The 144179-nt window shown below is 46.7% G+C and overlaps 1 protein-coding gene, 2 long non-coding RNA genes and 1 pseudogene across 14 annotated transcripts; 2 read left to right on the forward strand and 2 right to left on the reverse strand.

The window, feature by feature from the left end:
* Positions 1 to 8582: 8582 nt before the first annotated feature.
* On the reverse strand, positions 8583 to 14213 carry LOC129146054 (uncharacterized). The gene is made up of 4 exons (XR_008552389.1): positions 13966 to 14213; positions 11289 to 11523; positions 9383 to 9525; positions 8583 to 8609 (listed from the first exon to the last, which is right to left on the reverse strand). It is a non-coding gene; the product is annotated as an uncharacterized LOC129146054 (long non-coding RNA).
* Positions 14214 to 14740: 527 nt separating this feature from the next.
* Positions 14741 to 114067, reverse strand: LOC119248903 (uncharacterized). 12 transcript variants are annotated; one of them, XR_008552386.1, is made up of 11 exons: positions 112095 to 112275; positions 111787 to 111897; positions 110586 to 110712; positions 109125 to 109190; positions 85097 to 85233; positions 81670 to 81903; positions 42968 to 43057; positions 42540 to 42622; positions 37510 to 37634; positions 33891 to 34201; positions 32035 to 32348 (listed from the first exon to the last, which is right to left on the reverse strand). It is a non-coding gene; the product is annotated as an uncharacterized LOC119248903 (long non-coding RNA). The 12 variants fall into 12 exon arrangements; XR_008552381.1 differs by lacking the exons at positions 42540 to 42622; positions 111787 to 111897; positions 112095 to 112275 and adding exons at positions 40397 to 40514; positions 113999 to 114067; XR_008552382.1 differs by lacking the exons at positions 111787 to 111897; positions 112095 to 112275 and adding an exon at positions 113999 to 114067 and having other exon boundaries at positions 33891 to 34193.
* LOC119250574 (U2 spliceosomal RNA) lies at positions 47878 to 48025 on the forward strand (annotated as a pseudogene).
* A 2168-nt stretch (positions 114068 to 116235) lies between the features above and the next one.
* Positions 116236 to 120008, forward strand: IRX5 (iroquois homeobox 5). The gene is given in 4 exon segments (XM_054696877.1): positions 116236 to 116496; positions 117530 to 117935; positions 118123 to 118345; positions 118347 to 120008. Coding segments are annotated over 4 exon segments (1440 nt in total). The 5' UTR covers positions 116236 to 116247; the 3' UTR covers positions 118909 to 120008.
* Positions 120009 to 144179: the final 24171 nt, after the last annotated feature.

The raw sequence follows: 144179 nt of genomic DNA on the forward strand, positions 1-144179 counted from the left end.
GGAATCTCAGGGAAAAGTCAACCCCAACCAGGTCCTAGGAGAGTCTGCTCCTTGAAACTTGAAACCTTCCAAGGGCTATCACTTCAAGGCACACAGACCTAAGAGGATTAAGGTAAGTATCCCTCCTAAAAGCCTGGAAAAACAAAGATTAGTTTTTAGCATCACAAAGAAACATATATTTATATAGGTTTTGAAGGAGAGGAAATATGTCAAGACTTTTGGAGTGGGGGTAGAGAGAGGAGAGACACTGGGGACAGAAAAGACAAATCTTCCCTGAGCAAGGCCTGGAACATTCCTACAAGATTATCCACTGTTTACAAAGAGACAGATTGAAATTGAGATTTACACAGAAGTAACAAAGAGGACATGGGCTGGGAGACTTAATTATTAAGCTTGATTTACTAAGTGAGCATTTGTGTTGGGACCGAAGAGCAGACTTTGTGGGTTTTTTCCCCACTATAGAAGAAGGTGTTGAGGATTATTAGGATAGTTAATAAAGTCAATACTGGGAGAAAAATACTGCTCACTGTCAAGAAAAAAAAAAATACACTTATGGTGGGATAAATCACCTAAACTCTCCGCAAGCCTGTCTCTCTAAGAAATTGGACTGTCAGTAATTAAACAAATTGGGGGGAGCCTGTGACCCCACTTAAAAATCTAAAGGAATCAGAAAAATGCACTTCGGTGCAAAATCGTGATTTCGCTGACTTACTGCATTGGGAGTGTGCTCCTTGAATACAGTCATCACAGGAAATTCATCTTCACAAAAATTTTGTCTCTTTCATTCATTTTTTTTTAATCCAGACAAAAATGAGTGACACTACCCTCTCCCCCCAAAGTGGATTCAGATGACAGCCAGAGAACAGACATCTGTCCAAAAGTGAATCTCCACCTGAAGGTGGTTTTGTTGGGATGAACTGGGCCAGCCCTGGTGCTGGCCTTCCGCGGCCATCGCTGAGGTCAGACTATCCCCTCCTCCTCGTTTTCTTCCTAGCATGTAATTTTATTTTATTTTAATTTTCTTAGAGTCTTATATTTTGTGTTTTTTTTAAATTTTATATATTTTTTACATCATTCTTCATTTTTGTACAATGTATGCTTTTTCATCTCCAAATAAGGGATCGGGGGGGAAAAAAGTAATTATAATAAAATAAATATCAAAATCAACAGGCAACTGGGCCTCCCTAATGGCGCAAGGGGTTAAGATGCAACCTATGAAGCTACCTGCAGCCACTGCAGCACCAGTTCCATCCCCAGCCAGGGAGCTACCCGCATGGCAAGGCAGACCTCTCCTGTCTCGCCTGCTGCTCCGCTCAGCAGTGGATTTTGGTAGATTTAGCCTGTCCTGCTCCTTGCTCTGTCTCTGGTGACTCTTCTCACCCTCCCCCCCAACCTCTGGCCTGTACCCCAGTTCTTGTATGCATAAATAAATAAATATTTTTAAAAAATCAACAGGCAACTAAAACCAGGGGCATTCTACAGGGGTGCAGAGGGGAGTAGGGTCAAAACAGGGTGGGAAGGGCACAAGGGACTATGGTGATCACTTCTTTCTGAGAGTAACAAGGGACATGGCACCAATGCAAAAACATGAACAGTGGCAAGTGCCAGGTTCCCCGTGGCTCCCTGGTCAGGCATGGGTGAAGCTACCCAGAGGAACCCCAATGTTCCCCAAGACTTCAAGTGGGATGTGTCTTTTACATGGATTGCTTGTGGTGTCAGAGAGGTGCTCTGTGCCCAGATGTGCCTCTCTGCCATCACCCATGGCAGGAAGAGTCTGCACATTCAAATGTTAAGGCTCTCTGACATAAGGAACCTTCAAGTAGCCGTGGGAGCCTTTGGCAACAGGCACCCACCTCCATGCACGTCCGCTCTGAGCAGCCTATGTGAGGTCGCTGCGCCCGCGCTGAGCAGGGACCACCTCATGTTCCTCTGTTCCCAGAGGCACTTGCTAAAATTTCTGAGTCATGTTTTCCTCTTGGAATGGATACACACAACCGAAGAGGGAGTGTCCCTTCCTTCACTCGAGCTGTTAGAAAAGTATTGGCAGATCTTACCGAGATTGTATCTTAAAATCAAGAGAAATGTAAACTTTCCACCACCAGTGCCCTGGCTAGAGTCGAAGTCAGAAAATCCAGAACAGTATGGAAGCAGAAGGCTCAGAGGGTTTTCAGATTTTTTTTTTTTTGCAACAACTTCCATAAAAAGAACAGGATTCCTCCCGTTCATGTGGTCAAAAGAATAGTCTTTTAAGAATTCTGAGACATAAAGAAATTCTTCCTACTTGTGTGAGAATGGCATTGATCCTCTAGCCAAAAGTCAGTCAAGCATGTTAAGATGTGCGCCTGGAAACTGGGATTCTTGAGGGTATTGGAGCAAAAATTCACATTTGCTTCATTTCCTGACACGCCCCTGGAAAGGTGGTGAATCTGAACCGGGGTCTGGTATGGAGATGTTTGCCTGGTTGACCAGATGCCTGTCAGCATTGTTCGAGGATTGTTTCGGCAATAGTGGAATCCTCGAGTGGGGGGAAAACCAAGTTAGGATAATGTAAAGAGCTTCTTTATTCGCCAAGTAGCAAAGTCAGATGCCAGGCTCTGCAGGTGTACAGTGTCCTGCTTTGGGTTTTCCCCTAAACAGTCCCTGACATGGGAATTTGACTAAGTCATTGCTTTTGGAGTTGATCCCAGGAAGCACCTAGAAGGGAGTGGGAAGTGAGGCAGGGCATAGAAAAAGACAATACAGGGCGTATTATCATGCTGTGGGCCACTGAGCTCAACCCTGCTGGAAAATCCTAGGTGAGAATGGAGCCCAGGAGCGCGGTGCATCGATGGAGAAATGAACTCTTGTGGCATTTTGAGTCTGGGCTTGAGCCTACTCCAGCAGTGAGAAAATACTCCAGTAAGGAGTCGTTGGAATGCAGGGGACCGTGAGTGTAAGGAGAGATGGGCAGAGCGTGGACAGGGTCTGCTACACAGAGATATGGTGAGCTTGCTTCCAGGCAGTATTTCGAGCATTTCCAAGAGGCTGTTGCAATTTCCAAAAACAGATTCACAAACAACAAGTTTTCTTTGTTGACAACATCCTCCATGTGATGGACAAAAACAGAACTGGGCAGAGGACATCTCTAATCTCTTCCAGTTGTTAGATGAAGGGACACAGAAGACTGGGAATTCCTCCCTGATCCGCTTGAAAATAATGGAAAACAGATCAGTCATTCTGGAATGGTGATGTCACTTGAGCCGGGCAGCTTTACAATTTTATTTCTCCTTCCAGAAGATGCTCTTTCCAAGGCACATGCTTCAACGGCACTGGCTGGAGAGTGCGAATTATTTCCTTGGTATCGAGATGAGCATCTGGGATGCTCTGACACAGGCTGACCTTGACCTTGGATCCTGGAGTCAGGAACCTAAAGTCTAGCTTTATCCTGTAGAGTTGTAGCCAATCCACGAACCATGAGTGCCAAATAAATGCCTGTTCTTTGAAAACATTGAGTTTGGGGGTGGCTTATTTTGTAGCACGATTGCAATAATAGCTTATTGAATGCAGTAGCATCCCTTATCACCCCACACTTGCTTGGAGTTAAAAATATCTTGGTATAGTTGGACTTAAAACTCTCCCCTCCCCCCACCCCAGGAAACCCAATTTTTCAAATCTAATAGGCATCGGGGAAAAATATATTCTTTTCAGCGTGTCTCTATCATACTTCACCCCCAAAACTCTATGATTTGTGAGAGCTGGCCTGTCATTCTATTCTTTTTGTGGCTGGCACTAATTAATAGTCCATTACCATGGTATTCCTCCAGCTGATGCCTTTTGATGTAACTTTTTCAAGTTTCATCTCATTGTAGTTACAACCTCACAACTTCTTACCCTACCAGTTTAATTTGTAATCAAAATTATGAACTAACAAAATAATACAAGGCTGGTTTTCATAGGGTGGTTTGCTTGTTTTCAAAATTATGCCAATTTGTCATTTTCCCAAATTCACACCTTTCTTTGTTAATCAAAGCTACATCTTCACTATCACAATTTGAAATGAGACAGCTCCTGGACTTGTTGCATACAATTAAACCACAACAAAAGGGAGCTGAAGTCATTTCACTTTTCATAAGGCTGTAATTATTCTTTAACTATTGGAATCCGACATCCCTTAGGAGCTAATTATCGAAAAACTATCATCACACGTAGGAAACACAAAAACAAATCCTTCAAGCACAAAGTAAATGTTGAACATGAAAGAGCTGCATCCAGGAAGTCATACCAATCAGTTGGTCCAGCTAATTACTAATCTGATTTTTGGAGTACTTGCATTAGATAATTACGATGCCTACTCAAAACATGAAGAGCACAGTCTTTGACTTTAATAAAGATCTAGCTGCAAGAAAAATGTCCTAAGAACCATAATAGGAAATTTGCATTGCAACAGACCTGGGAGAAGAGCAGTAGACATTTTTAATAGAAAACATTTAATTTAGTACATGATAGCTATATTTAATGCACCTTTTCGTGTATGTCATGTTGAGAGGCCGAGGGAGCTATTATATTGGGATGGTTTCATGGGAACTCTGCAGTACTGCGTAAAACCCAATTCACATTTGAAAATTTGTATAATAAAAGGCTTTTCTGAGTTAACTGAGATTCGCATTAGAAAAAGAGAGCATATTAAAGTTTATGTTATGGATCAAATTCTAAAGGAATCAGTGAGAATATATTCAAATTCTTAGTTTTAAATGATAAACCTAACTAATTATACATGATAAAACTAACTTGCTGTTGGTGGGAATGCTTATCGGAACATTGTTTTCAGAGGGCAATGTGTCAACAACTATCAGAAATTAAAATTTATATGCTCCTTTAAGCTAGCCATTTTCCTCCTAGGATTTCATCTTACAGATATAGGAGTGTTTATGCTCAAAAATCACATCCTAGGGTGTTCATTATAGCTTTGGAAGAGTTTAAAAGGAAAGGAAATTAAAAAATTAAAGATTGACAAAACTACCATGAGATACCATCTTACACCAGTGAGAATGGCACATATTAAAAAAAACTAGCAACAACAAATGTTGGCGAGGATGTGGAGAAAAAGGAACTCTCCTGCACTGCTGGTGGGAGTGCAAACTGGTCCAACCACTGTGGAGAGCTGTGTGGAGATTTCTGGACCTACTAAACATAGAGCTTCCATAGGATCCAGCAATTCCACTCCTAGGTATCTACCCAAAGGACACAGAAACATCCATTCCAAAGAACACCTGCACCCCTATGTTTACAGCAGCACTGTTTACAATAGCTAAGCTTTGGAAACAACCCAAATGCCCAAAAATAGATGACTGGATCAAGAAGATGTGGTCCATATACACCATGGAATATTACTCAGCATTCAAAAAAGATAAACACATGCCATTTGCAGCAACATGGATGGCGCTGGAAGGGATCATGCTCAGCGAAATAAGCCAGAAAGAAAAAGAAAAATACCGGATGGTCTCACTCATAGCAGGAATCTAGAAAACTTAAATAAGGGACCAGGAAAATGAATAACTATAAGAAAGTGAAAATCAAAATCAACAAAAAACTATGAACCAGAGACACTTTTTGGGGGGTGGGGGGCGGGAGGGGAGGGATTGGGGTCAGAATGGGTTGCAATTGTATAAAAAAAAAATTAAAGATTGAGTTACCAATGGACAGAGGCCTATTTTTTGGTAAATCCACACAACAGGATACTAGGCAGCTACTACAGCCAAAAAGAGGGAAGAGACCTGTATCTGTTATGTGTGCCATTACACAAAGAAGTTCATGATACATCTGAAATGCAAAAAAGAGTAAGCTCTCAGGTAATATGTTCATGTGATATCATTTTTGTAACATAAAAAGGTGTGCGTATACACACAGACGAATAGATATGTGAATATTTTCCATCACTATGTTTGCTTATGCATGTACTGGCGTGACTATAGAGATGCATGGATGGATGGATGGATGGATGGATGGATGGATGGATGGATGGATGGATGGATGGATGGATGGATAAGTGAGTGGATGGGTAGATGAATGGATGGATGGGTTGATGGGTGGATGGATCGATGAGATAAAGAGATGATTGCCAGCCACAGACAAACTTTTTAGCACATACAACAATTAACAGCTTTCCCTTTGGGGAATGGTGCCTCTGGAGTGTGAAATCAGCCACAGACATATGTCAAAGAAACCTTGGTTGTGTGCCAACGCAACTGTAAGGGAAAATACAGCTATGACTTCTGACTTGTGGATCCCTGTTCTGTTGATCTAGTCCATGGCTTCATATGTCACCTACATGCAAACGACTTCCAAGTTGACATCTCCAGCACCAATCCTGCCCCCAACCATGATACTGGCATTTTACCAAGCAATCGACACTTGGATGCTAGGGCAGCAATGATTAGCCCTTCAAGATTCCCTGGGTCAGCGTCCACAGTGCAGTTGATTCTAGAAAGGAGCAACCTGGGCAAAGACTGTCTTTTCCTCTGTACCCCCTTTTGTTAATTGGGTTTTTTTTTTTTGCGTGTATTATCCCCTCTGCCTGAAATTTTTCCATCTTTCTCTTGCTGTTCCCTTACCATGTACACACAGGCACGCGCGCGCGCACACACACACATACACACACACACAAGCAGGCTTGGCTGGGCCAACTCATAATAATCATTGAATATCATTGCATTTCCCTAAAGAAGCCATGTCTTCTCTCTGCCAAGATGTTGCTCATTCTGTTTCCCATTTCTGCAACTGATAATACCAGTCCCTGCCACTTTCCTAATTAGTGTAATTCATCTGGAAGTTTCCTAGATCCCCTACAGTGGCCAGCTCCTAAGGAAACTCCCTTGCATCCCCCAAGCACAGATACATTCCTGGGCCACTTGCCTTTTGGCTCATGCATGTGCCCCACTGAGGGTGGCCAGTCTCCCAGGGTGCCAGGATGGTTATCCCTGAAAGGTCTGCGTCTGGAGAAATTCTTCAGCCCAAGCTAACCCAGACGGCTCTTGACCCACCCCCTTTGACTCTAAGTTCATTGAGGCAGAGACTGACCCCAAGGCCTGGCTCACTGCCCATGGGCGCTGAGTTGAATTAAAAGAGGAAGAGAGAAGCAAGAGGCAGAGGATAAATATCATGCAGTCAGCTCTGGGCGTGCGGCGGGAGTCTCCATTTGGTTCTTGGTCATGTAAATATTTTTGACATTCTCAAAACATCAAGTATGAAGGTTAGAAAGTTTGCCAAATTTGCTCAGGAACGTACAGAAATTCACAGAAACACTGGGAGGTGCTATGGGCCTTTACTCACCACCTTTGCAGGCTGGCTACAGGGGGTAGGAACAGCCTAGAGAATGAGCCGGAAACATTCTCCTCCAAAGAGGCCACAGCCTCGCAGGAGCGACAGAGCACGTGCTTGGGGAATTTTACAATAAAAGAGCCATATATAAAAAGGAGATGATTATTATGGCATTAAAAAAAAAAAAAAAAAAAAAACCAAAACAACAGGTAATAAATGTACAGATTTACCCAGAAATGGCTTCAGGGAGAAGGTGACATTTGGGTCTGGCGTTGCCACAGCGATGAGAGAAGCCTCAGATGGTTTTTCCACAAAGTTAGCAACTCAGACCATCCTGATGCTTGTCGTAACTCCCATCAGTCTGAAGTCTGGGTTCAGCCTGCCTGGATTCTCACCCAGGGTGCCACAGGGCTGAAGTCCAGGTAGCAGCTGAGCTTCAAGGCCACGTAGTTGCTGGCACGTTCTGTTCCCTGCTGCTGCTGAGTGACCAAAGTGCCCGTTCTCGAGTGAGCTCCACAGGGGCCAGGGACCAGTGCCCACCCCCACAGGTCCTCTCAGGTCCTTGCTTCCTGGTCCCTCTGAGACCTGCTCACAGACGGCAACTTGCTCACTCAGTCAGCCCGAGCTTCTCCCTGACTTCTGGAGGGAGCTGGCCCCTCTTTTTAAAGGTATGCCTGACCGGGTGAGGGCCTCACCAGCGAGCCTGGGTCATCTGCTGCGTGCCCTAGTCACATCCAGAGGTTTCTCCCGTGCTTGTGGGGAGATGGTCATGGGAAGGAATCCCACCAGGGGCACAGGGATCTTGGGGCCAAAGTTGAATTTTGCGCCCCATGTGGGTGAAAAAGGGGTTAGAAAGACATTAGTCTTGGGGCTTGAAATGTACCTGTTGGGGGACCTTGACTGTAAGCAAAGGCGCTTGGACAGGGAAGAGTTCTGAATTAAGCAGTAGCCTAATGAGGAACATAACCAAAGGATAGTATGTTCGTCAAAACTCCATAAGGATTTCTGACAGTTATTTTACTGTTATTTTTATTGAAAAGTTTAGAGCAAGGTTGGCAATGAGGCTGCATTGGTTCGGACCCAGTAGCAGCAGCTGCCTGGCGGGTTGTGTTGACAGGGCTGGGGAAATTTCTGGGCTTAGAGGCAGGGTCAGGCTCTATTCCCAGGGTCCAGTGGGGTGAGGGTGGTGATGAGCAGTAGCCTGGTGCTGAGGACTGGCCACCCGGGCCCTTGAGAAAATAGTTTCAGACCCTGTACCGCAAAAGGAAAATAACAAGTCTATTTTCTGGGATTCCATGGTTTCATCTATCAACCTAGAAAGCAAATCAAAAATGGCAAACATTAATAAGAACTTCAAGCCTTTTCCAAATGTCAGGAGCTAAAACAAAATACAAATAAATTAACCCACCGGGAGCTTTATCTATCCACTTCTCTCTCCCAGTAAAAACCCAGCTCCAAAATTTAGGAATTTCTACCAGTCTCTTCAAACACAAGATAGAGGTGGGCTTGGCAAAGAATTCAAATGCAGTTGCCCTGGACTTGGACGAAGCATTCCGAGGTCGCATGGACACATGTATGAGCACTGGGATGAGAGAGCTAATCCATTAATGACAGGTCTGTATGTCTGCGGGACGGAGGGTGGCAGCATGGTGGGGCACCCTCTCTGCCCCTCCACGCGCAGGCTAGCCCCCCACCTCCCAACAGCTTAGAAGCAGCTTTGTGCCTTCCAACTCAAGGGCAAAGACCCCAACAGACCCCAAGATCTTCCCTGGGGTGTTGTTACTACTGGCAGAGGCTGCCTGAGGGAACATGGCTTAGTGTGTTGAAGCCTTGAGAGATTTCTGACATGACACTGAGCTGGGTAGGAGATTAGACAACTCTGACATATTCCCTCTGCCCCCTACTTCCCTTCTGTCCTTGGAAGATGCACACTTCCCTCCTCCTTGGATGTTGGGGCTGGCCATGCTGCACCCCTGCCTCGTGGTAGGTGAGGTGACTTCCTCACCCACTTAAATGGCACTTGGTCATGTGACTTGCAATGCTGGGGGTTAAACTGTGCTGGTGAGAGGGGGTTTGCCCGCTGTACCTCTTCCGTCACCGTGAGAAATAACACGCCAGAGCAGCAGCTGGTCCAGAGGGGATGAGAGGCATGTGGGGCAGGCGTGACCCCAACTGCAGCTTGGAGTCAAGCCTAATGGAGACCGGATGGAAGCAGGAAAGTCGCCCGGCCTGGAGACACGTGAGCAAGCAGGAGAGAAGGAGCTGGGCTTGCTACTGCAAAGCCGAGTTTGGGAGTGGGTGGTTTAAGCTGTGGTGGCAACAACTGATGGGCATAGTGGGTGCGAGCACTGGGGCAGGTTGCTTTTTTGTGCCTCAGTTTCCTCATTTCATAAGAGGAATCAGTGCTGGCGCCTCCTCCCAGGGCTGTGAGGACCAGCAGAGGACACATTCGAGGGGCTTCCCTGATGACGATGCAGAGTAAGCAGTTACATGGCTTGCGGTCACAGTTAAGAGCACAGACGCTGCGTTCAGTTTGGGGGCTTTGCATCCTAGCTCTGGAACCATGGAAGTGTCTGCTGCAGATTGGGGGCGGGGGGAGGGACCAGAGGGGTTGCAAGTGCAATCTCAAAACCAAGGTCTTCTCGACACTAGTAAAGGAATGTAGGGGTGCACATCTGCTCAGTTACATCTTCACTTGGGCCTGCTCCCACATGTCATGAGGGCCCTACTACACGCCAGTCCTACTACACGCCAGCCCCGGTGCCCAGGACACAGACTCAGTGGTCTCTAACCTTCGAAGGGTGAGGCAGCAGGAGGCGCTGGGGCCTGAGAGGAGGCCCAGAGGGTGGACATTTATGGGGTCACTCAGCAGGCCTGGGCTGGGTCACAAGAGACCGGTTGTTCTCCCTGACGCTGTACGATGAGAAGAGTTGAGGGCCCCGGACATTGGCATGACGTTTCTGAACTCAGTGGCACCAACTCAGTGGCCCAGCAGGGCTTTGCCTTGAAGTTCAGAGCTGAGAATTCCGTCAGAAGAGGGGTGCCAAGAGGGCCAAGGGGCAAGCCAGATGATGGTGTGGAGTGAGTCCTTGGAAAACCCTAAGACTGGGTACGCAGAAGCTCAGCAAAGCGGGGAAGGCCTTGGAGGCGCCAGAGGCCTTAGGTTCGAGCCTGGTTCCGGCGCTGATGATAGGCCTGTCCATTGCTGCTGCCGCTAGTATTATTACTCCCGGTACTGCTACTTCTACTCCTGTCACTGCTACTCCTACCTCCGGTACTACTCCCATGTCTACTCCCAGTACTGCTCTTGCTGCTGCTGTTACCACTGTTGCTCCGCCATTGTTACTACGATTACTCCCATGACCGTTGCTCCTGTTATTACTACTGCCGCGGCGCTGCTACAGGCTCACAGCACCCAGCAGAGTCCTTTTGGTGAGAGACACGTGTTTTATAATTCAGAACTGGTCATAGTTTAGAAAAGAAATACGATGCACATTTAAAAATTTTAGAAAAGAAATGTGTGCGGGCCTCCCCTGGTGGCGCAGCGGTGGAGCGTTGGGTCGTGAGGATGCCCACAGCCTCTGCAGCGCCGGTTCGATCCCCGGCCACTGGAGAGGGTCCCACAAGAAAAAAAAAAAGAAAGAAAGAAAAGAAATGTGTGCGCATACAGCTCAGCAGGGCCGGCTCTGCATCCTGTAAGCAAATACATGAATATGTATGCGGGGGAAAAGTATGACTATGGAGATCAAATAAAACTATAAATAGCTTCATGTCAGCTCAGGTCAGGGTCTGTTAGCATATAACATTTCAGAAACAACAAGCAAGCAAAAAACTAAAAAGAAAAACAACCCCCTTAGAGTTTCTGGAGCTTTGGGAGTCAGGAAAACAGGGAAGCAGCCAGGGGTGGCTTCACCCCTGGAGTAGGTGGAGGCTGAGACCCAGGTGGAGGCTGGGTCAGGCCGGGGGCACAGCGCAGAGAAGGGGCTTCTCACCTGGGTGCAAAAGCTCCAGAGGGCGGCCTGGAGCCCAGATGTTAAGCAGAAGCGGCCCGCGGGCAGGACGTGGAGCCGACCTGCAGGGCTAAGCCTTTGCCGTGGGTGAAGACCAAGCTTATTTCCACAGCTCCTGTGACTCAAGCACCCGTTCTCCAACACACTCCTTCTTCACCCGGGGCTTGTCTACACCAATTCTTCAGAGTCCTCGTCTTGAGCTTTTCTTCCCTACTCACTGAAAAAGATCAAGGCCAAATGCAGAAGATGTTCTGATTTGCATGTCCTGAACAGAAAATCTCCCATCTTTTGTCACCAGCCCCCATCACAGACACGTGTACACACACACACACACACACACACACACCCCTAGGCTCACTTTTTACAAAGAGCCCACTCAGCCCCATCTCCTTTCCCCTTGTTTGCCACAAACACACCAACCAAACCCTCTGCTTGTGCAGCCAAGACAACATATCACCTGGAGCAAAAAGACGCCTGAGGGGCCTCCCTGGTGGCCCAGGGGTTAAGACGCAGCACTATGAAGCAACCCGCAGCCTGCAACACGAACTGCAACACGAGTTCGATCCCCGGCCAGGGAGCTACCCACATGGTGCAGCAGACCACTGCTCCCCTCAGCAGTGTATTTCAGTGGATCTGCCTATTTTGTTCCCCACTCTGTCTCTGGTGAATCCTCTCACCACCACCCCACACCTCTGGCCTGTACCCCAGCTCTTGTATGCATAAATAAATAAATCTTTAAAAACAAAAACAAAAAGATGCCTGAGCTCGGGCCATAAGAATGAAGTCTTCTCATGCTGTTACCAGCATCAGCCATTTCGCAGGACACCAAGGCACATGTAGCTGCCGGCAGAACCTTCGACCACATGGAATAAACCAGGAACAGGACATGGCCATGAGGCTTAGCCCTGGGATCACACTGGGTCATAAACACGGAGCGGACAACACTAAACAAAGCTGCAGTCAAATGGATGTAGCACCTGTATATGTGTGTGTGCGTGTGTGTGCGCACACGTGTGTGTGTGTGTGTGTGTTACGCACATGGGGAGGCGTGAACATTTGGAGGCACAGGCTATCCCTCCCCTGCTTTCCCAGGTCCCTTCCTGCAGGCAAATATGGAGACGAGACAGTTCTGATAAAGTCAGCATTCTGGCTTCTAGCGCTCCCAGGAGAATGCTGGGTGACACAGATCAGGGTTCAGTTTATACTCACTGAGCCTCAGTTTCTCCCCCTGAAGAAGGAGGGGGTGAGAGAGAATGTTTCCTAAGCCTCCATCTATAAAGCTCTTACACTTAAAAAGTTAAATTCGAGGAAAATCTGAATGCAGAGAATGCACCTGTGTTCCATGCTTTTTTCCCTTTTGAAATACCCAACTGAAAACTGATTTGTTCAAAAATGTCTGCGCTATTACACCCGCCGTGCCTCCTTTATGAACTGGGGTGAAGAGGAGGGATTTATTTGAAAGTCAATATATTGCAGTAGTCACAGACCTACTGTAGACGCCGGTTTAAATTCGACAATTTGAGTGGAGTAGGAACAAACGCATCGGAATTTGACCAAGGATACATTCAGATGTCAGTTTAATGCTCCAGCTGTTTAATCAAAATATGAATAAAAGCTCTAAAGCCCAACAAGCAAAAATATCATAGTTGTGGGATTCAGCAATTGCTTCCCCATTGTCAGCCAATTACTGTGTAATTTTTCCCTGTGACTGAATAACTAACTGTTAGCAAATAATGAAAAGGCCATTACGGAGACGCTTTGTTCCTATTACTCCCTTCATTTTATTCTGGCTATAATTATTGTCAGAGCTGGAGGTTTACTGTACCATGGAAGCAGACCAGGGAAGAAAATGGGATGGGCTGGTGCATGGAAAATTGCAAATGTCACAGCTACCTTCATCGGCCCTGTTGGACTTCTGAGATGAAAAAATCAGAGGAAGAAGCTCTCCATGTGGGTTTTACAAATTCCCTACCTCAAGCTGTCGCTGCGACTGGGGATGGGGGGCTGGTAGCTGGTGGAGGGTGGTGGGGGGAGCAGGGAAGCAGGTAGGATGTCTGTTCTTTTTTCATGTGGCGAATCCCAATGGACTGTGCATTTTCACCACAGTCTGCCTGAAAGCCACTCCTGGAACCCCTCTTTTAGCCTTTGCTTCTCATTAATGGTCTCCATGCTGTTTCATAATGGGGAGTGGCATATAAATGATGCATTTTATGGGGTTTGATCTTTCTTCAGAGAGGAAATATGCCACATATGGACAGATGTCTGAAAAAGAAAATGATGGTCGTGCCCTCTTTGTGCGGTGGCTGGGACCTATTTTTAGAAACTGATTTTCTCTGATCATATGTAATTTACCTTCCTTCTTAACCTTATATTTTATTAACCAGAAATTGTAAAATAAGACCAAAGGGACAGAACTACAACCCTAGTACTTCTATCTCTTATTTACTTAACAAACATACTCTGAGCACCTCCCAAGTGCAAGGGGCTGGTGTAGGTCTGAGGAATCAAAGATGTGGGCCCACCCAAAGAAGGTTCTGTCTTGAGGTGTTTTCACACTCAGATAAATGTCTCTCTGCATGAAAAGCAACTAAGCATACTTGGAAATGTGTGGATCTATATAGTTGAAGATCAGGAATTTAATGTCAGTTCAACAACTTACTAGTTGGCTTTCTTGATATATCAGTCAGCTCCTGCTGTGTAACAAACATCTCTCAAACCCTGATTTGACATCATCAGATAGATTCACGACTCATGAGTGTGATTCTGCGGCAGGCTCTGTTCTAGGTTGGACTTGCCTGGGGCATTTTAGACAGGGAAGTTCAAGTCCACATGTCTCCTGTCTTCCTCCTTGGAATAGCTGGCCAGGCTCTTTCTCGTTGCCAGCAATGAGTGGAAGGGCAAGAGAGTGGAAACCTGTAGACACAAACATGAAGCAATTTCAAGTCTTAACATTATTCATACCTCCTAGCACCCTTCTGGCTAAAGCAAATTACCTGCTTGAACACAGAATCAAGGTCCAGGGAAACTTCCTACCTCCCAGTGGGAAGAAGTTCAAAGATAGATGACAAGGCAAATGAATATGGTTTGAGGTAAAGAGTTGCAGGAATTAATGTAATAGAAAGAATGCATTTGTATAAAACTCCGTTGTTCAACTTCTTTTTACAAAGGAGGTTCACCTTACCTGCTTAAAAAAATCATCAGAAGTATCAAAAGAAGTGAAATGTCAATATGCTTTGACAACTATAAAGCACTCTACCTATGTGATCCATTATTGCTCTAAATACTTTCTACTAAAAAAATTTTATGATTTTTTTTTTGTCTAGCTCAAAATAGAGATTCTCTGTAAACTTCAAATGTGTTTAAGTTTAACCATCAGGTATTCTTTCATTCATCAGAGGTATTAAAAATGGAAAATGGAAATTACTCACTTATAGAGTCTGTTCTTTCTGTTTTATTTGTTAAATAGGTCACTTCTCCAAGACCCTGATCTGATTTGAGGGTAGACAGAATCTCAAAGTTATTGTTCTTGGTTCCTGTGGCAGCCAGCCATGAGATTCCCTTGGGTTTAAGATAGAAGAAAACATTTATAGGCTAACTCAGACTGTTTTGGCAAGCACTGCCCTTGGGTTATTTCCATGGTAAAAAGAAAGCAGGTTAGGAAGGGGTGGTTGGTCATAAATAAATAAGCAAGGTTATACATTCACAAGGACAGGAGAAAGGCGGATTAGTAACACCAAAGACAGGGGTGTAATTAAAAAAACACTAAGAAGATCAGACAGATTTGAGTTTGATTCCTTGCACTAGACCCTTTAACCTACTATTTAACTTCTTGGAGATTCTGTGTCCTTATTTGTAAATTGGGGATATAACATCTAACTCATTGTGAGATATGTAAGGCTCCTTGCATGGCATTTGGTGCATATATCAAAGACACAAGAAATCAATTTCCTTTTCCTACTCTGAATTTTTGAAGTTTATTTTCCTAGAATATGTCAGATCACAGTTATTCACTTCTCTGCCTGAGACTCTGAAATATCATATTTTCTCTATTTGCCATATCTCAGGCTATGATGGATCACAATAATAGCTAAGCCTCCAAGAATAACTTTGACAAAACAAGCAAACTCACTGAAATGTATTCTGCCTGAGAGCATCTCAATCACTGCAGAAGTTAAAGAACCCAAAGAAAAGGTCCTCCTTCTGGTCCCTGAACCCACACCGAGCATCATTTTAGTGTAGAAAAATCTATTCCTGTATATTCTTCCTCCAGGTCATCTGTCTCTAACACATACACACGCTTGTGTGCACACAACTTGTCTTCAATATAGTCAGTGTCTTTTGGAGGCAAGGAATGCAGTCCTTGGAAGTAAATCGAAAAGAAAAAAAATTCATCAGGCAGATCATATACAATCATGTAAAATTAGGATAAAAATGAAAGAAGAAAAAAGATGTTTACATGAGAATGCCATGTGAATAGCCTAAGAAAGTAGGTAGCCTGTGCTCTTCTAACTTAACAGATGAGCAAATTAGAACAAATGGGCACATAGTATCTCAGAGTGGGAAGGAAACTTAAAGGTCATTTATCCAAATACCAAACAGAAGTAGACACTTCACAGTGGTGAACTCAGTATCTCCAAAGGTAGCTCAATTCCATCTTTGGATAGATCTGACTTTTAGAAAGAAGTTAAAATCTATCTTCCTGCTTAATTAATGAAGGAAATATAGGAACACATTGGGCAGGCTAACCATACTTCTCATCTTCATTCACCCTGTGTGTGTGTGTGTGTGTATGTGTGTAGTCTAAACATTTATGACAATGTTCCATTCATCTAGAACTTGGGGGAAGGTGCCCATATACAAAATATTCAGATGCTTTCTTTCTTAAATTGAAGTCTTATATTTAATTTGTACAATTCTAGGGCATCCCTGGTGGCACAAGGGGTTAAGCACAGCACTGTGAAGCTATGAGCAGCCTCTGCAGTATGAGTTTGATCCCCGGCCAGGGAGCTGCCCACATGGCACAGCAGACCTCTCCTGACTCGCCCACTGCTCCCCTCAGCAGTGTGTTTTGGTCAGTCCTCCTGTTCTGCTCCCCGCTCTGTCTCCGGTGAATCCTCTCACCCCCGCACCTCTGGCCTGTACCCCAGCTCTTGAATAAAAATAAATAAAACTTTAAAAAAAATTGTACAATTCGCATTGGAATATTTCAAAGCATGACACGTATTTGTCTGTTTGCACAAAGAGTGCGGATCATCCTTCACCCAGCTACAGATGTGAGGGACCACACTGGTCTTAAAATAGTGATGTTCTAGGACAGTTGAAGTGGGCGCTGTACTACATGATGCTGGGCTGCTCTGCCTTCATGGTTTTTGGTTTCTGTTACCTTTGCTTTCTCTTTCAAAACAAAGCTGGAGAGATCAACCGGCTGCTGTAATTGTTTCAGCTTCAGACAAGCCACTTCTGCCCCCTTCTGAATGACTTGCCTTGACTTTGCTTGGAAAGCATCACCCCGAAGACTTAGTAATGTTTGTAGAGCACACATAAATAGGATCACTCTCTGCAAAGCTCTGCTATGAGTAAGAAGGGCTTTGTTTTCTCCATTTTGGTGATTTCGGTTCTTGTTTATTTCCTCCCCAGTTTGGCTACACAATGGATAGAAGAGTTTACATGATGCTTCATTGTGCTGGTATGCAACCCCCACATCCATCTTAGCCCTAATTCACCTTGTTTATATCTTGGATGAGCCATAACTTCACCCCAGGGTCCCCTGTCAACTAGATAGATATTCATTGAATTGGGTTAACAGAAGGAACCAGGAGGAAATTGGAGACAATAGGAGAGAGAAGTTGAAGTTAAAATCATCATTCCAGGGCCTCCCGGTGGTGCAGGGGTTAAAGTCTCAGCACTATCAAGCTATCACCAGCCACTGCAGCACGAGTTTGATCCCCTGCAAGGAGCTACCCACATGGCACAGCAGACCTCTCCTGTCTCGCCTGCTATTCCCCTCAGCAGAATATTTCAGTAGATCTGCCTGTTCTGCTCCCCACTCTGTCTCCAGTAAATCCTCTTACCTCCTGCACCTCTGGCCTGCAACCCAGTTCTTGTATGCATAAATAAATAAATAAATAAATAAATAAATAAATAGAAATAAATAATATCACCACTTTCCCTTTTCTGGGCTGTGTACCCCAGCAGGACGTTAGTTCTTGGCAGGAGATCTCCTCCAAGGTGGTGGGTTGCACCAGCTTTGGTAAAACCAACCTTTCTCATGTCTTTTCAAGCTTCAAGGTGGTAACAACTGCCCATTGTGGCTGTATCTAGGTGTTTCATCATCCTTTGTTCCCCCCTTCAATGCTACCCACACCTCTGAAGTCCTCCCTGCATGACAGACTCAAGCCATTGAACCATCTGAGTGGGTTGTTCCCTGCTGGGTTCAACTCAATCACTCAGTCATTCAACAAGTGCTTATTGAGCATCTACTACGTGCTTACCACGGGATTCACTGGTGAACAAGGCAAACTTTCTGTCTGCGGGAAGACAGACCCTGAACGGGGAGCTCTGAATGTGATGAGCTTTCCAAAAGGGGTTTAGAGGGAGCTTGGAGGGCTTATCACTGTGGGTAACCAGTCCCCAGATAGGAAAATGCAACTGTCTCCATATGCAGCTAAATTAAAACCTCCCTTTTCCAATTTTCTCCTACTTGGCTTCACCAGACACAAGAGTTTCCATCCTCCAGGTCAAAAGTTGACACAGGAAAATGAGCATCCCAGTCTAAGCTACCTAGGTCAGAGGTGCCCTGTTGGGGAGGGGGAGCCCCAAGGTGTGTTCTAGAAAAACCCTGAACTTGTCCCACCCCAAATCAGGTGTCATTAGATTCCTTCAAACACTTGCTATAATTTCTCCCCCGCTCCCAAGAGAACACTGGGTGTAACGTAAAATAATAATGCCAGATCTAAAGGTAAAAGGGAAGACTTCATTACCGGATTAATACATCGTGAAAAAAATTCCCATTTCTGATAGATACTTAACCGTGCGTTGGTGATTAAATTAATTGCACGTGGCGAATAGAAAGATAGCTCTTTAATGCATGTTAAATAGTAACAATTTGAGATAATAGGAGCCTACATGTCTCCTCTTTACAGCTCCCTTTGTCAATGAAATGTACTTTTGTGCGGGAGAAAGAGAGAGTTTGGAATGTGATCGTCTTGCTCGACGAAGGCTAGTGCGCCACCAGCAATCAGCTTAATCATAAATGACCGGAACCAAATGGATTCAGGCAGCCATGCTGACTACTGAGTTAAAAAGTTTTATATATCAAGAGTCTGAATGCCAGCTAAATCAAAACCTTTCAAGGCAAATCAAAGGACCAGCAGCCCTCTCCCTGCTTCTGCCAAAAACTTTGCTTTGCCATTTCCTCCCGCGCTGTCAGGAGGCGGTGGCTGCTGTGGTCAAGTTCAGCCTCATCAGGAGGCATCCACACGCGCTGCATTACGCCCCGAAAGCCAGCCCAGCACCTTTCCATTAAAAGCATTGTGGGGGGGTGGTTTCGGGGTGGGGGGAGCCACAAGAAGCAAAACAAACTGATTGATTGCAAACCCAGCTATGATGTCAGCATGAATTAATGTTTCCCACGAGCATGCTAATCAGCTCCATGACATAATAACGGCTTCTATTGCACCGGTGGGGCTTCAAAGTCATTCCAAAGATAACATAACACAACACTTGAAGCCCCAGGAAACTTCCACCACGCTTTCAGATGTTTTATAAAGTTACCAATCTTTTCATTGCTGGGGAAACAAAAAAGCTGAAAGGAAACAGCATATTGAATTGGGGATGAATCAGCGTTGGAAAGTGATTTCATTACAAATTCCAAATGTTCAAAGAGATAGTGGTAATTAAAAAGCTGCCAAGGGTCGCCATTTAAAAGCAGCTCCGCAGTGCAAACTTTTCTCAGGCAGGCAGGTGGGCACAGTTTCCAATTCAGGGGAAAAAAAAAAAAAACAACTAAGTCTGGATGAAGGATGTTTGTTCAAATGAACACACAAAAAGTGCGTAAGTCAGGAGGACCAGGAGGTCAAGACTGGCTTCTCTGTTCTTCGAGCCAACTCTGGAAGGTCTCTGAGACTCAATCCCTGGTTAATAAAATGGAAATAATGACACCCCCTCCAGGCAGGATAGCTGGGGCACCAACTCGGTGAATGCATTCATGACAAGGGGGCCACTCAGTAAATGCCCATATTATTATCGCTGCCAATACCCATTTGGGATCACTGTACCCCGATCCACTATGGCCACTACTGGTAACCCTTATACACAGCTTGCCTTTGTGATGTATCCTTTTACCCGCTCACATCCTACGAGCTAGGTATTACTGTAGCCATGTCCCAGATGATGGAATTGAGGCACAGGGCTCTGGCGACCTGTAGGATAGCACAGACACACGCAGAGGCTGGTGTGAGCACCCACGACATCGGGCTAGTCTGTCCTCAGTCCATGCACATAAGAGGACACACACACACACTTCCGCTCACACTCCCACGCACAGCCTGCACAGATCCTGCAGGTCTCTACCCTCTGCTGTGATCACAGACGGTGAGGACTGCAGGCTCCATGTCTTCAGTTCGACCTACTTGGGTGTGAACAGCTCCACTTGCTCAATGTGACCTTGGGCAAGTCGTGCAACCTCTGTGAAGCTCAGTCCTTAATCTGTGCAATGGGGTTGTCCTAGAAATAACCCCTCAAAGTGTTGCGTGGAGGTTGGGGGGTCCATGAGATACTGAAAAGCACTTAACACTGTGCCTGGAACGTGGATGCACCTGGTGGATTTCGCTATCATAATCATGTTAAACATGGCAATGTTTGGGCATGATGCCCCCCTCACACCCCCCCCCCAATATTGGGGATGGTGACTTCCAGGGGATGAACCAGTCACAGTGTGTGTGCCTACAGGAACTCCCTCATAACTCTCAGAGGGAGAAGGGGAGAGGGAAGTGTGTTGCTTCTCTCTCTCCCCCCATATCCCTTCCTCTCTCAGATCCTGCCACCCCCTGGTGTGAGCAGTTCTGACGGAATCACCCCCATGCATCTTCCATGTGGGGTGCAGCCAGCCCTCAGCTCAGACCCTGCCTGCAGAGCAAGACTTCCCTGGCCTAGACTTTTGCAGAGACATGCAAGAGTGAAGAGTCCAAAAGAGACTCTTTTGGTCCAAAAAAAATACCCCCTCTGCAGGCCCTCTGGCACCACATTTTCTGGTGGTTTCCTGTTAGATAAGATGCCTGAAGGTTTGCCTCCTTATAAGGCATCTCCCCAGCCTGTGGCCGCCCCACTTCTGCATCTATCTGGGAGGAACAGTGGACACCTGACTTCTTAATTGGATAAAATATGTGGCCCAAAGTGGCCCTAGTGCTCCGGGGTGTGCAAGGAAGGGGCATGGCTGTTCCTAGTCTTCACGAGTGTGTCACCCTCCCAGCCTCGCCTGCGCCTCTGGGAGCCTCATCTGCAGGCCCATCTTGTGGTCAAAGATCTAAACCTGGAGGAGGGACACAAGGAATACGAAATAAAGGAGAGAACCAGAAGGTCAAATGAGAATAGGAAATGCAGTGAGAGAAAAAGCAACGAGATCAAGTGGAAAGACAAAAGACAAAGGACTTCTGGGAGAAAATGGACAGTGTCTCTCCCCATGGCCATGGCAGTGATCCATGAGGTTATTTTACTTGAGGTTATTCCATATTTACTTGAGGTTATTCCATTGAATGAAAATCTGCTATGATTTTGCCTCAGAATTCTCTGGTACCTTCAAGTAAAGAATATCGATCAACCTGGCTCTCTCTTTGCTTCTGGTAATTTCATCATGTGACTGTGAAATGTTTTGCTTGATTCATTGACTTTCTACTATTCAGAATGGAAAGAATTGGGGGGAAAAGAGGCTAAATGAAAGAAAACAACTCTTAGGACTTTGCTAAGCTTAGAGGACCTCAGCTTCACTGAAACTGAAGCTGCACTAAATGTGGTACCCGACTCATTCTCTCTGCAGGTTATTTCCAAACATGGTGTCTACCTGGGGGCCACACAACCCCTGCCCTCAGCTGCTTCCAATTCAGAGGAGGAAAGAAATGGAGCAGAGTAGTCAGTGCTCTATAAGGCAAACCCAATGGCCAACCCCCTTCTGCTTGGTCTTCTCCCCGAATTCAGCCAACCTGGTGGACAGTACCAGGCAGGCTGCAACTCATCTTGAGCTAATGACCCAAGTGTCCCACAGCTTTGCTTTCTGGGGGCCCCTGACACTGCATTAGCCCTGCCTGGCAAACTCACTCGGTTCATGCTCCTTTGCGGCTGGAGAGTGCAGGGAATAATGAACTTCTTGGAGCGACCCTCCGTCTACGGGCACTGAACCAATGGATAAAAAGCTCGGCTTCCCGCCCTTCGGGCAGATGTGTGGGCCATTCCACACACTTCACAGGAGCCCCCATGTCACTGAGCACCTACGGCCAAGAGCCACAACCTCAACAGTACAGTGTAATACTGCTTTTTCTTGGGGCCTCCCTGGTGGCACAAGGGGTTAAGACTCAGCACTATGAAGCTATCATCAGCAGCCACTGCAGCACAAGTTCGATCCCCAGCCAGGGAGCTACCCACATGGCGCAGCAGACCTCTCCGGTCTCGCCTGCTGCTCCCCTCAGCAGTGTGTTTCAGTGTGTGCTGCTCCCCACTCTGTCTCTGGCCTACATGCCAGCTCTTGCATGCATGCATAAATAAATCTTTAAAAAATACTGCTTTTTCTTCTCTGCCTGTTTTCTCTCTCCGTGTTCTCCTGCTCCTGCACCCTGAGCGCTTTCCCTAAATAAACTACCACACCCAAGTCCTTGTCTTAAGGTTGCTTTTGGCACTCCAAGTCAACCAGGAAGTCTAGAAGTTCGCTCTGGGCGGTACCACACCTGCTCACAGGGTCACAGAAGAAGTGATCCTGGTAATGGTAAACTTGACGCTGAATATTGAGTGGCTGTTGGGCAGGTGAAGACGCAGCGAGAGGGGAGATGGGAGAGTAACCCATGCGGAAAACCCAGTGGGAGCAAGAAAAAGCCTGGCCGACTTGCAGGACGACAACTCCTTTAGACAGAAACTTAGCCGGCTCCCGTTCGATAAAAGCTTATGGAACCAGGCAGGACCCTTCTTCCCTGTCCTTGATGACAACCCCATCAGCTACCTCTTGGACGCTGCCAATAATCCCACAGGCTAAGCACTTCTGTTATAAAGCTCTCTTGGTTGGTCAAAGAGGCACAAGCAAGATTCCGTGTGCTGGGCGCAGACCTTTGGCCGGTTGGCACAGAGGCAGCAAGCAATGGTCACAGCCTGCCAGGCACGGCCTCAGTTTCTTCAACTATAAAATGAACCTGTGTGTCTCAGGCAGAACCAAGTCACTGGATGCATTTTACTCTAGTGTAGTCACGACCAAACCCATCTGGAAAATAAGCATGTTTGGGCAAATCTTTTTTGGCTAAATCTTTTTTGGCTAAATCTTTTTTGCCTAAAATGACAAACAACATTCATCTCTGGGAAACCCATTCATGGTCACTTCCACCAAGTTCGACACTCCGATCTAACACCGCAGGGCCAGGGTAGGGCAGGGGTAAAAGGCAGAGGGGCTGGAAGCGTAATTGTACATTTTGACATTAAATGAATTACATGGAAATTATATGCAAATCATTATGTAAATGTGGCATATGTTGTTTTTGAGTTAACAGCTTGGACACTTTTAATAATTACAGCATTTTTCAGGGTGAATTAAAAGCCCCAATAAACTATATTTAGGATCCACTTCAGATGAACAGGATTTAGTGGTCTTTGTTTTTCATTTTAAGTGGCTCAGGTTAAGAGGGAAACTTGAAATTCTCTCTCCGAGTCCCGTAAAGGCCACAGTATATTATACAATATTCTTTTCTTGACAAAGACGATCGAGACAATTAATAAGCACATTAATGCCAAAAGCCTTTGAAAATATGGACTTCTCAAGAGAGCACTGCTTTATCTTATTTTATCCTTTTATACCTTGTGAACAGATGTAAAAGATTAAAATGAAATATCCCTCTCTCTATTGCATTATTCTTCCATAATTTAAGAAAAAGAAACCATAACATTACATAAAAAAGACATCCCACTTTTGAAGCCCCTGCTCCTGAATTCAGACAGTCTTGTTACCTGGGACACCCCTAACTTACTTCTTCCTCTAACAGGAGAGGCCAGATTTTCTATTGTTTCTTCCTCATTCTGGCAAAAATTTCCTCTAAATGGTTATTTTCGGAGAAGACTCAGCCATATCCCTGCAGGGTAAGTGTCGTGGTGATGGGGCTTTCAATGTCCCTTGCACACTTGCATTTCAGGGAATATTTTGGAGCTATATTTAGGGTGTATTTTGGGAGTATATTTAGATAACCTGAGCAATCTCTGATTACAGAACCTCTGAAACACTAGATGACATATCATGAACATCCTTTTAAATGCAAAACTGAAAAAGAAAAGAAAGAAAGAAAGAAAAAGAAAGAAAGAAAAGCAAAAAGCTGGGAATTCCCCAAAGGCTTAACACAAAGAGACATTTGAAGTTTTGGGGGTGATATGTGAGAGGGTACAGCAGCTGCCCCAGGGCGGCGTTCCTAGAAGCCACCACCAAACAGAAACTGGGGGTTTTACCCTAAGTGTTAAGGCCTGCAGTGGACAGAAAGCCAGGGCACTCCCGGAATTGCTCCCTCGGAGACAGCAATAAGAAGCCTCCCTCCAGCAAACAGAGAGAAAGAAGCTGGACTGTCCAGACCTGGTCCTGCCTGGAAATATGTCAATATCTCTGCCAAGAATTCAAGCCACAAGGCTGCTCCAGTGTGAGGTTCATCTGGATCCCACAGATTGGGGAGCTCAAACTAGGGTTCTCCCCAGGAGCACGCTGGCAGGTGGAAACAAACACCTAGAAGAACATTCACCCAAACCAGTTCCCATGAGCTTCACTTGCTTAAAGCCCCCCTAAAGATGAGTTAAAGTAAGACAACACAGGAAGGAAAAATCAGCCCTTTTGTGCCCAAAAAGCTGACCTTTGAGGTTTCCGCTTCAGCATTCAGAGGTATTTAGGCTGATGACTTTAAAAGAGAGAACTTCTCTCCCTCCTGGCTATGAACCTTGATGACTGTTTCCTCCTCCATGAATGTGGTTTCTGGGGAAGTCACATGAAGAGCGAGGCAGACACAGTGAAAAGGAGAAACTCCCGTGTTCGTGGATAGAAGGTGGCCACACGCCCCCATCCCCTGGTCTCTATCCCGAGTAAATATCCATTTTAAAGTCACCTCTGGTGCTGCATTCAGGCACTGTCCATCCTCCTGGAGCATCCCACTGACCATCAGACCAGAGGGGTAGCCTCATTTCAGCGGAACTGTCAGCAACTCAACAGGAATTTTAGAGCAGCAGTAGCGGACCTAATGCCCAAGGAAAAGACAGATCTGGGAAATGCAGGTTGCTGGGGCAACTGAGGCCTGAGCAGCTGATACTAATAATAATTTCCAATCCCTGTTGAGGCCCTTAGCGAATCCCCTCTCATTCTAAAATAAGCATCAGCAGGGCCTCCCTGGTGGCGCAGAGGTTCAAGTCTCAGCGCTGTCAAGCTAGCTCCAACCACTGAGGCCTGAGTTCGATACCCTGGCAGGGAGCTGACCCACATGGTGCTAGACCCCCCCCCCCGTCTTGCCCATTGCACCCCTCAGCAGTATGTTTCAGTGGATCAGTCTGTTTTGCTCCCCACTCTTCCTGGTGAATCCTCCAGCACCTCTGACCTGCACCCCAGTTCTTGTATGTATAAATAAATAAAAATAAATCTTTTTTAAAAAATAAAATATGCGACATCAACTTGGCTTATTTTTAAGGATCTTGATGCTTTCACTCCAATCAACCTTTCTAACCACATCTCCCGCCTGTTTTCCAAACTCAGGTTGTTCTTCTCCCTCTGTGGGCGCGATCTTCACTCTGCCTCTCCACGCCGCATGCCCATAGCCACATAGTCAATGGCTACCCAGTCCCTAAAATCTAACTCAAATGCCGCTTCCTCCAGGAAGACCTCTTGAGCTCCACTTCCAGAAGCAACCCTACAGACTTGGGTCTCTACCACACTCTGCCCTTGCCTCACTTCCAGCCCTTATCACACTCCACCTTCTATTATAGTTCCTGGGGTGCCCGTGCATCCCTCTCCCTGCCAGCACTGAGCTCGGGAAGGGTGGAGACTCGGGAAAAATGTCTATTGAACAATTTGAAGGAGTGTGTGAGTCAATGCTTAGAAAAGACAAAAATATCACAAATCACTGCCTGTTCTACAAACAGTACCCGTTGAATCAGGTACTGTTCCTGACATTTCCGTCCCGTGAGTTCCAACTTTACATACTTTCTCCACCTGCATGTGATCCATGCTATTGTTGCTTTAGCATGTCTCTTTTAGTTGACTCACCTTTACAAATCTAGATGGATGTATTTTAAAAGGAGACTTTCAACACTGCCCTAAAATTAATATCACTTGGAATAAAAAAAAAGTCACCATACAAAATAAATACAAGTCTAAAAACAACAATGCTATTAAAGTCTAGTTGGACATAATTGCTTGCCCACAGCTCAGTGCTTGAGGCTGCTGTCTGTTTATTAAAAGGGGAGATTAACAAATGTTAGACAGTTGTGAAAGGTTCAGCTCCAGCAAACGGAAAGCTTCATGCAATCGGTAAAATAAAGCAACACCCATAAGGAATATCCTCGTCATCATTGATTCTAGGTCACCTTGGACCCTGCCTGGGGAAGTCTTAAAATTGCCTGGCCCGTTCCCACAGCCTGTGTCCGACATGTGGCGTGGAGGGTATGTGTGGAGTAGAAGGGATGCTTGCTTCCAAAAAAGTGAGTCTTGGCTTTGAACCCCAACTCTGTCGCAGAATGGATGAATCACCTTAGAAGGTCAGAGTGTCTCTGCGTCTCAATCGCCTCATCTGCAAAATCAAGATAATACAACCTGCATCTTGCAGGCTGCCCTGAGCTTGGACTTAATGTCTCTAAGGGACCCCTGGAATCTCTGGCACAGGGGAGGATATGCAGTGCCTGGTAGCTCTATTCAGCATGGTTGTATGTAGCACCATTAGCATGCACCTGGAGCAGCAAGACCACCACTGGAGAAACTGTGGAAACCAAACATTTATTTTATTTTTTAAAAAAGATTTATTTATTTATTTACACAAGCACTGGGTACAGTCAGAAGCGCGGGACGTTAAGAGAATCTGCCAGAGCCAGAGTGGGGATCAGAACAGGCAGATAGACCAAGTACACTGCTAAGGGGAGCAGTGGGCAGCAGGAGAGGTCTGCGCGCCATGTGGGACCCTCGCTCACTAGAAGTCGGGGATCAAACTGGAGCTGCTGAGGCTGCGGGTAGCTTCGCAGCCCAGCGCTCAACGGCTGCACCACCAGGGAGGCCCCAAACATCTATTTTAAAATGAGTTAAAAGACAATAAAAATAAACTACTCAGGACACACTCACACACACACACACACACAAACAATGTAAAGCACACACACACAAACAATGTAAAGCAGAATTAGAAAAACTTGCAAATCAAGCAACAGGACTAAGAAGAGTAGAAATTTAAAAAAATAATTTTCACAAATAAAAATTAAAAGAGAAGGTACAATAGTGTGAATAAATATGAAAGATTATGCCTTCAGATAAATAGGTCAAAACAAAAATTAAAAATATAAATGTAGTTTAGAAAGAGTTAAAAGGGATTTGAACAAAGCGGCGACTGTTTAAGATGGCAAATGCTGTCCAACATATGAATAATAGGGACGTCTTCAAAAGTGAAAATGAAATCAGCAACATGGAAAGAGAGCAAATGATAAATACTGTAGGTTAGGGAAACTTTACTGGAGAAAATAATTTTGAAATTCTACATTGAAAGAGTACTCTGAATATCTGAGAATGTTGACAAAACCTACCAACACAAACACTATTTCTGCTCAAATTATTCAACGTAGAAGAGAAAAGGAAGCGACAGAAGAGTGAAAGAAGAAAGAACTCTTGAAAACACTTTTTTTGGAGTTTTTCTTAGTCTGATTTTACTTTGCAACAGCTACCCGCAGTATCAGAAGAATAAGAATGGAATATTCTAGTCTTCAAGAAAGCAAGAGTCAATGATATTAAGCAAGTTCCACACTCTGAGTCATGAGCTATAAGTGAAACACGTTCACTTTGTGCCGGAGCCAGGAACACTGGATTAGGCTTAGAGAACCGCCCCCACCCCACCCAATAGCACACATGCATTCCTAGCCCCCTGCCAAATGCGCATATGCCTTTGCTTCTCTGAAATCCTGGAAGGATCCTTTGTTACACTTCATTGTAATGATTATTCAAGGAAATTAGCAAATGAGGGAAAAAGAAAGATGAATACAGAAAAGACCCCAAATTCAGCAGCCTCGCCTCCTGTTTCTGCAGAGATCATTCTGAGATATTTTCAAAAATCCAATGAAATTGAAACTGTCTCCAGCGCAGATGATCAAAGTCCCTCCTATGGGATGCTACTTCATAATTGAATCATGCAAACTGCTGGGAAGTTTATACCCAACCTACATTTTCTGTGATGTTAACCTATTATTCCTGGCCCCCTTGTGTACTTATATTATTCTCAAAGATATCTGTAAATAGTCCCTTACCTGCTATCTCACCAGTCAAACATGTACAAGAGAGGTTGAATGCATAAATAGTCTCTGCTCATATATTTGCAGTTCAAAAGACCGGCCCACAGAGGGGAAAACTAGAGTTGAAATTTTCTCCTTAGATGTGTTTAGACATTCACAGGCGCAGAGACAAAAACATTCATTTGCCAAGGAAGACAGAGAGACTGAACAAGCTACAGGCAAGACTGCACAGCTGTTTTTTTGACTGGTCATTATTTTGAATAATAATTTTTTTTAAGATTTATTTATTTATGCATACAGGAACTGGGGTACAAGCCAGAGGTGGGGGGGGGTGAGAGGATTCACCAGAGACAGAGTGGGGAGCAGAACAGGCAGACAGACCGAAATACACTGCTGAGGGGAGCAGCGGGCGAGACAGGAGAGGTCCGCTGCGCCATGTGGGTAGCTCCCTGGCCGGGGATAGAACTCGTGCTGCAGTGGCTGAGGATTGCTTCACGGTGCTGAGCCTTAACCCCTTGTGCCACCAGGGTGGCTCCTGTTTTGCTAGTTGTTTACCAATGCAAAATAGTTGGGATCTTTTCACAGGTGGGAAACATTTAGGTTTATGGTTGCCATCTCTCCAATGGATTAACTGTCAGGTTGGGATTAAGCCTAGAGCTTAGTCAATGCCTTCCACTTGCCAGATGGGGAACACTGAGACCCAGGGAAACAGAAGGGGTCTCCCAAGGCCAGGCAGCGCAATAGTCAGAATCAGGATTTGAACTCAGAATTTTTGACCAGATTCCATCACTTCTGAGCAAAGGTGAACTAAAGGGTATTTGTCAAGTATCTTAGGACTGGACTAGGGTGGGATAGGGTGGTGGTTAAGAATTCCATAAGGGAGATCTTGGGGCATGTAATCCCTTGGGAACCGGGAAATACAAATAAGCAGCACCCTTGGGCCGCTCGGAAGGTGTGGGCAAGCGTGAGACAGGAAGGACCCCAGGGCACCTTTCCGTGGTGGGGTCCCTGGAAGTCAGGGGCTGTGGGAACACAGAGCTGGGAAGCAGGTGACAGACTGAAGCTTCTTCAAGGAAGCAGCTCTACCCCGGGGGGAAAAAGCATGATGCTGGGCAAGTGGTGGTGTCACAGCCAATTCCATCCTCTTTCCCAAAGCGGGATGAGCCCCGAGTCCCATAAGATCTTAGGTGGATGTTGACAGAGCTTGGGGTCAGCCTGCTGCCAGTTAGAATTATCTGGAAGAGCAGAAGAGAATATTTCACTGATGTCCTCCAATGGCTAAAACAGGTTTTTGGAAAATATGTACTACATAACTATGACAGATTTCTGAGACCACGAACGAAAAAAAAAATAATTTCACCTCCGTCAACAAAGCAAAATCTTCCTTCCACTGCAGGGCGTCCAGAAAGTAAAATGGTATCAGTGGGAAAATTGCACATATTAAAATCTTTCCGACTTTAATGTTGTTCCAAAGGAAACGACATCATTTATTTCCCTCTGCTTTGGAAGCAGCCAAAATCCCTCCGGGTCAGAACCAAACAGCTACAATTAGCCAACTAATTGGGACAAATGAGGGAGGGTCTGTTGGCCCAAAGTACCCAAATAATTGGAACTTTGTAGAGCTGGCCCCCCAAAAAACATCAGCCCAAGCCTGAATCTTTGTAGCTATTCTATTAAAGGAAACAATAAATTACACTATGTAATTGGGGAGATGGTCTTTTTTTCTTATTTTCTGACATGAGATCGATTGGAAAGCCGAGGCAGGAGAATTCCACATGGGTAATTCCTACCAATTAGGTAGGAAACTCTACCAAGCTGCTTGAGCGAGCTCTGAGGCATGCCGGGATATTACATGTCCACAAAGAAAATATTAATTTTAAGCTCAAAGAAAAAATAAAAACGGGAATTTAAAGGAGGGGGGGAGAATAAGGAAAAAAAGTGTCAGGATATTTATATAAACTGTCATTCCTGTGTTTTCATGAAGGCTCAGGCCCTCTAAGCAGTCAATCAACACTCTCTCTGATCACAGGCTTTGCCCTGGTGGAGGCGGGCGATGTCAGCCAAGGAGAAAAACATGTGGAAAATCTGTTAACCATGTGTGTTATTCCTGATGTCAACATGGAAGGAAGCAGGGGAGAGGCCTAACCTCGGTGCCTATGCATACGGGCTTCCAGAATGGAAGGCTTTAAAAACAGGCCCTGAGGGTGACTGTCATGGGTGCGGTGATGATGGCCCTGGCCATGTCGATGACGAAGATGATGATGTGGCGATGCTGATGGTGACCGTGACAACGGAGTAAAGACACAGGATTCGGTCCCAGCCCAACAGCAGCAAAACACGACCACCTGGTGACCTGGTGTCTGGGGATTAATGTTCCACTGTGTGTGTGTGTGTGTGTGTGTGTGTGTGTGTGTGAACAACACGTGAGAAGTTGAATTTTGTATTGCTCGCCAATGGAGAGCTGAAAACAGGCTGTTTGGGGGAAACACTGGCAATTTATTTTCCGGCCTTACTTTAAAACCACTGTCCTGACAGGGCGTAGAATTTAAGACAGTTTCAGCCTCATCGGCCAGGGAGAGCACCATCACAGTTTCATTTCGGGGAGGTTGGGGGGAGTGTGGGTTGGCAGGTGTGCTGGGGAGCAGATCAGTGGCCTGGCTCTGAGGTGGCAGGGATTTATGTGCTTAACTAGGGGACTGTGGGAGAGCCTTAGTTTCCTGCAGAGTGAAGCGTTGGGCCTGGGGCAGCGCCTGCTGTGCTATTACACGCATACAAGTCCCCTGGGGAATTGTACCAGCAAAGCAGGTTCTGGTTTGGGAAGTCTGAGCAGGGACCTGTGATTCTACATTTCTAGCAAACTCCAGGGTGATGCTGCCCCATGGAACCACAGTCCAGAGAGGGCTTCGATGATCTTTACAGTGGGCATTTGCGGCCTCTGCCTGCCCAGCACCCAAGGGTTGAACACCTTTTTCCCTACCCTGATGTTCTTCTGGAGAACCACACTTCACACTCGTTCCTTGTCCGTTGGGCTTTCATGTGGGGCCCATGCTGGTCCTTACCCCCAGTTCCAAAAATGATGTCATAAGCCAATTAGGGCACCCCATCTCTGTGATTGGCTTGCAATGAGCACATGATCGAGGGCAGGTGAATACAACACAGGACTTTGCTGTTGCAACCCCTGTGAAAGTGATACCCTCTTAGCTGGGGGTTTTCTGACATGAGATCGACCGGATACTCGTAAGACACTTTGCAAAGCTATTTCATTCCATCATGGTAAGCCCTGCCTGGAAATAAAAGAGAGCAGAACTGAAAGCCAATAAGAGCATTTGAACTCCTAGATACAGCCACTCCTGAGCCCTGCTGATACTATTTGCCAATTCCCATACTATACCTACCTCCACCACAGCTGATTTCAAGCTAATGCCAGTGAATGCAGAGTGAAACTGTTAGGGGGAAAGGATGTTCTGAGCTAATTCCACGCAGGCTTTGTGGACGGCACCCCCGCTCCAGACCAAAGCCATCAGGACATTGGGAAAGACGAATCCTGTCACCACCCAAGGGAAGGTGGCTGGGACCTGAGGGTGGAGTTAAGCAGCCAAGTGTGGTATAAAAACCAGACACGTGGGCCTTGGGGGTCGCTCTGTCGCTCGCCTCCTGGCTTCAGGGCTCCTGGCTGGCGGCCAGCTCTCAGAGCGCCATTTGGGATTCCTGATCAGCGGATCGGGTAGGACGCATTTAAAACTTTGTCTCCCACTTTGCTCCCTGAGCTGTACATTCCCTCATTTGCCCTTCCCTTGTAAATAAACCTTTTATTAACCTTTCGCGTGCGCCTGCAGTGGAGTATTGATAAGTCCTTTTAAGCGTGCGGTGAGGACCCCACAGCCAGGCACCCCGTTTTGTATCGGGGCTGCCCTGTAACAAAAAAACAAGCACCAAGTAGCCATTCTATGACACTTCCACCATAAAGATACGATCACTATAAACCCGATAACAGATGATAGTAAAATAATTCAGAAGTGATGAATTTTAAGATGGATCGCCTTTATCTTCATATCGTTTCTTTAATTTTATAGGGTCTTCTTTTCATGCTAGCTTTGTCTAACCCAGTTTAAAAGATGTCTGAAAACTGAACTGCAGGCTGGTAGGAGGCAGAATGGGCGGGGTCCAGGCACCCTTGGACCCTCTGTTATCATTTCTAAACAGTTCAAAAGTGAAACAGAGAAACCAAGACCCAAAGCTATCACGAGAGTAGATCAAAGTTTGGAAAGGGATTAGCCACCTCTTCAGGAATCGTGGTTTAAAATTCCAATGTGTTAGACAAGCTCTTTTTGAAATGGTAATGCCTTGTACCTGAATAGAAAAGACAATTAAGATAATGTGTTAATTTTCCCCTCGAATCTGACAGTAATATTTTGATCCTGTTAATTATCCAGAGAAGAGAAAATGTATATAATGCAATAGCTCTGTGCCGAGCTGACATGCTTGCTGCCTGGCTAAGTAGGCACACTTATCCTATAATTAGCTGCTTGGAATGCAATTTCCATTCCTTCCTAACTACACCCACTAAAAAAATCAGCCAATGTGGCGTTTTAGGGCTGCTGCTGTGGAGGTTTCCCCTGGGAAAGCAGCCAATGATTATTTACTAAAACTTAACCTCCTTTCAAAACTATCAGAAAATAGCAATCCGTTTGCTAATGATTTCTGGCAGGTGAGGGTTAATCAATGCTTCTGGAACACGAAAGCCCATGTCATTATAGCCCCGGTTTGCCAGCCTTCTCGGAGGGGTAGACTTATCGATGTCACTAACTGAGCATTTTAATGAGAGTTCATTGCAAAAGGGCGACCCTTCCGCGGGCAGGTCAATGCAGAAGGGAGGGCAATGGAGCCAAAGTTATTTTCATAAACTGGCAAACAGGGCTTTCTAGATGAAATGATGCGTTTCAGCATCATACTTCCTTCTGAGTGGAACTGGTGGCCAATTTAGTTGTGCATTTAACAATACGTTTCATATTCATTCTTTTAAGACAACTGCTCCAGCCCTCTCCAGGACAGCTAATAAAGGAGGAGGGATTCTGTTAGGATGGTGGCCTGTGATCTGTTCCAGAATCATAATCTGTGTCTGCCTAGGGTATTTAGTATGTTCTATAAGGCACAAATCATGTTCATCATGTTTTCTTCTTACCCCACGTCTGGATAGCTGATCTCTGTAATTTAAAAAAGTGTGGAAGGATGGAAATAAAGCTGGGCCTGGGGTCAGAACACTCAGCTTCATGTTCTAACTCCTGTTTCTAATCATGGGAACTTGCAAAAGGCATATAAGTCAACCTGCATGAACAGGATCACTGGGCCATCCAGGAAGCACTTTCTAAAACCTGATACAAGGGTCAGAAATTGGCTGATTTTGCCTCTGGATCCCTGAACAGAGGCCTCCTCTTTACAGATGCTTCTAGATGTACAGAATGAGTGAATGCATGAATGCAAGCCTTCACCGCATAGTCTTCCGACTCCAGAAGAGGCTGTGCAGTTACAGAGGTTGAGATCATGTCCTGGGTGGCCCCACACCATGGATTTGAAGGCCAGCTCTGCTTTTAACTTAGAGGCTGTGTGACTTGGGTGAAAGGACTCAACCTCTCTGTGCATCATCTATAAAATGGGAGAGTGATAAGAGTTCTTCCCTGGACTGTTGGCAGGGTAAAACAAATAGATAAAAGTACATTTCCTGGAACAATGCCTGGCACGAGTTATGACACATAAGTGTTAACGAGAGGGACTTGTATCATGAGGACAAAGATCCTACCAAACCACACCCCACTTTCTTGAGCCACATGCAGATTTAATAGTTCACAGGCCTGTTTCTCCGGGGAAGTCAGTAATCAGAAATGGGGGTCTCACCTTGATTCTTTGACTGGACATGCGAGCCTTAGCGGGGACGCATCTCCCCCTCTCAGGGGCCTTCCCTCGCCCTCTTCCTCTCTCCAGGACTTCCACCCGCTGTGGATCTAAGCTCACAGGGAGCTCAGGTGAGCTGCCACCTGCTAGACCAGGGAGCGGATCCTGGGGGGAGCGTGTCCTGGTCTCGGTTCTGATGGCAGCAGTTAAGGATCCAGTTAAGCAAGCTTCGTGCGGCCGATGTCATGGCAACTCGTAGATGAAACAGTCTTTTCAGTGCCTGAGCTCGGGCTTCCCAGGAACCTGCTGAGGGGCTGACAAAGCAGGGAGAGTCCAGGCACCCTCGCCTGCCCCCCTGAACCTCTCCCCGCCCCACCCCAAACCCACGGACTCCTCACCCCGGCCCTTTCTTCAATCAAAACCGAAGCATTTCCTCTCGGGTCATGAACCAACCTGGGCTGCCCTCCCTTCCTGGCTCCACCCACAGGAAAACTCCCTCACATGCACACCTATGACGTCACCTCATTCCTATGACGTTGCTCCTGCCAGCATCCTTCATTCACACAGCTCTGTGCTCCGCCTGTCCCTCTAGGCACCCACTCAGGCCTTCTGTGCAATGGCGCCCACGGGGAACTGCCAGAAGCACCTTTTTGCATGAAGCTGGCATTCTGACGCACCCCAGGTGGGGGGCAGGTGCATGGGCGCAGACCACGCTTCGGGTGACAGGGGCAAGAGAGCAGGATGTCCTGCTAAAGCTACACCCTCCCTTCCAGACCACGTTTCTCAGGCCCGGCCCGTCTGGCGGGAGCTGCTTGCAGCTGTGCTGGGTCAAAATAATCAGGCCACGGAACAGTCCAGAAGGCCCCACAGCTCACCTGCCTTCTCTTGAACCCTGTTCTCAGGGAGGGGGCATAGACAGAAGCTTTGTTTTTAACCATAAAAGTAAAGACCTGATCTTGTGACAGAGAAGGTATACGTTGGCACACTGAAGGTCAGAGGGACCCAGAAGTTCTCCTAAAATGACAGCTCCTCAGCAGTGCCTTGTCCTGCCTTCCCCATGCGCTGAGCATGTTTCGGCCAGAGACTGTGCAACCTGCCAGGGATGGACTGGTGGAGAACACCTGCCCTGGGGAAGCCTGACAGAGCCCAGGGATTGGAACGAAGCTCTTGCAGAGAGGTGAGCTCAGGGTGTAGCCAGGGAGAGGGCTGAGTCACAAGGGAAGGCGCAGTGTGTGCGAAGCCAGGGGTGGGAAGAGACAGTGTGAGTGAGCAGCTGACAGTCAAGAAGTGGAGGCCACAGGGAGGAGGGGGGGATGGAGCTGGAGAGGGTGGGGTGGGGCCCACCCAAGCATGTCTCCTTAGGGTGGGGGTGGGGCCCACCCATGGGGCCCACCCAAGCATGTCTCCTTGTCTCCTTAGCCTCCATTAAGGGGTGGGGCTTCGCCCAAAGAGCAGTGAGAAATCCTGAAAGGTTTAGAACTGGCCAGGATGATATAATCAGTACCTTTGGCTGCAGCCAGAGGGGACCAGAGTGACGGGGGTGGGGGGGGGTGGGGGGGGGCAGGGGCAGCAGTTTCTGGCGTGGTGCAGGCAAGGGACAATGAGGCTGAGTCTAGAAATAAGGGCTGGGATCAGGAAAAGACCCGGGCAGGGTGTTCTTGCGCTCAGGTGCTCCCCTGGGACTCTCTGTCCGGGTCAGTTACCCATTTTCCCATCTTCTCCCTTTGAAGCGGGCTGGGGGCCTCCACCTAGCAAACCTCCCCCGAGTCTAATCCAGTGTCTGGCTTAGCCCGAAGGAGCGAGCAATCCAGATAATGAGATAAAACACCGAAATGAAACTGTTGGAGAAACTGCAAAGCAAGGAATGAAACGATCGCTAAGTCGGTATAAATCGAATGTGAGTGCTGCAAATCCATGGAGGGAAGACATGATTAAGAGGTGCTGAATTATTAACTGGGAACACAGAGGGACTCTGATAAGAGCGCTGCAATCCCCAGGAAGCAAACTGAAGTCCCCAAAGCCAAAAGGGACCCCGTAAACCTCTTGCGAGGCCTGCACGGTGCTTACTAATAGAGGGATTTTTTTTTTTTTTTTTACATTTTAGAGTTGAATTTTATAGCAGCTTTTAAAAATCATGTAAAGCACTGGGAGATTTTTATAATGAAAACCTAAATTTCCAAGACCCTTTTGGAGATGGTGAGAGAAAAATGAACCAACCTGGGCTGCAAAATACTGTCTTCCTTCCCCCCATATATCTGCTACCTCCCACTTAGCCACAGTCCCCACTGCTCTCTATTGCCTCCACACACGGAGACTGGTGTCGTTTGCTCCTTGTTATCACACCTGTGCTGTTGTCCTTAGAGCAAAGTGGACTGCCAACTGCTTTTCCTCCCCTGAATTCCCTTTAGTAGAGAAAATGAAAGCTAGACAGAGAGTGATGTATTTCAGCAAAAAAATAAAAGCAAGCAGGTTTCTACGGATAAGTGAAGAATATCAGTGAGTCTTACTTAACATGCAAGGAAATATGCGAGCAAAAGTGACAGGGATTTTTCAGACATTCAAAAGCCGAAAAAGAATTTTTATTCACAGACCCTCATCAAAAGAACTTCCCCAAACATGAAGTTCTTCAACAATATGGAAAACGAGCCTGGTGAAACTAGGCTGTGAGAAGTACCAATTGAGGTTTATTAAAAATAAAAAAAAAATAGAAACTGATCAATAAATAAGGTATTGTTTCCATAGGTCTTACAACAATTTTTTAGAAGAATCATTAAGACCAAGTGTTGGCGAGAACAGGGAAGCAGGACATGGAATCCCTTCTATTGCTGGTGAGAATGTGCATGTCTGAGATTGCTGTGGGGAGCAATTCGGTAGAAGGGGGTAAAGTTGATGATGTCCAGCAGACGAGCTCCAGGCACCTGGCCTGAGGACCCCTGGCCTGGGTGCACAGAGACATCGGCTCCACCTTGCTGGCCACCTTGTGGACATGCAACTCATTTTATGTCTGTTTCTAACAGTGAGAACAGTGTCTCTGAGCAGGGAGATGTTAGGGGTGTCATGGATCCGGGTCAAAGCCATCTGATCAGGGTGGGGACAGTGGACCCGCAGTGGCTGCAACAGAGATAACGGCCATGTTGGAGCCCAGCTATTCCAGGTGTTCCTTTCGGGAATATCACCCAGGAATAGCCATGCCTCCAATGGGGGACTTGACCAAACCACCCACCCAGCCAATTCACCAGCCCTCTCGTGTGCTCCCCGCCCCAATGCCGATCACGTTACCCCCGTGCAAACCTGGATCTGTGTTCAAACTATTGCACTGCTGTCAGGTTACACGGTCCTGCTTGTGCCCTAAGGTCTCAGGGTGTCAAGCAACTTAGGGAACATTATCATTGCACAGTGACATTTGTTTAGGAGTCCCAGACCCCCAAAGAGCATTTTCCAGAGACTCTCACCAGTGCAGACTGTTAGTTAACAAGGATGATCATTGTAGCTTGGGGTTATCAAGAAATAGGGAAAAGCAAGAAGGAAAGGAGGAAAATCTGCAAAACTACCAAAAACTATTGAGAAAAATATTTTCAGTTCTTCAATGTCTAAGGGTTAGAGTTCTTGAAATTTCACTTACGTGAAACATCTTATTTCCATTGACACCAGATTGAGGAGGTCTTCCCAGCATTTTCTCAAATGAATGAAGCTTTGTTTCCTTGTTCCTCACAGCACTGGGAGAAAGTGTGATGACGGAGGAAATGTCTGAATTTGAAAGGAAGTCTTAAGGGGTTGTGAAGTCTCAGGAAGGTTCTTAAATGACCTAACCAGATGTTTTGAAGTCTGATACACCCTTAACCCAAACTGAAATTCATAACAAAGTCAAAAGCAATAGACTCAACTGGATTCCAAAATGCCTTTTCTAACAAATCTGTTTATCCCAAGTGACTTTAACGGGACCTAATTCCTACTGGGAGAGAGGATACGGCCCTGCTTGGAGGATGAAATAAAACTTCAAATTCAGGTACGTCTTTACTGCTGGCTAAAAAGAGAACCCACATTCCTAAGCTTCTGGGGAACCTGGCTGACCCAGCCGGAGGACTGCGTCAGATCCTGGATGACCTTGGGAAACTGCTTGACTCTTCCGCCCTCAGTTTCCCCTTCTGTAAAATGGGAACGAAGTGGTGTCCACCCCCTTAGCATGTTGTGCGCTCTAAATGAGGTTGTGAGGTGCCCAGAGCAGTGACTGAGACATAGTAGTAAACCATCAATAGTTCTTTTTATCTATTGGAATATTCTTATTTTTTGGAAAGTTAGCTCTGCTATCTGGACTGTAAAATTATGGAATTTTTTTTTTTATATTTAAATGTAAGACATTTAATTTTTTTAATGCTATTGAAGAGGGGAAGAGGAGGAGAAATAAGAAGTTCCCTGCACCGTTCCACCCAAGAAATAAAAGTCCTAGCAAGATGTGGTTCTATACTACGTGGATGGAGGGAGGCATTGGAATTTGAATGGGTTTGATTTGGTATAAACCACTTGACACATTGGCCAAAAATGTGTGGACAGAGTCAAACAAAATGGTACTGAATGGTGCGCGCTCTGAAGCTTGGTCTGGGCTAACAGAAAAATAGAGTCAAAAGAACGCCAGGCTGGGATCTGGGGGCCTGATTTCCATCCCGGCTTTACTGCTAATGAATGGTGACCCTCAGACAATCACGTCTGCTCTTGGGGGCTCAGCTTCCTGGCCACAGAATGAGCAGCATGGACTGAATGGCCAGCTTCTTGGGTTGGATCTGTCCATACGGAGGGCCAGCCTCTCCCTCCACCACGGCGGCTGGACTCTGAACAATGGCCACTAGTGCTTGTAGGGTCCTGGGCCAGAGGCTCACACCCAGTTCACAGGAGCTGCCTCCTCACTTCTGCTGTTGGTCTCAAGGGACCCAGACATGGGTCCAGTCCACTTCCATCAGCACTCCACGACCGTGCCCCGCCAACTCCCATCCGCGCCTGTGCTGCGCTTGCCCTTGTGATAGAGAGGTGAAGCCCGCTTTCCTTAAAGCAGAGCTCAAGAAACAAATCCTCAAGAAGCACCAGCTCATTATTTTTGAAGACTCTGGAATGAAAGTCCAAAGTAGAAACACAAGCACCGCTCGCATTTCCATTCTGAATAGACAATGCATGCCAGGAGCGTTGAAATAAAGATAGTGTGATTCGTTTATTATTCCTTCTCTTTAAAACCTGCATTAATTCTGATTTCTATTTAAATAAGAATGATTAAATTTTATCAGCTGAGATGGAAATATTGTGATAAACACTGGCTTGTGGCCAAACTAATCTCCCAAACCCACAGCTTACGGCCATTGTCTTGTATAGATATTTGAATGGCAATGGGCTTTTATCAGTATTTCTAAAGGCACTCATTTAATTATGTGGTTGTAAGGATTTTCAAAACCCAAAAGAATACCATCAATACATATTCATTTCTTGGATTAATTCGACATTAACATCAGAAAATATTGTTATTTAAAGGATGCTCCTACTTGTTTTTGCTTTAGCAAAAAATAAGGAATCCAGTTCTGGAGGCAGTGGTGTCTTTTAAATGTTCTGTTTAACTGAAACTATGAAAATGCAATGTGGAGTGACTGGAATTTAGAATAACGGGGATTAGAGGAAGACACGGGAACTCCGCTGGTCTCTAATAACAAAGTATGTGTACTTCACAGAGTTTGGACCACAGCGAGGAAATAAAATCTCTGAACTAGGAAGCTTGTACACACGTGTGGATCTCATCAATCAAATATAATATATTTGAAAGCCTCAGGAAAAAAAAAAATGTTCAAGGGCAGAGGCAGACAAGGTACTTCCTGCACAAAATTTCCATACCCAGCAACTTGACTGGTCTAGATTTCATTACAACAGGGGATTCTACATTTCTTTAAAAGCTGATAAAAGATACAAAAACACATCTGGCATTTTTAGCATGAATGTTTCCTCCAAAGCACGTCTTGATTTTTCGCCATGAGGATGAATAGTTTGTAAAGCAAACTCACGCTCGACCTTAATTAAGTTTGGGATGTCTTCTTCTATTGGGTGGGCTGAATGGGACAAATCCACTCTCTGGAACTGAAACCCACAGGATCGGTGTCTGCAAAGGCAATTGCTCTTTTTTTTCTTGGCTTGCAATCTCACCGAATTACCAGACAATTCTTTCTGTGCTGATATTTTGAGGGGAGAAGGGGAGAGATGAGAACTGGATGGGGAAGGAAAGATGAGCAATTTGTCAAGCTCAGGAAGGCTGTTCTATTTTCAGGGAGACCCGATGTCCCGAATTATCAGGGACTGAGGGGTGTCCCCCGACTAAGAACATTCACTGCTAAAAGATGAATGTTTGGTGCCAACCAGACTGGTCAGTCCTCTGTACTATTTCTAGTACATTCTAAAGGCTCCAGCAATAGAAAATGCAGATATTTAGATTTGATCGAATGTTTCTGAAATGTACAACTTGTCACAATACAAATACTAACCAAAATCCACAGAGGAAGTTTATTGTAGGATCATGGAGATGAAGAAGACTTTTAAAAGTAATTTCTTGCAGATTATGCTCATGGATCGCTAATGCCACAGGATGATATTCAATTTGATCTGAAAAGGGGTTTGGAGATAAAATAAGTTGATGTTCCTCTTTTAAAAGCTCCTTTACTACAGGACTTCTCAGTGCCCTTCATAATAATATCCATTTTTAACTGTAGGCTGTTAAACATGTTCGACCGAAGGATTCTCTTTTCCAAAGAGCATTGATGATACTAGTGCTTGGGAGAGGCTACTAGGAAGCAGGCTGCCTTCTCACTAAGTTGAAAACTCTAGTTCTTCAAGGAGAATCCCACAGGCTAGGACACAGCAAGATTAAGGAAATTTTCCTGGCCCCTGAAAGAATTTTGCTTTTGTTACACAATAAATGAGAAACAAATACAAATTTGATCGAAATAGAAATGTAGATCAGAAATCATTCAAGTAATTGTTTAAACCATATCAGCAAAGGATGCTTTCCATGGCCATTTTGGCCATTTTCATGTGTTTTTCAATTCTTCTGCAAAAGCGTGGTGTGCTCCCACCCAAATGTGCTCTGCTCTCTGGCCAGAGCAGACTATGAAGACATTGAGGCCAGATGCTAGCTCAGCGTGAACCTCCTTGTCTACCAGGGAAACATGCGCATCCTGATGTTTGAGGAGCTTTTGCACCGCCTTCTATAATCCCCACACTCTTTTATTTGTCGATATCGCCAAGAAAAACCAGCCTATGGATTCCATTCCTATGGAAGAGCCATACCTTGTCACAGCAGGACGGCAGAAGGATGGTTACGTGAAAGGATCCAAAAGTGCAGAATGATGACTTGCTTATTGATGAGACGTCTATCTTTTCAACAACTGGTGGTGGCATCGTTCAAAAGATAAACTATGACTGTATCTCCATGACATTGAAACCAACCACTGATAGGCACAGTGGCAAGGGAACAAAGCAAGAGGGAGGCACGGGTAGGACAGTATTATTGCCTACAGGCAACCTCAGACATCTCGGCCAACCATGGACTGGACAGTCACCCCATAAGCCCCACCCCTCAGCAAGAAGGACCTGAACTTCCCAGGAACCAAATGGCTAAAGGGAGATGAGAAAGCAGATTCTGCTGCCTGGAGGCTCAGCCCCTAAACACTGGAAGTGCCTCTAAGTCCAGAGGATGTGATGAGTCCTCCTACAGAGCAGAGACCTTCCAGTCCCAAGACTCAAGACCTGTGCTCAGCTGCAGCTGTCGCTCCTCACCACGAGTGTGTTGTTCCCTGTCTGCTCTCTACACCGTGGGAAGCAGGAGTTAACTCGCTCCTGAGTGAAGAGGGTTAAATGAGAGCGTTTGTGTCTATGACTTGCACCTAGTAAATGAAAACTGTAACAGGGGGGTCCCCAGGAAAAGGGAAGGTTTTAGGTTTCCTGCCCCACCCAAGGGAGGGTAGAGCTGAGCAGGGAGAGAAGAAGCTGCAGAAGAGACTGAGGAAGAGAAGGAAGCAGGATGGAGCCAGGAGACCTGGAGGAAGCGCATGGAGCCTAGAGACACGTGAAGAAACTGCACTTGCCTTTTGGTCATGGACGGGGTGACACAGATGTGGGTGAGACCCGTGGGGAGGTGACAGAGGCGGTTTTTGTCTTGATGTTGATTTTGCTCTTTTCCCTCCAGACTTGTTTGCTTGTTTTTGATTTTCTTCTGTGGGTCCCCACTGGAAGATGCCTTAGACTTGTGGCAGGCTTTGGGGCCTTGCTCTGGGTCAGTCCTATTTGGGTGGACTTTTACCCACGAGGGGACTGGCAACTTTGGGTGCTTGATTCAGAAACTAGATTCTTTGTCGTTTCTGTATTGTTTCCTGATTGTATTAAAGTTCCTTCCCATTAAAGTCTCATAGGTTTTGTGCTGATGGCAGAACCCGTTTTGAGCAGGCAGGTTTGCGGGGTCTGGAGTGCCCCTCTCGCTGCCCTGGAACAAAAGCTCGCATGTGTGACAGGGCAGATGTTGCCAGGGCTGAGCTTTGTCTTGTTTTGTTTTTTAATGGTGGTAATAACAGTTCAGATCTACCCTCGTAATGAGTTTTTAAGTGCCCAGGACTGTGTTGCTAACTGACTTACCCGCGTGACAGACGTCCTGTTTTGCTGGTTTCACCCATTCTCATCCCACGTTTGTTCAGACACCCATTGAGTTCCTGCTGAGCCTTGGGGAGCGTAGGAAGTCAGCAGCGATTAAGATGCCCGCCCTGCCCTCAGGGAGCTCCCACGGCTTCTCAGAGAGGCTGACACTGAAACTACTAATATCTTCCCAGGTGCTCCTCGGCGCTGCCTGGAGGAAGGAGGGACTCTCACCAGTGTCTGGCGGAGAGGGCTGGGACTTGGGGATGGTGATGGAGACATTCTGGAAGGGCGAGGTCTGACTTCTCCATCCCTTTGACTTTTCTCTTGCAATCAGAAGCTGCTCCCAAATCCCATTCCTTGATCCTATCTGCTCTCCGTCTTGCGCCCTGGGCTGAAAACCTCTCTCTTCCCACCTCTATGCCACTCACCTTCACCGCTTGACCTTTCCCCAAGCACACATTGGATGGCCTCTGGGTCCTCAGACAGCAGAGTTAGGAGATTTATTGGGAACAAAGCCCCTGAAAGATAAAAGAGATGTATTACTCAGCCCTTGATGTTGCTATGGCAACAAATCCCCCGCCCCCATTGTTTCTGTCAGCCAAGAATAAAGGCATAAGGTAACTGGGAGCTTCTGAATCAAGGTCTATCACAGACGGCAATCGGAGTGTCAGCTGAAGTTCTGTTTTAATCTAAAGGTTCAACTGGGGTTGGGGGGGCTCCCTGTGGCACAAGAGGTTGTCTCAGCACTATGAAGCTGTCCACAGCCACTGCAGCACGAGTTCAATCCCCCGTCAGGGAGCTGCCCACATGGCACAGCAGACCTCTTGGGAGCTCTTGCTCGTTGCTCCCCTCAGCAGTGTATTTCAGGAGATCTGCCTGTTCTGCTCCCCACTCTGTCTCTGGTGAGTCCTCTCACCCCCCACACCTCTGGCCTACACCCCAGCTCTTGTATGCATAAATAAATAAATCTTTAAAAAAATAGAAATAAAAAATAAAGGTTCAACTGGGAAGGCCTGGCGTCTCTGGGGCTCTTGGTCTCGTAAATTCTCCAGGATACCTGTAAGCTGCTGAGAGGATTGAGTTCTTTGTGCTCTATTGCAGTGAGGGTTTCATCTGGCTGTTGGCCAGAGTCTACCCTAAATTTCTTGCCTCTTCATAGGGCAGCTCACACTATGCAGCTGCTTCATCGGAGCAGGCACGTTGGCGGGTGTGGGGGGGTACTGAGAAGGTGCCAGCAAAACCAAAGGTGCCGTCATGTGGGACCCACCCTCAGAAGGGACTCCCATCACTCTTGGTGACTTTTGTTAGAAGATCCACTCGATGCACTGGACCCACTCTACATTAAATAGCATAAATTGTTAGTGATGCTTATCAAAATCAACTGTTTATTCTTTTATGTGAGATGAATATTCATAATCACATTGCGACAGGAGCCAATTAATGAGCTAGATACACAGTCAACCAACAGGGCTGTCCGATGACTTGGTGAACCCTCAAAAGTTGAGCTTTTCCCTGCTTCCTCCAATGACCTTGGTGTTGCCATACAGCTTAAGAGAAGAGGCCTGCGCTGACTAAGGTAGCTTTAGATCTGATGTATCTCTGGGGCTCCTGGTCTCGTAAATTCACCACTGAGAACAGAAATTTCCCAAAGTGCTAGTGGTTGGAATGTGCTCATATGTCCTACTTGTGGAAACATATCTTTTTTCCCCCCTCTAGATTTATTTACTTATTTTCTTATATTATTGTTCACTTTTGTACATTTGATTTCTCCCCTCGGGTGTGGTCCCCATAGTTGTCCCACCATCACAGCACCCGTGATCATCACCATAGTCCCATGTGCTCCTCCAGCCCCTGTTCTCACCCCATCCCCTGCCCCTCCCTAAGCCGACCCTTCTGATCTATGGTCAGCTTGCAAGTTTTGTCTTTTTCCTGACCCTTTGTTAAGTTTCTCTATAGTCCACCTGTAAGTGAAACCATCCAGTATTTATCCTTTTCCCTTCTGACATATTTCACTTAGCATAATCTCTTCCAGCTCCAAAATGTTGCCCCAAATGGCAAGAGTTTGCCTTTTTGATTGCCGAGTAGTATTCCATTGTTTATATAGACCACAACTTTGTGATCCATTCGTCTGTTTTGGGGCATTTGGGTTATTTCCATATCTTGGCTATCGTAATTAGTGCTGCAATAAACAAAGGAGTTCAGGTTTCCTTCAAATTAATATTTTATTTTTGTGTCCTTTGGGTAGATCCTAGAAGCGGAATCTCTGGGATATATGGTAGCTTCAGTTTCGGTGTTGGAAGGATCCTCCACACAGCTTTCCACAGTGGTCAGGATCCCTACCAGCACTGTAAGAGTGTTCCTTTTTTTCCCATATTCTTGCCAGCATTTGTTGTTTCCATTTTTTTTTTTTTTAAATCTAGGCCATTCCCACTGGTGTGAGGTGGTAGCTCATCGTGGTCTTGATTTGCATTTCCCCAATCATTAATGGCATTGAACTTTTTTTCTTATACCTCTTAGTCATTTGCATTTCTTCTTTGAAAAGGTGTCATTTTAGTTCCTCTGCCCATTTGGAAAACATACCTTACACCATTAAACTCCAACTCATTCTCATATATTATTAAATCTCTCTTTCCCAAGGAGCTCACTCACACTAAAGCTCTCCTAAATAAAGGCACAGTTTAGTCAAATCACTCCTCACATCCTGTATCATGTGTTACCTTCTTTTGTGAGGTTTATGTTAAATGCCAGGTGCTCTTCTACACTATAAAGTCCATGAGAGCAGGAACCACTGCTGCCTTGAGCCCTGGAATCCTCAACACAAGCCCTTGAGTTCCCAGACCCCTTACCAGGACAGATACTAAAAGGCTTATCTCACTGAAAGCCTTTGGAGTATGTTGGGTTTAATCAGGTTAAAGGTCAGTCTATGGTTTGTTGTGACTTCGCATGTTGAAAAGCTTCCCAAAATATATTAATCTAGCTATGCTGTCAACCAGTATTCATTAAGCACCTACTGTGTGCCAATCTAAAAGAGATTAATGGTCGGTTGATTGACTGTCTCTCTTTACCCTGCTTATCCATTTATTCTTCTCATTTTTTACTTCTCTAGCCATCCATATATCCATGCCTTTATTTATGCATTTATTCCAATATGGATTGAAGGTGGTTTATGCACATTCATAAAATACACCACTAGAATATAAATTATGAGCAGGTGCAAATGGAAAAGGGAAAAGCATAAACTCGCATGTAGAGGCAGAATCACCAACAACTCGGACTCTCACCTGGCAGAGCATGCTGGCCTGGATGTGAGTGATCACAGCAGACGCATAGATACAGGATGCTGGGGCAGACCCACCATAAATATCTTCCTGTGCAGTTACCTTCAATTATCCAATGGAATAAGCCTCTTCCTCATGTGCGTATTTTAGGGGACTTTAAAGATTTCACACAGCTTATTCATTCCTTTTTTTGTTGTTGCATTTGCTGAAAACTGTGCTAGGCACTGAGCTCAAGTGTCAGGTGGGAAGGAAGAGGGTGTGGAATGCATGTTTGTTACTGCTGAGGAAGCACAAGGTCTGAGTTAGAGACCCAAGTACTATTCATGGCTCTGTAGGTCGCCTTACTGTGTGGCCCCGGTCCAGTTCACCCGGTCTCTGGGCCTTGATGTCCTCATGTGAAAATCGTGGGCTTCGTGGCCTTGAGCGTGCTTAAGGTAGTGCTGTGGTTATGGAATAGAGGACAGACTTGGCTGGAGCCAATCAACTCACCGATTCTGTGGGTCCCAACCCATTCCTCTGAGGTGAGATCAGCACAGCCTGTGAGAAATGATCAATGTCTCTCGGAAGATACATTTGTAACATTTTTATCCTCAACTGGCACCTATACCCCTTGGTGCTGTTCTGCTAACAAAAGCCCAAAGCACTTTTACCTAATGGACCCTTTGAAAACGCTGAATCCTAAAGACAGGTGCTTTTGTAATAGAAGTTTATGCTCAGAATTCGCAAGGATTTAAAACAAACATCACCCATCTAAAAAATAATAATAAGGGCCTCCCTGGTGGTTAAGTCTCGGCGCTGTCACCACTGCAGCACGAGTTCGATCCCCGGCCAGGGAGCTACCCACATGGCGCAGCAGACCTCTCCTGTCTCCCCTCAGCAGTATATTTCAGTCTGCCTGTTCTGTTCCCCACTCTGTCTCTGGTGAGTTCTCTCACCCCCCCCCACACCTCTGGCCTACACCCCAGTTCTTCTATACACACACACATACACAAATAATAATAATAATAATAATTAGCACTAATTGAGTTTTAGAAAGTCCAGGCATGCTTTCAAGCATTTGATAGTACGCCATCTTAGTTAATTCTGGCAAGAAATTGTGAGATACTTTCAGAATAAGGAAACAGTGCAGGCTGACCTCCACGGCCATCTAGAGACACTAACTCGGGAAGACAGACACCTCCAAAAGATATGCCTTATTATCTTATTATCTCTAATCCATTTCTGCCACTTTTAGCTAAGAAAATAATCTAAGTTCAAAAAGACAACACGAGAGTCTTTTTAGAACTGATTTCCAATACCAACAATCTAATTTGGATTCTCAACAATAAAGCGCATGAAGATAGTTTTACCCTCAACCGAGTCTGCAGACTCTTCCTGTGAAAGGCAAATGATGAATCTGTTGGGCCCGGAGGCCATCAGGTCACGGTGGCAGGTACTCAGACCTGCAATCTCAGTGAGAAAGCAGCCAAAGGAGCTGAGCTGGGCTCCAATAAAACTTTATTTATGGACACTCAAATCTTAATTAAATTGTTTTATATCATGAAATACAATTCTTTTTATTTTTTTCAAGCACCATTAAATAACAGAAAGACCATTCTTTTTTTTTTTTTTTAAAGATTTATTTATTTATTTACACAAGAACTGGGGTACAGGCCAGATGCGCGGGAGGGTAAGAGGAGTCACCAGAGACAGAGTGGGGAGCAGAACAGGCAGACTAACAAAACACACTGCTGAGGGAAGCAGCGGGCGAGACAGGAGAGGTCTGCCACGCCATGTGGGACCCTCACCCGCCGGCTGGGATCAAACCGGCGCTGCACAGCACGGCGCTCAACCGCCTACACCACCAGGGGAGGCCCAAAGACCATCCTTAAGTTGGGGGCAGCAAACAAAAGTAGGCAGCAAACTTTATCTAGATGGCAATTGTGTCCACCTCTTCAAGGACCTATTGGGATAAATCTCTAACCTGCTTGTTTATATCTGAATAATCTTGGGGCACAAACAAGGTTTTTCTTAAGAGAAAAAATGAAACACCATATACTCAGTTTTCTGGGTTTTTTTGCATTGCTTCTTGGCCTTTTGGCTAAGATCAAGTGTAGTCTATCTATCTATCTATCTATCTATATTTTTGCAGTAACAGTCTGTATTTTCTTGGTCAAAATGTGCCCTATTTTCTTAAAGATTTCATTTTTTATGTAAATAAGAATTTACCCATCAAGAAGGTTAAATTCCATATCCCCCTGGGTTGCCAAGGAGCAGAACTCAGGGCTGTTGTCTATTCTTGTTTCCAAATTCAAGCCCAAGACAAAGTAAAATATATTTCCAAATATCTACAAATGCACACATGAAAAATAGGTGTATTTTAAAGAATAACCTAACAGAAAGTACTTTAAATTTCACAGCCACTGCTAATGCAGGCAGCTAATCCTATTTACATTCATATTAGCCTTGGTATCTTTTTCCCTAAGATTTACCTATTTGTATGCTTGCATGAGTTAAACTGCCTTTTGCATGATATCAGTACTTTTGTAATTTAAATCTATAAAAGGCAATTTCTTTTAAATATACTTCCTAACAGTGGGTGAAAGAAGCACCAAAGTTATTTGAGAGCTGTACACCTCAGTAAACATATGCACCCAACTCCAGGCAACGTACAGAATGTGGGAATTAATCTCATGCTGTAGGAGCGGAACGGAAAATAAAATCGAGGCCGAGAAAGAAACAGCCTTTGAAAAGGGCCGGGCTGCGTTGTTATCGAAGGAAATGGTGTGTTTTAGAATTGGTATCGGGACAAGCCAAACTTTCTCCCCTTCTGAAGGAGAGCCGAGGCCTGCCTGCCTTTTGACATCCAGAAGAACTTGAGCGCCATGATAAGCAAGCTTTACAATTTCGTGTTGGTGCTGGCTGAGAGGCTGCACATGCTGGATCATTCGGAGGCCAGGGTAAATTTTAAAATGCCAAGAGGGGGCTGCTAATGGAACACAGACACCTATGTAAATGGGTTTGTGTTTGGGGGTGAGGGGTGAGGGTCCAAAGATAGAAAACAAATTGTATTTTCCCTTCATATAATTCCCATGAGGCGCTCACCCTCATCCTGCCCAGTTGACGGAAGTGAGAGGCAAACAGGTTAATGTGTAATCTTGCCCCACAGAAGCAGTGTCTTCCCCACCGATGGCCGCTCAGAGCAGCACACGGCCTTGCTAAGCAGGCTGGGATTTTCCTAGCAAAGAGCAACAGGGCATGAAATCGGAGGGGAGGGACCTCCAGTTGCCTGCCCTCACTTCTGGGTACACTGAGCATGTTTTCCCAAGAGAACCAGCCTTGGGGCTCCCTTCTCTGACTCAGGTCAGGACGTGGCCCCAGGGCTCACCAGGTCACCGCTTGAAGGAGCTTATTTGAAACTTCAGGCTCACGTCCAAAGTACCCCACGGGGAGGTCGGGAAAGCACAGGAGGCAGTGGGATGGGTCAGACTCGGGGTCTGAACTAGCCTCCCTTCCCTAACCCCCCATTTCAGACACACCTGGGGGAGGAAGGGTCCCTCCTTTTGACCCCTAACGGCCCTGTACTCCCTCCTCTCGTGATGTCTACACAACCCTCAGAGCCTGGATGGAAATCAGCATCTGACTCCGAGAATTACACAAAACTTCAACCAGTGGCTCATGACCACTGAAAGATACACACACATGCGCACACACATGCACGCACACACACCCACCCCCCGAAATCCACCACCCCGAAAGGAGCCATTATAAATGTTTCATGTGGGACTTCACGACCCATCAGACGCACCAGAGTTTTCAAATTAACTCCCTTTCCGCCCAAGGGGATCGCACTGAAAGAAATTTCTTCAGCCTCAAACCTCCACAAGAAAATTCTGAATTTGAAACAGAATGCAAATAATGCATTTTGACTCCCTAATCAACAAATGGGATCAACTTGAATTGATTAAGAACCTTTGAAATTAGCTGTCTTTAATTCTCTCCATGGCTTGCTGTTGGGACTCTGAAGATAGACGGTGTGTGTGTGTGTGTGTGTGCGTGTGTGTGTGTGTGTGTGTTTGGGGTGGAGGGTGGCAAGTTTGATCTCTCTTTCAGAGTTCATCTAATGATCTTTAAAAAAACATTTTTATTTTAATGGTGACACCACTCTCAGACAGCAAGCCATTGCCTAGTGCCATTCTATGCCTTTTCTTGAAGAACATTTCCTCTGGCTGCATGAAACCTGCACAACTTCAGTGGCCAAAAACCCACATAAAATCTGCAATGAATGTATAAATAATATGCAACTGTCTAGACAGTATAGGTCACTTGCAAAGAGAGCAGGTCGGGAAAAAATTGTCCATCGGCCAGACAACCATAACTGATTCTGATGCTAAGTAGCGGCGGGATATTCAGCATTCTCTCTATGCGAAAGGCTTCGCTGAGCATTCGCTCTTCCCAAACCAGTGGTCTTCTACTTATCGGGTGCTTTATGCAGCCTTTGGAAAATGCACTTGCTATTTAAACATTAAAATTAATGCCCAAAGAATAGCGGTTGAGCAAGAGGATTCCACTGACCTGTGTGATTGGCCTTTGGTAAAGCAAAAATAGCCCTCCTCGATCGACAATTTGAGCTCTCCATACCCCCAGAATCTTAAATAGATGTAGTTAGGGAAACTTCAGGGTAGGAGCTGGTCCGAAACGCACACACTTTTCCTAGGACGTTTTTGCTCTATAGTAATAACATGCTGTGGAAGCTTAAGGTATTTAAATCTTGTATTGTCCTTTTCAGTCAATTTTAATCATTTGTGGACATGTCCCATAAAAGGCTTGAAAATGAAGCTCGATGTATTAAATAACCGGTTCTGCGTCTTGGCATCTCGCAGAGTGGAGCCATGGCCACCACAGTCACCATCCCCCCAAAGATGAACACAAGGGAGGTCGGCCAGCTTGTGGCCAAGGCTGGGGAGAGCCTTGGGCTGCCCCTCCAGCCTGAGAGTCTCTAAGAAAGGAGTCGAGGCCACGCTTCCGTGTGTGACACCCTGCTAGAGGAAAGATCCCTGCTCCAAACTGGCCAAACCCTTAAAGAAGACAGTGGATGATCATTTTAAAAAGAAGAATCGTCACCACCTCTCGAGCCCTTATTGAACGCAAGGGGATGAGCTACGCTTGGCCTTAGCGTAGAGGCAGTCTCTCTTGTAACCCTCACACAGATTCTGTGGAGTGGCTATGATTTATTATGCTCATTTTCTATTTGAGAAACTGGGGCTCAGAAAGGTTAAATAACTTGCCCGAAGCTAAACAGCAAATAAGTGGCTGAGTGCAAGTTTGACTCCAGGTTCTTTTAAAGCTAAGCTCACACCCTTAACCCCTGGCATAATTTGCTCTCCAGCTACCTGATCTGCCCAGCCTCTGGGGGCGGTGGGGGGGGGGCAGTCTCCCCCAGGAGGTGCAGGGGTCGGGGACGGTGCCCAGGGCCCGTGGCATGAGAAGCTTGGCTTCTTGCAACAAAACAAACTAACTCCATTCTTTCACTGTGCTGGCTTAAAGGCGAATGCAAGCCAGACCTCATTATATTTCTCTTCTACTGAAGCAACAGTCAAATTTAATCTTTAATTAATTTAATGGAAGAAGAAACATAAAAACACAGGGCCTCCCTGGTGGCGCAGGGTTTAAAGACAGCACTATGAAGCTATTGTCTGCCACTGCAGCATGAGTTCAGTCCCCAGCTGGCCAGGGAGCTACCCATATGGCGCAGCAGACCTCTCCTGTTTCCCCGCTGCTGCCTTCAGCAGTGTATTTCAGTAGATCTGCCTGTTCTGCTCCCCACTCTGTCTCTGGTGAGTCTTCTCAAACCCTTCCCCCTCCCCACCCAGGCACCTCTAGCCTACACCCCAGTTCTTCTACACAAAAATAAATAAAATTTAAAAAACAAATGAAAGCTTTAAAAAAATAATTAAAATATTGAGGCATCATGGTACACAAAAGCCTGCATATATTTCATGTCTATGATTTGATACGTTTGGATGCGTGCATCCTCCGCAGTGAAGGCAACAAGCATATTCATCACAGTAAAAGTTTCCTCGTCTTGCAAGTCAAAACTACCATGAGATACCATCTTACACCAGTGAGAATGGCACAGACTAAAAAAACTAGCAACAACAAATGTTGGCGAGGGTGTGGAGAAAAAGGAACTCTCCTGCACTGCTGGTGGGAGTGCAAACTGGTCCAACCACTGTGGAGAGCTGTGTGGAGATTTCTGGACCTACTAAACATAGAGCTTCCATATGATCCAGCAATTCCACTCCTAGGTATTTACCCAGAGGACACAGAAACATCCATTCCAAAGAGCACCTGCACCCCTATGTTTATAGCAGCACTGTTTACAATAACTAAGCTTTGGAAACAGCCCAAATGCCCAAAAACAGATGACTGGATCAAGAAGATGTGGTCCATATACACCATGGAATATTACTCAGCATTCAAAAAAGATAAACACATGCAATTTGCAGCAACATGGATGGCGCTGGAAGGGATCATGCTCAGCGAAATGAGCCAGAAAGAAAAAGAAAAATACCGGATGGTCTCCCTCATAGCAGGAATCTAGAAAACCTAAATAAGGGACCAGGAAAAAGACTAATTATAATAAAGTTAAAATCAAAATCAACAAGCAACTATAAACCAGAGACACACTGGGGGTGGGGGTAAGATCAAAATCAGGGGGGTGGGAATTGCATGGGGACTATAACCAAGATGAAAAAGCATACATTGTGCAAAAATGAAAAATGATGTAAAAAATATATAAAATAAAAAATATATATATATATAAAGTTTCCTCGTCTCCATAATTACTTTGTGTGAGTTCGTGTTAAGAACACTTAGCACAAGATCTACCCGCTCAACTTTTTAAGTGCCCGGAACCCCAGTGTTGACTCTAGACCCCCAGGGCACAGGCCATCTCTAGACCGTACTCATTTCTCATACCTGAAACTTTGGACATTGAACATCAGCCCCCCTAGACCCTCATCGCCAGGGCTGGGGCACCCGCCCTTGCCTCTGCTGCTCTGAGCCTGACTCAGGGTGTTTGTGGAGCTGAAAGGCTACTGCAGAAAGCACGTGTTAGGATGAATGTTTCAAACTGAAAAATGAAAACAATTTCTTTTCACAACTGCCAGCGGACATTCTGGGACACCTCGCTCAGGAATGCACCTTTGGGGTTTAACTTGTCAGACACGCCCCGGCTCAGGCCCTGCAGCCAGAAGTGATGGCCAATGACCCCCGGCTCCCCAAGGCACCCCCGGGCGCTCCCCTTCCAAGGCCAGAGGTCCCCTGGGGTCAGCCCCTGCCAGGGGGCCATTTCATCCTGCCAGCCTGTCCTTCTGGGCTACCAGGATTATTTATTTTTAATGCCTTTGATTCATTTCCCTCTTGTTTCGACCAGGAAACAGCTCACAGCTGCTGCCACCAGGAGGTGTGGCGAGTTCATTCTGCTCAATTTGTCTGCCCAAACCACGCGTCGGGCTGATGTGGCATCGCCTGTATCTCAAGTTTCAATTTCAAAGCATTATGCTGCATTCTTGGCATTAAAGATTCATCCGTCGAATTAAAGATTTACTTTTAGGGGGTGCGTTCTTCGAAGGCAAATGACGTTCTTTTCACTTTAGACATATCGGCTATTACGATTTCATCATTTTTGCTAAAAGCTCAATTACATCAATATCACCCGAGACCCTCCAGACACCTTAAGCTAAGAGCCGGGCTTCTCAGAGCCAAATGTCTATCCCCCTTCAAGGATTAGCTTTTCTGAGAGCGAATCCCATCCCTCGATGCAGAGTTATCTCCCTAATAAAAAGCAGATCCGGGCACACCTCTGCTTAAAACCTCCATGCGCTTCCTGTTGCCTGAGGAATGAAGTTGAAACCCCCGGCCCCTCTCTGTTTTGCGAAGCCCTCCACAGAGTGGGCCCAGCCTGACTTCTGTTCCTGCTCGGCCTCCTGCTCTCCCGGGCACCCCCGTGGGCAGGCCCTGCCCAAACCGCCCATCTTTACGCAGGAAGGCCCCTCACCATGAGCCCTTCTTTCAAGACCAGGTTAAAGAGCCCCCAGGTGACCCTCACTGTAAGAGGGCGTTCACAAATCTGGGTGCTCCCCTCATTCCACTCACTGGTCCATCTTGTAAAATACCCACATGTCCATCCCTCCTCTCAAAGGTATTCCCCAAGGTTAGGAGTTGAGAGCTGTTTCTCTGAGTGGAAAGCTGGGCCCCTGGACCAGTGCAGGGAGCACCACAGTTAATATTGCTGATGGGGGGGCCTTCCTGGTGGCACAGGGGTTAAATGTCAAAGCTATGAAGCTATCATCAGCCACTGTGGACTGAGTTTGATCCCTGGCCAGGGAGATACCCACATGGCGCAGCAGACCTCTCCTGTCTCGCCCGCTGCTCCCCTCAGCAGTGTATTTCAGTAGATCTGCCTGTTCTGCTCCCTGCTCTGTCTCTGGTGAATCCTCTCACCCCCCACACCCCTGGACTGCACCCCAGTTCTTGTGTGCATAAATAAATAAAAATAAATCTTTAAAAAAACTATATTTCTGGGCCTCCCTGTTGGTGCAGCAGTTGAGCGCTGGGTTGCGAAGCTGCCCGCAGCCTCTGCAGCGCCGGTTCGATCCCCGGCTGCTCCCCGGCCACCGGAGGAGGGTCCCACATGGCGCGCAGACCTCTCCTGCCGCCCGCTGCTCCCCTCAGCAGTGTACTTCGGTCCTGCCTGCTCTGCTCCCCGCTCTGGCTCTGGTGAATTCTCTCACCCTCCCGCGCTTCTGACTGTACCCAGTGCTTGTATAAATAAATAAATAAATCTTTAAAAACTTTGTACCTGTACCTGTTTGATCTCATTGGGGATCCCTATCTACTTTTCCAGACGAGAACATCAAGTCCCAGTAAGTGCTGGAGGCGTCACCTATACCAAAGAGTGAATGACAATCAAAACAGCATCATCGGAGTGAAATTTACCACCTCACAACCTTAGTGAACTATGACCCTGCTGAATCCACCTGCTCGTCCTCAACTTGAAATAAGCCAAGTTCTAGTAAAGAGGAGTAGAGAGACCCTGGAGAGCCCTTCCACCGGACCTGAACCTAGACATTTTAACAAAAAATAAATGAGAGAGCTCACCTTCTCAACCCAACCAAGTCAAAGTTTTGAATCAAACTGATACTTCACTTTGTTCAAGTATCAAACACATAACAGGTGATTTTTTTTTTCCAAGCAGAGAAAAATATTCAGCACCTCCAAGCATATTTACTGCTTCTCTCTCATCTTTTTAATTCCCCTAAATTAAATCACATTCCCTTTTGGTCACCACCTTTCAATTCCGTTTCATCTTTCATAGAGTATATGCATGAATGACCAGCAAAAGTAGCCCAAAGATTTTTATCTAAGTTGGTATAATATTTCATGTTCTCTCAAAGAAGAAATTTTTGATATTCATGGCTGACATACATATGGTGATGGAATTTCCTCTTCTTAAGAAGCTTTCAAGAATTTTTGAAGGATGATCTTTTAATAGATTTCAAGTAGATGAAAACCTGTCCCATTGCCATCCAGCTGGTTAGCCCGTGGGGCTTCCAGTTCTGACTTGCACGCTGATCAAGCCAGACGGTAGAGTCTTATTTGAGTAAGAGGGCTGGAGAGTCACTTGTCTGCTTGGTTGTTTGTTCATTTTCTCGTTCATTTATTCATTCATTCATTCATTCAAAAACTTTTCTGTGAGCCCTAAGCCCAACGTGGGTCCAGGGGAATACATGGTGAATAAACTCTAACCCTCCTTGGAGTTCACAGGTTAGAAGAGAAAGCAGAAACATCAGTGGATAAATCACCATGGAATAAGGGCTGCAGAGAGGCAGCAAAAAACTCTTTGCCTATCTGATAAGTGGAGTGACCGTGTATCCACAGGTGAAACTCTCAACCAGGGAATTCCAATTCAGGCAAATCAACGAATCTAACTCTAACTACATTCTGTTGTGCAGGAGGTAGTTCTAAGCCTCCCAAGGGCTTCTGAGCAGCATCAGCTACATAGAGGTGGGTCCGCAGGTTGGGCTATGGTTAAAAATGATACGAAATAGGGCCTCCCTGGTGGCTAAGACGCAACCTATGAAGCTTCCTCAGCCACTGCAGCCCGAGTTCAATCCCCGGCCAGGGAGCTACCCACATGGTGCAGCAGACCTCTCCCGTCTCCCCACTGCTCCCCTCAGCAGTGTTTTTCAGTCAGTCTGCCTGTTCTGTGCCCCACTCTGTCTCTGGTGAATCCTCTCAATCCCCACAACTCTGGCCTGTACCCCAGTTCTTGTATGCAGAAATAAATAAATCTTTCAAAAAATGATAAGAAACAGTGGTTGCAACCAATGGACTGTCATTTACATGGGTCAGCACACTTTAATTCATTGCACCCTCAAAATCACCCTGGGAGGTAGGTTCTATTGTCATCCATTCATAAATGAACTTGAGGCACAGGGAAGATGAATAACTCCCCAAAGCTTATAAATGATGCAATATATATTCTTACTTACTCAATGGAACACAACTGGAGGGTTTACTTAATTCCCTACTAATGGTGATCTCTCTCCCTTTCTCTCTCATAAAATTGATATGCTAAATTTACAAAGCAAACAAGCATAAAACTGAAATAATCAAACTTGGTGAATTTGGGTATTCTAAATTAATAGAAATTTTCTGTTTTCTCAGTAACTAAATTTTTTATCTCCATAAATACATCTAAAACATAAAGCTTACATAATATTTTTCAAAAGCGGTAACAAAATCTAATAGGCAAACATTTATATTAAAAGAATGTAGTAGAATATATATAAGTAATAATCTAATTTTTCTTACAATGAGACAAACCCAATCTGAATCTAAATCGGTAAAATCAGGTCGCTGAATTCATTTAAGAGACATGCACATAAAATCACTACAAAATTATAGGCTATTCAAGAAAAACAATAAGAACAAGGCCTTCCCTTACTTTTCAAAGATGAAAGAAGGAAGATTTATTAAATTTGAATGAAATAAATAAAGATTTGAGCATTCGTTCTGCCTGAGGGACTGTCTTAGTCATCATGCCTAAAATTCTCACAGCCAGAGTCAATCCTTTGATTTAAAACATTTGTCGTCAGAGACTCTCTACATGATACCTGAGAGGAAGTTCCTTATAAAATGATAGTATCTAGTGATAAATTATTACAGCTTAATTTGTCAAATTAGCTAACTATAACTTTGGAAAGCATTCATCAGAGAATATAAAAGAATAAGACTCAGGAAAAGTAAATTTTAATTTATGATGACTCTTCATGACTTTTCTAGTCCTTTTGAAAATACTGTATTGTATTGATTTGTGAGAGCTCTTTACATATATTGATTTGTGAGAGCTCTTTACAAAATCTGCCCATTTTGCCCCTTTTACATTTCTTTTTTCTTCTTCTGGTAACAGAATCACTCTGTAGTATGAAAAATGTGTTCCAAGTAGTTAGAATGGCACTGAATTACCCTTTTCCCTGCCATAAGAGTAGTGCATGATCCTTACTTGGCCAGAAATATTGATGGATAACCTGCTAGAATCTAGAAACAAGCGAAAAACATAGAAAGAACCCTTTCTCCAACCAGATGGATTATTTCATAATGGTCCTGTGACCCAAGTGGGGTCAAAAGTTCTTCCAAACGCTTTTCTGTTGGAGTCCTCAGAGAAGCAACTCTCTTTCCTGGGAGACTGGCAAGCTTGAAGGCTAGGAGGGCCTGGGTAACACGCAAGCAACATGGCTTCCTCATGCAGACACTTCCCAGTTATAGAAGCTAGAATAGCCCCTTATATGTGTCAGCAAGTTTGACTTGGATTCTTTTCACTTCAGTTGAAAGCAGTCTTATAAAATCACATATTGAAGAGATTAACATTTTGTCTGTCACATATGTGGCCATTGTTTCTTCCAATTGTCTTTTCATTTTTATTTTAAAACTTTCTGTTGTATAGAAGTTTTTCATTTTTCAGAATCAATCCTTTCCCTCATCTAGTTTGAAAAAAATTGAAAAAAATCCTCCTCAAAATTCTCCTTTAACCTCACTAATAGTTACCTGCTCTTTCATAGTACATTCATGGTTTTGTTTTCACAATGAATCTTTAATTCATTGTGAATTTGTTTTATTGTAGGATAAACAATGATATATAATATATTTACATAATAGGTAGTCAATTTTATTTATAATGAATTGTTCCAACATCATTTGGTGAACAATCCAGGCTTTTTCTAATTGTTTCCATACTACCTTTACTTTGTCCCAATGCATATTCATGTTTTGATTTTTGTCTTGACTTTCTATTATCTTCTATCAAGGCCTCCCTCTTCCGGTAATACTTTTAATGATATTACTAATTCATTAACAATGGCAATGAATGAATTCATTATTTACCAATTAACAATGGTAATTCATGAATTCTTTTATCTGGTAGAAGAAAGTTTACCCTCTTTTTTTTTTTTTTTTTTTTTTGCCTATTCCTGCACATTTATACTTCCAGAGTTGTTTTAGGCTCATTTTTTCCAAATTTCATAAAAACCTTGCTAAATTTTGCTTGGGTCTGAATGTGTGCAAGACTTTAGGGAGGAGTAATATCTTTATAACAGTGAGTCCAACCATGAAAACATGAGATGAACTCTCAAATTATTAAAAATATTTTATGGCCTTAGTGGAGTTAATAACTTTTTTTTCATTGCTCCTGGATATTTTGTGTTTTATTGTTTTTTAACAAAGTTTTAAAAATATTAGAAAACACTACGTTTTCTAAATATTCGTGTCCACCATTCTATAAGGAAAGTTATCGATTTTACAGTTAGGATAGTAAACCCTCTCGGTTCTAAGAATTTTTCACTATTTGCTGGATTTTCCAGGTGGACAATATTTATAGCTATAAAGAACAGTGTTTTGTCACCTCCTTTCTAGTACAGAAGCCTCATCTCTTATGTTCATGAATTGCACTGGTGAACACTTGCAGAATCTTGTTAAGACGCGTCTGTCATTCACACAGAACATGTTGGTCTCATTTGCACCTGTAAGGCTGTGATTCTAGTGGGTTCCAATAGCAGCCAAGATGCTGACATTTGCCATATCTAGACTAAGGAAGTAGTTTATTCCAATTTTACTTATTTGCCTTTTATTTGTTTTTCGTTGAGGCAAAAATTTACCTGTGAAACGCACACATCTCACTTGTTATAGTTTGATGAGTTTTGAAAAATGCAAACAGTCACATAACTCACACTTCTAACAAAATATAGAACATTTCCATCATCTCCCAGAGGGTTCCTTCTTATAATTTCCTAGTCAACCCCCATCCACATTCACCTCTGAGACAAGCACAATTCAGACTTCTGTCAGTATAGATTAGTTTTCTTATTGTGATACATTTCACATACCATAAAATTCACTCTTTTGAAGTGTACAGTTCACTGATATTTATTATGTTTGCAAAGTTGTATGATCCTTACCTCTAATTCCAGAATATTTTTATCACCTCTCAAAAGAACCACAGGCCCATTAGCAGTCACACCCCCCACCCCCAATTCTCCAGGCTCTGGTAAATACTAATCCACATTCTGTCTCTATAGATTTGCCAATTCTGGTCATTTCATTAAAACAGAATGACACAATATATGGCCTTTTGTGTCTGGTTTTTGGTTAACATAATCCTTTTAAGGTTTACCTGTATCATTGCAGGTATCAGTACCTTTTTTATGCCTAAAAGTATTTCATTGTATGGATAGACCATCTTTGATTTGCCTATACATCAATTAATGTATTGATTTCCACATTTTTGCTATTACGAATAAGTCTGCAGTGAATACTCATGTGCAAATTTTTATGTTAAGTATTTGATTTCAATTCTCTTGAGAATATACCTGGACCATAGGTTGATTTTGCCAATGATAAAACTTGATATAAACGGAGTCATGTTTATTTTGCCTGACTTCTTTTGTTCAGAATGATTTTGAGATGCATTCATGTTTTGGAGATTCATTCATCGAAGTTTTCCCTTTTCATTGCTGAACAGAATCTCATTCTATGAACATCTCACGGCTTGCTCATCCCACCTTCCAGGGATGGACACCTGGGCTTTTTTCAATTTGGGTTTATTATGGACAAAGCCACAATGAATACATCTTTTTAATGAATCTAAGTTTCATTTCCTTAGGTTTATAGGTAGGAGTTGAGTTGCTGAATCATAGGATAGGACTATGTTTAGCTTTATGAGAAAATTTTAGAGTTTTCCAAGTGATTGGAAAACTTCAATTCCTAATAGTGATAATATGGTAGAAGGTATGGTCAGGATTTATTTTTAAAGTAAATATGGTAAAGTCAATGCTATAAGCTCTACTGGTGGCTGTCTACAACCCCGCCAACTACATGGGAAGCCCTCTGCCATCAGCCTTCTTAACTTGATTTTATTTTAGTTTCATGATTTGTCTTCCCTTCACGAAAACATTAAATTTATGCTCTTTTTGCCCAAAATGGCCTCTTAACTATGATAAATATTGTCAACTTACAACCTACATTGTCGGAATTTTATAATCTCCTGGTAATCTCTGATTCTATGCGTAATATATTTACCAGTAGGACTGAATTTTCAAAACTGGATAATCTTCATTTAGAGTCACAGGGTAGGATTTAGAGTTGGTGGGTTCTTGGATAAACTTAGAACTGGGAAAGAACATCCCTTTTTCCAGAGAGGTTCAATTTGTTCTAGTCAATAGTGTGTACAGGTTATTAAGTCAGCAGCCCGAGTAGGACAGACACTCACCCATGGCTCTTGGCCACGCCCTGAATTTGAACCGTCACCAAGGTGGGGACCAAAGGGTGGGGGCTGAGGTGCCTGGTGTGAACTTGGCAGTGCATGTATGGTGTGTTTGAACAGAACTGTGCTCCTGGGGAGGCAGAGACACTTCTGCTATAGGAATTTAGACTGATATTTACATGAAAACACTTTCCCTGGAGATGTGTTTGTGTTCCAACCTAAACATGGCGCACAAGAGATTGCAAATTGTGGCGATGGCCTGCTCTCCCTTTGATCTAGCAGACCCAGAGACAACTATACTGCATTTGGTACAGAATAACCCACGTTGCACTCTTAATGTTACTCCAACATGGCATCATTTAAGATACTCAGATCACTGAGTTTGGGGGAAATTCCATGGACTTCTGGGTTTGTCTTGTCCAGGCCATGAGAGTGTAATGACTTCTAAGTCCCAACAAGGGGCAGGTATTGACCAGATTGAGGCAAGGAAGAAGATTAATTTTATACTAGAGGAGAAATTTCTTCCTCTCTCTGAAGCCAAGCAAAGTTGGGCCTGGATCAGAGGTAAGAACAGGCCTAGGGAGATGACAGGCCTAGGGACAAACTTAGCCAAGTTGAGGTAGGCCAGTGGGTAGGGTGTCAAAGAAGAGGCCTCAGTGAGGGTAAGTCAGGGCTGTGGGCTTAAGAAGAGACACCTGTGGCATTAGTCGGATGAGTCAACTATTCAGGTTTGCCTGGGAACATCTCAGCTTTACAATTGAACTTTCCTGGGAATCTCTTTAGTCCAGGGCATTAGGGACAGCTGGGAAACTGAGGAATTAGCCATGTGTCACCATCCGTGATGTAGTCCTGATACCTCCAAGACTTTAGTCAAACGAGGCAGACATCTTAGCTGTGTTCTGGCAGTAGAGGAAGGGGAATATATCCATGTGAGAGGAGAAAGTGGTGGCCCCCTGCCAAAAAGCAACTTTCCAAATCCGATCAGAGTGGGAGCACGAAGCAGGACTGGCTAGAAGAGCAAGGACAGGATCTCTCAGAGGCTCCTGGAGAAGGTGGGGGAAGGAAACAGGGAGAGGATAAGGCCTGGATTTCCTACAGTGGGGGGACTTCTATTTTTATTTGAGTATCAAATAGAAGTCCTGACCTGGAGGCTGGTGAACTTGGGGACATCTGGGTTACATATATTTCTAGACATCTTCCTATATTATATGGGAAAATGCATACCGACCTCGGAATTGATTTTCCATTCACTCCTTTGGTACCAAATATACAAGTGACATTTTTCATTTCTAGTAGCAGCTTTCGCAATGCAGAACTGCCAGGACATTCGGCTCTTCTTCAGTAGAAGGAGTTACACAATTGGTTTAAGATCTGATTCTACCAGTTCCTAATTTTAGGACCTTAACAACATTTCTTGTCTTCCAAGCCTTCGTTCAGCCTGGACTCCAATCTCTTAGAATGGCTTAGGAGAATTAAATGAGATAATTTATATCAGAGGGGCTGGTTATAAAATCTGTGAGCCTTTGGTATTTTGCCTTCACGTGTCCCTTCCTCCAGAAAACAGGATTAGAAGGCAAATATAACCCAGGTGGGATTTATTATTATATTCATTATTATTGTATTCATGTTAAATTACATGATACAAACTTCTAATAGATCAGCATATCGTCATTTTCTTTTGATTTAAAAAGAAAAGAGAAGGAACACTTTCCCACGGGGCGCCAGGCCCCGCACCCAGCTCCTGAGTCAACCTGCTATCTAGTACCTGACCCTCGACGAGCACATAGTAGGTGCTCATAATTTTTATTCCCTTTCTCTTTCATTACACGGCAAAAGCACACTTCTCAAGAAACTTCAAGTGGCAAATTAAAATGCAAGAAATAAAGGAAAAAGAAAATGTTCCCCGAGCTAGTGGGTATCTCTAACAGCAGGTTTCACTTATAGTGAATATCACTTTACTGCTTTTAACAAACTTCAAAGAAAATGTTGTAAGGCCATTTATTCTACATGTCTGTTTCACATCAGTCACAATTATAGCCCAGCTTCACTTCTCTCCCCTTGTTATACCTCATAAATTGTGTAACTAGAATGTATGTGTAGTATATGGATTACATTAGGAATTGTCAGAAGTAGCCTGATAGTAAGCATTTGCAGCCCCCCCCTCTCCTGGCCTATCTGAAGGTATGTTAATACCCTGCACCCGCAGTGATGGGGGACAAAGCTCAGCTCAGGGAGGGGGACCCCACCTTCTTAATAGTCCCTCCAGAGAACTAAAATTGCCCTGGCCCTGTTCAAACAATCACACTACAGTTTTGCGATGAGGATGTCCGGTTCCCTGGTGCATGTTCACACCAAAATTAAAACAAAAATCTAATTTCCACTGGGAAGGAAACCTTGCTTGTGATGTGCGGGACCCTTGGGTTCCCAGGGCAGGTGAGAGGGGCACCCTGCAGTCTGCTGTGGCATGAGGCAGGAAAGGCTTTACCCAGTAAGAAATGCTCTTGGCAAAGTCTTGTGGATGAAGGAAATTTCTAGGCCCGGGATTCCTACACCGGCCTCCTCTGCTCTTTGATTCACGTGAAGACCCCTAGGTGTGGCAGCGATCCTCCACATAAGGAAACAACTACAGAGATGAAATGGCAACCTGAGGCCCCTCTGGCAACCATTTGGACAGCACAGCGCGGGCATGTTGCCTCTGGCTCCCCCCCCCACCCCCTTTGGCTCTTCCCCTCGCCTTGTAAAGAAGGGAGGAAGTGACTCATCAATGAAAGCAAATTTTTTCTGCTTGCAAGATGCAGTGGAAAAAGTTATATGGTCAAAGCATACAGATTCCTTGTTCTAAATGAAAGGGCTTTAATAGATTTATATTTATCACTCCTGTTGCACGTATAAGATCATTGAAATTCAAGACTGTCTCATTCATCTAGCGGTATGAGAGACAGAGCTGCTTCCCACATGTGGCTTCTCCTGATAACCCGGGCTTTGTACCCTTTGAAGCACCAGCACTTGTTAAAATTGAATCTTTTTTTCTTTTTTTGATAGAAAAATTTCCAAAATGTCACACGTGTTTCCCAGTCTTTTCAAACGACTTTCCTGGAACGGAATTTAGCCTTTCTTGAGGGTCATCCTCGGGTGTTCTACTAATACCGGGTGGGGGAGGTATTGGGGAGGGCATGCTGGTGAAGAGACACACAATCAGACAGAAACCCTGATGCTGCCTCTGACCAAGAAACCTTGGGGAGCCTCAGAGCCGAAAGTCACCTCCTCCCATCCAGAGAGATGGGTCTTAAACCTGCTGCCTCTGGGAGAAGCTGGGCATTCAGTGACCCTTTACGTTTTTAATGCTGCTTGGACGGTCGTAAACATAAAAGAAGGGCAATAAAAACAAGTGCATAATAAAATAAATAAAATGAATAAGCAAAATCGAAATGTAATGAAACTGTAATAACCCGAATGAGCACAACTATCATAGAGGGAAGCCTCCGGGGGCTTTTAGCCAACATCGATAATTCTGCCTACTCTGGATGACCCTAGACCAGAAAGCTTTTCCAGTTTCTTGCCTTCTTTGTACTTCTCGTTTGATAGTCCCCAGTTCTCCCTTCTCACCCTGTCGGATGGGAAACCACAGATGCAAGTTGGATAGAAGCATTTTTGAGTAAAAGCAAGTGGTGTCTAAGGAGTGGCTTTAGGCAGCTTTTGTGGGGGGCGAGGGGGAGACAGTGTGACTTAATGTCTTACAGTAGTCAGGAGGGGCTAGGTTTTGCTGAAGAAACAAAGAAACTCCAAAATCTCTTTGTTTCTCATTCATTTTATGTGTCACTGTTGTTGCAGGTGAGGCTGCTCCACATGGTTATTCAGGGATCCAGGCTGACTGACGCTTCAGTTCAGCACCCACTTCCATCGTCCCCAAACTAATGTTTAGCTATTTTTTTTTTAATTAATAAATTTTATTTTTATATTTCCCATACAATTGCAATCCCCCCATTCTGACCCCAATCCCTCCCCTCCCGCCCCCCAAACCCCAAAAAGTGTCTCTGGTTCATAGTTTTTGTTGATTTTGATTGTCACTTTCTTATAGTTATTCATTTTCCTGGTCCCTTATTTAAGTTTTCTAGATCCCTGCTATGAGGGAGACCATCCGGTATTTTTCTTTTTCTTTTTGGCTTATTTCGCTGAGCATGATCCCTTCGAGCGCCATCCATGTTGCTGCAAATTGCATGTGTTTATCTTTTTTGAATGCTGAGTAATATTCCATGGTATATATGTACCACATCTTCTTGATCCAGTCATCTATTTTTGGGCATTTGGGCTGTTTCCAAAGCTTAGCTATTGTAAACAGCTATTTTTTAGGGAAGGGAAGTGGTGGTGAATTGCTCGGTAGCATTTATAAATTCTGCAAGAAATCACACGTCTTTATGTTCGCTTTTTTTTTTTTTAAGATATATTTATTTATTTATACAAGAACCGGGGTACAGGCCAGATTCGAGGGAGGGTGAGAGGATTCACCAGAGACAGAGCAGGGAGCAGAACAGGCAGACTGACGAAACACACTGCTGAGGGGAGCGGTGGGCACGACAGGAGAGGTCTGCTGCACCATGCGGAACCCTCTCCGGCCAGCCGAGATTAAACCTGCGCTGCAGAGGCTGTGGACAGCTTCACAGCACTGCGCTCAACCCCCTGCGCCACCAGGGAGCCCCTATGTTCACCTTTTTAACCACACTTAGTGTCCAGAGGGCAGATAAGTACAGTTCTGTCGTGGGCTGGAATGGGGAAGAGGAGAATTAGGCTGTCTCATACATGGCTTTGGGTTCATACATTTTAACTGATAATAATCCCAGTTCTATTTGGTGAACACTTTCACTATGTGCTATGTGCTGTGCTGGGTGCTATGTGTGGAATCTCTATTTTTCCCTTTTCACACATGAAAAAATTAAGATTCACCCGAGTTCATTAGTCCACTGTAATAGATAGTATTGAATAATAACACAGCCAAAATGATGCCCCAAGTAGGCCTGTCTGGCACAAAAGCCCATAATGCTCTTAGCCAATTTTTCTGAATCTCAAATACAGTCTACGTTGCTGAGGTTAATAAATAACCTTGAAATGAATGACTTGTATAATTTATCCAACAAAGAATGGTCAAAACTTCCTTTGTTCATTTTCTGTACTGCCTTTCCACCAGTGGGATTGCTTTCAATTTAGCAAATATATTCTGAGAGTTTACTATGTGTTTAGCTATGGAACACGCCACAAGGGATTCCAGGACAGGTTATGATAAACTTCACAGTCCTTGGCCTCTGGAACTGCATACTCTTTTGAGGGAAATATACTGAATAAACCAAAATAATTAAGGAGGGAGAGAGGTCATCTTATATAAAATATAAGTTAGTTACATAAAGATAAGAGAGTTAAACAGAATATGATTGTGTCATGGTTACAGACAGTTCTATTTATTTGGGTTGTCAATATTGGGTCATAAAGAGGGTCTTTAAGAACTGGCAGAATTTGGGCCTCCCTGGTGGCACAGGGGGTTGAGCGCAGCGCTGTGAAGCTGTCCGCAGCCTCTGCAGTGCTGGTTCGATCCTCGGAGGTTCCAGCCTCGGAGCAACCCACATGGCAAGCAGACCTCTCCTGCCTCGCCTGTTGCTCCCCTCAGCAGTGTATTTCTCCAGTCTGCCTGTTCTGTTCCCCACTCTGTCTCTGGTGAATCCTCTTACCCTCCTGTGCCTCTGGCCTGTACCCCAGCTCTTGTATAAATAAAATAAATCTTTAAAAAAAATAAAATAAAATTATGTTAAAAAAAAGAACTGGCAGGATTTGACCAACAAAAGCATGAATCCTAAAACAAGCAGATTTACAAATACGAGGAGACTGATGTGATTGAAGTAGAAATGTGTGTTGGGAGCTGAGTTGGCCAGAAAGAAAGAGGCAGGTTACGGGGGGCCTTGAAAATCACTGAAAGCCTGGAGTAGGCGATCCAGGCACGTGCTAATTCTTTTTCTTAGAGTTTTGGAAGTGTAGAACATTTCAGAGAAAGTTAAGTTTCTTTGCCTCTCAACCTCACTCCTAGATTGGTTACAATCGCCTCCTCTCTGTCCAGAGAAGAAACTACTATCATGATTATCGTAACTACTATCCAAGATTATTAACGTGGGTCAATAATATCCCATGTCTCTTTTACCAGTAGGTAAGTTAAAGATGTCATTTCTATTTTTTCTGTTGTTTTTGCTAAATTAACATTTGCACATAAATTGGATTCTAAAATTAGTAGCACTTACCTCCTGGTATATCATATATGTTTTAGTTCTGACCTACTCTCCCATTTTCCATGTAGTTATTATTTGCAAATTTACTTCTGCATTACTTTTAAACACTCAAAAATGATTCAATGTTTAATTTTACTTAAGAGTTTGTTTACATTCGCCAACACATTTATCCATTTTTTAAATGTTTCTTCCATTCTTCATGAAACTTCTTGCCAAAGTAAACCTTCACATACTAGTTGACAAAGTACGACTTTCCAAAAATAAGTCTTTTGATTTCTAAAATTGACTTTATTTTACTTTCACTCTGTAATAGCAGTTTTTCTGTCAGCAATTTAAATGCATTATTTCTGCATATTTATAACATAATCTGTGTTCTTGACAGAACTATTGCTATGGAGGAGTATGTTCTCAGTGAAATTGTCAATCATTTGTAGGTAATTTGTTTTTCCTCTCTGATAGCTTTCAAGGTTGATATTCTGCAGTTAAAATATTGTGTTTAATAGTGGGTTTGTTTTCATTTATACTCCATAAGATCTGCACTTGCTTAATTTGAAGACTCATGTCTTAGATCATTGAAATTCTTGACTATTATCTCTTTGCTGTTTTTTTTTTTCCACTTGGAATTCTTTAAAAAAAAAAGATTTATTTTATTTATTTATGCATACAAGAATTGGGGTCTAGGCCAGAGCTGCAGGGGGTGAGAGGATTCACCAGGAACAGAGTGGGTAGCAGAACAGGCGAATCTACTGAAATGCACTGCTGAGGAGAGCAGCAGGTGAGATAGGAGAGGTCTGCTGCGCCATGAGGGTCAGCTCTCTGGCCAGGGATCAAACTTATACCTCAGTGGCTGATGCTAGCTTGATAGCACTGACACTTAACCCCTGCACCACCAGGGTCCCATTTGGGACTCTTAATAACATATGTAAGACCTTCTTGTTTCATCAATGTTTATATTTTTGTATAATTTTTGTATTATTTTCTGGGTAACCACTCCTGATCCATCTTCCAATTCATTTATTCTCTCACCAGCCATGTCTACTTTTCAGTCCTACTGGTCAATTAGGTTTTCATTTAAAATTACTGTATTTTTCATTTTTAGAATTTCTCCTCTACCCCCAAATATGTCTGTTTTCAGATAGTTTTGTTCTTGGTTTGTGATTACTATTCTTTTCTCCATGTCTTGAAGTGTTTAAAATGCTCATTTTAAAGTCCATTTTGGATTGTTACTCAGCTCTTGAGCTATAGATTCTCACATTTGTCCCATCTGGTGGTCCCGCTCCATTGTGGTTGGCTTCCTCCTGTGGTTTCCTTTCTTTCTGTAAATTCCTCCTCTTGGATATGAGAAAACAAGTTTGCAAATGCTGGACAAGATTTAGGAAACATTATTAGTTTGGGTCCATATAGCAAATGAATGAGAGGAATTCAGGCCCTGGAGTCACCAATTTTAGTTTTGTTTTGTTTTTACTCCTGAGTGATTCCCATTATTATCCTCATGGTCCAAGAAAGTTGCAAACTTCCTGGAGATTCCCCTCAGCAAGCAGGTAGTTTTTCTGGCCTCCAATTCAGGGGCTGTTAGATGAGCTCCTCAGGGCCCTGGTTTATGCGTCTAGCCCAGTTCCTGCATCTGTATCTATGAGCCTGGGTCTACATGATGCTGCTCACAGATTCGAAGCTTCCAATGCTAAGGCCTCGTTCTCTTCACCTTGTTATCACCGTAACCTCAAGTATTCTTTTTGTTTCTGGCATTTGAGGAATTTCTTTTCTTAGTTTTGAGTTTTTAACTTTAACTTTGAGGGAGGTAGAATTTCACTAAAAGTTATACAGGCATGAAGTGGGAGAAAGTTTTGTCTTATATCAGCTCAGGTTGGCGGTATTGAATGTTAGCCATGGAGAAAACTTTTTAAAAGCAAAAATGCATGGGGCTTTGTAAGTGGTGACATAGAATTGACCTCATTTGTAACCCCCAACAAGGAGATTCTGACAGAGGTCTCGAGAGCAAGTAATTGATATGGAAAGTGAAGGTAACACCAGTAGGGATGCGAAGAAGTTAGACAGGGGAAGGAGTATCATCCACAAAGGGTCCTTCATGAAGTCGCAATTAAGAAATCAGCAGGACTTCACTTATCTGAAGACTCAACTGGGGCTGGCCAGTCAGTCCTGGCTTTTGGCTGGAGCCTCAACTCCCCACCACATAGAACTCTCTTTTTGACCATTTAAGTGTCCTCATGACCAGACATCACCCCAATGATGCGTCATGATCCACGGTACCTTTCAAGGCCTTGTCTTGGAAGCCGCACTGTCATTTCTGTCAGGTTCCACCCTCAAGTTATGGTCTGGCCTACACTGAAGAGGAGGAGGGAGGGGTGTCCATGTATCTGTGGCATATTTTTAAGCCATCACAGCAGGATTAGCAGAACTTGGCAGTCAGAGACAGCCCTTAGGAAAAGAGGTGAGGAGCATCTGGAATCAGGGCAGTCGGAGTGGTAAGGTCAAGGGGTAATGGTGGGGGACCTCCGTGTCCTCTTCAGGAATAAAGACGAGGCCACCCCATTAGCAAGGCCAGGGGAAACAGACCTGAGCAGTCAAGGAGGAGAGTTACTTAGTGACATTGCAAAGTCATGGGAACAGAGAGGACTGAAGATTTGGGACATTTAAAAAAATCGATATGTAGCAACCACTAAGAAAGATAAAACACTCTCAATCAATTGCGATTCCCATTGATGATAAGATCTGTCCCAGTTTGAGAAAGATAAAGATGAGAAAAAAAGCACAACTTCAAATCAACAACAGAGTAGTTGCATGGAGAATTTCAGAGTTTCACATCGACAGTTGTTACAAAACAATCATCTCTAGGTTTTAATCTCCCACCTTATATAAATGTCTTTAAAACTAAACATAGACAGTAAATATGATGGAGTTTTAAGTGTTAGTCCTTAAAGGGCCATATCCCAGGGCTTACGCCAGCCACTGACTCCCTCTGAGTGTCAGTTTTCCTGTCTGCAAAATGGGGGCTAGGGACTGCTTTGACTCTCTTACAGATCAATTAAAAATGGATTCAAAATCATTTTAAGATTAAAATGTTAGGAGATGTCAGGTTATATGAATGGGCAGAAGCAGTTATAAGACTTAGAGGTGCCATGAAAGAAAATGGATGATTTCTTTTTGGAGTATAAGAAAAACCAAGTTTCTAATTTTTCAGACTTCTAGTAGAACTGAGCCCTGCATTTTCAAGGAATTTCTCTACTTAGAGACAAAACAGAAAAAAAAAAAGAGGAGATGGCTACTGGGAACTTGAGAGTATAGTCCTGCACATAGATGAAGGAAAAAATAAACCACTCAGTCATTTTCTACCCAGTGCAATTAACCCAGGCACACAGAGCCCCGAGCCTCATCGCTGGAGCTAGCAAACCTGGTGATTGTCGGCACATGATTTTCTATCGTGTCTGGGGTTCTCCGCCAGAAAAACAGAGACAGAACTTGGGGTTCTCCGCCAGAAAAACAGAGACAGGACTTGGGGTGCTCCAAGGACTTGGGGTTCTCCGCCAGAAAAACCCAGGTTGTCACTTGGGGAGCTGAGAGCTCCCAACAGAAAGTAATGACACACACCTGAGCAGGTCTGATGTATATTCCTTTCCGCAGAGGGCAGTGGAATACATTCCTGGGCCATTTATCATGTTGCTAAAATTAGATCCCGCTTAGAAGGAATGATATATTACTGATTACATAATAAAGATAGCTATATTTCTCATGAGAAACAGAAGGGAGAGATATATTTAGGCATAGGGCAAATATATCCTTGATATGAAAAATGGATTCATTAAGTATTTAATCTTTATACCACTCCTGTGAAATAAATGCACACATACATCACACGTGTTTTAAAGTGACTTGATAATTAATATTGTTACACTTGAGGAAAATCAAGTTCTTCACCGAGAAGTTACGTCACCAGTTGGAGAATGGGGGCCCCATGGGCCCTGATGCAGCTCAGTGCTAATGTCTCTACCCTAAAGTCAAGTTAGGTGGGTGAAGGGGCAGCCCTGGATTTGCACCGTGATTTCTGCTTATTTTGGTGAGGCCTCGCCGGAGTTCCTGGGCTTGCATGAAGTAGAAGGGGGTGTGTGAGTTTAAGGCACTGAGATGGCCGCTGGAAAGACGGGGTATTGTGCACAGACTTCATCCTCTCCTCCCTGCACCTGCTCCCCACCGCCCCCAACCTCATTCTATCTCCCCCCAAAGGCCTTGCCATAAAGGCCAGGCTCACTTTTTTTTTTTCAAGGAAAGTAGCTATTTTACCAAATGGCTCTATTTTTAAAAATTGTCATTTTGCTTCATTTCTTGAATATTCTGTTGATATCTCCCTCATTTGCTTCCCATCTGTGGTTGGCTGAGAGAACATTTAAACATAAAATGAGGGGCCTCCCTGGTAGTGCAGGGGTTAATGGACCCCATTAATGGACCCCATTTTTAATGCATTAATGGACCCCATTTTTCACCCTTCCCCTGATCTCTTGCCATATGACTCGGCCTGGGTCCTTAAAGAGCTGGGTTTATTTCTACATGAATTCAAAGAAGAAACGTAAGGGCTTGTTGAGGAGCCTGTGTGCAAGGAGATGGCCCTGTCAGGGGATTTGGCATCAGCAGGAGTGGCCAGGCCATGCTGAGTGGGGAGGGAGACTCCAGTGTGATTCTGGGAGTTTCTTTTTGTTTTGTTTGTTTTTTGCATACAAGAACTGGGGTGTAGGCCAGAGGTGCAGGGGTAAGAGGATTCACCAGAGACAGAGATGGGAGCAGAACAGGCAGATTGACTGAAATACACTGCTGAGGGCAGCAGCGGGCAAGACAGGAGAGGTCTGCTGCGCCATGTGGGTAGATCCCTGGCCGGGGATTGAACTCCTGCTGCAGTGGCTGCTGATAGCCTGACAGCCTGTGTCTTTAACCCCTGCACCACCAGGGAGGCCCCTCATTTTATGTTTAAACATTCTCTCAGGCTCACATTTTCCCACCTCTAATGGTTACCATGGGGAAAGCCATTATATAGGTAGAGTCGATGAAGGTGGCCTGAAGCACTGGGTTGGGAGCAGACAGAACCAGGTTCAAATCCCTCCTCTGCTATTTAAAAGCTGCATGATCTCAGACAAAGTAAATAATCAGTCCAAGCGCTTATTACAAAATATGCAAACTTTAACTCTCGCCATTTCAAATTGCTGTTGTTGGAACAAAATGGGGTCATTTGTAGAGTGTGGCAGAATGGCCATGACCCTTCATGTTCACCATCGTCTCATCAGAGGCTCAGTTGGTGCAAGGACCACAGACTGACACCCTTGGAAATACACAAGATGGGCTTGGGAGAGGACTGCTGCTGGGGTGTGACTGCTGCTCCCCCAGTGAGAAACTCTGACTCGACAACAGAGCCTCCATGATGCTATCAATCAATCATCTCCACTCTGAGGAAGCCAGGAGGGATGAGATCAACCAGTCCCCATCTGCTAGCTGGAGTGCATCACCTCACCAGTTTGGCTTCATTATGGAGTTTGACAATAATCTTATGAATGGCTTCTGGAGAGAGTTCTTCCTGAAACAAATTATTACTTGGAAACCGATAAAGGATAACACTAATCCATACAAATAGGACGCCAACTATACAATAATTACATTCTTTGGAGAACTGTAAAGATTAAAGTTATTCATAAAGGGGAAAAATATTCCACTTCAGGCATATTTCCTGTGTCACTACCGAATAATCAACATACTTCCCTCTTTTCCATCCAAAACAAAGACAATCAGAGCATTAATTAGAAATGTTGGACTTAATCCAGGTAACCATCCAGGTTATAAATTAAGAGATGAAAAGGACTATATAATCAGGGATCATCCATCAATAATACCTCATCTGTACAGTTACACCTTCTAGAGTTCCATGATCTGTTCTGAGATCCATTCTGCTTAGTAGCTTAGTAGTTTTGGGACCTTCCTGGAATAACCTCCTTGGGAATAGCCACAGCCGGCGCTTCCAAAGAGCAACTCTGGCCCTCTAGATAAGCAGAGAGCTGATGACTTGGAATCTTTTTTTTTTTAAGCTTTATTTATTTATGCATACAAGAACTGGGGTACAGGCCAGAGGCTTGGGGTGGGGAGAGGATTTACCAGAGTGGGGAGCAGAACAGGCAAATCTACCGAATGCACTGCTGAGGGGAGCAGCGGGCGAGACAGGGGAGGTCTGCTGTGCCATGTGGGTAGCTCCCTGGTGGGCTGGGGATCAAACTCCTGCTGCAGTGGCTGGCATAACTTGACAGTGCTAAGACTTAACCCCTGAGCCACCAGGGAGGCCATAGTTTTCCTTTCTTTTATTGAGATTTTGTATTGATCAAAATGGTCAAAGAAGAAAGTTGGGATAAAATCTGTGTGTATGTATAAAACTTTTTATATCAGGTATATGTGTAACTACATTTTATATCATATACATAACTTTTTACATATATGCATATATATGTAACCTTATATATATATTGCTATAACCAAGAATTTGATTTTTTTTTTGAGCTTATAAACAATCCTCCTGTTTTACTCTATTTATAAGCAGTATAACAGGGAAGGATTAGGGTACAAAAGGAGAGGTGAGAAGCAGTGTAGGCAATCTAGAAGCTAAGCAAATAAGTTACATTATTGTTTTTCATGTATGTACCATGGTTTCTGAGCACCTAGGCCAAGCCAAATTTTCCTTTTCTCTAAATGGTGACATCTCTCTGTATAATAAGGCTTATTTCTTGAGGAGCACTCTCTTTGGAGAGATAAAAACTCCTTGAAGGAAATAGCCGTGCCGTATTTTCTACACCTCCACAGAGAACAAAACAATTCTGAGCACATAACAAGCACTAAATGTGTGCTTGCTGATTAACAGATTATGATTCCTAGAGAGGTAACAGTAGTACATGAAGGATTTCAGAGACCAAAAGCTAAGATAGTATCTAAAAGCCATTATCTTCCTATTTGTTTGACATTAGAATATAGTGATTAAGAAACCAAGTTCTGTCATTTTCTATTGCTGCATCTCTATTACTTAATCTGTGTCTCAGTTTATTACCCTCTGTATATATGAGAATGATATGAGTATCTGTGTTGTGAAAATTACATACGATAATATAAGAGCACCATTTTCCAACACTAGCACATGGAAGGACAGAACAAATGTAAACTATGATTAGTGTGAATTTTTCTCTTATTTTTGAAAATGCAAAAGTCTTTTAAAATTAGAAAATCTATTGCTTCAAAGATCATAGGAGTAGTCCTTTTCACCACCTAATTTCATCCTTATCACCATCTGAGTATAACTGAATAATCAAATTCAAATTTAACTTCCAGGTAAATAGAACAGATTTTTTTTTTTTAAGGAATAAACCCACAAGGAATTGGAGAATAAGAGAAAAAGATAACATACCTTCTGTCCGCCCCGCCTCCCCCCATATCTGGCCCTGGATTTATAATAGTTCTGGCATTGAGTGCAAAATGATGGGCAAGGGTGGAGTGTGGCTATGCTCAAAGCATAGCCAAGAGACATGAGACAATATCAGAAAATATCAAAAGATCTAACCTATGTGTGATCAGCACCAGAGGAAGCAAAGAGAAGGAGAAATAATACATAAAATTTTAACCAAATGCCAGATGCTAAAAATTTCCAAGACACTCAAAGAACACCAAAACAAATAAATATTGCCCTCCCCAAAGAAGCACACATCATAGGCATAACATTTCAAACTGCTGGAAACCAGAGACAGATAGAAAATAAGGAAGGAAGCCAATAAAACAAGACGTACTCCATACTGAGGACTAACAATCAAGGAAAAGAATTACAGAAGACTTCTCATCAGAAACTATGTAAGTCAGAAGATAATAGAATGAACCCCTATTGGTGAACAATAACAAAAACCTTTAAAGTCAGAATCCTATATCTAGCCAAACAATCTTTTTTTAAAAAGGGAGAAAAAACACATTCCTGAACCAAAAACAACCAAAAAAAAAAAAAAAAAAAGAGTAAATTCATGCCAACAGACCCACATGATCAGTGAGGTTAAAGACAATACTTCAGGCAGAAGGAATGTAGTATCCAATAGAAAACTGAATCTATACAAATAAAGAGCCTAAGAAATGAAATAATAACCGGTATAAAGTTCAAAACTCATTTTTTATTATTTTTGCTTCTTCTGAAAGATAAGCAAAAATAGTAGTAATATATATTTATAGGGCATATAAAAATAAATCCATGACAACAATAGAATGAGACTAGGAGGGAGAAATTAAAGCTGTGCTATTCTTATATACTAGACATGAAACAGAATATTATTTGAAAGTAAATTTGGATTAAATAAGATGTGCATGGCAAGTCCTAAGGTAACTACTAATATTTTTTAAAAGAGTTATACATGATAATCCAACAGAGAAATAACATTGATTCATTAAAAAAATGCTCAATTAATCAAAAAGGAGGAAAAAGAAACAACAAATGGAATAATAGAAAGCAGCTGGCTAGATGGCAGATTTTAATTCAGCCATATCAATAATCACATTAAATGTAAGTCACACTAATTAAAAAGATTATTAAATTACATAAAAAACAATACTTAACTGTATGTTGACAACAAAAATATCACCTTAAGTATAAAGACAGAGAGAGGTTAAATATAAAAGGATTAAAAAAAGAAGAAGCTGAACTAGCTCTATCACTATCAAAGTGATAGTGATATCACTTATCACCAATATTCCTGGTGATAAGAGGGTATTCCATTGTGAGAAAGGATACACAGTTCTCCAAGACAAAAGTATTAGTGATTATGTACCTAGAAAGGCAACAGCTCAGAGCAAGAACAAGTGGACAAAAAAGTGCATTTGAAAAGTGCATGTTACCAAAATTAACACAAGAAAAAAGAGAAAAATTCAGATAGCGTTACATCTATTTTCAAAATCAGATTCATAATTAAAAACTTTCAACAAAATGCCTAGGCCCAGACAGTTATACTCATAGATGCTATCAAAGTTTTAAAGAAGAAACTAACACCAGTCTCACAGAAGAAGGAAATATTTTTCAATATGTTTTGTGAAGATGGGGCCAGCATAACCCTAAACACCCAAACCTGACAAAGACATTAACAAGAAATGTATACATTAATATTCTGCATAAATCGAATAATCCCTAATGATAGAAAGAAGATGGCTGACTGGATGGATGGATGGATAAAATAAATAAAAAATATTTTAAAATTCAAATTCAGCAGTATATGAAAAAGATACATGCTAATAAGGGTTCAGGCAGGATTGCCAGGTTGGTCTCTCACGAGAAAATCAATAGTTACAATTTTATCACATTAACAGAATCAAAGAAAAAACAATGAACATCTTAAGTGATGCAAAAACATTTTTAACAAAAATTCACAACCAGGCATGAAAAGCAACCTCTCATATAACTAGAAAAAGAAATCTTATCAGCCTGATAATGAGTATATACAAAACCCAACAATTAAAGTCATACTTGAGGGGAGCTATTGAATGCCTCTGAGTTCTGGAACTAGATGTCCACTCCACATCTGTGTAATGATGGACTGGAGATTTTAGCTAGTACAGCAATGTATGAATAAAAAAAGACATAAAAGTGAAAAAGCAGCAAAGTTGTCTTTCTTAAGGATGACATGATTGTATATATCCTAAGGGAGCTGCTCAAACCTACTAGGACTGAAAAATGAATTTAACCAAGTCACAGGAATCAAGGTCTATATACACATTTTAATTGGATTTTGATTTTTTTACCATCAAACAATTACAAAGTGATATTTAAAAGCAATTCATTAACAATCATAGAAAAAGCATAAGTTACTCAAAAATAAATACATGTGAGAATTGCATTCTGAAAAACATGACATATTGCAGAAAAATTAAATAAAAACCACATAAAATACCTGTAGGTTGGAAGAATTAATATTAGTAAAGTATCTTTAATATTAGTAAAGAATTATTATTAGTAATATTAGTAAAGAATTAGTATTAGTAAAGTAAAGTGAAATAATATTAGTAAAGTATTTGCCCTGTAGATTTAGTATAATCCCACTCAAAGTTATAGGCTTTAAGTACAAATTAACAAGCTGATTGTAACATCTATATGCAAATGCAAAAGATAAAGAAGAGTCAAAATAACTTTAGAAAGAAAAACAAATTTGGGAGACTGATACTTCCTGCTTTCAGGACTTACTGTAAAATAACAATAATTAAGACACTGTGTTATTTATATAGACAAATAAATAAAACAGAATAAAGTCCTGAAAAAGATTCACATATGAGTGGTCAAATTATTTTCAACAAAGGGGACTGAGCGCATTGCACACACACATACACACACATGTCTAGTGGAGTACGGAAAAATTTGCAACAAACAACACCAGAACAATTTGGGGATCCATATTAGTAAAAATAAGAAAAGAACCTTGACCTCTATCTTGCAACATATACAAAAATTAGATGGAGACAGTTGAGATAGGAGGCCCTAAAGTAAAATCTGAAACTATAAAGTCTTGTTTTCTAAAAGACGACACATGAGTATCCACAGCTCTTGTAGCTGGCAAAGTTTCTATGAAAGGACACAAAAAGCAACAGTCATAAAAATATAAATTGGACATAATCAAAAATTTTACATTTCTGTTTACCAAACACCATTAAGAAAAACGAAAAGAGAAGTCACAGACCAAAAGAAATATTTGAAAATTCTATTTATGACAAAGACCTTGTTATCTAGAATATACAAGAACAACAAATCAATAGCAAGAGGAAAAGTTAATTGCCCCAATCTGGAAACAACTAAATGACCATAAACAAGTGAATTTGTAAGTGGTAAAACAGTCGTGTCATGGAACACTCTTGGTAGTTAAAAGGAATACATTTTTGCATCAATCTCAAAGACATAGTTTTAAGCAAAAGAATTCAGACATAAAAAAACAACGACTGCATGACAACATGCAGGAAGGTAAAATCTAATAACCTCTGATGATAGAAAGAAGATGAGGCTGAACGGAAGGATGGAGAGATGGATGGATGTTTGGATGGATGGATGGACAGAAAAGTGATCATTCGTGGAGGGAAAATTCTGGGAGAATGGAAACATCCTGCACGTTGACTGGTTACCTGATGCATTCGTTTGTTAAAAACTCCTTTAAACTGTACGTTGAAAATCTGCGTACGTCATTATATATAAATAATACTTTGATTTTTAAAAGGGTGTTTTCTTAAAAAAAAAAAAACAAAAAACAAACACCTTAATGGTAGGTGAAAGTAGCAATTCACAGCAATATGATTCCATTTCTATAACAAGCAAAAGGAAGCAAAGCAAAAAAATAATTTCTCACTGTGAAATTATTTTCTCAATAATCTGCCGCCAGAGCTCCAGTTGCCTGGGGAAGGAATCACACGAAACTATTCTTCTACACAAAACTTAAAACCATTCCACACTTAAAAATCTAGGCACATACAACTTCAGTCGAAATAAAGAGCAAAGGGGGTAAAATCACCCCCATTTGCAAGTTGGTGATAATGGTTTTCGGAGAGAATTGTTGACATTCATTGCAAACAGAAAATGATTTCTGATGGGCAAATCTGGCAGACGCTTCACGTCCTTCCGTCCGGGAGACTGAGTCCATTTGCTGTTGTTGTTATAATTTGGGCCACCGAGTTCCTAGTCACGATTTAAAGACAGTGAGGGCCAACAGCCCTTCCAGAGTGACAGGACCCGGGGGAAAATGTGCATTAAATTAGACTAAGGGAGCAGAGTTGTGACAGAAAGTCGACCTTGCTCCCTAATTACAAACCCCAGTTTCATCACTGACACACGTGTAAAGTCAAATTAAATACTGTCTAATTAACCAGCATACTTAGGCTCGGGAACAACGCCCAGGCCCCTTCCGCCGGAAGCGACAAAGCTCAGGCCTTGCAAGGCCTCTGCCCCGGCCCCTAGGCCCACTACAGGCTCAAGCCATTTTGTTTTCACACGTCTCTCCTTTCAGGGCTCTGCTTGTAATATTTACAGAAAAAGGCAATGCTGGTAAACAGTTTCACACAATGAGGTGTGAGAGTTGATAGGGCCCTATTCAAGCTCTGAAGTCCCCTGATGAGCTGCCAAAAGTTGTTATGAATGGCCCGGCTGACAGGGTGATGACTGATACAGGGAAAACAAACAGCTCGGGTAATTCATGAAAACACCCCCCCCCAAGACAACTGCCAGTGGCGAGTGACAGTTAAGATAATGGAATTTTGGAAGTTTTTTCTTGAAGGGGTCCTCTCTCTGCGATTCTGCTGTTAATAGAGTCTCCCTTCATGTAGCTGCATCTTCCACTTTTTTCCACGGAGAAATATTTATGGCGATCGTTGGCAGAGATGAGCTGGCCGTGGACTTCCATGCAGTCGTCAGCTTTTCATAGGATTTCCTCTTCCCAGAGCAGAATGGCTTTTCGCGAAGACCGGTGTCTGCCATTTGCAGAAATAATATATCTTATTTCCATTTCTATTACTAGAAACATTTGAAGCATTCTTCCCTCGTTTCTTTCATTTATAAACCATTTACCGCAAAACTTTGATTAGAAAATAAATATGGGTTTACACACTCAGCTGCTAATATTTTAAGGGAGGACAATTTCAATGTGGTTGAAGTCAATTTCCAATTCACATAGCCTATTTGGGGTTCATTTTCTTAAATCAGGCGTGACCAAGCAAGAAAGTATCAATTTGTCAATGATTTTGCCTTTGTGCCCAATGGTTTCCCATAAAGTACACTGTGGTTTCTGTAACAATGGCCTATTTCTCAATTAATGTTCTAGAAAGCAGACGTCTAAGAATATATTATGAAGCAGGATATACGCACATATAAATACTATCAGATCGTGGGCCCAAGTAAAAGAAGGAAGGAAAAAGGAAGCAGGCATCTGGGAGAAATGTGAATTTTCGAGCTGGCGAGTGTGGGACTGTGCAGCTTCTTAGCAATGCAGACTCTCAGTCCTGCCCGAGCCTCCCACCTCATCAGAATTTGCATTCTAACAAGATCCCCAGGTGATTCGTATGCATGTCGCAGCTTTAAGAGGCTCTGTAATATAGATGAACGAGTTTTCCTTGATAGTTTAAGTTTGACAGCTGTAAAACTTACAAGTATGATTGATCCATGTTCTACAAAAAGTCCAAAATTCTATCATAAGTTATTTAAAGCGACCTCAAAGAAATTTCACGTCTTTGGTCAAATGCCTTCTGTTCCTCTCCTCCCCTGCAGAGCTGAGTGTCCTTGAGCTCACCAAGCCTTCTAGGGAGACTCATACCTCCCCCCTACCCCCACCAGCCCACTTTTCATTGACCCTAAACAGTCACAGGCCCATCCAGCCTGGATTTTAAAAACTCATGTAAATGGTGAATCATAGGAGTTCTAAGGCAATAATACATTTTAAAAACTCCTGTGTTGATGCAGTGCCAATTGTCAGGTTGCTACGCTGATGGGACAAATATGAAAGCGTGGGAAAGACCTAGGTCCGCACCACCGCTCATGCATCGCTTTAGGTTTTGGGGTTACTAGTTTTTGTAGGTCTTCTTTAGACTTGGAAGGGCTCTTGATATCCAGTGCAAGCTTCACAATTTTTCTGGCTATTGATAGATTTAAATACACCCAGCAGCTGTGCAACAGTATTTCTTAAAGGAAAATGTTTGATAATACCAAGTGTGTGCAGGAATAGACCCTCTCACCCCTGTAGGTGAGGCTGCACTGTTCGGCGGGTTAGAAGGGCAATTTGTTGATAGCTAGCAACACTGTGAATGCCCAAGCCCTCTAACCCAATGACTCCACTGCTAGGAATTTAATGCAGGAAAAAACACCTTAATCTAGATGGATAAGGATGCACAGAGCAGTGTTGTTTGCAACACTGGACATCTAGAAGCAACCTCAAGGAGACTCACACCGGAAGGCTGGATGGGCCCCCATGACAGGGCCACCCAACAAGGGGAGACCCGGACACCAAACAGGGAATCCGCGAGACCAGCATGTGCTGATCCAGAGCTGTGTCTGGGAGGCACCCGTTATTGAGAGATAACTGCATTTACAGCATTCCATGCTCGTCTCTAGAAAGTGCAGTTTCCACCAGCTGCACTACCAGCAAGGGACAGAGCACAGTGTACAACTTGATCCTTTCTGATTAAATAAAACTACATATACACTGAGAGGCCCTTCATATTTTTCCCCCAGAAAATATAAGAATCAGCTGATGGTGTTTAACTTTGGGATAAGGGTGAGGAAGTCTTTTAATTTAAATAATATGTTTATCTTTTGGACCTTCTAGAAGTATATTTGTGTGAGTACGGCAATGCTTTGGCATTGCTACTATAAGCCATTCTGTTTAAGTCCCAGATGGAATAATACTGGGGAAAATTCTTTGAAGTAAAATCATTCTCGGTGAGCTCATCTTCATCATCAAATTTCTACAGACAAGCAGATTCTCGACCACAAAGCAACTAGACTTGCCAGAGAACTGTTGTTTCTCTGGAGCAATGGTGATAACATTTTTGGAAGTCACGGAAAACCGACAATTTGGTTAAAGTATGATCAGAAAACTTATCTGCGCACAAAATTCTGAGTCTATTTCAGTGTTTGGCAGAACCGCTGAGACCTAGCCATATGTGGGATGGGGTCGAGGTCCTGAGTTTAAGTGACCCCTTGTCCAAGGAGATGTCAAGGTCAGAATGACGCCAACTTTGCAATTTTACACACAGCTCTTTACCTGAATTAACTCGGCTTGAAGACACTGGCCGGGGCTGCTAGGACCTTCCTGCTTCACTCATGCCCAATCCAATCAGGGGTTTGCTTTGGCGATTTTACGGCATTCCATGCTCGTCTGTAGAAAGCGCAGCTTCTACCAGCTGCACATAACTGTTCACTTGCTTGATTCACCATCAAGACGGTTGCATCCTGCTGGCCGGGTAACTGGTGTTACTGATCTTTCTTCTTTCACCACCTGGAAACATTAAAAACGACCAATGAATGAATGAAGACATTGATGAACATCCAGTATAAATCGAGAAAGCTTTGTGAATGACACTGTACGAACCTGGCATAATCCCCCCGGCCCCACCATGTAAGACCCTTTGGAGTCACACAGACACCCTTTAGGGATTCCAATCTTCGAAGTCAAGGCTGACATGGACCTTGAGGTGATTTCTCCGATTGAGGGCTCTAACTCCTTCCTCACCCCACTCAGCTCCCTGTGAATTCCCAAGCGACAAGATGGCTCCTTGTACATGGGTGGCTCAAGTCGAACCATCTATATGTTGGAAAAAGCAGAGCATGTGATCTCTGCAACCAAGCTCTTGTATGCATAAATAAAATAAAATAAATCTTAAAAAAAAAAACAAAACAGATGGGCCTCCCCGGTGGCGCAGCGGTTGAGCGCTGGGTTGCGAAGCTGCCCGCAGCCTCTGCAGCGCTGGTTCGATCCCCAGCTGCAACCTGGCTACCGGAGGAGGGTCCCACATGGCGCGCAGGATTTACATCAATTCTTTTGCATCCTCCTCGCAGCAGCCCTCTAAGGTAAATGCTATTAACATCCCCATTTTATAGACAAGAAAAACAAGGCAGTGAGGTGAGGGCACTGCCAGAGGTCACACAGCTGGTAAGTGACAGATGTTGCAAGAACAAGCTTGCTGCAAACACCTCCTTAGAAAAGAATCAGAAATTTCAATGGGCCTTTAAAAAAAATTATTTATTTTTGCATGCAAGAGCTGGGGTGTAGGTGCTGATGCGGAGACTCCCTTCTCTCTGTGACCCCACTGGGGAAGACCATTCCTAATGATTAACAATTAGCATTTGCATCTAAAGTGGCAAGCCCAGTTGTCCAAAGAGAGGTGCTAAGAAGTCTAAGAATCTGGGTATAAGCCCCAAATGGGCCAATTAGTTTCACACTGAGAAATCTCCAGCTCAACTGCTACCACTGGCCTCCCCATGGGCTTAGAAGGGGGAGAGAGACAGATACATACAGGACAGACAGACTGACTCAGGTTAAGCTCAGGGGCACCATGGAAAAGCTGGAGTCCCCCCAATACCACACCCCAAATCATCACAACCAAGTTGTCTTCAAATCTCAGAGTGCGTCATTACACGAGGAAAACAGGGGTTTTTCATGTTCTGAGTTAGTCATTTATTCTAAAGGTGATGCCAAGGTCTCTATCACAGTTCCTTACACACCTACACACCCTGGTGTGCAGGAAATCCTGTTGAAGGGCTGCATTTTAAAACAAAAATCAGTGGCTGACATGTGGAAAGACAAATATTAGAACGGATCCTTGAAAGTTGAACTTAGAATTGAGGCTGGGGGCAGGGTGGGCAGGGGAGGGGTGGGGGTAAAGAGCACAATGGGCTGTGGGGGGCTGAGGGTGCTTTGGAAGTGGCAGTGCTACAGTGATGGGAGGGGAGAGGTCCTGCACTGCCAAAGTATTAACTGGGATGTAAAACAATGGTACTTCATTAAAAAAAAATTATAACTAAAAGATGAAGAAATAAAAAAAAAGGAAAATCAGTTCATTTAATCTAACAAAGTATGATCATGTTTCTATTAAATCAGCTGGAATAAAGTGGCTCCTGCAGTAACTTAGAGGCTGCCTCATGTTTGCAGACTTTAAAAAAAAGTCCATTATTATATTACTTAAAATTTTCATTCAAAATAGAAAGCAGGAGAGAATACAGATTCCGTTGGTTTGTTTTCACATAGAAAAAGTTTCAGAAGATTTTATTTTTTTAAACATTTATTTATGGATACAAGAACTGGGGTGCAGGCCAGAGGTGCAGGGGGTGAGAGGATTCACCAGAGACAGAGTGGGGAACAGAACAGGCAGACTGACGAAATACACTGCTGAGGAGAGCAGCGGGCGAGACAGGAGAGGTCTGCCATGCCATGGGGGTAGCTCCCTGGCCAGGGAGCAAACTCAGGCCGCTGTGGTGCTAGCATTGAGACTTAACCCCTAGACCACCAGGGAGGCCTTGTTTGGAAGATTTTAAAGACTGCTGCAAAGTTTGAGAAACTGTAAGAGGCAAATGAACAAAATCCAAACACTGGACCATCACGAAGACTTCCCAGAACAGAGAGGCCCTCCAGCTGCGTCCGCGCTTCCCAGCCACTCACCGTGAGGCTGTCACCCCGCAGTGTCCCTTCTTGGGGTGGCCTTGCCTGCTACCAGAGCTGCCTTTTCCCCATGAAATGCTTTTATGAATAATCCTTAACTGACAGCATGTACCTTGCATGTCTGAATGTGAACCTTCCCCACTGAAATTACATTTCACTATGGCTTAAAAAAAAAAAACACGTAGGTGCTCGTGGAGAGTTGCCATCTCGCTTTAAAATATCAGGATTCCCAGGGTTTTATCAGGAAGCCCTCACACCCCTCCACCCTCCCCTCCCCTGCCTGGCTCCATCACCAGGAAGCATGAAGATGGAAACTGAATTCAGGCCGCAGAAGTGCGACCCCCTCCTGCATTTCCTCCCCTCTGAGACCCTGTGGAAGGCTTTTTGAAGTCAGGAGGCGCCCCGTAGGAGGCGAGGGCCCAGTCCCACTGCCAGCAGCACAAGGGTTCAGCTACTTAACACGGGGCCACATGTGGCAGCTACAAAAACAGCACCGGGATGTGAAATGCATCCCTTCCAGGGCACCCCCCTTACTCTCAAACCTTTTCCAACCTAAGGAGCTATGGGAGTTGATGAACTCGGGGGGAAGGTGCAGGAGAGTGGGGAGAAAGGGCTTGTGACATTAGTCCAAAACTTGTACCATGGATGTGGAAACCTTGTCCTGCTGCTTTCCCCACGTTGTCCCGAGTCCGCCTCCCGGGCTGCGTGCTGCGCGCCCCACAAAGCGCAGGGGCCGGCGGGGCACGAGCTGACTGCTGGGCTATGAGGTGCTTGACATGAACCGTAAGTCAGAAGGCAAGGCGCGCGGGAGTTCGTCCTCAAAGTGTCTTTTGGAGCCAAGCACTAAGTGCACTTACTCAGGTTACCCCAGAGAAGGGGTTCCTTTACCCTGTGGTCAAAGGGCTAAGTGCATTTGCCAAAAATGATTTGGGGCTGGCGTCTCCTTCCCTGGGTAAGCTGCACATGCGAGTCCAACTGCAAAACTGCAGCACCCTCTCTGCAAATGATCAGTGGCTGGAAACTTCAGGCTTACATTTTCACCTCAGCGGCGAAGGCAATGGACCAAATAGATGTCCTCTGTGATCTGTTCGTCCTCGGAGGTGTCTCTTCTTCCTCTGTGATCTGTTCTTCCAGAATTGCTGCAGCCGGCGATTCTGAGCTGCTGCCAGCCTAGAGGGGGAACAGCAGAATGGCTATGCCTGCAGAAGCTTTGGCATCAAACATCTGCATCCAAGTTCTAGTCCTCTCATCCCTGAATTGCAGGAACTTGGGTAGGCATCTAATTTTCTCTGTGCCTCAGTTTCCTCACTTGCAAAAATAAGAATAATAGATGATCTACTCCTCCTGAGAATTAAACAAGATGGCCTATGTTACACAGATAGCTTGGTGGCTGCACCTCCCCCTGCAGTGAACTTTAGGGCTAATGGCTTTCGCCACGGTCCCTAGGTCCGGCTGGGCAAGGAACCAGCGCGCTTTCGCCGACTCCCTGACCACCCTGCACACTTCTCTCAACCCTGAGACAGCCTCATCGTTCACAGCTGTGCTGGTCCGTGGCACTTGGTGGCTGGCACGTAGTAAATGCTCAATAAATGTGTTTTTCATCATTAACGTACAATTCAACTTCCAACCCCAGGGCACTCTCATCTACACACTTCCCTCCAAAAGGGACAGAGTGAAGTTATCACAGCTGGAACACAGATGTGGGGCAAGTGGGGAGCCGATGGAACTTCCTCTCGACGTGACTCCAATGGCCCTGGGTTGGGCACACTGCAAAGCAACACAGGCATCTGGCAGCCACTTCCTCCAGGCTAGGCGGATGGAAAGCATCACACGTCTTCCAGTCTAGAACAATCTAGTCCTGCTTTGGTTAAAACCATTTATTCATTCAACAAACATCAAACAAGTGCCAGAATTTGAGGAAAGAGTGATAAAAGACACAACTGGCAGCATAGAGAAGAGACAGTATGTGATAGAGAAAATGGACGTTCCAGAGGGGTTCTCTGAGGAAGTGGTAAGCCGAGACTTGGAGAGCGAGACAAGAGTTCCAGCAGTGAGACATAGGCCTAGAGATTGAAGAGGGAACTAAGAGAAACGGGAGAAGTAAACCATCAACAACAAAGTGTCTAGAGATGGCATGCCAGGCATTCATGGGGAAGGATGCCACCTTCTAGACGCTTCCATTATCTTGCCCATCCACACAGCTCGGAGACCACAAGCAACTTCCAGAACCTTCCAGCTATTTACTAATTTAATTAAGGTACTCTGTGATGAAGCTGAGGTAGATGAGACCCAAATTATAACAGGTCTCAGAAGTTTTCACAACTGGAAAATTTCCACCCGAGAGTCTGTTGCATCAGCTCAGAAAATAGCAGAGGGTGGGTGACGTTTTATTTGCTTTGTGCACAGCTGGCCCCTACCCTGCACCCTTCCTTGGGGTTAAAGCTCTTAATAGGGACAAACATCTGGGTCACACACTAATCGCAGTCGGGTAGTTACAAAACGTAGTCCTGCTGGTCCCTTTTACTTGGGACGGCTGAAGACCGAAAAGAAAGACATGATGCCTGAGCTGTTTCTTCTCCTTCCTGAGTCACGTCTGGGCCTCCCCTCCGCAGAGCCTCCCCGTGGCTCTGTCCTCCCCAGGAGCGTTAATTGAGCACTTGTTTACTGCATGTACAACACGGTGGGAACAGCAGTCTTCAAAGGCTCAGGACTTGCTCCTGCAGCATTTGCACACCAGCGAGGGGGCAGGAAGTCACATTAATCATCCCTGACCTGGCACCAGACGGCGGGTCAGCACAGGCCAGAAAGATCGTGACCGCCCCAGGCAGGGCCCACTGGAGGCTTGGCAGTCCTGCCTGCAGCCGTCCGGGTCATCGCTGCCCTCTGCCTTCTCTCCCTCGCCCCCGGGATGGAGGGGCCAGGAATGCACGGATGTGGCTGACGCTGTTAAGAGGAAAGATGACAAGTTCGCCTGTGGCGTGATTCGCCACCATCCCGGGGGCGACGCTCAGGGGCGCTGGGATGTCGACTCACAAGGGCAGGTCCACGGCCACGCTGCGTGTTCTCAACAGGCAGCCCTCGGGGAATGGGCGTTTCCTCGGTGCCCCAGCGCGGCCCTTGCTTCCTGAGCTCCGGGGCCTGGAAGTCAAGGGCGCCAACTCAGCATCTCCGTCAGGATTTCACTGGATTTTCTTTGAACGAGGCCTCTTTCCTCTGGACACCCTCATTTTTCCACTCCTGGTGTACCCCCAAACCACGTCCTCTAAGATGCTTTCAGCTAAAAGCATTTCATGGCCCTGGATCTAATCCCCGTGCGCTTTCTTCTGCTTACCTTTGGTTCTAGAAACTTCTTACATCCGTGACCATTAAACCAGCCCCTGATCTTCCAGATACCTCTGAAGTCGATTTCTTTGCTTGTGTTCAAGTGTTCTTTTCCTTCTCTCACAGGACTTAGTGGCTTTACTTAAATCCCTGACTGGGTCTGGATTCTTCTACTATCTAGAATCTTTAATAGATTCTAGAGACCCTTGGATTTGCTGACCTCAGTCTTGTAGCTTATCATCACAGACTTGCCTAAGTTATCGTCTTAAATACCGTCGCTCACTTTACTGGTAGAAAGACACAGTAACAAGGGCTTCCCCAGTGGCGCAGCGGTTGAGCCCTGGGCTGCGAAGCTACCTGCAGCCTCTGCAGTGCCGGTTCGATCCCCGGCCCCACGTGAGGGTCCCGCATGGCGCGCAGACCTCTTCTGCCGCCCGCTGCTCCCCTCAGCAGTGTCCTTCGGTCCTTCTGCCTGCTCTGCTCCCCGCTCTGGCTCTGGTGAATCCTCTCACCCTCCCGCGCTTCTGACTGTACCCAGTGCATGTGTAAATAAATAAATAAATCTTAAAAAAAAAAAAAGAGACACGATAAAAACCTGTGGGGGGCCCCCCACCCATCTAAAGGTAATGGGCAATCTACAAATTTAAAAAGACTCCCTTTTCTCGAGAGGCCTTCTGTGGTGGCACTGACAGAGACAGGGGCTTCTTGCTAAAGGAACCAGGGAAAAGCATCCTCAAGCTGTGAAGCCACTTAGGTAGCAGTGGCCAGCATAAGGCCCACCTGTGAACTTCTGGCTTAAATTAGAGGATTAAATAAAGAAATACTTGACAGCAAGATAAGTAAGAATGGAGTCAAGAGCAAATCAGACATTAGAGTGATTTCTGGAAGATGGGGGAGGGGGAACCTGTTGAAAATTAACTATAGAGAATGGAATGTATACATTTAATTTCCCCCTTTCCTATAATCCCCTAAAATTTACAAAGAAATTAAAAAACAACTTAAGTACCGTAGGACAAAGAATGAAGACATGACTGCAAAAAAAATAAATCATTTTAAAGGACAGCAAAATTATTTTAAATAGCAGAGAATGGGTGAAGGATTAAGTTGCTTTATATTTTTTAAGATTTATTTACGCATATATGACTGGGGAACAGGCCAGAGGAGTGGGGGAGGGTGAGAGGATTCACCAGAGACAGAGCAGGGAGCAGAACAGGTGGATCTACTGCAATACATTGCTGAGGGGAGCAGCGGGGAGACAGGAGAGATCTGCCGTGCCATGTGGGTAGCTCCCTGGCTGGGACTCGAACTCCTACTGCAGAGGCTGTGGACAGCTTCACCGTGCAGTGCTTAACCCCTTGTGGCACCAGGGAGGCCCTAAGTTGGCTATAAAGGGCAAAGGAAGCTAGAAGCCACATCTGTGGAGAGCAGTGATGAGAATGAAGCGTGGCGAGAGGCCCGGGAGAGGGAGGCACAGGCAGGTGCAGGGGGCTGAGGGCTGGCGAAGAGAGAGGCCGAAAGTCCATGCCAGGCCCCAGGTCTCCCCCTGCCTGTGCATTCCGGTGGCCCGGCAGGAGACTAGAGGCGGCAGACCTAAGGACGGCAGCTACAGAGAAAGGCAGAGGCCGCGCTAAAGCGACAGTGAACCAGGGGCTCTCCGAGCACGCCTCCCTGTGTCCAGAACACCAGCCTCTAAGTGCTACTTCCCAGACGGGAGATCTAGGGTTCATCTCTCGCGCCCCACATGTAAAGCACAAGAGACCTCCAGATGCAGAAGTCCAAGGGTCCCTAGAGCCAGGACTCCCCTGCCCTGACCACCCCACGGTGAAGTTCACCCACCAGCAGGCTCCACCAAGGCACAGCTGCTCCACTCTCCTTCTTCAGCACCTTCCTCTTACGTGGCATCGCCCATGACTGCAAGGCACTGAAGAGACCCTCAGGATAAAAGAGAAAGACCAAGAGGAAAGAACAGGGTGGGCAGCTGGGTAATCTTCACCATCATGGAAAGGCTGGAGCACAGGGGCCCGACGGCGGAGCTGCCAGGGGTCTGGAGAGCAGAAGCCAGGACGCATGCCCACTGGGCCCCATGCACGTGCAGGGTGCTAGTGCCCCGTCCAGCCTGGCAGACCCTCCCTCACCCACAGCCCCTGGGGCAACAGCCTGGAAAAGGCTCCCCGCTCGAGGCTGCAGCTGAAGGACAAGCAAGAAAAATGTGAAGTCACCCAGACCCTACTGGAATGGGGAGGAAAAGGAAATCACGAGGCAGCCCTGGCTGTGAGTCTGACTCAGGAAGGGAGCGGTGCCAGGCAGAGGCTGCCCTCTGCAACAGAGGAAGGAGGAGAGCCATTTTCTATGAAGGAAGGGTCTGCTGGGAAGACAGAGCAGAAATGATCTCTATACTCCGTGAAAATAAAAAGGCATCGAAATCTATCAGCAAATTATTGAAACTACAGGGGGACTTCTGCAAACCGCAAACTCTCAAAGACTGACAGGTAAGCCTATGAAGAGCACAATTAATGAGTTTGACTCAATAAGCAGACTGAAGATCATTTTCCCAAAGAGAGAATATGCTTTCTTTTTAAATGTGCATGGAATGTTTATTAAAAAGTGTATTTGATTACAAGGGAAATCTCCACATATTGCCAAAGTGGGAATCCTACAGGTTCCATCGCTAACTATAATGAAAAAAAAAACAACAAAAAAACAACCACCTGGAAATGACTAATGAGAGTATCTCTCTTCCTTATCTGTCCCCCGTGCGGAAAAAAAAACCCCAGAACTCGACATTGGTCTAACCACGCTCAATGCTCTTTTCAAAATAACTCTTTCGGTAAATAAGAGTGTAAAATGATGGCTACCCATTTATGAAAGGTAATGACAGCAATCTAGATGATCTATACTACGGGACACAGCCAAGAATTTAGAGGGCGGCTTCTAGTCTAAAATATTTAGTGAACAATCAAGAGAGGTAAAACATCAGCCGAAAGACCCAGGAAACAGCCGACCACATAAGCTACAACAAAGCAAGAGGAAGCCCTAAGATGAAAGGCGCCGCCAACAACTGAAAAGACCATGTGGGAGGCTTTTTTGGGGGAGACTGCTCTGTCTTCCCCAAAAGACAAAGCCTCTTTGCTTTAAGGGCAGATACCAACTCCAAACCACCCCCAGGTTGGGACCTGGTCAGGCCTCAGGGCAATTTTTGAGATGACACTACAGGAAAATGAGCAAAAGAATGAACAGGCCACTTAGAAGAAGGAGAAATATAAGGTCAATAAATAGAGGAAGCCACGTTCAAACTTACTTAGGAGGAAAGGCAAATTACAAGAAAAATACAGGTGCAGTGTACACTGTATTGGCTGAAAACTCAGACTGGCATGTGCCAACCCTCCCGGGCTTGAAGCCTGGCTCTGCTGATGACTTACCTGCGACCTTGGGCGAGTTACTTAACCTCTCTCTGCCTCAGCTGCCCTACCTGTGAAGTAATGGTTAAAAATCCAACTTACTTCTTGACTGTGAAGATGGAATGAGTTAATATGTGTGAAGCGCTTTGAATAATGCCTGGCACAGAATAACCACTTAATAAATGTGAGTTCAGCATTTCATTATGACGAGTCCACAAAGATGCTCAGTTCCTAGCACGCACACTCAGGCACATTGGCTATTTGCCAGAGCAAAACCCGGAGATGCCCTTAGATGACACCAATGGGCAGTAGATACACCCCCAAATCTGGAATGAGAATTAGTTATTACGAAGAAAGATAAAGATCTGGACACGGAAATAGGAAGATTGTCTACGATATGATGAGAAAAAGAGCAAGGCACGGACTCCTACAGAGTGATCCAGGTTTGGGTCTTTAAATATTCTTTCTGTGCCAGAGACACACAAGGACTGTAGGTGCATGGGTATAGCACGCACAGAATATGGCATGTTGCAAAGTTATCAAAACGTGAGGAAAGGGGACCGCCAGGGAGGTCAGCAGGCTCAGAGGAGAGTGAAAGGGAAAGTGTATGAAATAAACTGCCTTCTTCTTTTCTCTTAAAGGAAGCCTGTATTATTTAAAAAAAAAAAAAAGAAATCACAATCAGTTGGAATCTAGTCTCAAAATACGAACCTAGGGACCATGGTAAGCAAAAGAAAATTATGAAATTTGTCCTGCAGCTTCTTTTTTCAAGAAAACATGGGCTGATTGGCCAAGGAATTAGTCTAGTCCGGCTTCAAAGAATGTCAGTTTAGCTATGGTTTTTCGAAAACTTTGAACGTGGGCTGAATGTCAAAGTCAGACGCTTTTCAAGGACAGCGTGGATAATAAATAGTCTCCATTAATTGCTTCCGATGTCCGTAATGCGTAAGTTGTACTTGCTCGGGAAAATAACATTTGTAAAATTCAAACCACGGACCTTCCATATTACGAAGATGACATAAACAAATTAAAATAAGGCCGACCTAAGCCAGTTGTGTGTATCCATCTGATCCCCTCTGCAAAGGAGAAATGAAGTCAAATACCCTTTAATACTATTTATTAGTGGAGTCATATAATACATTCTGACAAGTTGAACAGTTGTACCAGGCGGCTGTTAGTTTAGAAGGAAAACAGGAGCGAGAGACAGCTCTATAACGGGGGTTGAAGAACAGCTCAGCCATCAACTACATCCTAAGCAAGTACTTTCATCCGGTTAATTTACGGAGGGACTCCCTCAGGGTCCCCAGCCGCCCACCACCGCAGCCCCTTAGAGTCCACTCTCCAGCTTTTCTCATGGTAACACGGAAAGCATTTATGCCTAAAAACGTAATTAAACTTAAAACAAATAAGATCTTTATTCCCTGACAGTCCTGCTATTTTTAAATTGACAAAGGCATGAACTTATATAGGATTATTTCGAAAGCGCTATACATTTCAGCCACTTATGGCAAGACATTTGCCCAACTGTTCATCCTGCGTGCAATTAGAAATCTAAATACTTGGGTAACGGGTTTCTATTGGGAATTAAACTTGCAGATCTCTTACAAACGAGTAATGTGGTAAGACTTGCTGTCCAATGAGGTGTCTTATTGAAATATCCCAGGCCGGTTCACTTGTCACTTGTCACAGCTGTCGTTTCAGCCGCTTGCACTCAGTGTATAGCTTTCATTACGAAAATAGAAATTTGTGTCCTAAGTGCTGTTACATTACTAATGCTAAATATTTAATTCCCTGGGGTTCCAATTATGGTTGAGCACTGGCAACACTGATTCTACTTTTTAATAACAACTGTAAAAGCAATTTGAGCATTTTTCAATTAATTAAATACATAGTGAACGAGTAACCTCTTGTCATTTTGCCCTCCAGGACCTGAGCTAATTGGAGCAGAATAAAATGTTTTGAAAATTAACTGATATTCCGGTCCGCACACTGTTACACCGTTAAATTACAGTTTGCAAAATGAAGTTTGTCTTCTAATGGTACACTCGATAGAGTCTGCAGATGTGGGAAAATACCTGCGTTATGTACTTAGCGGAACCTCTAATTAGAGCAGAGTTGAAAGTCAAGTGCAGTTTCTCTAAACACCAGTCAGTATTAATAATATTTTGCATTGTTCACAGATAAAGGGAGCCTCGTTCAGCAGGAGAAAGTTTACCGGGTACATTACAGGCCTCCATGGCTCAGCCTAGACATTTCTTAGAGTTGGCCCGTAAGAATTTCCATCGCTGATGATACTCACACAAAGAAGCTCAAAAATACATTTTTAGATTTATTTAGATAAAGTATTATCAATTGTTATTATAAATTATTAAGGTAATATTTTTAGATTTTTTTTTTTTAGATAAATAAGTTTTGAGATTTCTTTCGCAAGAAGGAAAAGTTACAAATCAAAGGTCTGGGAAAGTCCTTCCTTTTTAAACACTTGGATGCAGTTTCTCCTTCTACCTTAGAACAATGTTGTAAGTAAGCGCTAAATTGGTATTTCAGCTTTAAAAGTCTGCTGAGGATGAATCATAAGAGCAGATGCCCGTTTGAGCCACATTTTAAAATGAACCTTTTTCTGAAGTGCAATGAAATCTGATTAAAGAAACCAGCTCCTTGTAGAAAACCGTCTCTGACAGGTGTTCTTCCAGCTCTGAGTCTTGATTGGCCATAATCTAAAATCCACGCTGGGGAAGGGAATGCCTTTCAGGCAGCTGTCTTCGTAACAGAGATGACCCCCTAACCAGGCTTCACTGAATTAGGGATCTCCGCAAACGCATTATGGCTCATGGACTAAGACACAGAATGTGAAATTAATCACTCTGGGAGAGAGAGAAAAAATAATAGGGAAAAAAATATTCATTCCCATGCCCATGGTTAGGGTTTAAATCTTTGCTATTTCTAAGATTTTAGTAACATGTTTGGGAAATGAATTTAATTACAGGACAAACATGAATAGATCAGTCTAAATTTCTGATTTTTAAAAAAATAAACTGGATAATGAGAACATTTTGGATTTGGGGTACTGGGTTCATGTCTCAGGAAGCAATGTCTAAACCATCAGCAATTACACCCCCACACGGGAAGATGGAAAGAAAAATATAAATTTACTTAAGGTTTGTTTAAACATGATTCGGGTTTATTTAAATATTCTATATGGAATGTAACCTCAACATAGACCTTCAAAAACATCAGCTTGATACAGCCTATCATTAACAATTCTTAAAACAAGAAGTCACAGAATTTGTAACTGACATTACATCCAGCTATGCAAATAATTTGGCCAAAGACTATTTTTTTCCAGCAGCTGTATTTTAAAATCTAAAAGTAAAAAAAAAAAAAAAAAAGAAAACACACTTTGGATACAAGTGGCAAAGACATTGTTTATACCAAGAAATAGATCAGAATTTATCCAAAATGATTTCTTTTGCTGACGGCTGCCACATGGCCAAAGCACAACCCAACTCAGTTCTCTAAAAATACTGGACAAACAATAGCAATAAATCAAAACCCCAAATTAACAGGCAACTGTAAATCAGAGACATTCTGCCGGGGAGGGGCAGGGACATTCAACGAGATCAAAACGGGAGGGAAGAGCACAAGGGACTATGGTGATGGCTCACGGGGGAAGGGGTGGTGGGAACTGGAATTTTTCAGGGACTGTACCTGAGAGGAGAAAGCAAGCATTGTACAAAAATGAACAATGATATAAAATATAAATGAATAAATAAATAATTTTAAAAATCCAAACACTCAAAAAAAAAAAATACTGGCCAACTACTGACATATCTAAAGTCACTACCTTTCCTCCTAGGGTCCCCAAGTCATTGCACACAACTGACCCATTGGTCCACAGCTTCCAAATGGACTGTGTCCACTGCGTCTGGCAGCAGGATCGCAGCTGGTTGGAGATGACACACTTCTTCCCCTAGGACCACATGCAGATCGAGTTCCCTCGGTCACTCTGGAGGAGCTGACATGCTGTCTACTCAGAGGAGTTGGCAGCTCCAATCTGCACGTGTTATTTACCAACACAGAGCTGGGGGGTACCCAAGGGTCTGGGAAGCAGGCAAGTGGGGCTCATCCTGGGAGGAGGCAGGGCACAGTGACTTTGGGTAAGTCAGTGGGCACCTCTGTCAGCTGGTTCTGGCCCGGGGATAACATGCCCCTCGCCTTGTTCTGGACATGCAGTGAGAAGACAATGCAACACTATAAATGGGAATGTCAGGTTTCCAAGGCTTCTAGGCGATCGTTCACCTGCCGCTACCTTTAACAAAACATTTCTCACTCTTACTGTGCAAAGAGCCTAAAGTAAAACAATATGTGTAACGCATCCGTAACCATGTGCATTTACCAAAAGAAGAAGAAAATTAGAATCACTGAGGACACCACCAATTTGAATAGAGATGCCTTTCTACAATTAGGACTTAGCTTTAGTCCCCCCAAAAAATCTCAAGCAAAAAGAACCTATGTTTAGCACTTAATTTTAAAAAAGGGAGGGAGAGGCAATGAGCTAGAGAAGGGAAATTAGCAGCATATCATCAGAATAGAGGTAACATTTGATAAATTCTGAGTTTAAAAAGAGACCTGTCATGAACCTGATTTTCTCTCTTAAGGAGTTTTCAATTAGCTGACTTCGGTCCCGGGCCCAGGCCAGGCTCCCCGCCCTGGCTGGAATCAGCTTCCACACAGGCCTGCGAGGGGACAACCACAGGCAGGGAAGGGGCACCTCTGATCTCCTCCATCACCACCCCCACCACCCCATGGGCTAAGACACAGCAAACCCACACATTCGCCACTAAGGGGCTTCAGGACAAGAGCTACTTGCAAGTTCATACCCATGAGGCATTTGACCCTTAGCAGGCCCCGAAGTCCTTTCTCATTCCCAGCTGTATTTTCACCAGCCCCAATCCAAGCCCACAAAAGCATAAAATCTGCAATTGGAAGGGCAGAGGGAGGATTGTAGGTAGAGCTGAGAGTGAATACCGCTGACAGCAACGGAGGAAACAGGGCTGTTTTCAGAAATACTAATAAGAACTAAAAGGGGTTAAGCACAGCACTATGAGGCTGTCTGCAGCCTCTGCAGCACAAGTTCGATCCCCGGCCAGGGAGCTACCCACATGGCACACCAGACCTCTCCCGTCTCCCCGCTGCTCCCCTCAGCAGTGTATTTCAGTGGATCTGCCTGTTCTGCTCCCCACTCTGTCTCCAGTGAATCCGCTCACCCACGCACCTCTGGCCTGCACCCCAGTTCTTGTATGCATAAATAAGTAAATCTTAAAAAAAAAAAAAAAGAACCGAAAAATAGCTTAAAACAAAACAAAGACCCACGTCCTTTAACAAGAGCTGAGTTAACACGGCGCAGATCTTACTGGTGACGGTGAGTTACTATTGAAGTTCAAAGAGAGGTGACACACTGTGTTCAAGGTAAGAAGGAAAGATACGATCCTTTTTCAAAATAGGTTTCCATCACAAAGAGTTAATGTGAGTTCGCAAAACTTGGCTATCTTGAAGAACCCACTCCCTGAGGGCTCCGGATGATCATAGCTTCACTGTAGTTAGATAGTTTTATGGTTAATGTACTGTGGTGTAAATAAATACAGCTTAGCCTAAACGTCGCCACTGAAAATATGCATGTCATAAAATGGCAAAATAGGCCGATAACCAAACCCATAGTAAGTCAAACATAAAAGTTCAAAACATTAGAATAAAGTCAGATAAACCATTCTCTTCAAAATGGATAATATTTCTATTCAAACTGGACATTCAAAATGAAAAACTATATATATATAAAGCCATATATATTCGAACTATATATATTTGAACTACATATAAAACTGTATATATTCAAACTATAAAAACTATATATATTCGAACAGAAGCAGCAAGAAAAGAGGTATAAAATTGCTAACGTATACATGTTGGATGAAATCTAAATAACTCCATAGCACATTCACGAGAAGAGACTAGGAAACAACCTAGTGCCGACAGCTGGATGGTGATCCCGGATAGTCTGTGTGGTTTATACTTGATTTTTCAACATAAAGACATTGTAGGTGCTCAATAAATTATTGAATTACAATAGAATTTACGAGCGGCCTGGATGTCATATAAATAAGATGGCAGGAATCTGGGACATCATCAACCCTCCTTGGGGCTGCTTAGACATCCAACACATAAAGGGAAAGAGAAAAGAGGAGGCTGAGATTTGAAAGGCAACTGAAGACTATAAAGCACACATCAGGGCCTCCCTGGTGGCGCAAGGGGATAAGTGTGAAACTGTAAGTGTGAAGCTATAAGCTATAGCCATGGCAGCACGTGTTCGATCCCCAGCCAGGGAGCTACCCACATGGCGCAGCAGACCTCTCCTGTCTGAGACCTCTCCTGTCTCCCCGCTGCTCCCCTCAGCAGTGGATTTCAGTCCGTCTGCCTGTTCTGCTCCCCACTCTGTCCCTGGTGAATCCTCGCACCCCCCACACCTCTGGCCTGCACCCCAGTTCTTGTGTGCATAAATAAATAAATTAAAAAAAAAAGCACACATCAACTCAGACATCTCGGGGCCAGAGTTCCTGGGTGAACAATGTCCCGTCTGGTCAGTTCTCCATGAAGTTACTGAAGGGGCAGCTGACTCGCCCCGCTCCCTTCCCAGCGCCACCCTCACTCCACAGGGACTGAGCTCCGGCTCCCTAGCCCATGCCTTTGGCACCAAGTGTGGGAAATCCCAAAGGATGGTGGGACGTGGCCGGAAAAGAGCCAGAGGGGCGAGGGACTTCCAAGCAGAAGAGCTGGCGGAGGCAAGGATGGAGGTGGCCGTGCCTGCTGTGGACCCCTCCCACGCCACCAGCCCCACACAGCGGGCATCGCCGAGGCGTCCGTGGGTCACGTGGCCGCCTTGGCCACGGCCCTGAGAACCTGAAGGGTGTTAGGTAGGAGGATCTAAGCAACGATGTGACACGACCAGATCTCCTCTGCAGGAAGATCACTCAGGCAGCAGGGACAAGGTGGGAGGGGGTGGGGTGCTCTCCCATATGCTACTGTAGCCCCCCCCCATTCATGGAAAATAACTCATTTTCCTTCCCTGTACATCCGGGTAGTTCTACCTTCTTCCTGGCCAGGCAGGACACCTTCTGGGCGAGAACAAGGATGACAGTTTCCACGCCGAGTCATCATTTGCAAACCACAATGGAAATAAACCAGGAACCCCACCTTCCCGGAGCAGGAGACCCACTGCCTTGAGAAATGAGGGCGGTGGTAAGACTGACACACAGAACCAAGTGGCCACATCTGGTTTCACAATCAAGAGTCTATTAATTCGGTTTCTCAGTGAATGTCAAGGTTTTCAAAGTCAAAAATCTCAAAGGACCAGGTTCCAACTTTCACTTGGCTCCAAAACCTCTGCATGCAAGCTCAGGTTTTTTTTTTGGTCCTCACTCTTTTGAGCAAACAAGTCATCACTCTTTATTTCTTAGCCACTCGGAACAGCCAGGAGCTACTGCACAGATCTGTTGCAGACCCCGCTTTGAGGACTGATTCCTCCGGCCCATCTCATCCGGCTGAAAGTCAAAGTAGCTCTGAACACTTTCTTCTTTTTCCTCCCGTGAGCACGGCAGCTCCTGGCGGAGGATAATGTTCATTATTCCAGGATTTTAGTGTCACACATGGGCCTCAAGACGCATGTCAGTGATATTAAACAGGCAGACAGGAGTATCACACAACACTAGCTTCAGGATCGATTTACAGTTCACCAACTAGACCAGGAACTGGGGGCGGAGGGCCTGTCCACTGTGGCCTCCACTTTCTGGCCAACGCTGCCCAGAACCCAGGACCAGTACCCAGTAGGACTGAGTATGATGCAGTGAGTATTTGCAGTGGCAAGCTCCAGATAACACTGTATTACTAGTCGTAGCATACGTAGCAATCCAAACTCAAGTTTCTAAAAATGAAACTATTCTTAGGTGCTTTTTTCTTGGAAATGTTTGGCTTCTCTCCATCTTCAAGTCCCTTGAAATGAGTGTACTGGCTTCGCTGAGATGCTTAGGGGACAACTAAGCTGGGAACAAGCCCTTCTTTACATCTGAACTACATCTTTTCCCAAACAATGCCCAATGATATCGAACCGCTGATCTCAGATTTGCTTTTTCCCATGATCACAGCTGTGTTTACGATAAAAATATTTAATCATGAAAAAACTCATTTTGTGAGAAATTTTCCCTTTAGGAGAAAAATCACTGCACCGTAGGAGAGATTAGATTCCTTACCTGCTTCTAGATGGGAGACTCCAAACCCTCTGAGTCTCCTGGCACCCCAAACTCAAGGATCCACACTGACCATGTCTCTCCCCACCCCCCACCCCCAGACCTGCTGCTCCTGGCTTCCTTGTCGCAAACACCACCACGGCCTTGACATGCTCTTTACCCTCCTCTGTAGCTAGTTGCCGTATCCTTTGATTCCCAGCACCTCTGTCTAGCCGGTCAATCAATGGGCCTCTCCCACTGGCCACCTTGTAGCTCAGGCTACTGTTTCTCTCACCTGGACAGTTACTTGCAAACATCACCTAATGTCTCCTTCTCAGTCTTGCTGAGCTTGCAGGACTCCCCATTCTAGCACCAGAAGTGGTCTCTGTAAAACAGACACCTGTTGGAGCAGATGCAAGAGGGAGACCCAAGCTCCCTTGTGAGGTAGGAATGAAGCTCTCCGCAGCCTGGCCCCTGCTGACCCTCATCTCCTTTTCCCGTCTCAACACACCCCCTTCTGCTCCTCTCCAACCACTCGAGGCGCCCAGAGGCCCTCCCTTGTCTTTGCTCCTACTTCCTGGAGCTCTCTTCCTTCTGGGCTCACCCCCATGGCCCTTTCTTCCAGGAAGCCTTCCTTGACCTCACCCAGGCAGAAAACTTGGCTAGGGTTGTGCACCTGTACCCCCACAGCACCTGGGCGTACCCCTTGACCCTACTATGTTGGAATTCTCTATTTGCACCTCCAGCTTCACAGGAGAAGCTAAGCTCCAAGCTCCTCGAGGAGAAACACTGTGTGCTGCTCACCATTTTATCCCCAGGACAGAGTCCAGCACTCACTTTGCTGAATTCAAGGAATACAATGTAGTCATATTTAATTCCCTTGGATTTCTCACATTAAATCGCAGTAGAGATGCATAAATAGTAACGAATAAATGGAACTGGTTGAAATCCAGCTCTGAGATGTGAGTTCAACTTGTTACTTGTACCCACAAATGGTGCCAAAATATTTGGATAACACATGACAAGTGGTATTTATTTCTGAAGTGTATAGGAAAGAGGATTGCTAAGAATAGGGTGGTGTTGCCAGCACCTGTAAAGTGAATTTCCGGGATTGAGGACAAACTTCGTCAGGTTGGCCACGTTTGTCTCAAGGTCAAAAGAGCCTCAATTAGCATTTACTAACAGGTCATTCCATCTTCCTAGGCCTCAGTTTCCTCATTTGAGAAAAGAAGTCTTCTCTAGCTTCAAAAGCCTGCAAATGGCCTGCTATTTTTAGGAACTGCACTGGAAAGGTATTTGGTTTAAGGTGGCTCTTGGGCAGATAAAACAGTTTAATAATGTGTCTGGCCACGGACACCGTAGCACATCACACAGAACGCTGAGACAGGGCGAGTGGGTTGAGGTCACTTAGCAATAAGTCCTTCTATAAACATTTTGTGGGAAAAATCTATATAAACAATTATAGGCGAAATTATAAAGTGCCTGGTATTTTAAAAGAATATACTGAGAATATAGCAATCACTGCAGAGTCAGGAAGTCTAGTGGTAACCAACCTATGATTTGCAGTATTGGTGAAAAGAAAATTTTTTAACTGTCTAAAATTGTACCGTTTTCTTTTTCTTTTATTTTTTTTAACTGTTCCATAAACAGTACTATGATGCCACAATTCTTGGTCATTATATACACTCAGAATTTTTAAGTCACCAATCTAAAATGGCCCTTTCAGAAAACATGATTAATTTTGGCCTCCTCATTGGCAATGCCATATAGTTGGGAATCACGGAATCTGTGTTATTACATGCAAAATTCTGAGTATCTTATTTTTAATGTCTTTTACAATGACTTTGATCAGATATATGATTTACATAAATTTAAAGAAACTCTAATAAATCCTCTCATTTCCTCCGTTTTCCAAGTTTTCAACTAAATGGGCCTCCATCATGTTAGAACTTTCCTATTTCGGCTTCTAAACTGGGATGCATATTTAGAAAATAGTCTGAGCTCTCTTGCTACCTTGAAAAAATAATAATGCACAGAAATACCTGGATTAGGTACAGGTCAGAAAAGAAAACCTTTTCTTAGGTTGCTATCCAAACAGTTTCGTAGTAAAGCTATCACTTGTCTATTACACTCTTACAAAGATAACTTTTTTAAAAATATGTGATCACACAGTTTTAATTTTGGAGCCCTTCCAAGAACTTCACATTCTTTTTTTTTTTATTTTATTTTATGCCAAAGTATATTAAAACTTTGCAAGTATTACAGTCTTATTTAAGCCTAAAGCATTTGAGCATAAAACATCTTATTCCTAATCAAACATCAAAGGAGGAAAATACTATTTTTTACACACACAAATACATGGATTCGAATGTGAAAGACACGTTCAAATGTCTTTCGTTTTAGCAGGAAGAGTATCTGCTGTTTTTTCTCAAGCCCACATATCTAAATTCAAATATGACTCTTTAACAAGCTTGCCTCATTTCTGATGAGTCTCCAAAAAACATAGGAAGCTGTTGAATGTACTTTTAGGCTGTCACATACCTCTTTGAAGCTCCAGGAAATTCTAGTCCGACCAGATTCCACCCCACTTCCAACAAACCGGCTCCACTCATTTCCCTCTTCCTATCTGATGTCCTTCCCACATCACATACCTCTTTCCTCAAAAGTCAGACTTGCCATTTGCTGTGAGACCGGCCGGGAAGCTTCAGCTCTCCTGTCTCACTCCCGCATTCTGAAGGTTCTGGATTTCCAGTACCGCATAACCAAGGTGGTCTTTCATCTTCCTCTTCCCTGTGCCTCTACCCTCGAACCTAACAACCAAAACACCACACTAAGAGGCCGAGGATGTATTGCTAGTTCCCCAGGATGCTAGAATTCGGGTGCTGGATAAAGAAAGACTAATGACATTTAAAGATTCCATGTGCACATACTGTGTCTTTCATCCGGGTCATGTTTAAGAGCAAGAGCTCACTGATATCACTGTGGCCATGACCATTAGGGGTGGTATTTAGAAGCTCTGACAGGGTGGGGTTTTGTGAGCGTAGGGCCTCACTCAAAGGAAAGAAGCTAAAATATTTGTAACACTGACTTTTGCTCTTGTTAGAAGAATTGTCAGTAGTTAACAGACTCGAACATTCCCCAAAAAGGAGCTACAGCTTGGATCAGTGTTCTCAAGTCTATATACACAGTAGAAAGGCACAGTCAAAATAATCCCGGAAAATCTTTTCGGTGGCTCTCCCCCCACGCCGAGCACACCTGGCTTTGCGTGTACCCACTCACACACACACGCGCACACACACACACACACACACACACACACGTCACTATGTCTCAGTTAAGTACAACAGTGTCATTCCCCCCAGGGGGTGGAACAGATCCGTTTCTTCCACTGAGCATTTAGGAGTCATTTTAGGAAAGATCCCTGATGTTTTGTATTTCCTTCTTTTCCCTAAGTGCATATGGTTGAATTAAATGAGCATTAACTGCATCATTGAACGCAAATTGCAAAGATGAATTAATTCTGCAAATACAAACTGCAGTCAAGATGACAGACAAAAGGTAATAGAGTCGACCCATTCAGACACCACCCCAATACATCACCGGATGCCAAGTCTCTACTAACATGGAACCCCCCGCCCCAATGGCGACAACTTACTTTCAGCTTTGCAACATCTTTCATAGGAATTGTTTGCTTCTCCACACACACACCCCCCTGCCCAAAGAAGCAATTATTTTCAAAAGCATTTTTCTAAAATTAAGAACAAAATCCAAGTTGCGGGAGAAAAATGTCTTTTGCTATGCGGCCGGACACCATTTAAGATAGTCTGTGTATTTCAAAGTGATAAACAAATCCAGTTAAAGCAAAAACACTATAAAAATGTAGATGTCCCTCTTATCTCCTGTCCTACCCATACAAAATCAATCCTTATCTTAAAAAGAAAGACTCGCTATAATTATCATATGATCCACAACTGTACTCCTGGGATTTGGTCTATGAAAATGAAAACTTATGTTCACACAAAACCTAGACATGAATGTTTATAGCAGTTTTATTTGTTGCAGAAATAACTCTGGCGTCCCGACTGGTGAGCGTTCAACGGCTGCAAGACAGACAGACATACCTGGAGCGCGCCCGGTGCTGGAACACCACCCGGGAACAAAAATGAACAAACTGTTGATACGTCAAAGTGGATGCTCCAGAAAACTCTGCTGAGTGAGAAAAGCCAGTCCCAGAGCTTACACACTATAAGATCCCATTTATATCACACCCTTAAAGAGACAAAATAGAGAATCGGAGAACGGGAGGCCGCTGGAGTGAAGGAGGGGCGGGCGAGGGTGGGGGGACAGGCTGTGTGTCTTGACAGAATCCCTGCGAAGGTCCCGGCGGCCACGCGGGACCACAGGCAAGAGGCTGCTGTTGGGGGGACACTGGGTAAAGGGTGCTGGGGGTGTGGGGCAGCCTCCATTATTCAGCCCAATGCTTGTATATCGATAATTATCTCAAAATAGAAAGTTTAATAGAAAGAAAAAAAAAAAGAAATACTCTCCTCTCGCCTGATAAATTCACTCAGCCACCCAGAGAGCTGAGTGGAAGGATCCAGCCCAGCACTTTGATTCCCGGTGAAAACCATGTGAGGGGGTGAAGTCTGAACTGGGTTGCTCACAGAAGAGCGAGTCCCCGCAGGGTCCTACAAGTGTCACTGCCACCTGGGTGTCCCCAGGTCCCTCCCGAGGGCTCGCTGGGTCGGACCTGCCCCTCCCAGGGTGTTCTGGGCCTGCCCGCCATGTCGGCCACAGCAAGGAATTCCCCGGGGCCGAGGCAGGCCTTTCCTCAGTCTACCCACCCCCAGGGGCTCCTGAGAGGTGGGCACCACGCGTCTCCGCAGAGAGCAAGCGCTCCAACCCCAAACACACCCTCTGACAGCTCAGGTGACTCCTTCTCATCCCAGCTGAGCTAACAGATTCATTTGAGGAGAAAATGTTCTATTCCAGAGGGACTAATAAAAAGAATTAAAATATACGTACAAGCCTACCTTCCAAGCCTTTTTTTCCCTCCCATAACTATAATAGAGTCGCATTAGAAAGTGATTTTAAATCTACTCGAATGACATCAGATTGCCAGGAGGGAGAAAGGCGGTTTTTTTTGTTTTAACGCTCTCTTTCAGGTGTGAAAATTCAACCCAGTGAAAACATTTTAGGAGGAAAAAAAGTCAACGTATAAAGATCATTTTATTTTTCCAAACTTTGATTAAAACAGAAAATGGTGCTACGCTTCAACACTAAGACTTTCAATAAAATGGGTGGTCAAGAAAAGCATACCCTTCTTCGTGACAACTGAGAATTTTAATGGGAAAAAATGCTGCAAGCTATAAATAGGTACATCCAAAACATATTTAAACCACTTGAGCAGTTGGTTTTTTTCCATGTCCTTTGCATCTACATTGAAACAGACCACAGGAAATTTCAGACCGATGGCTGAATCTAGGAGAAAAAAAAAAAATCCATTTAGTTGTGATGACCAGCGTGGCTCTCGATCCCTAATGTTTACACTTCCCTGACTGCACTTAACTTTGCTGTGCTCGGAAGAAGACACACCACTAATCAATTATGTACACTAATTAAAAACGCTACCTTTAGGAGGCATTTTAATAACTTAGTGACAGGGCTGAGGGTTCCTCTGCTCACTTTCAAACATCGTCGATAACATATTAGCCTGGATGCACTGGGCCCTGCAAACACTTAATGCCAATCAGCTATCAAATTGCCCCCCAAAGTGGTGGCACAATTCTGTACTTGGTTGAGGGTCACGTGGAAAATAGAATTATATGCTAATTTGTTCCCATATTAAGTTATCATACGAGGTCAGACCAAGCACAGTGAAATGAATCCTAAGGAAAAAAAAAAAAAAAACTTAAGTAGATTGGTAATGTGCCACGTCAGAGGCAACTGTTTATCTTGATAGATAAAAATACAGAAAAGATGTTTAAAACGGGTGCGTTTTCTCCTTTTCACAAAACAAATATTTTAGCCAATGTCTGCTTAATTTATTCCTACAGAAGAACAAGCGCGGACTATTTTTTTCCAAGGGGAATTTTTTTCAATAGGGAATAGTATCCAAAAGAGAATAACTTCCCCAGGAAAAAAGTTCGACATCTGCATATTTATTAAATTTAATTCACACAAATGCTCTACACGTGGCTGCACAGTGAGCACACCAGGCCTGCAAGCTAAACCAGGTCAAGAGGGGCTGACTCTCAATCAGCTATTGTTTTCCTCCAAAATAAACTAAATAACAATGTTGATGTTTTTCTTAGCACCCAGTTGTCTGAAGAAAAAAACGTTTTATTTAAAAAAACACTGGGGAGGAAAATATCTATATCCAATTTTTTTTTTTTTCCTGGAAGGCATAACCAGTTCTATGGATATCACAGTCATGAAAAAAACCAAATCAGTGTTGAAGAATTCAGATCACCAATTTCATAGGATTCCTCCTATTTACTTCAAAGATCCTTTTCTAGAAAAAGGACAGGAATTAAGGGGTGGGGTGATGGAGATATGAACCACGGGGGCCAGGTTCCTATCAAGCATTGGGCTTACCGCAGGACACAACTAAGACGAGTGACAGAGGCCATCCGTCACGCCCTTAGGCAAATTGCTGTGAGATAATTTTTGTTCTGCGGCCTATCCTTTTTGCCATGAAAAGATAGGTTGATATTTTTTCATTCTCCTGCAACATTTCCGATGCTACGCAAGAGAATGAGCGCTCACACCTGAATTTCCTTTAATCACAACTGATTTTTAATTCCCAAAGGGATTTTATGTGGTGCTTTTAATAAGATTTTATTACTATTAGTTATCAGAAAATAGGCCAGGCTCCCAAGAAATATCAGTTTGACGTCTTGATCAAATACTTTGATTCTTCTGCTTTATGACGCTGGCTTTGTTTACCCAGTTTCCTCCTTGTCAAGTTAGATACGGAGACACTTGGTCGGGCATAAAATCTTCAGGCTCTTTCATAGACTATAAAATAGAGCCACATACTTCTCCACTACCGTTCTCGTCAAAGGACCTAACACATTAGGATCTGAATCCATAAACGGTTGAGAATTGTATTTAAAAACTGAGGAAAATCTGACAAAAATGAAAACACGCACTGATGCCTAAAATATCCCGACTTAAGTGAATTAATCTTCATTCCCACTGAAAGCAACGTGATGTCCAGGGACCGGGAATTATTCTACCATAAAATACGGCGCATTAAATGCTACGATGACCCATTTGAAATGTCTTAAGATAATTATGATGTCATCTACAAATGATTGTACATCTGATAATATTCTAATATTCGTTATCAGAGGTTCTAATGCAAACTAGGTTGAAATGGCAAAAATATTATTTGGGTGAAGATAACACGAAGCACATCAGTAGCAATTCAGTGAATTATTCCACCCTAAAAGTAAGACTCAAAATGAGATTTGAGAAAGAATCGATAAAAGCCAGGGCGAAATATTTGGACCCTCGTTATCACAAAAAAGCACTATCATTCTTGATGGTTTGCATATAAAACTCCTTATCTCTACCAGCAAGTTGAAAAGAATGCAAAGCTCCTTGCAACCAGTGAAAAAGCAAGTCTTTACCATGCGCCTTGGAAAAGCTCATTTTCACATTACTCAGGCTTCATTATGCTAAATCAATATTCGTTTAGTCACTGGGGTTATTGACATATTTTAAAATAAAAGTATACCCTTCAGCTACTGCACTCATTACAGGTAATTTGTCTTGTCAGAGAGCAGGGAATATTATCCTAGTCTTTCAGGGCTGACAGCCATGGAAATACCTCCCCATGGTTACAACTGTAAATAATTTTAAGGTAAAATATTGAAAAATCAATGACTGTTTCCTGCAATCTGTCACAAACAAATCAATCATAATCTGTACTGCCAGAGAGTATGATTTGAAGGAGATGGGAGCAGATGTAATTCTTGGCTGGAATCTCTCATTTCAAAATCACTTCACATAATGGTGTCATCATTTAAACACTTAACAGTCAGTGCAACTGCCACGGTAACATCCAGTTGGACAAAACCACAAGGAGGAGGAGGAGAAAATGCCATCACTATTATGTTAACAAACATTTAATTTAAATGGTTGCTACATTAGTAAATTCCAGCTGAAAACAGTTTTACCTGCCCCCTTTCACGGTCCTGAATTAATCAAGACGGCGTTCCTATGCACCAGCACTTAATAAATTAGGCCGGGATTCAAAATTTTACCCTCGAAGGAAAGCATGCATCTTTTATTTTATATTTTTAAATTTAGTTTTACACTCGCAGAGTGTAATGAAATTTGGAACTAACAAATAAGACGTTTGGATTAGAGAATATCCATAACTCTACCTTTATAACAAAGACAAAATGCAGTCCCTGATGTCAAGAGCATACACTTACAGTAGATTTAAAGGTCACGGTTGCCCAGATATTAAATTTTATATTTCCCTTCTATTAATAAATATTACATTTCAACTTTGTAATACTGTAGCCTATTTTAAGATGACCACCAAGACCCAGTCAATTCGAAACACCCATGCGTTCCCCCTACAAGTTACACCATCGACTGATATCTTAAAAGTAGGAGTAATGACCTAAATATATGAAGTGTAAAAGCTGGTCAAGGACAGGATACTGAATTGCTTTGCAAATGTAAACTGCCTGCCAAGTAATCACTTTGATATCAACCCTTCTCTCCAAGCTACATGTTAATGACTTCCTCAACTGCTTACAACCTCTACCTAGGCATGAATACAAAAAAAAAATCTGAGATTGAGATATTTCCCTTGCCTGTTATGTTAACCAAAAACATCATTTGATTTCAAGATTAAAGAGTCTTTTTTTTCCTGAAGGATTTTTTTTGTTGTTTTTTTTTTTTAAATGCACACTCGCTCTTTTCAGGGAAGAAACTGATGGTAGCTACCACACTGCTCACCAATTTCCTCATACGATTAGGTTATCACAGGCCTTGTATTGTTCTATTAATATCCCTCCATAGGTATAGGTCAGGGAGGAGACATTTTTGCTGACAAGAAAAGTATACCACTTTTCTCAAATAGAAAAACAAAAACCTAGAACTTCCACTGCCCAGTGTAAGCCCAGATAAGCATGGTCATTCTTTTCTACAGGGCTATTTCTCTGCATTCCATGTGGCAACACATATGAACAGACAGAAGCTTTTCCTACTGATCCAAAATTGAGTATCATTTTTGTTCTTCAAGAATCTTAGGATCATTCTTTAACATAAATAACCAACATGACGTTTTTGAAAATGCATTGAAAATGCACACGCACGCGGGTCAATCATCAAAGACATCATCCCAAATAAAACACAGGCCTCCATTTCATGGGAACCCCTGCAACAGCTGCACAGTGAGCAGCAAGCCAACCTAGCGAGAGGAAGAGGAAAGTATTACCCCTAGCCTGGGTGACGCAGAGGATGGGAAGGGCCTCGAGAATCAGTGACCGAGGCAAAGAAGCCCTCCCTGCGGGCCCCTGGTGCCCCTGCACAACCTGGTGCAGCCCAGGTAGGGCCCAGCTCCCGCCTCGGCAGGCCTCTGGAAGCAGTTGTCAACCACCAAGCCTCCCACCCAGAGTGTGGCCAGGCTGGCACTGAGTGGCCCTGCAGGGCGAGCATTCCCCCAGAGAAGGCAACAAAGAACCCGAGGCAAATGAGGACAGCGAAGCAGCACTCCCCACGCACGTTCACCTGCCACAACCTAACATGACATTTAGTAGAACTGGGTAGGCCACCGTCACAGACCCGATTCTCAGAAAGAACTTCCTTTCAGGGCACTGGGGCTGCCTGCAAGAGATGTCTCAGCTCTCCCAAGACAACCCACAGTCCTAGCAGAAGGAGCTGGAAGACTTGGCACAGGAAAATCAGATTGTTCCCATACCACCCCCCCCCCACCCCACCCCCATTTAAAAGAAATTGCTGTCTACTAGATAAAGCTGTTATATGTAAAAAAGCCTCGGGATGAGAGAAGAAAGTATTCTTTGAAAAGAGATAATATTACCTCTCTCTCTTCAGAATCTCCTCCTTCCAACAGCCAGTACAGTAGCTCCATTATGAAGGGCACGTTCTTAAAAAGAAAAATAGCAATAGTTAGCTTCGGTTCCTGCCACTTCCGCCCTGCGTGGAATTACAATTTAATTACCAATAATTCAATTGATTTTTAGTTCTGAATGCTACCACCCTCCAAAAGCACAGTTTAGCTACTTCCACTAGAGAACAGTCAGTACAGCCTTCTCAGTTCATCAGCCATCAGCCACCACAGTTGAAAGGACATGTTTGCTTCCTATTTTCAAAAGACTGAGGAACTGCCCCCCACCCACCCCACCACATACACCTATTTCAGCTATTTAGAATTCTACTAACAAACATGAAATATGACTTTAATAATCAATCGTGTCTGACAGGAAATATAAACCTCAACCAACAGGCACATAGGTTTAGATTTCTCCTATATTTTTCCTTAGGAGAAAATAGCGAAACCAATCCTCTTGTCTTTTAAATTCGACAACTTTACATGTGTTAAAAAAAAAAAACAAAAAAACGACTAAGCTTAAAACAAACAAAGAGGAGTCAAATTGCTTAACATTTTCGTTATCACTGTGTTGTTTATTTTCTAACAATACGGTGCTTTTGGTCAGACATGGAATCCCATCTCCATAAGACCCAATCAGTCACAGGGAAACACAATAATTTAAAAACAAGTATATATTATTTCCTATGGCAGCAAAAATCACTTCAATGCCTTGGGGCAAGCATTCATGGAGAATATTGTTGGAGGATGAACTGACGAAAGAGGCCTTCTACAAAATTAGCTTATTTTTTTGGTCATCCAACCCATTTCTTACTTAGCGAAATATTCCCCATCACTAAATCTCATCCCTGTCTCTGCCCACTCTGCAATACAAGTATTCTGCAAAATAATTTTTTTTCCCATAGCTTTTCTCATCTGCTGGCAAGCAGTTTACACACACCTTTGCCAGCCCTTTGTCATCATCACAAGAGTTTGGTATCCATGACTGGAGCTGGTACTCCCAGTAAATTTATTCTTCAAAGAACGAAGTAATTAACAAATCAAAAAAATCTAATTTGGTATAAACAGATTATTTCCTCTAAATAGTTATTTTGTTCCTATAAAATATCAAAACCTTAGTCTTGGTTTGTAGGAAAAGCCCTGAATTTTTAAATTGCGCTCTCCAATGAGATCATTAAAAATTAAAAAAACACGACTCAGTGCATTTTGATGAATCAAAATATTTTCTGTCTACTGAAGCTTTGTTTCATCTACTGGTAAAATTTTAATAATCAAAGGCCTCAAGTGACAGTCTCTTCATTCTGTACTGAGTCCCTTATTGCCAGTATAAACTGGCAAAATCAACACTGAGGATGCTATTTTGGGCTTAAAATACACACAGACACGCCCCCCCCCCACACACACACACTCACACACACTGGGGACACTCACTTGTAGGTGAGCGTGGATGATGCGCAAGGACAAATTTCAGCCAACATTTGAAGAAACCCCATACTTCAGAAGTGAACTTAGCTGAAAACATCCGAATGTATTATGGAAGAAGCATCATACTTATCACCTGCATGGAAAATGGAAACGACTCTGTTTAAGGAAACACAGAAGACTAGTTAAATACTTTGGGGATATTAGATATGACTATCTAATCTCATTTTCTCCAAGGTATCACTCCGCATTATGGCAAATAAACAAATAAGGGCTGTATCAAGACGTGGAATATCATTAGCCTAAGAAAAGGCTAGAAAAATGGATTACGTCAATGACAACTGCAAGAGAAAATTATATTCCTTTCTCCTGAACAAATGTTACGTGCATCCTTACTAATAAAGACTTAAACTCTAACTACATTACAATATACTGGTTTTCAATTTTGAAGCATCTAAGTTAATTTGCCAAGCTAAATTGGTGCTTAGATACACTCTCGCTATAAAAACACTACAGATTTATGAGAAATAAGGCATAAGCATCACACTTCAGAGTGGGGCTGTAAAAGCAAGCCACAGTCATGAGTGAACAAGAAAAAAAAATAATGCCAAGATTTTACATCTTCTTCAAGTTCGATCCGCTGCTGTTCTACCAAGAACAATTAGCCTCTACAAAACAGCCAACCATCATACTAAAAAGATGTTAAAAATCCAGGAGCCAACACAACGTAGAAATTGCAGGGAAATGTACGAAGACAGGGAGAAATTACAAAGAGGGCTGTCCTGTTCCCAGAGTTCAAACATTATCTCACGATAGGACAGTATTTGCAGTCTCTGTTTTAAAGAATGTGTTTAATTCACTCAGGATTATGTGATTTCGTTTACACGCATGCTATCAAAGGAAGAAGGCTCAGATTCTTCCTAAGATTTCTATAACGTAAAAATATATTCATTATTATCTGTTGTTATTCATCAAAATGAATAAGTAATAAGCTCATATTCCTATTTCATTTCTTTTAACGTTGCATATTAGATTTGAAAATAAGACATGAATAATAGTGCAGGGATGCTGATCTTAGCTGCCAGAAAAAAAAAAAAATTTGGTGGTGGTGGGGGTTGGGGGATAAGTAAAGCAATTATCTCAAAATTAATGCTCTTGTTTTAGTTTCAGCAAACAAATCTAAATAAGTCTTTCTTTGATTTTAGTTTACCATGTAATTCTAGCCGGCTAATTATCCTCCTCAGCGTCACCAGTGAGCTGGGCTCTACACCTGGCTTCTCCGATCATATGCTTATGGTCTCTTCCACTTTCATTTCCTCCTCTACGATGAATTTTAATATTAAAGAAAAACACTCACACATCTTACATGCACACTGATGGACAGCCAGCTTCCAGGAAATCATGAGCTACAAAGGGGGGTGGGGGGGGCGGGTGGTGAATCTTAATGCAATACTTATGTTAAAGGGTATTAGGTGCTGGGTAAGCCAAGGGTAATAAAATCAACAGCATCCGTCTTACTATTGTTTTTGCATCCAGAGATTTGAAATAAAAGGGCTGGAATCCTGTTTTCGTCAGCGCCACCCAGGTGACGATTCAGATTCTTAAACTAATAAGGGGCTAAATGTACTCTCAGCCCGTGTTCCCCGATTCAAATTCACAGAGCAATATTTTGGAAGAAATAAAACCGGTTTTCTTCTATTTCTGGAAATAAAAACAAAAACAAAAACAAAAAACGAGCCATTCCATAAACAACACAGCCCAGTCCTTGGCGATATGAGGAAAAGAAGTTAGTTCAGCTGTTAAAGCCTTCAGGAGACTTTTCCAGAAAATGAGGTGGAATAAATTTTCTCAGCTATTTACCCCTTTGTTAGATGCCTTATTTCTGCACCTTAAACATGCCTTCTTCCTCTCCAGGTTTATTCTGAAGGCCAATAATCCTCTGCTTAATAATAACGGAGGGAGGGCTCTACCTATGCTTTTCTCTCTAAATTAGCAACCCTGACTTCACAAAGAGAAGCACAAAGCAAGCCCACAAAGCTCTGCCAAAAAGCCACAAGTAGTTTCAGCACATGCCAGAACATTTAACATTAAACTATCATTTCTCTCTCAAACTTCTGTTGCCAAAGCGCTCGCAAAATCTGGAAGCTCCAGGACAGGTTTCAAGTGCAATTAAATTCTCCAAAAGCAAAACTGTACCCAAAAAAAAAAAAAAAAAAAAAAAAATAGGCCGCCCATCTTATGTCACCATTTTATAGACAACATTTTCTCAGGATCTTAATTAAGATAACGATGCACACCTGTGTCAACATTCTCTGGCAAGACAGCCTTATCAATCATAATCCTTTAAGTACACTCCAAAACAGCAAAGCGATATGACAGAAGCAATCTGTTGCCTTTCCTGGGGTCGGGGTGCTGTGTCTCTCCCCCAAGAAGGATGAGATCTTGAAAGCACAGCAGAGCTCACTTTTATGAGTCTTTCAAGTTTCCACTGTAAACAGTTATTACCCTAAATCAACAGGAATAACCTCTTTTGCACTCGATTTAAACAAGGACAACCGTGCGGCCCAAAAAACCCCAAACTCGAAGAGCCAGCTTGGCGGCCACGGCCCAGCAGGACCACCGTGGGTCTGGACTTTAAAGCTCCAAATTTGAAGACTTGGGCATCACTGGAGCCACCACCAGCCACTCAAGGAGGCTTAGGGAGTTTTAAAAATTCGAGTATCTTTAGGTCCTGGCTAAAAAGGATCGGGGCATGCCTATCCCTGGGGTTAGTTGAAAAGGTTCGGCAGGATAGCAAATGCAACAGAATGCCCCCCCCTATTGCACCCCCCCAAAAAAGACCCCCCTGGTAACCTGGAACAGGAGGGAGACGCCTCGGTGACAGGAGCCCAGGGCAGCGCCGCTCGCGACTGAGCAGGCTCCGAGCCGGAGAGCGGGTGCACAGGGGGGCGGGGAGGCGATGGGCCCCCCCACTTCGCGGATAAAAAGTGCAAAACCCCGTGTTGACCAGCGACAGCGCGAAAGGCCTCCCAGGAAAAGGGGGCGCCCCCTCCCGAGGCGCCCTGCACCCCGCGCCGCAGCGGAGGCCCCGCGCGAAAACAGCAGAAAATAGAGACGTCCTCGGGCAGTGCGCCCGAAACTGGACGGAGAGCGGGGGTGACAGCCCGGCCAGGGCGCCCCAAATTCTAAAAGCTTCTGCTCTCAACTCTCTCCATCCCTGACACCCGCAGAAGCCGGCAGGGGAGGTGGGGGGCGCGCGTCAGGGGGGCCCGGAGCGGCGGGGTGCTGCATGGGGACGTCTGTGTGACAGTCAGACTCTCGGGGCGCAGTCCTCCGCGGCTCCCCTTTGGGGGTGCGCGTCCCGGGCGAGGGGCCACGCCCACGCGCGCCCACCCGGGCCGCGGCCGGAGCCCCCCACTCACGCGCTCCTGTCCGGCGGGCGCGGTCCTCCGGGGTTCGCCGCGTCCGTCCGGCGCGCGGGGTTCGGGGGGGCCGGGGGCGCCTCCCCGCTGCAGGCGGCGCCGGCGCGCGGGCCGCGGACGCTCCCTCGTGGCCGGAGCGAGCCCGGAGGGCGGCGCGCGGCCGCTCCCGACCGTTAGCGCGAGGGCCGCGGCCGCGGCGACGGGCGGAGCCGGGGGCGGCGCTGGGGAGCCCGGGGCCCGCGAGAGGCGGGACGCGGGGCGCGGGGCGGGGACGCTCCGGGGCTCCCCGCGTCGGGCCGGGCCTAGGCCGCACCCCAGGGCGCCGCCCCTCCGCCGCCCGGGAGGCCGCCCCCGGCGGGCTCCGCGCTCCCTCGCGCCGGGGCCGCCCCGCAGCCCGCCTCGCCCGGTGCCCGCCGCCCCGCAGCCACCGCGGCCCGGCTGCGGCCGCCCCGGCCGCCGGCTTCCCGTCTCCATGACAATAGCGGCGACGCCCCGCCCCGCCCCGCCCCGCCCCGCCCCCGGGCGCGCCGACTCGGAGGAAGCCGGCGCTCGCGGCCGGTGGGCGGAGCCAGCCGCGGCCGGCGTCCAATCAGCGGCGAAGGGCACGGCTGGGCGGGGCCGAGGGGGCGCGGGGCGGGGCCGCCTGGGGGCGGGGCCGGGGCGCCGACGGGGCGGAGTCGGCGCGCGTGCGCGAATCGCGCGGCCAGGGGGTGCGGGGGTGCGGGCGCGCGGGGGTGCGGGGGTGCGGGCGCGGGGGTGGGGGGGGTGAGGGTGCCCGGGCTGGGGCTCGCGAGGAAAGTGCATCTGGCGCGTCCCAGGCCGGGGGAGAAACTTTGCGCGCAGTCTTCCTTCGCCCTGCGCGCGGCCCCACCGTAGCGCCCCGCCGGGGTGCCCGGCCCCGCGCCCGCCCCGTCCGGTGTCCCCGCGCCCCCGGGTGTCCGGGCCGGTGCGCCTCGGGTCTGGGGCGGCGCGGGGGGCAGGGGCGGCGGGGGGGCTGTCTTGAACCCTAAGTGCGTGGCCTTCGAGGTCGCGGGCTCTGCGCGCCTTGGGGTGTCTCCTGGGCAGGGGCCGGGCCGGGCGCTGCGCCGCGGGGCGCGCAGAGGGGCGCGGGGAGGGGCCCCCCGCACGCACACGCCGGCCTGGCGGGGCGACCTGCCCGGGGGAGCCGAGCAAGAGGCCCCGCGGCGGGGCGCGGTGGGGCGCGGCCAGGGGCGCCCGGACACCGACCCGGGGCAGCGCCCTCCCGCGCGGAGAAGCGCCCCGAGCAGCCCGGCCCGGCGTCTCCTCCTCGCCGTCGGCGGGGCCTGGGGGAGCAGGGCCGGCCCCGACGGGCGCGGACGCCCGAGGCCCGGCTCTCGCCCACCTGCTGCCGCCGCGGGCGCGGGGCGCAGCCCCCCCGGCTCCGGGCGCCCCGCGCGCGGCGTCCGTCGGCTCTCCGGGACCTGCGCTCGCGGCGTCCTCCGCTCGTCCCCGAGCCCCCCGACCGGCGGGAGAGGCCCGAGCCGAGCGGGCGCCCCCGCCTCGGAGCCCGGGTTCCCGCGAGCGCGGAGCCCGCCAGCCCCGGGCGCCGCGCGCGGCCTTTGTGCGGCGAGCGCCCCGCGGCGCCCCGGCGGCCGGGCAGCGGGCGAGGCGGGGGCGCGGGCCGCGGCCGCCCTCCCGGGCCGGCGCTCGCGAGTCTGAGGGCGAGAGGAAGCCAGGCCGGCGCGCGGGGGGGCCGGGGGGCCGGGGGGCGGGCGCGGGGGGCGGGCGCGGGGGAGGGGCGAGGCGCGCCGGCGAGCGCGAGAGGGAGCCGGGGCGGGCGCGGGCGAGGGCGAGGCGCGCCTGGCGGCCGGGTTGGCTGCGGCCGCCCAGAGGCTCCTGCCAGTCCTCCCCCTGACTACACCCCGCGAAGGAGGAGCTTCGGGCGCGCACAAGGCGTCAGAATCCTCAATTTCCAACTTAGCATCTTGGCAGGACCTTGGCGAAGCCAAAAGCGGAGCCCCCCGGTGCCAGGAGCGCGGGGGAAGCGCGCGCGGCGCGGGCGGGGCGGACACCGGCCGGGGCGAGCGCGGCGCGCAGAGGCTCGGGCGCGGCGGTGGCGGCCGGAGGCGCGCGGGCGGCCGGCGAGGAGGCGCCGCGGGCCGGAGCCCGGGAGCCGGGGCCCGAGGAGCGGCGGCCGGGGCGGCCCGAGGCCAGGTGCCCGCCCGCGCGGGGCGCCGCCCGGCTCGTTGGCGGCCGCGGCGCGGGGCGCCCCATGCCCGTGCGTGGCCATGTCCTACCCGCAGGGCTACTTGTACCAGCCGTCCGCCTCGCTGGCGCTCTACTCGTGCCCGGCGTACAGCACCAGCGTCCTCTCGGGCCCCCGCACGGATGAGCTCGGCCGCTCGTCGTCGGGCTCCGCGTTCTCGCCCTACGCCGGCTCCACCGCCTTCACGGCGCCCTCGCCGGGCTACAGCTCGCACCTCCAGTACGGCGCCGACCCCGCGGCGGCCGCGGCGGCCGCCTTCTCCTCGTACGTGGTGAGTGAGCCGAGCCCGGGGCGGCGGGGGCGCGGGGCCCGGCGCCGCTGACCGCTGGCCGCCCGCGCCGAGCCCCGCGGCCCCGGCGGAGTCGGGCGGCCGCCGCGCCAGGCTGCGCCCCGGCCCGGGGCGGGGGGTGTCGGTGGCGGGGAGCGGAGCCGCGCCCGCTGCCCAGGATCGCCGCGCCCCGGCCGGCCGAGAGGGGCTTGGGGGCGAGGTCGCCGGCGCGGAGGCGCAGCGCTGGGTCCCGGCGCGAGCGCCAGGCCGCCCCGCGCGCTCTGCTTTATTGTTTTCAAGCTGGGTTTGCTCGTTTGGAGAAGTCGCCCCCAAGACGGGGACCTGAAACCCGAGGGAAGGGGGCTAAGTCCAGGGGACGTGTGCGTCCTCGCCTCTAGTTGGCCCTCCAAAATGTGGCAAACCCGAAATCCTGTCTTGGCGCTCCGATCTGGCCGCATTAAATTTCCGAAAAGTCGGTGGAGCTGCGGTGCACCCGGGATTTCTCGGCCGGGCGTGCTTTCTGGGGACGCGCCGCGGCTGGGCTTGGAGAGGGCTCTTGGGAGGGCCGGGGGCGCTGGGGCAGGGGTCGGCTTTTGGTGTGCGTTTCTCTGGGGGGAAAAATGCCCCGAGCTCCCCCCCGATCTAACGTGCGGCCGCCCCAGCGCCGAGTCGCCGCCTCTGCCCAGGGCCTAGGCGCGGGGGCCGGAGCTGCGGGCGCGGGGCGGACGTGCCCGGGCCCACGAGGGCCTGCAGGGGGGCGCCCAGGCCGGGGAGGCTTCGGGGAGCCCCGGAGGACCGCACTCGGGAGTGGGCGACCCCGCTGCTGCCGTCTGAGAAGGGGCTGAGGCCTCTGCCCTCGGGGCTGCGCCGGCGGCGGCGCTACCCCAGGGGCAGGGGCAGCTCAGGCCTCGCCGCCTGCAGACCCCGGGGGGGGGGGGGGGGGTGGGGGGGGGCTCCGGCAAAGTGGGGTTCGGTGGCCCAAGTAGCAGCGCGCACCGCAACCCAGGCTCACCTCCTCTCTGCCTGTTCCCCGCAGGGCTCTCCCTACGACCATACTCCAGGCATGGCCGGCTCCTTGGGGTACCACCCTTACGCGGCGCCCCTGGGCTCTTACCCTTATGGGGACCCCGCGTACCGCAAGAACGCCACGCGGGACGCCACGGCCACGCTCAAGGCCTGGCTCAACGAGCACCGCAAGAACCCCTACCCCACCAAGGGCGAGAAGATCATGCTGGCCATCATCACCAAGATGACCCTCACCCAGGTGTCCACCTGGTTCGCCAACGCGCGCCGGCGCCTCAAGAAGGAGAACAAGATGACGTGGACCCCGAGGAACCGCAGCGAGGACGAGGAGGAGGAGGAGAACATTGACCTGGAGAAAAACGACGAGGACGAGGCGCAGAAGCCCGAGGACAAGGTGGACCCCGAGGGGCCCGAAGCAGGTTGGTGGGCGCGCCGAGGAGGTTGCGCGGGAAGCAGGCGCGGGCCGAGGCCCGGCGGGAGGGGGTGCTGCGCGGGGCCTGGCGCGCGGGGGCCGGCCAGGTCTCTGCGCCCCGCGGGCGGGTGCTGCGCCCCGCCGGGCCCGCGCGGCCTCCGCGCCCCTGACCGCCCGCTTTTCGTCCGCAGGAGCCGCGGAGCAGAAGGCCGCCCCGGGCTGCGAGCGCCTGCAGGGGCCGCCCACCCCCGCCGGCAAGGAGGCCGAGGGCAGCCTCAGCGACTCGGATTTTAAGGAGCCGCCGTCCGAGGGCCGCCCCGACGCCCTGCCGGCTCCCCCGCGCGCCGCCGGGCTCTCCCCGGCCGGGCCGGCGGCCGCGCGGCTGGCGGAGGACCCGGCCCCGCACTACGCGTCGGCGCGCCGGCCCCGGGCCGCACCCGGCCGCGGGGGAGCTGCCCCCCGGCCCCGGAGCGCCCTCGGTCATCCACTCGCCGCCCGCGCCGGCGGCCGCGCTCGCCAAGCCCAAACTGTGGTCCCTGGCGGAGATCGCCACCTCCTCGGACAAGGTCAAGGACGGGGGCGGCGGGAGCGAGGGCTCGCCGTGCCCGCCCTGCCCCGGCCCGGTGGCCGGGCAGGCCCTGGGAGGCAGCCGCACCTCGCCGGCCCCGGCGCCCGCCCGCTCGCCCTCGGCGCAGTGCGCCTTCCCGGGCGGCACGGTGCTGTCCCGGCCGCTCTACTACACGGCGCCCTTCTACCCAGGCTACACGAACTATGGCTCCTTCGGACACCTCCACGGCCACCCCGCGCCCGGGCCGGGCCCCACGGCCGGGCCGGGCTCGCATTTCAATGGATTAAACCAGACCGTGTTGAACCGAGCGGACCCTTTGGCTAAAGACCCGAAAATGCTGCGGAGCCAGTCCCAGCTAGACCCGAGCAAAGACTCACCCTATGACTTGAAGAAAGGTATGTCCGACATTTAACGCGGGCTGCGTGGGTCCTGGACTCCCTAATTTATTTAAACACATGGCCTTGGCAGTTATTTTTCCATCGAGAAAGAGAGAGAGAGAGAAAAAAAAACTACCCCTCCTATTAAAAAGTTTATAGCTCGTGGAGATGGATGACATAAAAATGTAAACATCTCCCACACACACACACACACACACACACACACACAGACACAGACATGTCTTAACCAACTGAAAAGAAAAATTTAAAAAAAAAAAGGATTTGTATGAAATCTTATTCTGTATATTTAATGTAGCATTTTTGTATTTAAATTGATAATTCAATATCTTTGAAGTAAATTATGAAAAGAAGACACCTGTACAGGCATTTAATGTTTCTTTTTTGTAATATAAATATATACATTTGTGTCCCCCACCCCCCCAAAAAAAGTGTTTCATAGTTTAAAAATACAAGTTTAATTTAATTTTTTACACCTCTTGATTTTTTTTTTTTCTGGGTATGAGCTAAAGTCTTATTACAGAAAGGAAACAGGTTATACTCTTAGATTTAAAAAAAAAATAAACGAAACTGCAGCCGCCTTTGTAAAATGCAAAATATTTAATTAAAAGAGATTTTAACATAATCAGAGCCACTCATGACTTTTTTAGCAGCCTCAATAAACTGTCCATCGCCTGAGACAGAAGGTGCAAACTGCAACTGCTTTCCGAAGTGGGGAATGAAAGGTCGTTGAGAACCTCTGTGTGCCAGGGGGGAACCATAATTAGGCTGCCAGCCCCCCGGGGAACCTGGCTGTGCCCAGAATGCAGATTGGAACCCTCAGTGCCCGCTGCCTGGGCAGGATGGGACCCTGCAGGAAAGAAGAGCGAGACCCAAATGGGTGCAAATGGGTGCCCAGGGGTAGGAAGGGTGGCCGAGCCAGCTCCAGACGCCAACCACCCTAGCGCCATCGCTTAACCTAATTACTTCCAATCAGTGTCGTGTTTTATGCAAAGCAATCAGCTGGTGAACTTTGCTAATGAGTTCGATTTTATGCCGGATTTAGCCCTTATTACTATTTCAAAGGTGCTGTGGGCTAATGCAGGGCGGGCAGCTTTGGGGATGCCAAGGAGAAGGCTCTCCCAAGGCTCTGCCTTCTCTACCCCTTCAAAATTGGGCATTGATCTCTTCGTGGGATTTGATTAAATTAGTAAATGTTCCATCCGCCACCGTGCGGGAGGGAGGCTCGGGCAGGTCCGCGGGGCCCGGGGTGCCCAGAGAGGACCGTTCCCCGGCTCGCAGGTAGGTGTCACACTTGTCCTGGGTTTCCAGCCTGCAGCTGGCAGAGTCGGGGGCTGGAGGGGGGTGGCATTGGGGGAGGCAGCGCCTCAGGCGTTGGGGGTAAGCCGTGGGGGGCACCCGGGCCCGGCTCGAAGAGCCTCCCTCGACCCCAAACCCCGGGAGGTGGGGGCGCCTTTTGGGGGGGCGAGAGAGGCCTTCACCATTTCGAGGCCATTTGGTGATTCCAAGGTGGACCGAAGCAGGCGCGCGGCTTTCACCCTGTTCCCTTCTCGCACTCAGAGTCGGGGTCCCTCTAAAAGTCCTTTGGGGGGTTGCCTTCTCGTTTGAGCCCCGCAGATTTTATCGCGGCATGAAAAGTCAGGGTGCGTCTGAGTCCCCAGCGAGGGCGCGCCCTGGCCCTGCGCCCCCGGCCCGCCGGCGCGCGCGCGAGGGGCCCGCGGCTCCATTTTGAGCAGATGTGGGGCCGCCGCTGCGTTTTGCTTCGTGGGAAATTTTCGGTGGTCGGGGGAGGGGAGCGTCGGCAGCAAAAACACACTCGAGCGAGGGGAATTAATTTGCTCTATTAAACCCAAGCCCGAGTGTGGAGGGAATGTGTTTGCACATAACACCGCTTTAATTAGGCTAAATCAAAACGCACATATTTGCATTTCTGCTCCAGATGACAGTACCCCGACTTGGTTTTCCCCGCATCGCCCCCACCCAACCCACCCCCCCAACTGGCATAGGAGTTTTTACTTTTCCCATTTTTTTTGGAACCGGCCACGGAGCTCCTTTAGCCGATTCGAATTTAAACAAGTTTGAAAGCGGTATTGTCCAGATGTTCTCTCGAACAGCAGTCGGCTTCAGAGTTTAAATGAGTGAGAAAATTCACGCAGGGAAATGCTTTCCAAGCTGGAAGTGCGCGTGATTAAATATGCATGAGACGCCCGCATTTTATTTTGTCCCTTTAATTATAAATGATTTTTTTAAACAATTGAATTCCAGAGATGACTCGCCCTACCTCCCGCGCGCCCCGACCCCCCTCCACCCGCCCCCACCCCCACAGCCCGGCTCACAATCAGCTCCCCCCTCCGCAGCCAGCCCCGGGGGTCCCCATCTCTCCCACAAAAGTCTGAAGAAGAATAGGCCAGTCCCCTTCTCTGAAGAGGGAGTTTAAGAACGACATCAACTCTGCGGGGTTTGGGGAAGCGCTGGTCCTAAAACCTGCCCCACGATTTTAAAAAGAAAATTACAGGCCTCCTTGTGCGCCCGGGAATATGCTAATGGCCCGGCGCGGGCCTCCGCGGGGTGCCCGCCGAGCTCGGGGCCCGGAGCCGCACGCCCGGGGGCTGCTGGAACGGGCACTGCTGGAACGGGCACTGCGCGCCGACGAGCCGCGGTGGCTGCCCAGCTGCAGGCTGCTCCCAGGCTGGGGAGAACCAGCGCCGGGCCGGGGGGCTGGTGCGGAAGGGGCTGCCCCGTCCGCCTTCCCCTCGCCCCGGGCCCCTGCAGGCTTTCTTTGCGCACTTCGCCTTTCGTGCAAGCCCTCAATTAAGTTTGGGGTTTTCTTCTTTGCAGAGTTGGGTTTCGGTGACTAGTGGTTTATGGGTATCCGCAGCCTTTCCAGCTTGGCGAGCGCCTGCCGGACTGATCGGGGTTCGGGGATTTAGGAACTGTCTCCCGCGTTCGGTCCCAGAAGTAGTTGCGCGTCTGTCCAAGCCCCTTCTGGAGCCTCGGCTTGGCCGCATCTTGGGCCATCGCGGAGGTGACGCGTCTTGGAGGCGCTGGGGGCAGCTGTCCGGAGTGAGTTTTAGGGTCCAGGCTTGTTTGCAGGCTTGCACTGGGGCGCAAGACGGCTCGCTGCTCGGGCTGCGCGGGGGGTTCCCCCTGCGCTTGGCTGCTGTGCTGGTTCCGGCACCCAAAGAGCGCCCAGTTTGGCATTTAGGGACTAAGAGGCGCTGAACCCCTGGGAACAGAGGTGGCCAGATCCTCGAACGGGGTCTGTGTAGACAGGACCCGAGGCAACGCCAAACCCGGGACGGAGCAGAGTCTGTTTCCCGAGGGCGCACACGTAGGCATTGGAGAGAGCGCGCTGAAGGGGTCTGTCTCCTTCCCGCGCCTCGTGCCAGCGCCCTAAATGTTCTCTGGCCTGGCTGTGGGGCCTGCTTCGAGGCCTCCTGGCTGGCAAGTCCCCGGGGTCCTCTCATTCCGGAGGCAGCGCGCAGCTCTCGGAGCCTGCAAGCCGGGGGTGGGGTCGTGCGCGCGGGCTCGGCCAGAGCCGTGTCTCCGGGCCCTGCGGTCCCAGCACTACCTGCCACCCCGGCCAGAGGCTCCGGGCAGCGCCCCGCGAATTGCCCGAAGCGGAAGGAATGTGCTCGCGCTCCCCAGAGCCAGCCGGACGCGGCCGTGGTTTAGGAAGGACGCCGCCTACTGGTTCGGGGAGCCACGCGGTGCGCCAAGAGGAGGAGTTAGGCTAGACCCGGTGGTGCCCCCAACCACAGCCGGGACTTAACTCTGAACCCCAAGTTGGCCAAACTTAAAGTGGCTACACCACCGCCCTCGCTGCGGCCCGGGACCCACCACCCGCTTAGCCTGGGGGATTTGGAGCGCAGGGCCCGCCACGAGGACAGTTTTAATCCTACGATTCCGGCCACCGCTTAGGCGCAGCCCCCAAAACCAGGCGGCAGGCGCTGGAGAAATCAGCCGGCGGCTGCAGCAGCATCAGGTGCGGGGCAGCCCGCGCAGCCCGGGTGGTGAGCCGCTGCGCCCTCTCCGCCCGAGGTGCAGGCTCTTGGGTTTCTGCCGGGTTTTGCGCCAGGCTCCGGACCCCTCGCGGTTCTGGGTAATTGGAGGTTTGGCATATCCGGGGTCTACCCCACAACCGCGCCCCCAAAGTCCGTTTTTGTCTTTTGCCCTGTCGGTTGGATATCTAGAGAAAAGGAAAAACAAAAACAGAGCTTCCCTCCAGGGCCGCCAACCCTCCTATTTCGAAAGCACCTTGGCTGAGGTCGGGACCGCAAAGCAGGAGGGGCGCACCTCGACGCCCCCTTCTCCCCGCTAGAAACGCTCACCGGTAACATCAACTGGTCTTCCCTGGGGCAGGGATATTGGAGAAAATCCCGGGCGCACCCTCGCCTGGCTCTTCGCGCCCCTGGTCCCCGACGGGGAGGAATGATCGGGTCCGCCTGGACCGTGCCGCGCGCCCTGCTCCCAACCCGTCCTAAGGCGCGCCACTGCCTGCAGGCCCAGCCCGCGGGTCTCTCTTTGCCACCCGGCCGGAGCTCGCCTACTTTTCGTTTCTTGCTCAAAGTGACATGGGTCCCCAGCTCGAGGCGGGGCCCGGGTTGTGGCCTAACAGAAGAGCGCCTCAGGCGCCGAGGAGCAGGTCTAGCTGCGCCCCCCTACACTGACTGGCCCCTCCGGGGTTTGGGGGAAGGCTCTGGCCTCCAATGTACGAAAGCCCCAGCCCTGGGTCCCCAAGGCCGCCTGCCCGGCCGTGCTCGTTTCTGGCGCCGGACGAGCTCGCGCCCAGACGCCACTTTTCCCAGTGAAATCTGCTTTTATTTGCTCCGAGCAAACCCGGGCTCTTAACGCTCCCGCCTGATGGATGCAAATGTAAATGTGCACTTATTTAATTGGATCAGGCCCCAAGATAAAAGAGATAAACGGCTCCCCGTTTGCTAACTTATTTTCCGAGGCATGCCGCGCCGCGTGGAGGGGAAGCTAATGAAGGAGCTGCGCCCTGCTGGGCTCTCGAGCTCCGCGAGGCCTTAGCGCGTTGCTGGTCGGCTCCGGGCAGGCCTTTGGCTCCTCAGCCACCTCTTTCCACGCGCCCCGCTGCCTGGCTTGGGTGCCCCGGGGATCTTTGTGCACCAGGACCCGCGCCCCGCTGCCTGGCTTGGGTGCCCCGGGGATCTTTGTGCACCAGGACCCGACAAGGCGCCGTGGAGGTTTTGCGCTTGCAAATGTCCGCCCTAAGCATCACTTTTCTCAGGTCTGTCCCCCAGGTTTTCCTCAGCAGCCTCCCACGCTGGAGTCCTTTCTAGCTCTGATCCCCAGGCGTCCACTTTCACCCCAGGTGGCCATTCAGAAAGGCCCGAGAACCCTGGAAAAGACTACACGTGTCCCTAAACCCCCAGCCACCCCAAGACCCCGGGCACCCTGCTTTCTTCCACGGAAGGACCCGTATCACCCTCATTCCCATATTACCCTCCTTTGGAACCTGGGGTTTCTTTCAGAATCAGCGGGGAGCCACGGACCACCTTCCCTGAGCAGCGCTGCACCCACGCAGCGCACGCGGCCCTGCAGTCATTTCAAGGGGCTGCAGATCCCCCAGACATCCAGGCATGAGGAGAAAGGACTGTCTGGTTCTGCTCTCCCGGGGGCCAGAGTTCACAACTTCAGCTCCAGCGGGACCTCCTCGTCCACCCTCGACAGGACCACCCCCCAATTTGGGGTCTCGATTTCCCCCCGCAAAGTTTCTCTCCTGTTGAGCAGGGCTGGGGAGGAGGTCGGGTGGGTGAGGACAAGAGGTCGACGCTGGCGCCGAGGGAGGGTGGGGTGTTGAGGGGTGCCCTGGCTGGAGACAGGGGCCCAGTAGCCCGGGAGGCTGCGCCGCTGGCCAGGGCCGGCCGGGCTGCGCGGGGTGCGGCGGGCTGGGCAGGCGTCCGGCCGCGCCCCGGCCCGACGCGCTGATGGATTGGCTTGTCAGGAGAGCTCTGTGCGCGGAGCCCATCAGAAAGCACTTACCTCGCTAAACTGAAATTACTGTCTTTTCAGGGGCTAATTTGTGTAACTCCCATGGAGGGGCTTGGAGGGGGTTTGATGAGGCATAAAATGATGATTAATGAATTTATTGGCCGCTGCTCATCATACAGGGGCTGGGAGCTCCGGTGCGCACCGGCGGCCTGGCGGGCTCGGCACAGCTGGGGTTCGGCCTCGGGAGTTCAGGGCCTGCCCGGCTCCCCCCCCAGCTCGCGGACCCAGCCCCGGGCGCTTTCCTTGACCTTAGCTGATGTCTGCGGGGCGGCCCCCAGATTAGGGCGCCGTCCCCAGCCTGGCCACCGTCGCCCCCTGCAGGTCGGCTGCTCGGGGCTTGGTGGTAAGGGTGAGGCCAGGGCTGGGGGGCGGCGGACCCACACTTGGACAGCGACCTCCCCCGCCTCGAGGGACCTGAGCATGACCAGGGCACCCCAGGGAGCATGAAGATGGAGGCCTAGGCTGTTGTCCAGAGACGTTGTCATTTACCGCTTTGGCCTTTGGGCCTGGTGGGTCAGCCCCGCCTCTGCAGTTCACCAGCTGTGTGTCCTGGGACAAGTCAAATAACCTCTCTGAACCTCAGTGGCCTCATTTGTAAAAAGGAACCAGTGCCGCCCTGATGATGGGAGGCCCTGGTGTGCGGCTCGTAGTTATCTTCCAGTGCAGTTCATAGGGTCATGTGCCCGAAGGTTTCCTTTTATGGAGACGCGCACTAGCCAAGGGGCTGGAGGGGCAGGAGGCAGAGGCTTTGGGTTTTGGTTGGGAACATCCTTGGGGGCATCCTGCCAGAATGACTGGCGTTCCCTAGCTTGTCCCTCCCTATACCTCCCTCCTCCGAGTGGGATTCCCTCTCTGGGGCTCTATGGAGAGATACTGGGGAGTCTGGCAAGGCAGACAGGGGAATGGCCTGACCAGCGCTGAGCTTTGGGGAGCTGACGGGACCTGCCTTGGGACTCACCTGTGGGGGCAGAATCAAATTTCAGTTTAGGCCCAAAGACAGCTCAGAGCTCCTGCTGCTCAGCCTACCTTTGTCTTTTGGAATCCGTCCACCAGGGCCTTTAAGCTACTTCTCTGTCTCGATTGAGAGTTTGCAGTCCAGACACTGATGCATTCAGCTTGGATTCCTTCCCTTTCCTACCTACAGCTCCCCACCTCGCCCCATCCAGATTTCCCACCATTGCTCTACCTGTGCCTCCCAGCCCTGCTAAGCAAGAGCATGGGAAAGACCTTGGCATTGACCTCCCCACCAGAATGTTCAAGCTGCCTCCACTTCAACCCTGCCCTTCCCTCCCGCCAACATATACTGACTGGACAGCTATACTGTCCCAGATGTAGGTGCTGCCAATGCAGTGAGGAACAAAACAAAATCCTTGCCCTCTTGGAGCTTACATTTTAGAAGGAAAAACAGAAGCACATTATCACGTGAGTGTGATGATGACTCACCACAATGTCGGGGTGATAAGTGTTAGGAGAAAAAAATAGGTAGGGTAAGGACATGGGAGGGAGTGTGTTCTTTTCATAAGGACATTTGAGCAGAGACCTGATAAAATGGTAGGGAATAGCCATGCAGGTATTTGGGGCAGAGGTTCTGGGCAAAAAGGATAGCAAGTGCAAAGGTCCTGGGGCAGGAGCAGGTTTGCAAAACAGCAAGACCTTTGTTGGAGAGAGAAGAGGACAAGGCAAAGCCAGGTTCTGGTTATATGGCGCCTCGAACATCCCAGGGAGGTCTTTGGGCTTGGGATGAGAGAGAGAGAATTGAGGCAAATGATAGGATCGAGTTTATGTTTTAAAGGCCTCCCCAGATGGGAAGGATGAAGACTGGGCTGGGGGGTAAGTAGAAGCCGGGACCAGTCAGGTCTAGCTCTGTGGACCAGGCTGGTAGCCAGAGAGACGGGAGAAGTGGTTCAACTTGGGCTAAAATTTGAAGGTACCATCAATTGATTCTGCCGATGGACTGGATGTGGGGGTGAAAGGCCTGGTGCTTGCAAGGACGGGGCCTGAGGGCCCAAGGACACAGGGGATGCCATTTGCTGGGATGTTTCAGAGGAGGGGGCGAGTAAGATTCTCTCTTACCTGAAACCCCCAAGCCCTTTGGCCTAAGGGAGCAACCCTGGTGGCCAAGCTGGGTGTCCAGTGGCAGGGCAGTGTCCACAACAAACCCTACCGTGAGCAGGCGCCCCTCTGAAACCATCCATTCTAGAGCTCTCTAACCACACGTCTCCCCTTTCATTCCTGGCCTTAAAAATAAAAAACTCAGTGGCGAAACTGAGGTTCAGAGAGTCACATGACTTTGCCAAGCGCCCTAGGCAGCTCTGAAGGGGGGTCAGGTGCCCCATTCTTAGGCTGTGCTGTCCCTCTGCCTCACCCAGGCCAGGTGCTCTGGGGTACCTGTACCTTCACAGAGAACTCCTGGCAACAAAACGCCGTAACAGAGAGGAATGAATTTATAATGGTGGGATCTCAAACACGGTGACAGGCTGTCAGGGGAGATATTTTTAGGCCGGGCCCCGGGAAACATCTTAACGGCTCCTCAGGCCTCCGTGTGAAGTACCGATGAGGGGAGAGCCAGGCCTTGCCCTGTCTCTCAGACTCCCAGCAGCCAGGACGAGCTGAGCCTCCTGCCCCGCCAGGGAGTGTTTACCTCCCTGAGGAGCTGCTCTCTGAAAACATGGGCTCATTGCCCCGCTGGAGGCCACACAGGCAAAACCAGTCTCTTTGCCCATCATTTTACAGAGGCTCCCCCAGTGGACAGATTTGAGTTGGGGTCCAGGCCCCCAGCCATGGGTCTTTCATGCATTTATTTTGAAAAATTTTTTTGATGTCTCCTTCTGACTGTTTTCCTCTAGACTCCTTGTCTTGTCTAGAGAGGCATCAGCTCGGGGATTTTTTTTTTTTTTTCTGTAAAACTATCAGTGGCTTTGTCCCCAAGGGAAGCCACAGGCCCTTAGGAAGGGCATCTCGACATCTTTCAAGCAGAGTGAGACATCGTGAGCCCTGGATTCTGAATCCCCTCACAGCTCCGAGCAGCCCGGATACCTTCCCTGCTAACATGGTTTGACATCAGACTTAACACACAGTTGTCATTTCTGAGACTAATTTTTTTAGACCTAAACCACTAGGGTTTTTCGTTTGTTTGTTTGTGCGGTTGGCTTGGCCTCTATTTCTATTTGGCAGCTAAATCCAAACCCTGTGGCCGTAGGTGGCCCTTCTCCCCGACACGCCTACGTGCAGATGCTGACTCCTCGCTCAATTTCCGGGGTCCTGTCAGGAGCGAGCGCTTGGTGACTTAGCAAAAAGGGCTCTCATTTAGAATAAACACCTCCTCTTTGCCCCCGTGCAGAGCCTTGTAGGAAAAAATCCTTGACCTGCTTTATTTGGGTGTGTGGAGCTGTTTTTCACGCCAGATTTTTTTTCATGCTAGATTTTTTATTTTCCCTTTTGACCTGGTAAAGGCCTGACCGGGGGGCGGGGGGGCGCTCCCTGATGGTGCAGGGGTTAAGTCTCAGTGCTATGAAGCTATGGGCAGCCCCTGCAGCACAAGTTCAATCCCCGGCCAGGGAGGTGACCCACATGGCGCAGCAGACCTCTCCTGTCTCACCCTCTGCCCCCCTCAGCCGTGGATTTCAGTAGATCCACCTGTTCTGCTCCCCACTCTGTCTCTGGTGACTCCTCTCACCCCCTGCACCTCTGGCCTGTACCCCAGTTCTTCGACGCAAAAATAAATAAACCTTAAAAAAAGGGGGGCCTGACAGGTATAGAACATGCAGGAGCAGTATCCGAGAAAGGTCCCATAAGTTTGAAGACTTCAAGGAAATAGTCTTGTCTTTGCTCATTGCTCCCCAAAACTCACTCACTGAGCCGACCCCTCCAATGCTTTGTTAGAGCCTCTGACTTTCAAAACAACTATTTACAGATTCATTTTCTTCACATTTGTCACCATCTATTGGCTTGCAATGGAAAGTCTCTGCTGCTACTGTAGGGGAAAAACTGGTATCGCTTGTCACCCATGGAAGACGGTGAGAAAAAACAAATTGATTAAACACCTCGGTGTCTGGCATCTCCCAAGGCCTCTGGTTGCCCCTGGAGATGCACCAGCCCCAACCCACCTGCTTTGCAAGCTTCCCTCAAAGTATGGAGGCCGCCTGAGGGTCTCTTCACCCCCACCTGCAATGCTCTCAACCTGCCCCCCACTTGTGCTGTACGCACTTTGGAAAGTAGCCACTGCTCAGCTCACAGACAGGGAAACTGAGGCCTGAGAGACGCAGCATCTCACTCAAGGTCTCCCAGCTGGTTGGTGACAGAGTCAGGGCCAGTGGCCACACAGTCACATAACCCTGGTTGCATGCTGGTCTCCGCCACCCCCTGCCCCCGGGGGGGGGGGGGGTGGGGGATCCCCAAGGCAGGACGGAAATGGGAGGAGCCTCACAAAGCTGCTGAGCCTCCCTGTCTCCCTCCTTCCTCCTCTCTGCTCCTGAGAGCCTTGGATCCCTGTCTCTGGCCTATGGGGCTAAGAGGCCAAGGCCAACAAGACACTCTGCTCTTGGTGCCACAAAGGACTCTGGCCTTCTCCTCTCCTTCCTGGGGGAGGTCCCAGTTGAGAGCAAAATTCTTTGGGGGGTTGGTGGGTTTGTGGTTTGAAGAGGTGGGTGCCACCTCCCTTGAGTGGTCCCTGCCCCTCACTGTCCCTTTCTGCAGCTGCTCACAGCGGGGCGGTGGGGTGGGGGTGTCCCATCCGCCTCCCCTTCTCCCTGAAGCCCAGAGACACATGGTAACTTTGTTTAGGGCTGACAAGTGGGCTGGGGCTGTTGGGATCCCCGCTAGTCTGTCACTCAGTCAACACCCCTTCCACCCACCTTACCCTTCTCCCCTCACTTTTCTCTGAGGGGAACCTTCAGCATAGCTTGTGATCCTCAGGTAGGCCTCCCTGCTGGTGTCGAAGGCCTGCCCTGACCCCCCCACCATGGCCCTGGGAGGCCCTGGTTAGCACCCGGCCCCAGCAGTCTGTCCCCAGACCCCAACCACACGGGGCTCGCTACCGGAAGCATGTCTCCGGCCAGGCAGAAGGATCACAAGCCACTCAAACTCAAAATTCCTCCCACTAAAGTGACCCCTCCATTCCCACCCAACCCTCACCCAGCCCCAGATCAGCTTCTCTTGCCTTCCTTCAGCCAGTCACTCAGCAGAGGGGCTTAGAACCCTCCGAGCCCCAACTTTCCCCTCTGCCACACATGCATTCACGCCCCAAGGGGAAGAGCTCCCTCTGAAGGGTCTCCTTCCATTGTCTCCTTCCACTGCTCCAGCCTGAGCCTTTGTGCCTGTGGCATCAACCATCATGGGATCTCCCGCCCGGTCATCCCTGTAGCAGCCCATAGAGCCCAAAGCCACAGTGTCCTGGGTGTCACTGACTGTGGATGGAAATGAAAAGAAACGAATGGGTTCCAAGCAGTGTACTTGTTGTATTTTCCCATAAAATCACAAATTTTGAAACAATTCTAGGGTGAGACAGATGTGAGTTCAAATCCTGAATGTATTGTTATCTTGGGAGTATTTTTTTTAAAAAGATTTATTTATTTATGCATACAAGAACTGGGGCACAGGCCAGAGATGTAGGGGGTGAGCAGATTCACCAGAGAGAGTGGGGAGCAGAACAGGCGGGTCCACTGAAATACACTGCTGAGGGGAGCAGCGGGGAGACAGGAGAGGTCTGCTGCGCCATGTGGGTAGCTCCTTGGCTGACCCGGGGATTGAACTCATGCTGCAGTTGCTGGCAAAAGCTTGATAGCGCTGTGTCTTTAACCCATGCGCCACCAGGGAGGCCCTATCTTGGGGGTATTAATGGACCAGATTTAAATGACTTAAAAATCAAGAGGACCTACGTGATTAGAAGCTGAGCTCTAGCACCAGGCTGTGCCACATGCCAGCTGTGCAACCCTGAGGGTGTGGCTTAACCTCTCTGCTATCCAAAGCCTTCATCTATAAAACAGGGACAATAACAACATCTGTCTCAGAGGTGAAGACTAAACGAGATCATGTGAGCAGAGCCCACCAGGGCACAAGGCCGAGGCTCCATTATTACTTAATAAATACGGTTTGAGATGATGGAAAATGACTTCATCAGAGTATTTCTAAAATTGTATAGTGTTTTCCCCAGCTGTTAATCACTTTACATCGTTTTGCTGACCTGCCACGGTGAAGATGTCTACAGTTAAAAAAATAAATAAATAAAACGCTTATTTTAAGAATCACTCCTCGGAACATTATTTCATTACTTCAACTTTCTGCTGACTCATCTGTTCCTTGGGAACTGAATCTTTCTTTACCAATAACTTTAATTACATCAATCACTCATTCCAAAAACTGCTGACTAATGAAATCTCCTGGAGGTGACACCATGGACTTCTGTCACACAAGCAGAGACTTGTGGAAGGAGAACAGGTTTTTCTCCCCTTTTCTTTATTTCTTTTTTTAAAAATAGCAATCAGTAATTCAAACAGATTCAAAGAGATTCAGATTTCGCTTTCATGATATGCAATCTGTCCATCTAGCTCTCCATCAATTTATAATGAGCAGGCTTCGTGGCAGGAGGAACGGCAACTCAGAACTTCTCGAATGGAATGGGATGGAATTTGTTTCATCGCCTGACATTTCTGAGTCACAGACCCATGTCACCAGCTTGGGGATAAAATCAGGGAGGGCTGAGAACTCCATCACCGATTTCTTAGCTAAAAGCTGCTATTCTCATCTTTCAAGGGTAGGATACTTTGGTATAAATAATAATAGTTACCTTTTGAACTCTTTGTAGTTGCCAGTTATTATACTAACTTTATTTATTTACATGCATGACCTTCTTTACATACATGACCTCAGGAGAGCCTTGACAGGTGGCTCCTGTATGGAGTGGGTATGGCATCACCCGCATTGTACAGGTGAGGAAACTGAGGACTGAGCATTTACCTGCCTCAATAGTTGTCAGTGAGCTGGGCCTAGGACTGTCTCACTGTGGTTGGATGGAGCAAGGAGGAAGCCCTGGATGCTTTTTGCTGCTTTGGGCATTTGCTGCTTTTCTGGCTATTCAAGGTTCAATGTTATGATGAGTGGAATATTTGCTAAGCTGGAAGGGTTACCTGATGCTGCAGGGAAGCGGAGAGCCTCAGTTTACAATTTGGTCAGAGGAATAGCATGTTCCTCCGGAGGAGGAGGCAAGTGCACTCAAAACCCCGCCCCAAAGTGTGTGCTCTTCCTTCCTTTGCCCCTGTAGGCCCTTGTCTGCTCCCTCCTGGACTGTGACATCAGTCTCTTCATAGGTCCCTCTGTCCCCAGACTCTCCTTTTACCTTATCTTACTTTACTAGCCAGAGACAGCAGCCATCCTCATCATCATCATCATCATCATCATCATCATCTTATTATTAACCAGAGACAGTAGCCAGGGGGAGCCACAGCAGGTTGTAGAGCAGGAGAGTAACAAGCCAAAGCAGCATTTCAACAAAGCAAAGCCCCAACCCCTCTCGAGGTCAGACACAGCTCTTTATCACTCTGACCCTCTCTCCGATGTGGCCCCTTCTCCCGGGACCCCTCATGAAGACGTGTGCTAGGGTCACACTGCCTAAACAGCCCCACCCCATGCTCTTTCCCCTGCTCAGAGCAATCCACTCCAGGCACCTCTAAACCCACTTGCCTTCCAGAGATTGGGTTGAGGTGCTTCTAGTGGCTTCCAGGGCTTTCCAAAGGCCCCAGCCATACTTTCTCTCCACAGGTGGGTACCACTGAGCCAGCGGCTTCACCATGCACAGGCTCGGGGTCAGGGAACACTGGGCTTGCCTCCCAGCTCTGCCACAGCCCAGCTGTGTGGCCCCGGGCAAGAGGCTGACCCTCTCTGGGTCTCAGATCCCCCCACTCCTGAGAGCCACACTCACCTGGTGTTCTTTGAGAGTGTGAAGCCACTGCTGGAGGGCTTGGGACTCCCGGTGCCCGCAAGGAGGGAGGTTTGCTCTCATCCACCAGACTCCCTTAGTGTGATCAGGCCCAGGTGCCAGTGTTTTCCTATTGGATGACAGGTGTGGGGATGCCGAGGGCACTGTGACTAAGAGCAAGGGCCCCAAACCAGGCTGCCCAGGTTTCTGTCCCCCCTGCTGTCCCCCTACATGCCCCATCTGAGCCAAGGGAGCCACCTCAACACCCCAGAGCCAGTTTCGGCTTTTCCACATCGTCTCCAAATTGTCACCTCCCGTTACCAAATCTGGATTCAGATTTGGTGGATTCCACATTCTCCATTTCTTCCCTGAGTTTCTGCTTCTTATGGCTGTGGTCACTGTCATCCAGGACACTGTCAGCTCTCACCTCCTCAGCGGTCTCCCAGCTCTTGCCGGCTTCCTACAGTTAATTTTCCCCACCAAAGATAGACTGCATACGGGGTGATGCAATTCCACTCTCTAAAATATGTACTGACTCTCCACTGCCCAGATACAAGGCTCAAACGCCTAAGAATGATGATCCTTTAAGTTTTGTGCGCTAAACATGGAAAACTTTCTGTGTGGTGTTCTGCCTCTGGACCTTTGCACATGCTGTTCTTTCTGCCTGGCATGTCCTCCATTCCCCTACAGTTCGCCCTACGTAGTGAAGGGTCTGGGCTTGAGCTGTGAGGAGACAGCAGTCATAGAGGAGAGCTTTGCACCTTTCTATGCTAAGGGTATATATATGGAGGTGTGACGTTGCACCCCCCAAATTATGTAGTTATGCACAAATTATCATATTAATAAAATTTTAGAAAGAAAATAAAATAAGGTATAAGCATGAGTTAAAATCCCACTTCTACTTTTGCTACTTTTGTGAACTTGGGTACTTAATTCACTCCTGAAGTTCAGTTTTTCCATCTGTAAAATGGGACACAATCATAATGATGAGTCCATGCCAAGTGGATACCTTAAAAGCTAACAAATGGGTGAGGGTATGGAGATAGAGGAACCCTTCTATACTGTTGGTGGGACTGCAAATTGCAGCCATTTTGGAAAGCAGGGTGGCCCTTTTAAAACAAAAGGCCTGGTGTCTCCCCTGAATCTGCCTCCTCTCGCTCTTGAGTCTGCACTAGAGTAACACTTCATTTCTAATGCACCAAAAATAAAAAATAAAATATAAAAGACCAGAAATACCATACAATCCAGCCATTCAACTTCCTGGTATCTATTCAAAGAATACAAAACCATTAGCTCAAAGAATTATATGCTCCAAATTTATACGGATAGATCCAAAATTACATGTTTGTTGAGGTGTTATTTACAACAGCCAAGATGTGGATGCAACCTAAGTGCCCATCAATTGAACAGTAAGTAAAGAAGATTTGGTACATAGATGCCTAGTAGAATACGATTCAACTATGAAGAGAGATGAAGTTTTGCAGTTTGCAGCAAAATGAAAGGAAATTGAGGGAGTTATGTACAGCAAAAATAGTCAGAAAGATGAAAACAAATATTGGATGATATCACATATATGGGTAATATAAAGAATGTAACAAAACAAAATAGATGAACTGGCAATCTATTTGATAAACCATCAATCTATTTGCTAACCAAACTGAATTACTAGAGGTAAGTAAGTAAGGTGGGAAATAGCATGAAGGGGGTGGGGTGATAAATGATGGTGGTGGGTATTTTGTTTTAACTTTGTTTAAATTATTTTTCTTTTCTTCAAAATTTTTTTAAAAAATCCTCAATTGTTATGAGATCATCCCAGACAAATCTCACAGAGGAACAAAGACAGAAAGACCAGTCCTAACCTCCAGGAATTTCCAGTGACATCAGATCATAGCATCATGGTGGACAGCTCCTTGTGAACTTTTTTTTTTTTTTTCCCAAAAAGAATCCCAACTTGATTTGGGGTGGCAATGTTCCCCACCCTAGGAGATGAACCATTTATGTCTAGACCAGTTGTAATCATTTCATTCCCTTCTGCCAGATGCTTAGTTCCCCAGACTCTCTTGCAGCTAGGTGGCCATGTGATCGAAGCTGGCCAACGAGCTATAAAGGGAAACTTACTAATATGCCTTTTCTTTTGTAAAATGAGGAGTTGTAGTCAAAAAGTAGTGATGTTTAATCCCCTGTTTTGTTTCTTTTTTAAAGCAGAGGATCTCCTTTTTCTTTGTTTGTTTATTTGTTTTTGGTTCCAAAGAAATCTTATGGAATCCTAGGATAACAAACAAAGCACATTTGCTTCAAAATGTAATTGAAGAGTGCAGGGATCCCATCTTCGGCTTTGCAGGCAGCTGCAGAAGCACAAAACAACTTAGAAAGTCACTGGGTTGGAACATGTCTACATAGTGTAATGGACATGTGTGATTTTGTGCATATTTTTGGAAACTTATTCTGGTCTAGCATTTTGAATTTCCCTCAGGAACCATCCTGGCCCTCTCCTGGGTTCATATGCTTTTAATGAAGTTATTCAATTCTGGTTCCCAGGCTAGGAATATGATTTAGTTCTGGATACGGTGATTAGTTCAGAAATGCGCACATGACTCAATTCAGTCCAGTGAGATTGAGTCCTAGGACAACTGAAGAGAGGTAGAGGCTTTCTTTTCCTGTTGAACTTGAACACTGAGTCTATGAAACCTGAGAACAGAGTCCACACAAAAGGGAGAGAGTTGAGAGAGGGAAAGAAAATGGATCTTAAAGACTTTGGGCTCTGGGATTAAGCTTTACCTGAGGATGGACAAACCTACCCCTGGATTTTTGGTTTTGTGAGTCAATAAATTCCTTTTGGCTTACGTAATTTGAGTTCTACCTCCTGTTTTCGTAACTGAAAGATTCCTGATTAGTGCAGATCCTTTCCAGACCCAGTGTCTTGGGATCCTCCAAGAAGTATCGCAAACTTTCTAGCTGTCCTACTCCTGGGTATGAGCGAGACGTGACATGTGGCTTCTCTTGTCAATGATATGTGCATAGACGTGATATGTGTCACTTCAGGGGGGGTCCTTTGAAAATCAGTGCATGATTCGCCACTCTCTCTTTCCTCTGTATGACAATGTTCCAGATGGTGGAGGCTCTATCAGCCTGGGTCCCAGACTGAGGACAACGTGGAGCAGAGACCCCTGCTGACCCTTGATGGAGCTGTACCGTGAGCAAGAAATAAACCTTTGTTGTTTTCAGCCATTCAGATTTTGGGTCATTTGTTATAACAACAGACCTTAGCTTGTCCTGAATAATATACACCTGCTCTTCTTCCCCTTCCTTCTCTCTCTTCCATTGCTCCCCTGATCTGCCTAGCAGTCATATAACCTTTTCTTAACTTACCTTCTGTCAACAGACTGGTCAAAAGGTTTCCATAATTGTTCATCTCCTGCTTTCCTCGAGATATCAAGTCGACATTGGCAGGAGACAACCAACCTGGCCTGATAAAGCCTTGGCATCACTACCAGTGCCAATCAATTATAGCTGTCAGTCGGTCATTCTCCCCAGCGCTCATCTCAGCAGGCCATCTTCCTAATCATATTACTGGACTCACGGGGCTCTGAATTCTAAAACCTCCAGGAATCTCTACTCATTGTCTTACGAAAATTAACAAGATGCTGAAGTTTGTGCTATTTATGATATAATACTCTGCCAAAACACAAAAAGTTGACAAAAAATTATATTCATGGGCCTTCCCGGTGGCACAGTGGTTGAGCTCTGGGCTGTGAGGCTGCCCACAGCCTCTGCATCGCCAGTTCAATCCCTGGCCTCTGGCGAGGGTCCCACATGGCGCGCAGATCTCTCCAGCCGTGCCTGCTGCTCCCTCAGCAATGTGTTTCGTCAGTCTGCCTGTTCTGCTCCCCACTCTGGCTCTGGTGAATTCTCTCACCCTCCCACGCTTCTGACTGTACCTGGTACTTGTATGAATAAATAAATAAATCTAAAAAAAAAAAACACTAGGCAAAGTTATTAAAAAAAATTATATTCATTGGCCTTTATTGTTGTGAAGCAATGTGTAGAGCTGACCGGTTAATTAAGCCAACACACATGATTCTGCAGCTGGAATTCAGGGTTGGCCCTGTCAGTTATTTGGAAAGCAGAAAAGTAAAGCTTTTCTGAAACTTGAACATGACCTTCATTATTAACATATATGATACTTGTATAGCTCAGAGGTCTCAAACTTACTAACCACAGGGGACATGTAAGTGGGCAATGCAGGCGTATGAGAGTGTTGGGGGTATAGGGAACCCCACAGTAATACCTTTTCTACATTCAGCTCTAGATGATTATCACCAGATAGCAATGCAAGTCCAGTGTTCTTTGGACATTTTACCAGTTCTTTGGACATTTTTTTTTTTTCAGCAAAATTTGAAATCCATTTATATATTGTGAACTACATTATGCTTTTCCTAAAATACTGTGCTATTCAACCTCAGTGGCCAATCGCAGGTAGGATACCTGAGTGGTACATAACACGCAGTCACCCTTACTGTCTCTTCCTATTCTGCATTATGTCCATTTTACAGATTAGGAAAGTGAGGTTCAGAAAGGTAAGGTGACTCACCAGAAGGAAAAACTCAAGTCCATACCTTCTGACTCCAGCTCAACTGCTTTTTTACCCTCCCATATCACAGCTGTCTCCTCATAGCTCAAGTATATAGCAGAGAGGTTAATTTGTCCACTGAAGAGTCCTGCTTTCCGCTTCCAGAACGCATGCTGTCATAGGGAAACAGCTACAAGCTGGACTGCATTTCTCAGCCTCCCTGCAATGAAGTCATGTGACCTGTTCTAACACTAGACTATGACAGGAGCGGGGTCTTGTTTCCAAGCACCAGCAGTTAAGGAAGAGCAGTGCCCGGCCCACCTCCTCTTCCCCTTCCACAGCTTGTTGCAGGTGAACACAGCAAACCTGAAAACCACTCGAAGATGAGAACATCGTAGGACTGAACTTATCTAGAGTCTGAGTCATCCTTTGGAGGAACGCCACCTCTAATCAAAAGCATCCATTTTGGACTTGACATCAGGGAAAAATAAGCTGCCATTGTATTTGGAGTCATTATACATTTTGGTTTTATTTGTTACAGCAACTAGCGTTCCCTTAACCAGACAAATATGAATCGACTTTAAAAATAATCTTTCTTTCCTCCTCATCCCTTCTGTATCCGTGGCAGGAGTTTGCAATGGCTAGAACCATGCACTCAGTAGGTCTGGGGCGGGGGGCGGGGGGGCAGTGGGGAGAGAAAAGGACTCAGATTAGGTTTGGTGTCTGGGATGGAGGTATCGGGGCCTGCATGTCCCTGCATCTTCTCTCTCCCTCCAACACCCCCCCACCCCAGCTTTAAAGAGGGGCTTGTTCATGCTCCAGCTGAAGGTGAGCATATTATCATCGAGCCCTCCTGGAGGAAGACGAAAGACAAAACAAGCATTTGGCTTGTCTGGGCCACACACCCTCAACCCAGATAGGAGTCAACATGTTTGGAACATCAAAGACAGCGTGATATCTTAAGCATAAGGAGATTAACATTTACAAAGGTTTGCCCCTCGGCCTGTTCCCAGGAATCCAGCAGACAGAGCCAGAAGGGACAATTAACATCACCCATCTGCATTGGGGTCTTCTGGCATCTCATATTAGAGGACTTTCTTTTGAGCTTTCTGCTGAATTTAAAATGAAGGAGGCAAAAGTCCGGTCTCATATTTGAGCAAGAGCTTTCGACATGCAAGAGAGAAGGCAGAGGCCCTGGGAAATGAGAGCCTAGGGACCAAGTTCTGGGGTTGGATTGTGCCTCTATAAGTACCAGGCCGGAGAGAGAGAAAGTGAGAGAGAGAGACCTTACCCATCGTCTTAGAGCCGAAACAGTACCCTGTAAGCCAGGCACTCAGTACAAAGCAGGGCTGAGTCCGTGTACATGGAGGGAGGTGGGGGGAGGCGCTGGATTGTCTCTTTGAAGCAAGAGGCCAAGAATATCTCAACACACTCCAAGCACCAGCAACAGTAGGCAATGGATGGGGACCAAAATCCCTTACAGCTGTTGGAAACCATACCCTATTCAGAGATAATTGGCAATTAGTTAAACAACTCCTGTTTAAAACACTCCTACTCCCCACCCTCAAAGACAGCTGTGTTTAAAAAGGGGAGGGAAGAGACTTCTCAAGAAATGTGGAAACCTAATCTTCATGTCAATAAAACAAGACCAGGCTCCGGGCGAAAATGAGTTAGAGAATTTAAAAATCCGGTTGGCCAACGAAACATCCTTGAAAATCCACTGCTCTGTTTTGCATTCCCAGTAGACCACAGCGGTCAAGAACACAGACTTTGGGGTCAGAAAGGCCTGGCTTCCGTTTTGAAGCTCTCAAAGCCTCCGTTTTCGCATCTGTAAAATGGGGGTGATTGTATTGTGCAGAATAAATGGCGCCGGGAGCTGGCGCTGGTACCGTGAGGCAAATCTTGAGACGCATTAGCTCTGGGGAACACTTGCTTATTCAAACCCCACCTTTCCAGTCTGACATTCAAGGTCCTTTATAATTTGTCTCCAACCTAGTCTTCCTAACTCCTCCCTATTTTTCAGTTTTTAGTAAATTTTGTTATTTTCTCACACCGTTGTTCATTTTTGTACAATATTTGATTTCTCCACCCACGTGTAGTCCCCGTAAATCTCCCCCATTGCCTGTGAACCATCACCATAGTCCCTTGTGCTCTCCCCCCACTATTTTGACCTATCTCCCTCCCCACCCCTGCTATACGCTCAGATCTGTAGTTTGCCTACAAGTTTTGTCTCTTTTGCTTGATTTCCTTATATTCCTCTTATAAGTGAAACCACCCAGTAGTTTTCTTTTTCCTTCTGACCTATTTCACTGAGCATCATCCCTTCCAGCTCCATCCATATTGCTGCCAATGGCATGAGTGTATCTTTTTGATAGCTGCATAGTATTCCATCATGTATATAGACCACGGCTCCTTGATCCGGTCATCTGTTTGGGGCATTTAGGTCGTTCCCATATCTTGGCTATTGTAAACAGTGCTGCAACAATCATGGGTGTGCAGGCTTCCCTTCGAATTAATGTTTTTGTTCCTTTGGGTACATTCGTAGGAGAGGAAATGGTGGCTCATATGGTAGATCCATTTTTAGTAACGCAAGGGTCCTCCACACAGTTTTCCAAAGTGGCTGGACCACTTTGCACTCCCACCAGCAGTTTCACACCCTTATTAACCAGCTGCCAAAAGGAACCAGATCCCCGGGCCTTAGTTTCCTAAGCTATAAAATGAGACAGACGCACTGGATTCTCTCTTAAGACCCCATCGCTCCTTTCCTTTTTTTTTTTTAATATTTTTTTATTTATGCATACAAGAACTGGGGTACAGGCCAGAGGTGTGGGGGGGTGAGAGGATTCACCAGAGACAGAGTGGGGAGCAGAACAGGCAGATCCACTGAAACACACTGCTGAGGGGAGCAGCGGGTAGACAGAAGAGGTCTGCTGCGCCATGTGGGTAGCTCCCTGGCCGGGGATCGAACTCGTGCTGCAGTGGCTGCGCACAGCTTCATAGGTTGCAACCCCTTGCACCACCAGGGAGGCCCCATCACTCCTTTCTTTCCATCTCTGCAAGTCAGTCTTACTATGTCTTCAAGTCAGGGTCAAACACCACAGTGACGTCTTCTATAGGAAGGAACTGACTTGTAAAATTCAAACCAGAGCTTCAAATTGCTGGTTCAAATTGCTGCTCAACCGGCACTATATTTTTAGAAATGAGAAAATATCTCAAGCAATTTTGAATGTTCAGCTTCTCTTAAAAAGTCAGAGGACCTGCAATCTGGCCCCACCTTCCTGGACAAAAGCGTGGCTGTGGAGATGGGTCACTGCTGCCCCCTGCAGGCAGGGCAGGCGTTTCTCCACGTCCTCACTGCGGCTACTTCCCCTGGGGCCTGGAGATTTGCCCTGTCCCCTTGCCCCACCCCCTCCACCTCTCCTGCTCCTCTTTCTCCTTCTCTAGGGGGGCTATTTTTCACTTTCTACTTTACGTTGGAGTTATTGATTTTACAGGCATTTTCGTTTCAACTATAGACTCTGAGATCCTTGGGCGTGGACGAGCGGCCTCTTGTTTATCCATCTGTGAAATCCAAAGACTTGGTGTCATCAGAGAGAGCGAACAGGGCCCCTGCCTACATCTGAAAGCCCCCCGGGGTGGTGCAAGCCAGCCCTCTGAGGGTGCAAACTGGCGAGCTCATGAAAGGAGGGAAGAATGATGAAGGTGGGCACCCACACAGCACTCCCCTGTGCCCAGCTCTGCACCGGGGAGATACGGGCAGGGATTCCTGGCTCTGGGCTGGGCGGGAGGCGGGGTCGGGTTCTGGGGCCTCTGTCCAAGGGTTCGGTCTCGGTCTTAATCATGTCCACTCATGTTAGTGGAAGGAGGCTGTGGTTGTCCCCAAGCTGGTAACGTGAGTCACTGTCCAAAGAGCTGTCCCCGGCCCAGGTGCTGCTGGGGGGGACCTTCAGGAGGACCGCGGAGGCTCTGGCAGGAGGAGACAGTGATAGCAGGGGAGACAGTGCAAAGGTCATGAAGACAGACTCTGAGAGGGTCGGGGGGAAGGAAGTGGGGCCTTGGGAAACACAAGCGGAGCAGCTACTCCTGGGAGCACGGCAGCCTGAGTTCCGACGTGGGCAGGCCCGGGGTCCTGTTCCCCGTCCTGCGGGCGCTGAGGCCTTGGGCAACTGACTTAATGTCTCCGGTCTCAGTTTGCTCCTCTGTGAACAGGGCATGTGCTTGTGCCCCGGCTGTTGTGAGGATGAGCTGAGAGGGCGCAGGAAGCCGCGCTGGCTCGCTGTTGTAAGTACCAGCGGCTCTGGCCTCCTGGCTGCACACTCGAGGGAAGGGGACACACTTGTGCCTCGTCACCGTGAAACTGAGGGGCGGAGACTGGCTCCCGCCTGGCAGCCCACGGCGCTGCTGTCCCATCACTCAGCCTTCTGGATGGACGGGCTGGAGGCTCCGGGCTCAGAGGCGCCCGTTCTGCAGCCACTGGATGGGGGGCCGCTGTGCTCATCACCCCGACTTGCCCGGCCTAGAAGTCAGGGTGGGAGACGCAGCGGGAGATGACATTTTAAGCCACTTTCAGTCCCTCCCAGAAACACACTCCTTCCTCCCGGACGGGAAGGGCACAGGCTGACTCCCCACCACTCCGCCGAGAAGGCCTTGGGACCACAGAACAGCCCTGCCCTCCGGAGCCCCAGCCCGGCCCCAGGCCCCACTCCGCCTGCCCCTCTCCCCCGGCCCACAGCCCCAAACTGTGTCCTCACGCAAGTTCAACTGCACCTCTGACTCCGGCTGGGAAGTCAAGCGCCGCAGCGCCACGACAAATGCAGTGGAAGGAGGACAGCGCCCGCGCCGGAGAGGGGTAGATACATAATTTATGGCCTGGCAGAGTGTGAGTGGCAGGCGGCAGCAGGAGGCCCCAGCACCTTATCGATCCTTTCAGAAAACCCAAGAAAGGGCCCGTGCTGAGGGCCAGGGGAGGCGCGGAAGGTGCAGGCGGGGGCCAGGCCATTAAGGACGCGCTGTGACCGGGGGCGGGCTGCGGCCTGGGGGGGGGTCCTGCAGGTGGGGCCCACGCACTCGTGCCTCCGATCGATGACACTGTGTCAGACATAAAACGCTTGCTTTGGCTCTTAAGCCAAATGTGCGTGAGATTTTTTAAAAGCATTGCTTCAGGATGGACCAATGGAAATGGAGGCAGATTTTTACTTCCCTGTGCAAAGAGGGGGTGATGACACTTTGTGGGGAGGCACACGGCGGGGGTAGCGAGACGAAAGGGCTCCAGGAGCAGAGTCTTCTCTGCTGGCAGCCGGGAAGGTCAAGGTGTTTGCTCAGTGTATCCCACCCCGTCCCCCCTTAGCGTCAGGGCCCATTGAGCTCAGAGGGCCAGGGCTCCCGGGTTGGCACCCCTGGGTGGGGAGCGGCTGGCCGGTCACCCAGCACTTGCCCTGTCACATCCAGGCGTGAGCCCTCGCTCTCTTCAATTCCTAAGCAAACTGGCCAACTGCACCTGTGAAATATGTCCAGGATCCTTCCAGCTCTGCGTTCTCCAAGGCTGCCCGCCTGCCTCTCCCTGGACTATGGCCTCAGCTTCTCTCGGCCTCTAAAATCGGGTCCTGCCTGGTCGGCGCCACATCCTCGCCTGCTGTTTCACCTCTCTGCTGGCTCGGCCACCCTCCTCAGAGACGCCTTCCTCGACTGCACAACCTCTACTGCTTCCTGCCCTCTCCAGCCCACTCTGCCCACCCCCACCCCCGGCCCATGTGCATTTCAGTTTTTCCTACACTTAACACTCTCTTGCTACTGTTGTTCGTGGGTTTGGGTTTTGTTAGTGTCTGGATTGTCTTTACAGAACATAAATGATGCGAGGGCAGGAAGCTTTTTGTCCCGTTCACTGCTGTGTTCTCAGACCTCAGGACAGGGGTTGGCACAGAGTGGGTGCCTGGGAAATATTTGTAAATAGGAAGTAAAAGAGGGAGGGGAGGAGGGAGGGAACAGGGAAGAGCCAGGCACACCCACGTGGAAAACTGCATTGCATTTCCAAGCTCCGGATGCACTCTTGCTACAAAGTACAAATATATATGTCTCTCTCTCTAAGGCTTACACATATGTGATCTATAGGGGCTATAGATATATTTATACATACCTCCTTCATATAAAGGAAAAGGAAACCGGCCAACTATGTCTGCAAAGACTTTCGGGGAGGCTGGCCGTCTGTGCGAGGGGTTCTGGCCAGAATTGCTTTCTGTTTTTAAAAAAGATTTATTTATGCATCCAAGAGCTGGGGTGCAAGGCAGAGGTGCAGTGGGGGGGTGCGGTGAGAGAACCTACCAGAGACAGAGTGGGGAGCAGGAACAGGCAGATCCACTGAAATACACTGCTGAGGGGAGCAGCGGGGAGACTGGAGAGGTCTGCCGCGCCATGTGGGTAGCTCCCTGGCTGGGGATCGAACCCGCGCCGCAGTGACTGGCGATAGCTTGGTAGTGCTGACTTTAACTCCTGTGGCTCCAGGGAGGCCCCTGCCAGAATTTATGAATTTAGGATTTAAAGTCATCCAGGTCAATGTGTTATCAAAGGTTGCTTTTGGGGGAGACAAGCTCATTCTTCTGAGTCCAAGGAAGCTCCAGCAGCATGGGGAGCCCGGCTCACTGCACTCAGTTATGTTGGGGTGCAGCATCATTGGGGACGGCCTCCCTTTACCTGGGGCCCAGGAGGGTAGCAGAGGTTTACAGGAGTGAAGATTTGGCGGGTGTCCAGGGAGTGTGTCCCCTGGGTGCAGGCGTCCTGGCTCCCGGTGCGGA

Source organism: Talpa occidentalis, unplaced genomic scaffold (assembly GCF_014898055.3).
Source record: "Talpa occidentalis isolate TD23 unplaced genomic scaffold, MPIMG_talOcc4v2.1 talOcc4.17, whole genome shotgun sequence".
NCBI lineage: Eukaryota > Metazoa > Chordata > Mammalia > Eulipotyphla > Talpidae > Talpa > Talpa occidentalis.